General features: G+C 37.9%; 5 protein-coding genes across 5 annotated transcripts in view; 4 read left to right on the top strand and 1 right to left on the bottom strand.

Annotated features, from left to right (window-relative positions):
* Positions 1 to 753: 753 nt before the first annotated feature.
* On the top strand, positions 754 to 50,085 carry LOC306879218 (unconventional myosin-X-like; the record flags this gene model as incomplete). The annotated part of the gene is made up of 40 exons (XM_079432006.1): positions 754 to 827; positions 5,494 to 5,599; positions 25,900 to 26,058; positions 32,747 to 32,934; positions 33,832 to 33,966; positions 34,046 to 34,170; positions 34,874 to 34,887; positions 35,108 to 35,192; positions 35,309 to 35,415; positions 35,528 to 35,657; positions 36,542 to 36,660; positions 36,775 to 36,921; positions 37,016 to 37,116; positions 37,295 to 37,361; positions 37,521 to 37,613; positions 37,719 to 37,787; positions 37,878 to 37,960; positions 38,110 to 38,218; positions 38,412 to 38,492; positions 38,583 to 38,707; positions 38,794 to 38,923; positions 39,085 to 39,191; positions 39,964 to 40,240; positions 41,132 to 41,893; positions 42,473 to 42,596; positions 43,365 to 43,608; positions 43,728 to 43,823; positions 43,924 to 44,017; positions 44,100 to 44,155; positions 44,725 to 44,867; positions 45,010 to 45,204; positions 45,876 to 46,033; positions 46,150 to 46,273; positions 46,386 to 46,683; positions 46,797 to 47,004; positions 47,152 to 47,288; positions 47,426 to 47,549; positions 47,994 to 48,473; positions 49,453 to 49,644; positions 49,981 to 50,085. 40 exons carry the CDS (start codon positions 754 to 756, stop codon positions 50,083 to 50,085), a joined length of 6,171 nt encoding a protein of 2,056 aa, XP_079288132.1.
* Positions 50,086 to 53,512: 3,427 nt separating this feature from the next.
* LOC306879710 (pituitary tumor-transforming gene 1 protein-interacting protein-like) lies at positions 53,513 to 59,531 on the top strand. The gene is made up of 7 exons (XM_079432853.1): positions 53,513 to 53,951; positions 54,449 to 54,501; positions 55,537 to 55,645; positions 57,016 to 57,118; positions 57,363 to 57,428; positions 57,769 to 57,815; positions 59,128 to 59,531. Exons 1-7 carry the CDS (start codon positions 53,849 to 53,851, stop codon positions 59,172 to 59,174), a joined length of 528 nt encoding a protein of 175 aa, XP_079288979.1. The 5' UTR covers positions 53,513 to 53,848; the 3' UTR covers positions 59,175 to 59,531.
* A 1,243-nt stretch (positions 59,532 to 60,774) lies between these two features.
* On the top strand, positions 60,775 to 64,434 carry LOC306879275 (small ubiquitin-related modifier 3-like). The gene is made up of 4 exons (XM_079432086.1): positions 60,775 to 60,921; positions 61,818 to 61,946; positions 62,121 to 62,192; positions 62,897 to 64,434. The coding sequence occupies exons 1-4, from the start codon at positions 60,901 to 60,903 to the stop codon at positions 62,957 to 62,959; spliced, it is 285 nt and encodes a 94-aa protein (XP_079288212.1). The 5' UTR covers positions 60,775 to 60,900; the 3' UTR covers positions 62,960 to 64,434.
* LOC306879274 (multidrug resistance-associated protein 1-like) lies at positions 64,124 to 84,440 on the bottom strand (the record flags this gene model as incomplete). The annotated part of the gene is made up of 31 exons (XM_079432085.1): positions 64,124 to 65,381; positions 65,976 to 66,170; positions 66,334 to 66,500; positions 66,627 to 66,785; positions 67,263 to 67,409; positions 67,554 to 67,655; positions 67,886 to 68,012; positions 68,280 to 68,479; positions 68,636 to 68,946; positions 69,031 to 69,238; positions 69,332 to 69,431; positions 69,695 to 69,776; positions 70,132 to 70,324; positions 70,428 to 70,595; positions 70,768 to 70,944; positions 71,207 to 71,333; positions 71,440 to 71,509; positions 72,385 to 72,472; positions 72,584 to 72,730; positions 72,898 to 73,101; positions 73,979 to 74,071; positions 74,244 to 74,405; positions 74,773 to 74,950; positions 75,821 to 76,027; positions 76,505 to 76,636; positions 76,749 to 76,810; positions 78,054 to 78,173; positions 79,907 to 80,044; positions 82,887 to 83,012; positions 83,457 to 83,633; positions 84,399 to 84,440. 31 exons carry the CDS (start codon positions 84,438 to 84,440, stop codon positions 65,273 to 65,275), a joined length of 4,518 nt encoding a protein of 1,505 aa, XP_079288211.1. The 3' UTR covers positions 64,124 to 65,272.
* A 34,005-nt stretch (positions 84,441 to 118,445) lies between these two features.
* Positions 118,446 to 121,896, top strand: part of LOC306878900 (carboxylesterase notum2-like) — a gene marked incomplete at its 5' end in the record, with an annotated part of 6,146 nt that continues 2,695 nt past the window's right edge. Inside the window, 7 exons of the mRNA XM_079431489.1 lie at positions 118,446 to 118,759; positions 119,025 to 119,077; positions 119,487 to 119,582; positions 119,691 to 119,751; positions 119,837 to 119,913; positions 119,991 to 120,090; positions 120,788 to 120,976. Of these exons, the coding sequence (XP_079287615.1) occupies positions 118,446 to 118,759; positions 119,025 to 119,077; positions 119,487 to 119,582; positions 119,691 to 119,751; positions 119,837 to 119,913; positions 119,991 to 120,090; positions 120,788 to 120,976 (890 nt within the window). The remainder of the gene's footprint in view (positions 118,760 to 119,024; positions 119,078 to 119,486; positions 119,583 to 119,690; positions 119,752 to 119,836; positions 119,914 to 119,990; positions 120,091 to 120,787; positions 120,977 to 121,896) is intronic.

The raw sequence follows: 121,896 nt of genomic DNA, 5'->3' as shown, positions 1-121,896 counted from the left end.
CTGTTAAAAAAGACATGTTGGCATGACAGAGAGGGGGTCTATAGACAGGTGTCTCATTTCTTAGCCTTCCTTATTTCTGCTTTTAAATCACATTGGGCCAGAGGGGTGAGAGACTGAGTGGAAGGACAGAGCAGGAGGGAGGAATGAGAGGATGTAGAGTAAAGAGAGTGGGACTATAAAACAGCTCAGGACTTATGCCAGTCTATCACAACTCATAGCATATAATCCTCCATTGTGTATGTATCACATTTAATATCTGAAATGTATTTACTTATTTGAAAACAATAACATTTTGGCCAACTCTACAGCCAAATGTATATTTTTTTCAAAAATTATATTTATGCTTGGTTCAAACCTTAAGTTTTGTTTTAACATAAATTTTCCCAAAGACAAAAACATTTATGCAAAGTAAAAAGATTATTGTTATTGATCTTGTCCAAGCTGAGAATAAAATGCCCCATAAAACCAGTGTGTGTGTCTTTAGGGAGTGCCAGTACGTATGCCATAAATTAAAGGAGGAGTGGAGAGGCGTAGAAATGTGTAGCAAAGTCTAGCCTCCTCATCGTCTCTATTTTCTTCAATATGGTGGGAATCTCTCAGGCACAGCTTTTAGTCTAACAGCTTCATCTATCATTAATTTCTCTCACTCTTTCTCTCTGTCCTCCCTCTCTCTCTCCTTCTGTCATGTATATTTGATAGCTGCACAGGAAGTGCAATCTAATGGCATTTTCACACTGTTATGTGTGAACATACATGAGGTTAGGAGACAAGAGTGAGATAAAGAAGAGAATAGGGGAGGAAAGAAGAATGGAAAAGGAAGTGGAAAGGTGAGAAAGAAGAAGGTATACTGATGCGTAGCTAACTGTCAGTTTCAAGGAGTAAAAGTAATTTTCTGTGCAGTCAGACATTGAGCGATTGTTTATAAACAACCTTAGAGTTGATTATGTCCTGTCAATCAAAAGTTAGATGTCCCAGATTTGTGGAAGTAGAAAATAGTGGTATTTGTTTGGTTTACAATTTTCTGTCATATATAAATTTGTATCACTTAATTTGTAATATCTCAGCTGGTCCTTTTGAGAAGTTTGTATTATCTAAATAAATGTGAAAACCTTTATTTAGTAATAAATCTAATAATTTAAGGTGGGGTAAGTGATTTCTGGTAGCCAATGTTGATATTTCAAATCACCAAAACAAACATGCCCCTATGATGGGCATGACAAAATACTATACAATACTATAGAACTCATTATAATCAGTGATGCTGTCTACACTGGATGGGACAAGACAAATCCCCGACAGTAAACTGCTGCCGCGTTCTATCTATGATGTATTGACACAAATTTCAATTGATTTTCAAAGTTTGCTTTGTCGCGTCCAGTGTAGACAAGCCTTCTTTTGTTCCGCAGACGTTTTCCTCTTTTGTTTTTTATCCGCCATCTCTATCTTTCTGTCGTCGCTCGGCTCAGCTAATGTCCGTCATGTGCACTGAGCGCTCTCTCCTCTGCATCATGAGTAGACACGCCCCTTACTGCTGATTGGCTACAAGTTTGTTTTGTTACTCGGCCCGACTCAGTTTTCTAAAGCGTTTTTGAAAAAAGCATACCCCACCTTTAAAATGTATTTTGCTGTACAATTAATTATCAGTATTTAAAAAGTGCAGAGCCACCAAACTAAATCATTCTAAATAATTTTTGCCTTTTTTAAATGATTCGCTGTCTGAACTGTAAAAAAAAAAAAAAAAAAAAGAACACTTTGAAAGTGAACCCAAGATTTATTTGATTTTATTTTTGCTTTTGTTTGAAAAAACATTTTAGGCACCAAAATATCCGATTTATATAAAATCCTTAAAAATTAAAAATGGGAATCCAAGGTAGAAGCTTTTTTTTATTATTGCTTTGAATAGTATAGTTTTCAAAACAATTTTATGCACTAAAATTGCCTGACCTGTAAAATTTAACTGAACTGTAAAAATGTGTTTGAAATTAAAAGGGGAGCCCAAGCTTAAACCTAGTAAAAGTTCATAAAGATATTATGCCAGATTTTTCATTATTTTGCTTAAATTTAGTGCAGAGAGCAGTAGAAATGAAACAGAGAAACTCACAGGGGGAATCGCAGTCATTTGTGTCTTCAGGACAGTGCGTCAACAATAAGGACAGAAGCTGCTTTTCAGATCACCTGAGCAGCTAAAATTCTCCCTAGAGGGTAGAAAGATGGGCAGAGTGTTGGCATTATAACTGAGTGTGTCTGAAATGGAGCTGAAATATCTCAGAATGGTTGTGTTGCAGTAACTGAGACTCCAGTGATGAACACTGAAATGTCAGCATGTTTAGGGCCGTAGAAGTGGGTGATGGGATGCAGCATTTTCCCTGGGCCAGTGGGTTTTGTTTTCCATTTACAGTCGATACTCTCCTTCTTTCTTTTGCCATTTCTCTCTCCATGTCTCCTTGTCCAGCTGTATCATGCTTGATTCATAATACCCACACATATGCTTCTATTCTGCTTTTTAAACATATTGCCAAGTTTGCCACTTCCCTAATGCTTTATTAATCCTCAAAGAATCATTCAGGCACTGTTCCACACATCCTCTGCTTCTCATTGTCAATGTTATTGTCTGCTGGAATTAGTAAATCCCTCACTGGTGGGTGATGAGAGGTTGAGAAGCTGTCTGGTGATTAATTACACTGGTCATTAGATGAAGGTTAATAATGGCAAGTATCTGTGCAAGGAAATTTTGAAAGCCAGTGGTTTTCAAGGTTGTGCAGATGTTCCATAACAGTTATTTGATGAGTTCAGTGAGACTATGTGCTGTGGTTTACATAGCGAGACTGCAGTATTTAATGCAACTGAACAAGCCCAGATTTGCTGTACTTGTTTGTAGTGCTAAATAATTTGGGCAAATTTTTGGATCATGTATCGGTATGGCTATAAAATAATAATAATAACAATAATACATGTAAAATAAAAATATAGTGTATTAAAGAAAAATAAAATAAAAATAATATTTTTATGGTCAGGCCATTATTGTTGCTAGCTCCTCAGAGACTGCATCTTTTATATAGACCCTCTTGCAAACCCTCCCCCACTAAGAGCATGCTCTCCTTATTCCCCCACATGAGTGTGGTTGGATGTTTCTTTCATATTTTCCAGTGGATGTAGCGGTTTTCTACTGACAGCTGTGAAAGAGCAACAGCAGAGTTATCTGTTGATGAAGACATTGAATTCTTTCATCTCTGTTGTGTTCATGCATGATTACACACTCCTGCTCTCCATAGGGCTCTCATTAATGATTCGTTCTCTCAGATCGGGGCACAAACCAACAGCCTCTTCATCTGTGCAAATGACTAATTACTGTAGCAGCTCCTGATCCTGTTAGAGATGCTATCTGTGGCTGTGTAAAGCCAGGAGTTCCTGATAAGAACATGAAGAACGGTTGAGAGAAAGACAAGTCAAACATCATTAAGTCATTTTTAATTTCTGAACTTCTTCCCATGCACACAACACAAACAGCGTTTTTCACGGTTTTTCCCAAAATAAAATCTTAGTGGGGTAATTTTTAAAATTTAGGAAAATAAGGCATAATTAATATAATATTTTTCTTAAATACTAATGTTTTAATAATAGTAATAATAATAATAATTATTATTATTATATTTATAGTAATATTGATATATAATCACAATCACAATTTTGTGCAGAAAAATCCAAATGACATTTTCCCCCAAATTGTAAATCGCAGCCCTATATTTGTTTTTACTGCTGTTCTACTTGTCACAGTTCCTTCCACGATTAAGACACAAGACCAATTGCTGTTTTTGATACTGTACATAATATATAAATGATCGTATATTAGCCTCTGTGAATAGGCATTAATATTAGTGCTGGCTGTGATGATTTCATTTCTGAATAACCCATTATTATTTCAATAAAGTCTGGATAGGCTGTGGAGGGAGCTTTGTGTTGTGAATAGTACACTGAATGATTTTGTTTCCCCAAAAGAGCAGGGAAATCTTTTTAATATCTTTTAATGGAAATGAAATGTGTAAGTGTATGTAGCTCAGCTGTCTGTTGTAAGTGTTTTTCTGCCTGGCTTGGTTTCTTTAACCAGGGGCAGAGCAGCATGTCTTTTGTCTTCACCACTGTGGTTCCTCTGACTGGAGGAGGGATGCCTCGTTATAGTCAACCATCTGTTGACAAAGAACCACTTTTATCTGTTTATCAGTCTGTCTCTCGGTCTGCCTGTCCAGAAATGCATGTGTCGAAGAGGAGGTCATCCGCTTAAAAATCAGTATGGCTAATGTCCATGTCTGGGAAATTTACACTCATTGTCTAGTTTGATGTTTGGGGTGGATTCACACATTATTTTCTTTTTGTTTGTGGGCAGGAGTGAGTTTATATATGTCCAGTGAGTCAAAATTTAAATTACATGCTTGTGTTGTCTAGCGGAGATTTTCTATGTTGGTTTCAAATACTCTTTAATTAATATTTGTGAATTCTGTCAGGTTACCATTGGGATAGTTTACCTCATATACTGTGAGTATTAGGGAATTTTGTTGTAAAATAATGCTGGAAATGTAAACGGATGTTTCTTCTGGGCCATTTAATGCTTTGGAAGTAATGAGATTTTTTTTGTTGTTGAAGCTGGTGATTGTGTATTGTATTTCTTCTCTGAAGCTAAGGGCTTATCGATCCGTTTCCCAATTATTAGTAGTTAACTTCATACAGCTGGCCATAATTCAGTCTGGTGCTCACATAGAAACAGCACTTTGCTGTGGAGAAGAGCAGGAGGACACATCATTGCTCACTGTGCTGTGCGTTATATCATTTACATATTATAATGTGGGGAAATTTAGTAACGCACAAACCTCCCATGATAAATTTGCTTAGTCTGAAAACCTTTCATACTTCATTTGAATTTTCTTTGAAAGTGATTATTTAATTTTGTAATATTATATAAGAAATGTTGTTGGGTCATTCTATTAAACATTGTGCCTTTTCCAGTGATGGTGAGATCATCTTTGAATTTTTGTAAGGTTTTAAACATTTCCTTATATGTGTTTTAAGTGTAAATAAATTACCTTGTGTTTAATAATTTGATCTTAATTGAAAATAATGTCAGAATATAATGTACACTTAAAGAAATTGGTGTTGAATTTCTTTTTATACTTTTTTTTTTATACATTCTACTTTATAATGTGCTCTGAGGGTATCAGTTTGGCCTTTACTTCACTGCTTTGGAATAATAAAAGGCCAAAAAAACAACACTTTTTAGGCTTGAATCAGACTTTTGTGCACAAAGACATGTCTAAGCTTTGTGTGTGGGCATCTGTGAGTGTTTAAAATGAAAAGCCACCCACAGGTCTTCCTGAAAGTCATACATTTCAACAGTGAATGACTACATGAAGATTTTGTGTTTTATTGTTCTGTGGCTCTTACAAGCAACTGGGACATATAATCTGGGATTGTGCTGGTTTGTGTCTGACTGCTTTTGTGTTTTTTGCAGGGTTCTCGAGTGTGGGTGAATCATAAAGATCAGCTGGTCCCGTCTACAGTGAGCTCCTGTGTAGATGGAACCCTGGTGCTCACCACCGACTACGGGGAGGTAAGACTCAGCAATCTGTCATAAACACAAACACATGCAAACACACAGATGTTGCCCTTTATGGCTGAATGGGTGTTGTGCGAGTCAGAGATTACGCTGAGTTGGTATTGTGCTCCGAATATCATCATAACAGTGCTGAGGAGCTGTGTGTGTGTGCATATGCATGTTTGTGTGTGTATGTCTGTCATCTGCACGTCCGAGGCTAAATCAATGCATTCACCCTCCATATACGACCATGTGAAAGAGACTATATCATATAACCGACCATAATGCACTCCTCCATTCTACATGAGCGTTTGGCCAATTTTGGTGCAATGTGATAGATGCAGATTAATAATCACAGAGTAATCACATGATCGAAAGAGAGACAGAGTAGAAGAGATAGATCTTATTTTAATGCAGAGATGTCCACTAATATTTGCTGTCATGGTAACAGGGTGTCCTTTGAAAGGTGATGCAGCTGGATAAAATTTTACTAGATCTTTCTGACGAACCCAACGAGTCAGTGCTTATAACCTTCTGGTTCTTTATTTTATATATAATAAAATATAACCCACTAGTTCTTTATTTTATGAACATTTAATTTAGACTTTTACTCACATATAAACATTCATAAACGCATGCATAGAGCACATCAAAGCTCTTTTTGATTTTTAAAATAATTCATACTTTTAAAAGGGGAAAAATCTGATGGTAAAAGAGTAAGTAATTTACTATATTTACTATATAGCATATTTTAACCACTTGTTGCTTGTTTCATCAAAAAGCATAATCTATATTATCGCCCAGCTCTAATCTATTAAATGATACTATGGGGCATAATGACATTAAGATATTATATACATTAAGATTTAATATGAATATGCTTTGAAAAAATGTGTATTGTGAAAAGTGCTAAACAAATTAATTTAACTTGACAATTTGATTTAAATCTACTTACGTCCATGGCCTATACAGCTACCATGTTAAATTTCTGTTATGTTGTCATATCACTTTCACACAGGATTGCATGGTGGTCCAGTTAAAGCTTTAATTTGCACTGAACACTGAAGAAAGGCCTCTTAGTTTCTGTGCATAATTTATAATAGTTTTAATATGTGCCTCATTCTGTCATCTCCACATAGAAATAAAATAAATTCAGCACTTTTAAAAAGTTATCTTTGTTGAATAAACAGGACATGACGGCGCTTCTGGCTTCCTTTTTGCATGATAGAGCTCTTGGCATCTGCAGATGCGCGACACTGTGTTTACCGACAGTGGTTTCTGGAAGTATTCCTGGGCCCAGTTAGTAATGTCAATGACAGAACCATGCCGATGAGTGATGCAGTGTCATCTGAGGGCCCGAAGACTACGGACATCCAATAAAGGTCTTCGGCCTTATCCCTTACGCACAGAGATTTCTCCAGTTTCTCTGAATCTTTTGATCATGGTATGCACTGTAGATGATGGGATTTGCAAAGCTTTTTCAATTTGACGTTGAGGAGCATTGTTTTTAAAGTATTCCACAATCTTTTTACGCACTCTTTCACAGATTGGAGAGCCTCTGCCCATCTTTACTTCTGAGAGACTCTGTTTCTCTAAGACATCCGTTTTATAGCTAATCATGTTACAGACCTGATACCAATTAACTTAATTAATTGCTAGATGTTCTCCCAGCTGAATCTTTTCCAAATTTCTTGCTTTTTCAGCCCTTTGTTGCCCCCGTGCCAACTTTTTTGAGACAGGCATCAAATTTGAAATGAGCTTATTTAGTGGATAAAAGTATACAATTTCTCAGTTTAAACATTTGTTATGTTATCTATGTTCTATTGTGGATAAAATAATGACTCATGTGATTTGAAAGTTTTTGTTTTTTAAAGTTTTTTAAAAAACGTCCCAACATTTCTGGAATTCAAGCTTTTTTCAGGCAAGATCACAATCCACAATTTCCTCACCATTCTTTTTCATGTTGGTTTTTAGACTAATTTGCAATACCAAGCAGTACAGGAAACTAATTTCCATATTTAAAAAAAAAAAACATGGCCATACAAGGAAACAAAACATGAAAGAAAACAGAATGACAGACCACTGGGTTGATATGACCAGTGGTGGACTCTGAAGTCCTACATCTGTCATCTAGAATGACTCTAAAATGTGACTCTGTCATTAAATGTTAAGGTCTTTCTGATGGAGATGCACATGCGAACAGAGATTAAGGAGAGAGTCAGTTGACTAACAGTTATACTTTGAGATCTATGATTATAATTTTTTTATATAATTTCCAGTGTCTTTGTAAATCACTAAAGGGGAATTCGCACTTGATTTTTCAGCGACAAATGTGATTGAATTTTTGTGTTGTTTGAATTGACAAGTCGCTGTTGGCAATGCAACAGATTTGATCAAAGTGCTTGATTAACTTTATTCAAATTGGCAGTTATGTCTACTAATGGAAGATCATGTGATCTGCTACAGAGGATGCTGCATTTGAGATTGCAGTGACTTAATGCTTAATACTTTCTCCAATCCCAGTTTAGTATACAGAGACAATGAAGTTATTTGTTAAGTGATTTCCAAAAAAGTGTGGAACTGTGGCACCATCAACACAAATTTCAACCTGCTTGATATATTAACATAAGGAGCCCTTTAAGGGACACGGTGGTGGGAAAAATTTGGGTTGAATGGAAAAAATTTGGGGTGGGAGGAAAAAATATTTTTCAAATGTTTTGCGTTCTCTCGCAAAACTTTTGCGTTCCCTCGAGAAACTTTGCGTTCCCTCGCAAAACTTTTGCGCTCTCTTGCAAAGATTCTCTCACAAAACCAGTTGAGTTCGGACAAACTCTTCCTGTTTACTTTACAGCTTGCAGTGGTTCATATAGCTCCTTATGTTCACAATGGAGCGGTCGAGTTTTATTTTGAACTTGGACTCAAATAAAGAAATACGTCAGTGCTTAGTTCAAGGCACGGTTTTGGGACAATCTACGCTTAATGTGGCTTAATGTTTTAAAACAGTGACATTGGAGAACCAAATTCGATAATAATAAAAACTGATAAAATTATTAGGCTAATATTAATAACCTTATTAATAATAACTGTGAATATACGAGCTGTATGAACCTTTCAGTAGCCTTCCTTAAGCGTTTTCTATGGGGAAAAAAAGGCTTAACGTGCAGGGCGTTGTGTTCATATTCTGCTTTATTAATAGCAATATTATTAATAAGGTTATTTAATGTTAGTCTACTAATTTTTTATCAGGATTTATTATTATCGAATTTAGTCCTCCAATGTCACTGTTTTAGTCAAGTCAAGTCACCTTTATTTATATAGCGCTTTTAAGAATGTAAATTGTGTCAAAGCAACTGCACAATATCAAAAAAGGAAAATAGTGCGTCAATAATGTAAAATGAAAAGATAAAAAAAAAGATTTTCAGTTAAAGGCATTTCATTATTGAATTCAGTGATGTCATCATCCAGCTCAGTTCAGTTTAAATAGTGTCTTTGCAATCAGGTCGACGATATCGCTGGAAATGAAGTGTCCCCAACTAAGCAAGCCAGAGGCGACAGCGGCAAGGAACCAAAACTCCATCGGTGACAGAATGGAGAAAAAAACCTTGGGAGAAACCAGGCTCAGTCGGGGGGCCAGTTCTCCTCTGGCCAAACAAACCAGCAGTTCAATTCCAACTGCAGCAAAGTCAGATTGTAAGGGCTCAACTGGTTCCAGTGGTCTTTCCCGATGGCTGTCTAAGTGGTGGGGTCCTCACTGGGGATATGTCTCTGGTGCTCATCTCGGTGTCCTGGTCTCCGCTGACGTTCAGGGCTGTAGAGGTCGTCTCTGGGTCGGATCCACCATCTGATCTGGATACGGACTGGATCTGGTGACTGCAGTGACCATCTGGGCTGGATACGGACCGGATCGGGTGGCTACGGTGACTGGGGATATGTCCCTGGGGCTCATCCAGGTGCTCGGCCTCAGCCGACGATCAGGGCCACATACATCATCTCCCGGCGCCGATCCACCATCTGATCCGGACACGGACTGAGAAACAGAATAAAAACAGACAAAAATTAGCGTAGATGCCATTCTTCTTATGATGTAACGAGTACATTATATGTTATGGGGAGTGTTCCCGGTTCCGGTTGATCTAATTAATGCAGCCTAACAATCCTTTAACGGATTTGAATAACAGAAGTGTATTAGTGTGTTATGTGTAAGACAGGTTAAAGAAATGTGTCTTTAATCTAGATTTGAACTGACAGAGTGTGTCTGCCTCCCGAACAGTGTTAGATAGATTGTTCCAGAGTTTGGGTGCTAAATAGGAAAAGGATCTGCTGCCCGCAGTCGATTTTGATATTCTAGGTATTATCAAATGGCCAGAGTTTTGAGAACGCAGCAGACGTGGAGGACTATAATGTGATAAGAGCTCGCTCAGGTACTGAGGAGCTAAGCCATTCAGGGCTTTATAAGTAATTAACAAGATTTTAAAATCTATACGATGTTTGATGGGGAGCCAATGCAGTGTTGACAGAACCGGGCTAATATGGTCATACTTCCTGGTTCTAGTAAGGACTCTAGCTGCTGCATTTTGAACCAACTGTAAAACAACTTTTAAAACATTAAGCCACATTAAGTGTTTTAGAATGTCCCAAAACCGTGCCTTGAACTAAGCACTGACTGTATTACTTTATTGAGTCCAAGTTCAAAATAAAACTCTATGAACCGCTCCATTGTGAACATACGAGGTGTAGCCACTGCAAACTGTAAAGTAAACGGGAAGAGTTTGTCCGAACAGGTTTTGCGAGAGAACGCAAATATCTTTGCGAGAGATCGCAAAACACTTAAAAAAAAAAAAAAAACAATCCTCCCACCCCAAATTTTTTCCACTCACCCTGAATTTTTCTCACCACCATGTCCCTTAAAGGGCTGCATATTAACATTAACTTTACCAAGTTTTGGGGTGGAACTTCTGTTTGACCAACCAATAACAAATGGAGGGAGTGTTGTAGAAACAATATTTTTGCAATTACAGTATATGTTTAGTAATGCTAGTGGTGCAAAAGTTACAAATTTCAGCTTTAAGGAAAACAATGCACCACAATATTTTCTCACATGCTGTTTCAAACATTCATTTAATTTCATTTATTTTATTTATAAAGCACAATAAAACAACAATGGTTGACCATTGTGCTGAACAATATAGTTTAAAAGGATCCAAAATACATAAAATTGTAAAAACGAGACAAACAAATAATAATCTGAAATAATAAACTCCTGTTGGCTCATACACTAAAAGCCCCTTAAAGAGGTAGGCTTTAAGCCTTGTTTTAAAAAGTGATTCTGTAGCAATTGTTCTAATAGAGACTGTGTAAGCTCAAAAGGTCAGAAAGATACGAAGGTGCCAGTCCATTCAAAACCTTAAAAACAAAAAGTAAAATTTTAAACTCTATTTTAAAATGGACTGCATGGCAACCAGTGCAAAGAGAGTAGGACAGGCATAATATGTTCATATTTGCGAGTGCCAGTCAAAAACATGTATGCATTTCTTTATATCATGGAACATTAAAGATATTTTGGGGGAAAAAAATCCCATACAATGAAAGTCAGTAGATGACTTTCATTATATGAGCATAAACAGTTGTAGCATACTTCACAATATCTTCTTTTGTGTTTCACATGAATGAAGCCATTTAAACAGAACTTTCACTTTAAATATAAATTACTCAAAAACATAGTTTTTAGTAGCTGTTACAGCAAACAATAGTACCAATAAACCAAACTAAATATCTAAAACAGCCAGTCTAGGGGGTTTACTTTCTAATCATCTGTTATAACACAAAATAAAAAATGAGTAAAATGCTGTAAAAATATGTAGGAAAATATGTGTAAAATATATAGGAACTCTTTTGAGTGTTCACTCAAATGAATGTGACATTTTTCCCACCAATTATTTGAAATGGGCATCTGAATAAACAGAATCCCTAAAATGATTCAGACTTTCCAGTTCTACAGCTGAAAGGCAGGTTCCAAAAAAACATGAAAAATCTCCTTTAGGTTTTATTTATGTCTGCATTTCCCTAATATTTCCTGTGTGCTGGTAACGTTGAGCTTTCATACCCTGAACACCAGAGAGCTTGAGCTGACATCAGAATATTCAGTTGCATTCTCTGCAGTAGTTCAAACCCTCCTCCATTAATCAATACACCAATCCAGCCTTCTGTTAGGTCTCAGGCAGCCTTTCCAGGAAACTCCAGCAGCCTCCATACTGTCTTACCGGAGGTCTTCCCACTTATCGTTTTGGCCCTAAGGTCTTGGTCCAAAAGGGTAGAAAAATTGTTTTGCATGTGTGGGGGATATGTTTTGAAATGCCAACCCTGTTGGAGAATGCTGAATTTTTTATGTGGGTTTTAAGGCTTAGTATAGTACAGGGCTAGATGCAAACTGACATCTCTCTCTCTTTCCCTCGCTTTATTTCTCTCTCGCTCGCTTTCATTTCTGATTTGGTTAATAATTTAGTTAAGTGTGGGAGTGACCCCATTCCTGCAGTGGTTCTGACCGAGTTACTGGGACAGTATGCATGCATGCTTGTGTGGATTTTACATGTGAATTGAAACATTTTAAATATGTTCAAGTAAACACAACTAACATATGCAAATGTAACCAAGATCAAAAATTTAACCATATGCAACCTGCTATGTTTTTGCAACATTATGAAAACATAAAAATGTTGCATAAAAATGAACATAAAAAAACTTGCATAATGCAAAACATATTAAAGGAATATTTCCCTCCAAAAGTAAAATTTGCTGAAAATGTACTCACCTTCAGGCCATCCAATATGTAGATGAGCATTACATCACTTCCAAACAGCTGTTAAAAACATCACAGTAACCCACAAGTAATTCACACGACTCCAGTCCGTCAGTTAACATTTTGGAAAGTAAAAAGCTGTGTGTTTGTAAGAAACAAATTCAAAATTTGGCCAAAATATTAATCCATAATCCATAATAATGCTTCCTCCAGTGAAAAAAAGTCCATCCCCTGTTGTCCCCTCACATCAAAATACACCAAATATATGTTGGCTGTTTTCGCTTGTAACAGTCCTTGATCTGTGCATATCTCTCTCCTGATTCAGACAAAGTGACTTTCACTGGAGAAATCAATATTATGGTTACAGGACTTGTTTGGATTACTTGTGGATTTTATAATATTTTTAACAGCTGTTTGGACTCTCATTCTGATGGCACCCATTTACTGCAGAGGATCCATTGGTGAGCAAGTCATAAAATGCTAAATTTCTACAAATCTGTTCTGATGAAGAAACCAACCCATCCATATTTTGAATGGCCTGGGGGTGAGTATATTTTCAGCAAACTGACATTTTTGGGTGAACTATTCCTTAAGAGAATAGTGTTATCATAACCTTTTCTTGACTTTAAAATGTTTTTGTAATTTAGTGACGCAGGGTTCTTCTGACTTTGTCACAGGGCTATATTGTGTTGGAAGAGTTTGATTACGTCATAGAAGGTTACATTGTCAGTCTTGTCCTTTTAGGTTGAATATGAGCATGTGAAAAAGGTCATTTATAATGTTGGCCTTGTCCTTTTAGGTTGAATAAGAATTTAAGTGAACGTGTTTGCATATTTAAAAATAAAGGTGCTTAAAAGGTTTTTCACAGCGAAGCAATAGAAGAACCATTTTTGGTTCCACAAAGAACCATTCAGTCAAAGGTTCTTTCAAAAACCATCTCTTATTACCTTTTTATAATCTGAAGAACCTTCTTTCACCACAAAGAAACTTTTGTGAAACAGAAAGGTTCTTCAGATGTTAAAGGTTCTTTATGGAACCATTTAAACAAAAGGGTTCTTCTATGGCATCGGTGAAGCACCTTTATTTTTAAAGGGATAGTTCACCCAAAAATGAAAATTCTGTCATTAATTACTCATGTCGTTTCAAACCCATAAAAAGCTTCGTTCATCTTCGGAACACAAATTAAGATATTTTTGATGCATTCTGAGAGCTCTCTGACCCTCCTTATAGACAGCAAAGATTCTTACATGATCAAGGCTCAGAAACGTAGCAAGGAGATCATTAAAATGGTCCATGCGTAAGGTAATATGTAATGTAAAGGGAAACAGGTCAATTTAGCTGAAAGGGAATCATTTAAGATTTCAAAGGGAATTTGAACAGAATCATTGTTTCACGGCTGATCACCGAGTCGGCCAGCGATTCACTGAACAAGCCGTGTAACATCAACCCTGCACTGGATATTAAAATCCAAATTATAGTGAAAACACTACTAAATAGCACAGCAACAAGATTGTCAGTTTAAGACATTAACTTGTAAGCACAAAACACGAGATACTTCTCTTTTCAATATAAATAAGGCTTTATTTGATAAATCTAAGACATGTAAACTAATCTAACACATGAACACATGCATTCACACATTCACACATTGCAGAAAGAGAGAAAGTGAGGAAAGGATGAGTTTAAGAAAATGAAAATGTGAAATCCCAAGTTTACAGCAATATGTGCTATTGCATAGACCTGAACAGCCATCAATCACTTAATTAACCCTTGCATTGAGTTTCTCAATGAGGCTAAAATTTGTATTAAATGCACCAGCTCAGCAAAAATTTTGAAGTTACTTGCTTGCATTGCCTTTGTGTTAAGGGATTCCCTTTTGTCATTGTCATTGCAGAAAGGGGGTTTCCCAAGGTTGCTGATTGGCTGACAGTTCAGTGGTTGTTTGTAGTGATGTCTTGGGAAGCCAATCTTGGGCGTTGGCTGGAGATGGTTTCAGAGTCAGTTGCTAGTTGAAGTTTGAAGCGGGTGCAGTCAAACTGGAATTTGCAGCAAACTTAACTTTTGAACACGAAACTCAATGGAAAGAAAAGAAACTAAAGTAAAAGAATGAAATGTAACGAGACTAGGTGGTTTTTCTTCTCATCGTGGTAGCAGCTGGCGTGCAGGCCGAAGCACGCTGGAATGGCGCTCAAAGAACACAGAAAGTAATGCCAAAAAGCATGGCTAAAAATGAGAAGAGCAGAGGGGGAAAGAGAAGAAGGTGTCCTGAGTTTTTAAACTCTGCTTTTTGACACCTCTCAATGGTTGTCTTGACCAATTAGATCCTATCCTGGCTCGGGGTGTTGCTTTGTTTCTCCACCCAATCAGAAAATCAACATGTCGTGGTCAGTCACATTGTCCGAATTTTACACGCTCTTGTAGACTATAATTTTGGACATGATTTCTATAACAAGACTATGATACATTTGACAAAGAATTGATTGGAAGAAACGTTTAAAGCATGATTTTTCAAACTCATACATACCAAACACGAATATAAATCCTTAAAGTCGTTCAATAGTTATTAAAAAGACATACATAATATGTGATTAAAACATGATAGTCTAATGTGTGGGTTACATACATAATATGGAGTTATGCATAGAAATGATTAGTTGCTCATAAGTCTTTTAAGATGATTTTAGGTGCATATGGAAAAGTCTCTGTGAAGTTCTGTGTAGGACATAGGGACATGTTCTGTGAACAAAGGAATTTCAGTCTGGTCTGTGTCTTCTATGTGGGGGAAAAGTCCATCTAAGGAAGCTCGTGATTTCTATCGTGGAACACATGTGATGGCCATCTCTTTGACCATCAGTCTTGATTATTTGCCGCTAAATTTGACAGTCTCCTTCCTGAATTGGAATTATCAATAAGTGTTCCTTTTGTTTTAATGTTGCAAGCTGTTCTATGAAAGAGGCTTGCTGGTTAGGCCTTCTTCAGACGGGCTGAAGCTAGGGATCCGATTTATGACTTCCTGTTGGGCCTCTCTGGAATTTCAGCTCCTCATGTTTTGATGTTCTGATCGAATCTTAAATTTGTCCGATTCGGTCTCTGATATCCTACACATGTGACATCACTGGTTCAATCATCATTTTCCGAAGCTCCGAAAATACTTTTTGTGTGCGCTAAGAAAACAAAAATAACGACTTTATTCAACAATTCGTCTCCATTTTGGAGAGTATCACATATGTAAACAATGTATGCAACTTATGTACGTGGATGCGTTGTTTACTTTCAGATCATGTCATAAACAACATAAACAGTGTATCCGCGTATGGTGCTGCTGACACAGAAGAGCATACGTTGTTTACGTATGTGATACTCTCCAAAATGGTGCTATAGTGTGACGTGGAGAAGATGAATTGTTGAATAAAGTTGTTATTTTTGTTTTCTTTGTGCACAAAAAGAATTGTCTTTGCTTCGTGAAATTACGGTTGAACCAATGATGTCACATGGATTATTTTAACGATCTCCTTGCTGTATTTTTGAGCCTTGATCATGTCAGGATCCTTGCTGTCTATGGGAGGGTCAGAGAGCTCTCGGATATCATCAGAAATACCTTAATTTGTGTTACAGGTTTGGAACGACGTCAGGCTGAGTAATTAATGACAGAATTTGTATTTTTTGGTGAACTATGCCTTTAAGAGTGTATCAGCTGGAAATACTGTTTGTGGGTTCTTTTTTTGGTGGGTGTGTATTTGTGTGTGTGTCCTCTGGAGCAATGGTCAGTATCTCCTTCCTACTATTCACGCTGAGGTGAGTCTTCTGCTTCAGTGCGCATGTGTGTGTATGTGTGCAAGCTCACCTAAAGCGTTCACAGGTTTGTTGTAGGATTTAAGAACTCTGAGGCACAAAAATAGACTGTGACCTAAATTTGAGAAGTTAACTATAAGAGTTCACATGCAACTCTGAGCTACAGTGCTCGAAGGTGTCTCACCCACCCCCTCCTGAGATGGCCTTTCTTTGTGTCATGTATGTGAGAGCTAATTCGAATTCATTTTCCATTGAGAAACATCAGCAGATGTAAGCTCAGTGGATGAGATGAAAATGGAAAAAGCCTAATGAAATGAATTGTATTATATTTCAAATATGTTAATATAATTTATTGCATTTAATGACATACATTAAATTTACTTTGTTTTATATTTGTTGTACAGCACTTTGGTTGCAACTCCTGTTGTTTTTAAATGTGCTTTATAAATAAACTAAAATAAACTAAACTACATACTGTCAGAGAACGACCAGGCTTTCCTCTCAACCAATGGCCACGATCCACGTCACCAGAGTTCTAATCACCCGCACCTGCACCTCATCAGCGAACAATCACCACACACTTAAAAGCACTCTCCTCAATCACAACAGTGTCCGATCTTGTTGTAACATACAAGGACCGACGCTCTCAAGACTCATAGCTGAGTATACTACCTGACGATACTTACCTGTTGAAACTTACCTCTTGTTCTGCTCCTCTTCATCTTCCCCATCCGCAGATCCAGACGCTCGACGACGGACACTGTTGTGGTTACCACTCACTGGACACGTATCACGGCACACAGAGCACTCCCCTGCACGCTGGAGGTTCCCGCTGTCATCATCCCTGTCAAAGACACAGTGACTGAGTTTATCCCGGCTCACGGGTCTCCTGTAACTCCATTGACTTCTACTCATCTCAAGAATACCAACCCCTCAGTTCTTCCGATTCCAGATTCACTATTAAACACCTTTGTTCTTTCACTAACCTGCTGTGTCTGACAAGTTCATTACAGAAGATCGGACCAGGACAGCAACATCATGAGTACAGCTGATCCCTTCCAGGAACTTGTCGACACACTCAAGAGGATCCTCACTCATTCCACCTCTCCTCCCGCACCAGCTCCAGTACCTTCTCCAGCCACTTCCGCATTCAGCTCTTCTTCACCGATCATGTTCGCCAGTCCCATGGCCCGACCAGCGCCGTTCTCAGGTGATCCCGAGGAGTGCAATGGCTTTTTGTTACAATGCTCACTAACTATTGATCTGCATCCTCAGATGTTCACCTCCGATCAAGCAAAAATTGCCTTTGTGGTCACCTCGCTCCGGGGACCAGCCCTCAGTTGGGCCGAGTCGATCCTGAGCCAAGCCGGTCCCGCAACACATTCCTATGTCCAATTTCTCGCCCACTTCAAAGAAGTATTTAGCAGCTCACCGGGGGACTCATCGGTAGGCGAACAATTATTTAAGTTACGTCAAGGCTCATCGACTATCCATCAACACGCTCTGAAGTTCCGCACCCTGGCAGCCACGAGCGGTTGGAATGAGCCTGCACTACTTACTGCCTTCCGACAAGGCTTAAACCCCCGGTTGAAGTTACATCTCGCTGCTTATGATGATACTTATGGGCTCGAGAAGTTTATACAGCTCGCCATCCGCTGCTCGAACCGTATGAAGGCATGTCTTTCTGATACTCCCTCACCATCTGCCATTGCTACTCCTCCAACTTCCCAGCCAGAGGCCAGACCCTCACCGGAACCCATGCAGACAGACATGTTTCGCTTGTCCCCCTCAGAACGACAAAGAAGAATCGCTAACAACCTGTGTCTGTACTGTGGTGACCCAACCCACCGAATCTCATCATGCCCACAACGTCCTACTCGACTTGCGGTGAGTGGCATCCAACCTACCTTTCCCAAGATGAACCCTTTAACTTCCAATGCACATCTGATAATAGACTCTACTCCACTCCCAGTTACCATCCTCCTCGACTCCGGCTCGGCCGGGAACTTCATCTCCGGCGATCTCTGTCGAAGGCTCGACCTCCCGATCGCCGCGACAAAGACCACTTACCAGATCCAGTCCATAACCGGTATGCCACTCACTCCCAATCTTGTTGAGAATTGTGTTGGACCGTTGCAGCTTCGCGTAGGGCAACTCCATCAAGAATTCATTCACCTGTTGGTACTGGAAGAGGCAACTGTTGATGTCATCTTGGGTCTGCCCTGGCTGGTGAAACACAATCCAATATTGTCCTGGAAGTCTGGCGAGGTGCTAAAGTGGGGTTCGTCCTGTTTCCCTCAATGTTTCCCGTACTTACCTCGACCTACTCATTGGGCAACCGTTTCACTTCCCCTACATGCCACCACTATCGAGAGTCCTGTGGATCAAAGATCCGTGGATATCCCTTCTGAGTATTCTTCTTACAGTGACGTTTTCTGCCCCCAGCGAGCTGCCAGACTTCCACCGCATCGGCCATGGGACTGTGCAATTGACCTGGTTCCGGGTGAGCCTGTACCACGAGGAAAGATCTATCCCCTCTCACTACCTGAACAGAAGGCCATGGAGGAGTACATCGAGGAAGCCCTCCATCAAGGCTATATTGTACCGTCCACGTCCCCTGCTGCTTCCAGCTTTTTCTTTGTGGCAAAGAAGGATGGAGGTCTACGTCCGTGTATCGATTACCGTAAGCTCAACCAGATAACTGTCAAATTTCGCTATCCCCTTCCTCTTGTCCCAGCAGCCTTGGAACAACTCCGCGGTGCCACCATCTTCACCAAACTGGACCTCCGCAGCGCGTATAACCTCATTCGCATCAGGGAAGGGGATGAATGGAAAACCGCTTTTGTGACCCCTACTGGCCACTACGAATATCGGGTCATGCCCTATGGCCTCGTCAACGCCCCTTCCGTTTTCCAGGGGTTCATGCATGAGGTGCTCCGGGAGTTCCTTCCCCGGTTTGTGTTGGTCTACATTGATGACATCTTAATCTACTCCCGGAGCCTGGCCGAACATCGCCAACACGTTGCGGAGGTCCTCCAGCAATTACGAAAGTTCCAGTTATATCTGAAAGCCGAAAAATGTCAATTCCATCAAACAACCGTTCATTTCCTGGGGTACATCATCAGTCATGGTGGCATTCGCATGGACAAGGGGAAGGTGGAAGCCATCACCTCTTGGCCCCAACCCACTACCATCAAGGAACTACAGAGATTTTTAGGATTTTCTAACTTTTATCGTCGCTTTATTAGTAACTACAGCACCATAACCAGTCCCCTCACTGACCTCCTGAAGGGAGGAAAGAAATCTCTCCATTGGGGCCAAGATGCGACCGACGCCTTCAACCGCCTTAAGGAAGCCTTTACGACCGCACCACTCCTAGTCCATCCCGAACCCAATTTACCCTTCACCGTAGAGGTGGATGCCTCTACTACCGGAGTGGGTGCGGTTCTCTCACAGCAGCAGGGGACCCCTCCGAAACTCCATCCATGTGCCTTCTTTTCTAAAAAACTCAGCCCGGCGGAGAGGAACTACGACATCGGAAACCGTGAGTTGCTAGCTATCAAGCTAGCGTTAGAAGAATGGAGACACTGGTTGGAGGGAGCCAACCACCCCTTCCTAGTCTTAACAGATCACAAAAATCTAGAGTACTTACGAGACGCCAAGAGGCTCAATCCTCGTCAAGCGCGGTGGGCGCTGTTCTTCACTAGATTTGATTTCAAAATTTCATACCGTCCAGGTCCTCGTAACATCAAGGCTGATGCCCTGTCCCGGGTTCACTCTCAAGAAGAGGTCTCCGATGAGCCCGAGGGGATCCTCCCTACCAACATTATTGCCAGCCCCATTGTATGGACCTCTCCTCCAGTTGTCTCCGATCCTCCTCCGGCCAATCCGCCGGGCTGTCCCCCGAATCGCCAGTATGTACCCCGGACTCAACGCACGCCTCTCATCCACTCCTCGCATACATCCATTGGTACAGGCCACCCAGGGGCCAACGCTACTCTCTCGCTGCTAAGCGATCGCTTCTGGTGGCCAAACATGGCAAGGGATGTGAGGAGGTTCGTTCAGGGCTGTCCCGACTGCGCGATATCCAAGAGCTCACGTCATCTCCCTGCTGGCAAACTGGTACCACTACCCATTCCCAATCGTCCATGGTCACACCTAGGAGTAGACTTCATTACTGATTTACCACTCTCAGATAAGAATACCTGCATTTTCGTCATCATTGATCGCTTCTCCAAATTCTGTAGACTCCTTCCTCTCCCTGGACTACCCACCGCTATACAAACTGCCGAGTTACTCTTCAACCACGTCTTCCGCTACTTTGGAATCCCGGAGGACATCGTCTCCGACAGAGGACCACAGTTCATATCACGGGTATGGAAAGCATTCTTCTCTCTCCTAGGTGTGACCGTCAGTTTGACCTCTGGATACCATCCTCAATCCAACGGGCAGACTGAACGCAAAATCCAGGAAATAGGGAGATTCCTGAGAACCTTCTGTCACGGCCGCCAGAACTCCTGGAGCCAGTTCCTAGGCTGGGCCGAGTACGCTCAAAACTCCCTTCGGCAAGGCACCACTGGTCTCACTCCCTTCCAGTGCGTACTCGGTTACCAGCCTCCCCTATTCCCATGGTCAGGAGAACCATCTGACGTACCCTCGGTAGATCACTGGTTCCGGGAGAGCGAGGGAGTCTGGGACTCGGCTCATCACCATCTTCAGCAGGCAGTGCGCAGGCAAAAGATCTCCGCCGATGCTCGTCGCTCGACCCCACCTGATTATCATCCAGGACAAAAGGTTTGGCTCTCCACACGGGACGTCAGGCTGCGCCTGCCTTGCCGCAAGCTTAGTCCCAGATTCGTTGGCCCCTTTACCATTCTGGAACAGGTCAATCCGGTAACCTTCAAACTACAACTACCTGCACACTACAAGATCCACCCCACATTCCACGTCTCACTCCTCAAGCCGTATTTTCCTTCTGTCTCCCCAGAGCCTGGTCCGGTCGAGGAACCCCCTCTCCCTCTCATCATTGACGACGGTGCTATCTATAAAGTCCAGGAGATTTTGGATTCCCGGCGTCGGGGTGGTCAACTCGAATATCTAGTCGACTGGGAGGGGTACGGCCCAGAGGAACGCGCTTGGGTTCCCAGGGATGATATACTTGACCCGGATCTATTAAGTGAATTTCATTCCAACCATCCTGATCGCCCTGCTCCTCGAGGACGAGGTAGACCACCACGACGCCGGGGTCGGCCCTCAGGAGCGGGCCGTGGAGAGGGGGGTACTGTCAGAGAACGACCAGGCTTTCCTCTCAACCAATGGCCACGATCCACGTCACCAGAGTTCTAATCACCCGCACCTGCACCTCATCAGCGAACAATCACCACACACTTAAAAGCACTCTCCTCAATCACAACAGTGTCCGATCTTGTTGTAACATACAAGGACCGACGCTCTCAAGACTCATAGCTGAGTATACTACCTGACGATACTTACCTGTTGAAACTTACCTCTTGTTCTGCTCCTCTTCATCTTCCCCATCCGCAGATCCAGACGCTCGACGACGGACACTGTTGTGGTTACCACTCACTGGACACGTATCACGGCACACAGAGCACTCCCCTGCACGCTGGAGGTTCCCGCTGTCATCATCCCTGTCAAAGACACAGTGACTGAGTTTATCCCGGCTCACGGGTCTCCTGTAACTCCATTGACTTCTACTCATCTCAAGAATACCAACCCCTCAGTTCTTCCGATTCCAGATTCACTATTAAACACCTTTGTTCTTTCACTAACCTGCTGTGTCTGACAAGTTCATTACACATACACAATACCGTTTTTCTTTCAAAAGACGTAATTAATTCTATTCGGCACGGATGCAATAAATTGATCACATATCACAGTAAATATATTTAGTATAATGTTAGAAAGATTGATTTCCAAGAAATAATGTTATTTTAAACTTACTTATCATTGGTTACTTATTCTCACTGTTTCCACAAAAATATTAAGCAGCACAACCAGTTTCAAGGTTGATAACATTAACAATAAGAAATGTTTCTTGAGTCAGCATTTTAGAATGATTTCTGAAGTTCATGTGAAGACTGAAGACTATAATTTATATCTGTCATCACAGATATAAATTATATTTAAAAATAAATTAAAATAGAAACATTTGTTTGTAAATTGTAATAATATTTCTATTACTGTTTTACTGTATTTTGTTCAAATACATGTAATCTTGTTCTACAGTCTCCAGCAATCCAAATGGCCATCAGTCTGTCTGTGGTCAACTTAGGGATCATTCACACAGGGCACTTTTATTATATCATTTTTGGTCTGTGTGCACAGGCACACAGATGTCTTTAACCATTAAGTTACATCTCACTGTTTTTCAGTGTCTCACTCCATGTGGTCCTTGTTTTTAATTCAAATTTAAACATGCATCTCAGGACCCCCGCATTCTGTTGTGCTTCTGTTTCTCTATAGGTGTGAATGTAGGTCACTGGTGCTTATAGTCTCTCTCTCCCATGCTCTTTTTCAGCTTTCGTCTGAATCATGCAAAGCAGCTTCAAACATCAAACAGATTTGCAGGAATATCCATGCGCTGAGGGGAGAGAGATGGAGCGGCTGTGTGCTTATGTGTGCGCGTGTGTGTGTGTGTGTGTGTGTGTGTGTGGAGAAAATGGAGCATGAAGACCTCCTCATCTCCTCTTTTCAGCGTCTAAACTTACAATCATCACAGACTCACAACCAAATACACACACACACTCACACACATTTACATAGCTATCTGGAAGGGGACATTACATATACTTACATTTTTTGTAAAGATAGTTATAAAAACAGTAACCTAACCCTAACTGCAATTTATATATATATATATATAAACTTTTACCTTTTTATACCATTTCTACAAATGAGGATGACTTGAAAAGGAGGTTTTAGGAGATTTTGTCAGGTTTAGTTTGCCAAATAAAGTCAGTCCACACACATACAACAGATCTGAGATATGTCCAATCCACATCAGATACTGCCCAGCTAACAAAAATTATGTTCTAAAAAGGTTTTAACATTATAATTTATAAAATGAGTTATATATAAGTTATAAATATATATAAGTTATATATAAGTTATAAATGTTATTTCTGAATGTTGTCTGAACGTTCAAAATGTTCAGTTTTTCTTGGTTATGCAAACTTGAAACATTTGATCATTTTGCACACATTATATGCAATAAAACAAGTAGTAACATTTATAAAAAGGATAAATGTCCAACTATAACATTTCAGGAGGGGAAAGTTCCATAAACAACATATAATGTTTTGTGTTAAAGTTTTGAGAACATCATTTAAGATCAAATTATCAAAGAGAATAACTAGAACTTTGAACTAGAGGTCTTCTCGGGTCCTAAAATACGTACCCGACCCGAATCACTTCTTACCCAAACCATATGTGCATAAATATATATATATTTTTTTAAAGATAAACCTGACCCAAGACAGACCCAATGAAATTAGACCCGAGTCCGACCCGACCGCATTTATTTTCGAACCCGAACGTAAACTTCATTGATGTGTGCATAGCCTGCAGCCCCACATCAGTCCGGAAAAATGTATTTACCTCATCTCCGGTGAAGGGCTTTTGCACACAAAAAAAGAAAAGCCTTGCATTGACACACAGCGTAATGAACTGAGTGGATTTTCCTGATGGATCTCAGATCTATAAGATGGATTTCTGAGGTTACAAATGTATGTTCCTTTTTTACTTAAAAATTAACTTAACATGAACGCACAAGTAGGCTTCGCATCCAGGAAAGTTTCAAAGAATTCGGGTCTAATCGGGTCCATTTGGGAAAAGCACATTTATTTTAATTACCCGAGACCCGAGGCTGCTAATACCGAACCGACCCGTGTCCGAGGCATTCAAAGAAGTTTTGGACCCGAACACGCTCGGAACAGATCTCGGGTTTTCGGATCCAAGTGGACCCGTGAAGACCTCTACTTTGAACAAACTTTGACATAGCACAACTGTGCTCACGGTGACCGAGTTCGATTCCCGTCTCTAGGTCCTTTGCCGATCCCGCCCCCTCTCTCCACCCAATACTTTCCTGTCTGCATTCCACTGTCCTATCTAATAATAAAAGGCATAAATGCCCTGCAAAAATATATATTTTTTAAATACACTGAAATTCTGTGTTATTCCATTTGAAATCAGGTTTGTTTCTTTATATTTCTAAATAAGGTTTGATTCTGATCAGGATTTTGGAAGGTCAATGTCATTACCATCCGTTGTATTGATTAGCAGCAACTTGTCTCAGCTCATAAACGTTGACCTTTCCTTTTTCTCTTCAGTCTGTCAACCCCAATTTAGCAGCATGTAACTAAGGCAAACATAATTATCTCTCTGTCTTGCTCTCCAGTGCTGGGCTATATGTACATGTGTGTGCACTTAAAAAGATTGTGGCTGATTTAATGGGTTTGAATAGAAACAGCTCATAAATCCATACCTGAAGTAAATGGTGCACACGCACACACATTAGTGGCTGTATTGATTTTTAATCTATCAGGCTCTCAGCTCTCTCTTCATGAACTGGGCTGTGCTCTCTGGTTACCGTGGCAACGGGTGACACGGAGTGAGGTTTCAGCAGAAAAGAAATAGACAGAATGATGAGAAAGAGAGAGAATGTCTCTTCCTTTTGTTCTGTCCAGTCAAATAAAGCAAAGAAGCTTTTCTTGTAATTTACATGGATATTGAAACTGAAGTGTGTAATTTCGGCAGCAATATCATCACCAAATTGCAAAGAAATAATGACTCTTATCAAACAGGTTTTCAGAATGCTTTTCCATGCCTGCAGAGTCAGACCCTCATTTTTGAGGAAATCAACATACAAATGATGTAATTATAGTTCTCTCTTAATACTTAAGTCACAGTGAAAAGGAAGTATCAGCAGATACTTAATAATAATAATCTTTATTTTCTATAGTACCTTTAAATGTTACATCTCAAAGCGTTTTACATAAACAAGTGAAACAACAAAATCCATATGAAGATTATAAAATAAGCAAGAGAAGAGATGCATTCAAAACACAAGTAATATAATATAGAGTTAATACAAAAAAAAATCAAGTAAAAGCTACCCTAAAGAAATGTTTTAAGGTGAGATTTAAACATCTTTTCTTCTACAATCTACTGTAAAAAAAAAAAAAAAAAAATTATAATCTGTCATTTACTCGTCCTCAAGTTGTTCCAAACATGTATGAATTTCTTTCAGCTGTTGAACACAAGAATAGATTTTGAAGAAAGTTGCTAACCAAAAAGTTGACGGTAGCAGTTGACTTCCGTAGTATGGAAAAAAATACTATGGAATTCATACGAAAACATGTTTAATGTTAACTCCTGCATTATTAAAAGTTTCCTTTTTGCTGAGTTTAAATAGGCCAGACTGTACTCTCTGTTTGCCAACACATCTGGCGTTTCTGTCAAGCAGTGCCTGGTGGGTATAAAGGGTAAAGAAAGGCCTCAGCACGCTGAAACTCTACGGAGCAGAAAAGCGGGAACCCTGCTGTCTCTGACTAATGAATTATTCAACTGCAGGCATTCCCTTAAAAGGGTCCTGGAACAATCCTCTCCCCTTTTGTGATCTACTACTCGTGCATCTGTGTATCAGCAGGTTGCGTGGAAGCGGTGTTATTTTGTTAAGGCCACTCTGTCTGTTTCTGTCTTTCAGGCTGTGTACCTGCAGCAGGCGGAAGTGAACAGGGAGAAGGTGTCCCCCATGCACCAGAGCAGCATTGATGGAGTGGAGGACATGTCCACACTGGCAGAGCTCCATGAGGCCGCCATCATGCACAACCTTCATCAGCGATACCAGAGAGACAACATCTACGTAAGAATCTTAGAGACACGTGACTGCACAAAGGTCCTTATCAGGGTTATTATTGTATCCAACTTTGCTACAAATGTCTTCAGGTTTGTTCTGTCCCCTTATAAACAGTTAAAATGCCTTAGATATCTTAATCTAAACCACAGTGAATTTCCCTATAATGTTATTGTTAAGCCATATGATATTTATTCTGCTTTTTTATTCTCATTAAAAGTCTCCTCACTTGTTAGAAGCCAAAAAGTGAATGATCCTTCTGAATTTTAATAGTGTCATACATCAGAGGCCAAGTTTATTAAATCAATTTAAAATTAATTTAAATAAAATAACTAGGGCCGGGACTTTAACGCGTTAATTTAGATTAATTAATTACACAAAAATAACGCGTTAAATTTTTTTAACGCATTTTAATCGCACTTATTTTTGCACCGCGGAACGTTTCTCACTGGATGAGTTTCGGCGGACCGATTATACTGGAGCACCAACTAGCGTTCAAAGAACGGACTTGCGTTCTCGTGGAGACCGGTCTTGCCAAGCTTCCTTGGAAGAACGAACTCGGAAGGACGCGAGAACACAGAACGCACACTTATGAGAACTGAGATGCACTGCGTTCTTGCTTAACTGAAGGTGCCATAGAATGCATTTGATACAGTATTTTAAATTGTTCTCTGATATCTACACAGAAGGTATGTGGCTTAGGTAAGGGCAAAAAATCTCCAGAAACGATTTTACATGTCCATTTACAACCCTAGGATTTCTGCCTAGAATGAAACGGTCTGTTATTGGCTTATTTGGCAGGGTCATGAATAATAATGAGCTCTGCTCTGATTGGCTGTTTCACAGTACGGCTCATCAGCAAGAAGGAAGCACAGGGAGGAAAATATATATTTAAATACTTTCTCTCGCAGTTATATCGTTGGGTAATTATACTGTATGTAAAACGCGGGCATCAGGGAGCCGTTATTAATATGCGAGGCATTGAAACTGCTTTTGAACGATCCATCGATCGCGTTATAGTTCACTTTCAAGAGACGCGATCACACAAACTATGTTTACATTATGGAGCAACAGTACTTACCACACATTTCACAAGATCAGATGCTTGTCAGTGGTGCTCAGGATCTGTAAGTCATTCGCCATCATCCTCATCTCTCCTTACTGAGAGTGAAATCTTATGTACTGTAACAGGCTACCGCTAGCAAGGAGCTAACCATGTCCCTTTAGTGGCTCGCGTTATTTGCTTTCTGTGCCTTTCTGAATACAGACACCAACCCATCCCTGCACTTCACACCCCCTGCACGGCCTGGAACATAACATTTATTGTGTTATTTTCGCTGTTGTCCGCGCTTGTTTATTTACAATACCTGCAGAGCTTCTGATGCTTCGGCCGGCTTAGAACAAGGGCGGGTTTATGCAAATGTTGGGGGCGTAGTGATCCCGACTGTCGGTGTTATGTTCTGATTCGCCTGTTTTTCAGTGGTCTTTTTTAATCACGAGATTTACATATGAAGGAGGAAACTATGGTGTTTGAGGCTCACTGTATGTCATTTCCATGTACAGAACTGTTATTATTTAAATATGCCAGGGTAAAGACAGTTTTTCATTCTATGGCACCTTTAACTGACCGCATAGTCTCAGCATAAGCAGCGACCAATGAACAATAAATATTACAAAATGTCATATTAAAACATTTCATACTATTATAGATATTACTTTCATATAATTGTATTGTTTTATTTTACAGCGTTATATGTTTTACTGTTAAGATTCATTTTAATATGCCAATAAAAATGCAGACTTTCTCCGGGTCTTATAACTTTATTAAAATTAACCAAAACAAAACGATAAATGTTTACTTTCAACTTGAAGAGCCGTTAAGTATTTGTGAGAGCGACTTTAAAGCTTACAGGCTTCTGTACACCGGCCACCCACAGCGTTTTCTGGGATTTCTAACGGCTCGATTCTCTCAAGTCTGCACTCGATGCATCCTCAGTTTCAAGAACATATCCGGGCACTTTCATGCATCCTCTGTACTTGCGTTCTTGAGAATTGGAACTGAACTTCGACGGTTAATGATGACGTAGAACGAGAACACAAGGACGCAAGATCGCTGAAGAAAGCATATTGAGAAACAGCCAAAAACAAACCGCAGTGAACATGGACAAAGAAGCTGATGAGACCGCTTTGGTTGGCCCTGTGGATGGGAAATTTAAAAATCCATATAAAAAAACTTACTTCTCACTGTTCTCAGGTCAAATATTTATATGCGATTAAAATGCGATTAATTTCGATTAATTAATTACAAAGCCTCTAATTAATTAGATTAATTTTTTTAATCGAGTCCCGGCCCTAAAAATAACACATTATCACTTCCAACCGATGAGTTATAGGCCAGCTAAACTTTTGACTTCACCACTTGATTGTTTTTATTTGTTGTTTAAATAATCATATCTAGCCTTGACAAGATTATTTTAGATGGAATTTTTTGATTCCTTAACTGATTCCTTAATTAAAATTACTAAAGCTAAACAAGAAATGTTTGGGATCAGCACGATTTTTGATTCCAAGTACTTTAATACTCAGCAAGGACAAAAAGTCAAACGTGACAAGAGTGTAGAAAGTTATAATGTTACAAAAAATTTCTGTTTCAAATAATTGCTGTTCTTACACAAATATTAAGCAGCACAACTGTTTTCAGTGTTGATGATGATAATAATAAGAAATGTTTCCTAAGCACCAAGCTTATTAGCATATTCAAATTATTTCTGAAGGATCATGGGATACTGGAGAGTGGAGACTAGAGTATAGTGTTAAAAATTCAGCTTTGCCATCACAGGAGTAAATTATGTTTTAAAATATATTAAAAATATATAGAATATATAAATAAAAGTTATTTTGAATTTTAATAATACTTCACAATATTACTGTTATTGCTTTATTTTTGATCAGATAAATGCAGCCTTGGTGAACATTAGAGACATTAAAACAAAATTACAAATTAAATCTTATCAACCCCAAATCTGTTGATCGGTAGTGTATAAAAAGAAATATAAATGTCCATAAAATAAAACCTAAACTGTAAAAATGAAAATCATTTCTAAAATTAACTAAAACAAAACTAAAAGTTAAATCGTTTGAAATTATTAAAATAAAAACAAATTTGAAAATGCAGAATTATTATAACTTTGAACCTTACATTTCCTACATGCATCTCATGTACATTATATGCATATTGTAATTTTTGTAGTAGGATTGTTCTAAAGGCAATGATTAAAAAGATGGATTAGTCAGGGCTGTGGCCTTTTATTTTGCACACATGCTTCAGCACACTGAGCTGTGGTTCTAATATGGGCACTGTTAGTTTGAGTCAAGCTCCTTATCCCCCCCCCCCCCCCCCCCATCTATTGACTGGCTGAGAGAGGAACGGGAGTTTCCTGCCTAAGTTTAGCAGAGTGATATTTACTCAAAACATCTCAGCCTGAGACTGAAAGGAAACCCTGTTTGATTAAGGAATTTTCCTTCTTCAAGAAAAGCATCCGAAACCTAATACATCCCAAACTGGGTTTTCAGACAAAACTGATACTAAAATATGCACTGTAAGTGATAGCCCAAATGTGTAAATATTTCAGCATCTGCTCTTATTTCCATTGTTTAAAGTTAGTTTATCAGCTTAAATACCAACAGAAGATTAAAACTGTTTCATCATTTTAAGACTTTTCATAATTAGGGAGTAGAATTAATAAATAAAAATAGCACTGGGTTTTATCGTATAAGTGAATTACAAAATCCAGAATCTGACTATTAACCATCTGTTCTTAAATTAAACGTGCAATAATGCTCTTATGTTGGTAATTCAACTCACTTTTATCGTTCATACAGTATATACTGTATGTTTCACAAACTGTAACAGCATCCATGTGTGAGAGAGAGACAAAGTGAGAAATCAAAGAATAGGCCCTCTGGACATGTTTAAATAAATGTGTGCCACTATAGGTTCTTACCAATCACACTGACAAAGAGAAGGATCATGTGATCGGGTGGTGAATGCAGGCTGGAACCTCATTGGTCTAAACAGAGCCATACATCCCAGACTGCTGGTTTAGAGTTGTAGCCTGGAGTGAATGATATGACTCTGTCTGCATTATGATCCAAACATTCCAGCTTGATCTTTGCAAAATCCATAGAAAGAGACCTTAAAGCCAGTAAATCATTCTTTGTAAGGATTGACTGGGACAGAGACAAGCATACTGGAAATTTTCAGCATGATTACACAGCTTTTATATGGCAGATTCGTTTTAATCTTCCATCATACTGGTTTTAGCTAACCCAGAGCTAGTGATAAAGTGATAAACTTAACTGAAGACAGAAGTTTAAAAATATATTATTAAAACATATGTATTATGTGGTGTTATATTATATGGTTATATTATTTTAAATTAGATATTGTAATGGGATAGTCCACCCAAAATGAAATTCTGTCATCATTTACTCACCCTCTGTCAGTCCTGTCTTTCTGTGTCTTGTGTTTCCCCTCCTCTCGTGCCCATATTTGGTCTGTTTCATGTTCTCGTTTAGTTTTCCTCATTAGTTTATTAGTCCCCTTGTGTCATTAATTATCTAGTTTTCCCCAGTGTTTATTAGTTCTCTGCTCCCTGCCTCTGTGTCCAGTCTCTATTGTCATTCTGTGATTGTCGTTCCGTGTCTTCAGCGGTACCTAAGTGTTTGTATTAATAAAGTCTGTTATTTGAAGAAGTTCCTCGCCTCCTAGTTCCCTGCTCCTGAGTGTTGTGACACCCTCATGTTGTTCCAAATCTGCATTAAGTGTATTAATTCTGGAACATAAAATAGCATAATTTGAAGATTGCTGATAATCAAACTGTTTTGGTCATTGACTTCGAATATATGGACAAAATCTACAATGGAAGTCAAAGAAAACTGAAACTGTTTGGCTATCAACGTTTAAAAAAAAAAAAAAAAAGAAAAAAAAAATATATATATATATATATATATATACATATACACAACAGTCAGTAAATGATTCCTTTTTGGGTGGAGTATACCTTTAAGAGGCTTTTTTTTTAATGTCTCTTAATGTGTTTTTGATGCCTATATCCTAAAGGTGTTCTAATCTTTCAGAAAAACTTTGGCAATTTCCAGCATTCTGACAAGACCAAATGCAAAAACTATTTGAATCAACTATTGCCTAAAACCCTAATGCCTGTGATTCAGTAGACACTATAACATACAAAATAAAAACACAACCTACCTGTAACCACAACTAACCACACATTGGTTTAAATCTTTACTAATAAAGCTACATTACTTTGCATATTGCCTAGACTACTACAATTTGTCAAATTGTTTGGTATTGTTTTAGTATTTCACCACAAATCAATGCCATTTTTACAGGCACTTGGACTATAAAGTCTCAGTCTCTGTGTCAGAGGTAATTACTAGCAACAGTTGTGAACATGACCTGCCCTGTTTAGTTCACTGCAGAGAGACGAAAACATCCGACAGTCATCTACACCAAAAACACATCATGCAATCTAAACCCATTTCAGTATATAGTCCAATAACCTGCTTGAACAAGTGAGATAATATGGTTGTTTATCTTGGTATATTTGTGCTGGTAATAAAATGGGAGACAGTATGATAAATCAGTCTAGTTCTCATATGCAATACAGGAAATTATGTATGGATGTTTCTACGATTAGCGAAGGTCGGTGTAATGCTTTTTATTAGTAGAGTTGGAATAAAATTTCACTATCAGTGTCTGAAAATTGCCTATATAAATTTCCCTGTCATTTGAATAAAATATAAAACTGCATGCAAGGCTTCATTTGGCTGCTGAATTGTTGATCTTGCCTTAGACTGCAGATTTGTGTCATGTTGTGCTCAGTGGAGTGAATGTGAAGGGTCTCTCTTATCCCATCTTGGTAAATGGATACTGTAATTCACATTGCTAGCATCTGAGGTTGATGACTGATAGCAGTGGTTATCTGATTTATCTGAGACACCAGGACATGGTCGACCTTGAATGAGAATGACCCTTCTCTCTAGTGCCCTCTTGGGGCAGTAGCAACAAAATATTTTTTGCAAGTACAACATTGACACAATTTCAGATCCACAGATAATATACCGTGATTTTATTTTATTTTTTTCTCATTTGTGTAGTGTCCATAATATTGTGTCTAGATTTGTATTTGTATTTTGTTTGGCACCTTTCCAGGAATCCAGTAATGTCTCAATTTAATCTCATCATCACTGCTGTTGCTAAGATCAGTAAATCATATTACTGCCAGTCAGCATGGGTGGTGTTAGCCACAGTATATGAAAATTACAATCACACACCCACACATAAGCACATTTATAAAACCAGCATCTACTAATGCAGTCAATATTAAATGAGATGGATTTATGTTGTCACAGTGCTCATAGATAAGGACAAACATCATGCACAATCCTCTCACGACCCACTGACACAACCAGCTGTGAAATATGACCGGATCACATACTGATTATTAAAGTTCCTTTGAAATTTCCCTTTATCTGTGGGTATAAATTAAAATATACACTGATCACAAATGTGTGTGCATTTGTTTCAATATGCTTGTTTTATTGTTTTACTATTTGCTGGCTTTATTATACTCAATACCCCTTAACTTACTGCCACTTTTTCTCTATCTCTCAGACTAACATAGGTTCTATCCTGGCGGCCGTGAATCCTTATAAGCAGATCAGAGGGCTGTATGATCTCTCTGCAGTGGAGCTGTACAGTCAGCATCATTTGGGCGAGCTGCCACCACACATCTTTGCTATTGTCAATGAGTGTTACCGCTGCTTATGGAAGAGACATGATAGCCAATGTGTGCTGATCAGGTAATATAAGACCTCCAAACACTTTTTTGAGAATACAGTAAATAGATTTTCAGTAAAATGTGCTCATGATTGTATATTATTCATTGGCTGGAATGAGTATGACCATCCAAATAATTAATTTTTTATAACCATAAAAAACACACAAAAACAAACTTCCTATTAGCATGCACTGAACAAATCTTTGCCATTTTGAATGGATTTCTTATGTGCAGTGATTCATGTAAACATGTCTGATTGGTTACTGAGTATAGCACCTTTGGTGCAACAGTGTAAATATAAATAAAATACTTTAATCAACAATTTTCTGTAGCTATAATTGTATTTGTGACTTTTTTCTGACTAATTGTGCTGCCTTAGTCACTAATATGTTTATTATTATCATTATTTTAAATATTATTATCAGACCCCCAAACAGCATGTTTTACTTTAATTTATGTAAAACTTTCAAAACACACAAGACTTCCATACACTTACATTAGAAATGAAAAAAGAAACAAGCTTGTCTGACAATATGGCATCTATTATAAACGAATTGACCCTGAATATATATATATATATATATTATTAATTTGCCCTTGTGTTATCTAAAAATATCTCTATCGCTTCTTACTGGAAAAATACAATGATTTTTTGTATCTTGTTTTAAAGCATGTAAGTAATGTGAGGAAGGTTTGGAATGCTTTTGGTTTTACTCACTGACTGAAGGGGATCCATTATTAGATATTATCTTAGTTTACTAATCTCATTTGTGTTAAACCTAAAGGCTGAGTTTGAGCAGTTGTGGCTTTAGACCTTTGCTACAAACTGCTATCAGATTTCACAGCATTGCAAATTCAATCAGGGTAACACAAATGTCAGTGAAGGTCACAAATGAATGTGTGCATGTGTGTTTACCAGTGGTGAAAGTGGAGCTGGGAAAACAGAGAGCACCAAACTACTACTACAGTTCCTGTCTGTCATGAGCCAAAACTCTGCCGGGACGTCGCCTACAGAGAAGAGCACACGCGTGGAGCAAGCCATCGTACAGAGCAGGTAAAACACATTACTAAACACACACACAGCCTAAGCATTTTCATGTGCACATGCAAATCCACAACCTTTTTTTTTGCAGCCCCATCATGGAAGCATTTGGAAATGCCAAAACCGTCTACAACAACAACTCCAGTCGCTTTGGGAAATTCATTCAGCTTCATTTCTCTCAAAGTGGGAACATCCAGGGAGGATGCATCATCGACTGTATCCTTCTCAGAGCACACATGCTTTCATACATAGTTTTTTATTACTGAGACATCTTGACATTTACAGATGGTGCCATACCCATGTGAAAAAGAAGTGTGATTAACTGTATTCATGTGCACTTGCAGGGTGCTTTTAATCTTAAAAGTATATTTAAAAAAAACTTGCATATAATTTAATATAATTGAAGTAGGCTACTTATGTATACTTTTTTTCTTAACACATTTATGTATACTTTTAAAAAGTGCACTTGGTAAAAATGGCAAATTCAAAGTTTTACCTGTATTTAATATTACATTTAAAGTTAATAATTGAAATGTACTAATTTGTGATTTGATCATTACAAATGTGTAATTAGTCCTACATGGGTAGGTAAAAATCACTCTGAGTTCAACTAATTGCATTAATATAAATTTAAACTATAAGACATTTCCATTTCATTTACAAATAACATGCGTGTCAGAAGTGTCAGAAAATCCCAGTGACCATAATCACATCAACCATTTAAAAATTTTGCCGGAGATTGAGTATTGTCCTCCAATGTCATTTTATTAACATAGGTTTTCTTTTTTTCCCATAGAAATGAATGGGTAACTTGGTAACTGGGATTTGTTTTTCCCCATGCTTAAACACATTCACTGTACAGTGCACTACAAGCTACTGTTTAAAGTGTCTGCATTTCCCTTAATTTTTGACCCATCAGATTTGCTTGAAAAGGTAAACCTTTCCATCTGCTGCTGACTCACGCCTAACTACCAGAAATCAGTCTTCTGTGATCAGCTGTTCACAGTTTAAAACAAGCCATTGTTCTGTTAATACAATTTGGCATTGGATATCTTGTCAAAGGCAGAATCACTCCGCCATTTTGCAGAGAAAGAGTGTCTGCCAAAGTGAGATTCTCGCCCACTCAGCATCTGTGATCTGATCTATGTTCCAGAATCGAGTGGTAAGGCAGAATCCAGGGGAGAGAAACTACCACATCTTTTATGCTTTGCTGGCCGGGGCTAGCAAAAGCCAAAAGGGTGAACAAATACACAATGCACATAAACACACATGCATTTACACACATTCACAAATGCAGATGTGCCATCTTCAACCAAAATACACTGAATGATTAGATATGTCCATCTCTTTTTAGAGACATATTTTCTGGAAGACTCCCCTGAGTTATTTCACTACCTGAGTCAGTCAGGATGTGTGAAGGACCGCAGTCTCGATGACAAGCAGCTTTTTGACGATGTCATGGTACAAAAAATTGGAATAGACTTTTGTTGATCTGATAATTAACATTTTTAAGGTGGACAAAAATCTAAGTGCAGCATGATGATTCATGCTCTTTTTCTCTTTTCATCTGCAGGAGGCTCTGAAGGTCATGGAGTTCACAGAAGAAGAGATCAGAGATATGTTTAAACTGCTATCTGGAGTTCTGCAGCTTGGCAATGTGGAGTTCATGACAGCAGGGGGCGCTCAGATCACCACCCAACAGGGTGAGAGGTGTCATTCTTCACTTAATAATAGAGAGACTGCTGAGTACTTACCGATTACATGTAGTCTGGATTACATGATCAGATTCCAAAATTTAAGTACGTTTTAAAATGCTAATAATCAGAATACAGTTACTTATTTATGGATTACATGAAAACATATTATTCACACAATGACATTAAATTATTCATACTTTATTGATTCACCCCAGTTCTTTTTTCTTCTAAATGTTCATTTCTAAATGACCACTTTTAAACATGAGAATAGTAATTATGCTAGTTATTAAACACTGCCAATGGATAGCTGTGAAATACTATATTTTCATCATATCCATAAGTATTTTATTGGTGTATTATTGGAGGTCTGAACAAAATTATTTAAAACCTGGAAGATTTGGGCTAATTAATGTCATGTTCATAGGTTTATTACAGTTTGTTCATGTAATGTAGGGATTCCCAAGCTTTTTTATGAGCTGAACCCCTTTGATGGAAAATATTTACTTGAATTACCCCTGAGATTTAAATAATTTAGCAGCGTATTTGTATGTTTGTAATTCTCACATTGCACTGATAAATTTTATTTCATTTTAATTTGACATTTTTATGATTTAATTCATTTATTAGCTTTTCTTCAACACCCTCCAGTTTTATCACGAAACCCAGTTTGGGAAATGTAATGTTTAATGCATTTTATGATATTGATCATGTTGGTACATTTTTATCAATATGGTACACAATAATAAGTCTATGTGATGAATGAGTTAGGTCAAAAGTAATCTAAAAGTAGTATGTAATTTATAATCAGTTATGGACTACAGTTCATATGTAATCTACCCGGCACTGCTAATATGTGTTTGTTAGTAAATCTCTTCTCTGTTTTCCTGCAGTTGTCACTAATGTGAGTGAGCTCCTGGGTCTGGACAGTTTTCAGTTGTCTGAGGTCCTGACCCAGCGTTCCATGTTCCTCAGAGGAGAAGAGATCTGCTCTCCACTCACAGTGGAACAGGTACAATCACACATACTTTCTCACATTGATATACTTACATAGTTTGGCAGTTCTTCTCTTCTGTCTCCACTTGATCAAAAATGGAAATTTTTTTTTATCATGCTTGATTGACAGGCAATAGATTCCCGGGAATCGGTTGCTATGGCGCTTTATTCTCAGTGCTTCTCGTGGATCATCATGCGCATTAATCAGAAGATAAAGGGCAAAGATAATTTCAAGTCTATTGGAATCTTGGACATCTTTGGTTTTGAGAATTTTGAGGTGTGAGGCCACATGGATCACATGTTCATGCACAGACATACATTTTTATTGAGATTTAGTGTGTTCTGACGTTTAGTGTTTGTGTGTTCTGAAGGTGAACCGTTTTGAGCAGTTCAGCATTAACTATGCTAATGAGAAACTGCAAGAATATTTCAACAAACACATCTTCTCTTTGGAGCAACTGGAGTACAACAGGTAAAGACTGACAACTGTGAGTGCATGAAAAATTGTTCTTCTATTAAATGTCTATTTTTACATGTGTAATGCATCTCATAAGTGCCCGATCACATGAACAGCTATTACATACTGTACGTAATTTAAGCATCTAAAAATATTTTTGTTAAGTTTCGTGCACCAAAATTGTGTGGTACAGGGAAGGGATTCATTGGGAAGCCATAGACTGGATGGACAATGCAGAATGTCTGGATCTGATTGAGAAGGTAAACCAGTTCAGCTATCAGGAACAGTTTGGGTAATTAGCCTGAATGCCACATATTTATACATTTATTTTATTTTCAAAGTTCAGTTTCATTATTTACAATAGTAGAAGTTTTCAGTTTTGTATAATGTAACATTTATGTATTGTTGTGTTTGTGCAGAAACTGGGCATGTTAGCTCTGATTAATGAGGAGAGCCGATTTCCCAAAGGCACTGACTTCACCCTGTTGGAGAAACTGCACGGCAGACACTCTGTGAGTTAAGTTCTTATCACACAAAGACATAATACTATTCAGCCAAGCATTTACAGTTTAACATGAATGAGCTCGGTAAAGACATGAGGTTGTATTTTTCCACAGACTAATCCCTATTATGTGAAACCCAGACTGGCAGACCATCAGTTTGGGATAAAACACTATGCTGGAGAGGTATATGAAATATCCATGGCTGTATGTCTATCTATCTATTTATCTCTCTGGATGTCTTTTTTTCTTTATATTTTTATCTTCTTTTTATAGGTCTTATATGATGTGAGGGGGATTTTAGAGAAGAACAGAGACACATTTAGAGATGATATACTGAACATGCTGAAGGATAGTAGGTAAGACACAAACACAAATGCACAGGCTCACACAAACACTGAGGCAGTTTTGTTGTGTACAACATATGTCGCACTCTCATTTAACCTGTGAGTTATTCTCTGTGTGTGTGTGTGTGTGTGTGTGTATGTGTGTGTGTGTGTGTGTGTAGATTGGATTTCATCTATGACCTGTTTGAGCAAGTGAGCAGCAGAAATAATGAGGAGACCTTGAAGATGGGCACAGCAAGAAAAAAGCCCACTGTCAGCTCACAGTTCAGAGTGAGATAAAACTCCTATATCAAGACTTTTATATTATAGACTTAAAATTGAAAATGTTAAAGTGCTGCACTATAAAACAATCAGGAACTAAGTCACTAGTCATTCAACCCTGTTTTTTGTTGACATTGCCTGCAGTCCTTTCTGATTGTCAATGATTTAAAACATTTCATTGGTTGTCTCCTCTGTCTCTCAGGACTCTCTTCATTCCCTAATGGCCACTCTCAGTGTATCCAACCCCTTTTTTGTGCGTTGCATCAAACCCAACATGGACAAGGTGAGAGCAGTCACATCAGCCAATGAGAATGCCATTTATATTCCACACATATTATCAAATTTAATTATGCATTTTCTTTTGGTTCTGTAGACCCCAAACAAGTTCGACCCAGATGTGGTTATCAATCAGTTGCGGTACTCTGGCATGTTGGAGACGGTGAAGATTCGCAGAGCTGGATTCCCTGTCCGACGCACCTTTAAAGACTTTTTCAGCAGGTAAATGTTAAAACGCATACAGGTGCATGAATTTCTGTTGGCTCAGGTTTTCTTGGAGACTATGATTTTGTGGTTGTATACATCAGGTATAAAATCATTCTGAAGGAGAAGGAAAAGGCAGCTGTGGCTTCGAATGGAGATGAGAAAAAGAAGAGCACAGATCTGCTGACACTCCACGACAGGTCCAAAAAGGAGTGGCAGTTTGGGAAGACCAAGGTGAGTGACCTTTGACCTCTTGCTTCATCGCTTCTCAATTGATAGTTATTTGTTTCTGTCTGTGAGTTTATAAAGGTAGACTCACACATGAACATTTTCTGTCATGTATGAGCACTTGTTATGTTTGATTGCACTAACCTGATATAATTTTTGACTCGAAGGTGTTTCTGAAGGAACCTCTAGAACAGAAGCTGGAGAAGCAGAGAGATGAAGTGCGAAGCAAAGCTGGACTGATTATACGAGCCTATCTTCTGAGATATATTGCAAGGTGTGTGTGTTTCTTGGTTTTTGCTCTGATTTACTTAGATTATATTAGGTATAGTTTCCAAAACATTTTCAATACACAACATTTCTTTAATGTCATCTGCCCCTTCAAAGCACACATATTACCTATATGGCCTATCTTCCAACCTATCCTGATTCATTTTTATGATCATCTTGTTTTTTTTCAGAGGGTTAATGCCAAAAATATTTAAATATTCACTACCATTCATTTTTTGTGTTTTTGACAGAAGTCTCTTATGCTCACCAAGGCTGCATTTATTTGATCAAAAATATAGTAAAAACAGTAATATTGTAAAATATTGTTACATTTTAAATAACTGTTTTCTGTTTTAATATATTTTAAAAATATATATTTATTCCTGTAAGTTTTCAGTTTTCAGCATTACTTGATCCTTCAGAAATGCCTTTTTTGCCACTTTTTATCAGTTAATTTATTCACAAAAATAGGAAATTTATGTTTTTTCAATGTGCCTGGCCCTTTTCTTATCACATGGTTGGCTTAAATAACCACACAGCCCTGGGCAGTGCTTCAGAGAGTAAACTCTTTTGCTTTGTACTGCAGCCAAATAGCAAGGAAATAATGAAAGCAAAACTTACAAGAGCAATTTTTTCATACTATATATGTGTAAGTGCCTAATCTTTACCTGTTAGTGCTCATCTATACATGACAACAAGTAGTGTCTTAGTGACAGCTTTAAAATACTGATCTCACAGTTACTTATTCTAAGGGAACTTGAACTGTGTTCTCTCTACAGAAAGAACTTTAAGAAGGCTCTGGACAGCATTCTGACCATCCAGAAGAACTACCGTGCACATTTCTATCGACGTCGGTTTCAACTGAAAAGCTCAGCTGCGCTTGTTCTCCAGAAACACAGGCGAGGGCAAGTGGCAAGAGGAGTCTGCCGCAAACTACGAGAAGAGAAGAGGAAGAAAGAGGAGGAGGAAAGGAAAAAGAAAGAAGAGGAGGAGAAGAAAACAGAGGGAGACCATGAAAAGAATAATGAAGAGGAAAAGGAAGGAGAGAAAGCAGAGGTCAGTGACTTTAACATTCATTTTAAAAGCTCATAGACTGTGCATACTAGCTGTGTATATATTTTAGGGCAAAAATCCGTTCATGTTTCTTTTTGTTCAGAGTATATCAAGTAATCAACATTTTTAAGTTCATCTTATTCCAAACTTTGAAACTTTCCACTATGAATATGCAATATTTATGTTTAGCTAAGCTTTTAAATGCAAGTTTGTATGATTATGCTGATTGATTATTGTTGTTGCATAGCTTTGTCTTTATTCTGTATAAGACCATTTCTGTCACATAAGAAAAATGCTTTGGTAAATCATAATTATGACATAAAAAGTCACAATTATGACATAAAAGTTTAATATCATTATAAAATTATGATATAAAAGTAATTGTGACAAAAGTCATAAGTATGTGAAAAAAGTTGAAATAAAAATGTATTATATATTTTTGTCAAAACTATGACTTTTTATCTTATTTTTACTTTTTCAAAATTGTACTTTTAACTCATTATTCTGATTTATGCCACATTTGAGAAATGCATTTGTAAACCAAAAATGTGTCAAAAATGCAAGTTAAAGTCTAAATTATGGCATACAATTTTTTATATCAAAAATGTAAAATTATGATACAAAAAGTCTGAATTATGACACTTTATGAGATAAAAAAAGGCATAATTATGACATAAAAAGTTAAGATTTGATCATAATAAGGATTTTATATCTAATAATTATGAATGTTTATGATTTTTTTTAATGTGTAGTGAATATTTTTTATTTGTAAAAAACATTTTTCAAACCTTCTGGCATCAAGTCTAAAAACATGTCTGAGTTGCAGACAGGTTGTGTCAACATTTTTATAATGCTTTTTTTTCTATATCATTCCTCTCTCCTACTCTCCTTTAGTCTCCACGCTCGTCTAATGAGGAGCACCGTCAGATGGAGGAAATTCTGCATTTGGAGCGAGAGATTGAGCGTCTGCAGAAGAAAAAAGAAGACGGTGTGTCTATGCTTTGTGAGAGCTCAAGACAGGAACTCCGCTTGCGGCGTGATGCAGAGGTCCTGCGCCAGAAAAAAGCAGCTTCTCGTATCGCTACTGAGTTCCTTGAACTGCTTGACACCGGAGGCCCAGAAGTCTTTCCTGGTGAAGCTAAGCAACCTGACCCCAGACCGGCAGCCGCCACTGAGGAAGAGGTAGATGAAGGCTTCCATGCAGAGGAAGAGTGCGTACCACTTTCCGAGTTCCCTCCTCCAGTGGAAGGTCCAGTGGATCAGGAGATCTTAGGCACTCTGCCACCTCCTCCTCCTGCCTTTGCCGAGGGCACAGTGGCCCCGTCTGCACCCAACGTTCCACCTGGGGCTCCTCCACCACCTCCTCCTCCCCCTCTCCCTAGCGAAGCCAAAAAAGAAGTTGGAAAGCCTGAAGAGGCTAAAACAGTTGTGGATGGGAAAAAGGTTGTGGATCGCACCAGCAGGCTAACTGCAGCAGAGTCTCTGCCAGACACAGAGGAACCCATCTACAGTGTACCTGGAGATGGCGAGTCAGACTACGACCAAGACGATCTAGAGGATGGACAGAGCAGCATTGCAGCGACAGACACAGAACACGCTCGCAAGTCCACCTGCACCAACGCTAGCCAGGAGTCTTACAATCGCAGCTCAGATTCAGTGAGTTACACAAAGAATGTGTGTCCAAATGGACATGTACAATGTACTTCCCACAGTGTCAGTTTGGATCTTCATAGTGGTAGCCCCATTGAAGGAACAATTTACAGTACTATTCCTTCAATTTAACTTGTGTTGGGTTAAAATACAAGAAACACATCATGCATAAACTGTAGTAATCATAGAAAGACTATGCTTATTCTTCTTCTAGACCCAAATACCGTCAGATTGAAAAATAATAAGTGCAAAAAAACTAACCCCACCATTCACAAACATACAGATTTACATTGCTATCTACATGGGAACATTCTATAGACTTCTATTGTTTTAATAAACAGCTATTTATAAATACTATAACCTAACCCCAACAAAACACTTTCTGTAGTTTTACAATTTAAAACAAAAACTTTGAATTTATACCATGTTTACAAGTATGGGCATCCCTAGATGTCCCTCAAATGAGTTTTTTTCAGGTGTAGCTCACTACTGAGTACATAACAAATTTGTCACCAATACTGCATATGGTTAAGTAGGTGTGCACACTCACACACAGACCATTCACTCTATCTGTTTCTTTTTCAGTATGCTGACAGCGATGATGAGCATGATGGGTACGTGGACACAGATGAGGAGGTATCCAACGGTAAAGTCAACATCTTGAATGGGAACGGACCTCCGTATTTCCACAGTTACCTTTACATGAAGGGTAAGAAATCAAAGATGAAATCCTTTTATATTAAATGAAGTCCCTAATGCTCTGGTCCTCAACCTTTTTAAATTCAGTGCCCCCATTGTCAAAGATAATATTCAAAGGGCCAAAATGGTACTTCTGCTGTAATGACGAAGCTGCTCATTTTCACACGATACATATTAAATAATAAAATAATTATTAATAATTAAAACAAATGACAATTTTAGAACTTTGAATAAAAATAGAGCATGGCATTAAAAATTCCAAGGTCATGAGTTTGATTTGCAAGGAAAGCATAATTTGATTAAAAACAATATACATCAAATGCAACGTAGCTCGCATTGGATAAACCAAATGTATAAAATTCATATTCATTATTAAAATTTGCATGACTTTTCCTGGAAATCACTCTTTTAAAATTCATTCATACAGTATATCCAAGTTTTCCTAGACTGTGAGAATCATGGTTCTTAAAATACAAATGATATAAAATAGAGATCGATTTAAGATAAAAAAGTAAGATGCAAGTTTACATCTTGATTTTTAGCTTTATTTTAAAGCTTGTTTTGTCATATTTTAAATCATTTAAAGACATCTTGAGGCCCCCTTAGAAGTTTGCTGTGATCCCCTAATGTGTCCCAGTCCCCTGGTGAAGAACCCCTGTCCTAATGTTAATGTAATACCATCTCTTAAAAAATTATCAAACAGCTGGGACAATGTTGTTCTTGACCTGATGATGTATAAAAGTATAAATCTTCTTTGTCTCTTGCGTCTCATCCTCAGCTGGCTTGATGATCCCGTGGCGCAGGCGTTGGTGTGTTCTGAAGGACGACACGTTCATGTGGTTCCGCTCTAAACAGGAGTCGTTAAAGTCAGGCTGGCTGTACAAGAAGGGCGGCGGTCTATCTACTCTCTCTCGCAGGAATTGGAAGATGCGCTGGTTCGTTCTGCGCGACTCCAAGCTCATGTACTTTGAGAATGACAGCGAGGAAAAGCTGAAAGGGACAATTGACATCCACTCAGCCAAGTAAGTATGAGAGAATTAGGAAACAGTATTGTGGTAGTATGATTCATGAGGTGTCTATGTCAGGTAGGGACTTACAGAAACCCTGGATAAGGGTTTATCAAGTTTTTTCCTGTTTTTAGGGAGATTGTAGACAATCATGAGAAAGAGAATGCTCTGAATATTGTGACAGATGAGAGAACATACCAGGTGTTTGCCGAGTCACCAGAGGATGCCAGGTATGTTGACACTTTTATGTCCAGGCCTATGTGTTTTCTGTAATTGGACCAAACTGCTCTCCCTCACTCTGCATGCTTTCTTTTGCTCTCCTTCTCTTAGTGGCTGGTTTACCATGTTGAGTCGGGTCCAAAATGCCACCCCAGAGCAGCTGCTGGAGATGTCTCATGAGCAGGCCAACCCAAAGAACGCTGTGGTCAGTGTCCTTACACTAAGTGCACTTTCACCATTAAACTTCCTTTCAGTTTTGACAACTTCCTTTGCTCTCTTTCTCTCAGGGCACACTGGATGTTGGATTGATTGATTCAGTTTGTGCTTCAGACAATCCTGACAGGTGAGTATCATCTTTGTTACAGAATACTAAGAAGAAAACCAACTGCTGAAATTACTTACAGCAATTGAAGCTGAATTGTCTTCTACAGTTTAAATTTTTCATTTTGCATTCCCATTTGCTTCAATAGCAAAATAAAAAATCTACAACAGCGATTCTATGATCTTCCAAAAGAAGAAAAAAGTACTGATACGTTGATTACAGTGATTAAAAAAAGAAAGTTGTCAAATTTGCTGTCGCTTCCTCAGCTGTATGTAGCAGACAAGGTAATGTAATGCAAAGTACAGTGTCTAAATGTATGTAAAACAAAAAAAGTAAAAAAATAAATAAATGAAAATTAAAAAATACTTTGCTACATTTACATCAATAACTGGGGAAACATATCATCACAGTCTATGAAAAGGGTCCATTATGAGTAAGCCATTTGTTGACTGTATCAAAATATTAATAGTTTAATGCTAATGGCACAGAAGTTACACATTTCACCTTTAACATTTGAACTCGTCTGGCTAAATATATGAAGATACAAAAAATATCTGGTGCTAACACAACTTCTATTTCCTTCCAAACAGGCCCAATTCATTTGTAATTATCACAGCCAATCGTGTGATCCACTGTAACTCAGACCTGCCGGAGGAAATGCATCACTGGATCAGTCTGCTGCAGAAACCCAAAGGAGACTCCAAGAGTGATGGACAGGAGTTCCTAGTCAGAGGTGTGTTTATCATCTTTAACAGAGTTGTAACCTGAATGTAGGTACCAAATTAATTTTATTTATGGTTGATTAGGTATATAACATGTCTATGAGTCACAATTTGCTTAAACCGTGTGTGTCTGTGTGTTCTTTTGTGACACAGGATGGCTGCACAAGGAGATGAAGGCAGGAGCCAAAAGTTCTGCTCTCAAACTGAAAAAGCGCTGGTTTGTCTTGACTAACAACTCTCTGGACTACTACAAGTCTTCTGAGCGCAATGCATCTAAGATGGGCACTCTGGTTCTAAACAGCCTGTGCTCTGTGGTCCAGTCTGAGGAGAAAAAGTTTAAAGAGACAGGTGAGTATAATATGATCATGATATGATGTGACTTGAGTATGATATTATTATTATTAGTATAATATGGAATTACAACTCATGCTGCTTGAGAAAGTAATAGAACAGAATAGGAATGTCCATACCATAGCTATAACGAATCAACACAGAGGAGAAATATATTTGGAATCACTTTTAGAAAAAACATTTTTTACAGCTGATGAATGTTAAAAAACATTGACACTCAATCAGAAATCACCAGACTTGAAGAGCTCAAGCATTTAAAGTGGCAAACAACATATATGTAGTGTATGCTTGTAATAAACAACATTATCTTCTGTTGGTGTGGACGCTACTATAGTTATCATTGTAGTTAAATAGTTATCATTCTTGGTGTAAATGGACCTTTAGAGAAAATTATTTTCACTGATTCAATTCACAATTAAGGAAGCAAAAAATAATTGTTTGGAACTGTTGGGAAGCATTTGCTGTATTGTTTGCAGTCTGCTATTGACAGCAATTACAGAGTGTATTTTTAAAGAAAAAACGATTTATTTATAATACAAGTTTTTAATTTGTTGTTTATATGTCATTAATTTTGCATTTATTTAAAAAAAAATAATTGAAATTATGAAGATGTTTTTCTTTCTATGAACTAAGATACACAGTGATGCTGATGTCTGGTTACACTGCAGGTTACTGGAACATCATAATTCATGGGCGTAAACATTCATACCGTCTGTACACCAAGTTGATGAATGAAGCCATGCGCTGGGTGTCTGCCATTCAGGGCGTCATTGACAACAAGCCACCCATTGAAACGCCCACCCAGCAACTCATTAGGGACATTAAGGTAACCAGTTTTTAAAACATAAGTCTTTTTTTGCACTAAAGGTTAGAATGGATAAAACTGCTGTTTAATAAAAATGGTACATAAATTACCTTTTACCTTTTCTGACATTTGTGTAGGAGAACAGTGTGAACTCTGAGGCTGTGGAACAAATGTATCGAAGAAACCCCATTCTGAGATACACCCAGCATCCCTTGCATTCACCTCTTCTGCCACTGCCATACGGAGAGGTCAGCGACAGCCGTGAGTATCGTCCATCAGCTAAATCACTCGCACATGTAAAACACACAAAAAGTGACATATCATCCATATCCAACAATCTTACTAACAGATCTCGCTCTCTTTCTCTCTGCAGTGCAAAAGGAGAAGGGTTATGGAAGCCTGCAGGATGAGGCTGTGAAGATCTTTAACTCACTTCAGGAAATGGAGATAGTTTCAGACCCTGTCGCCATCATCCAGGGCATCCTGCAGACCTGCCACGATCTCCGGCCACTGAGAGATGAGGTGTACTGTCAGCTGATCAAACAGACTAATCACGTGCCCCAACCCAACAGCCCTGCAAACCGCGCACACTGGCACCTGCTCACCTGCATGAGTTGCACCTTCTTGCCCAGTCGCGCCATTCTGCGCTACCTCCGATTCCACTTGAAGAGGTAACAGAGAGAGATGTTTTTTAAATAGCCTCTTGGAGTTGAATAATGGCTATATTTCCATTTCCATTTGACAAATACTGCGATTTTGGTGTCGTCTGTGAATAATCTCTCAGAGTTAGAGAGCGCTACCCTGGTACTGAGATTGAGAAGTATGCCCACTTCATTGGTGAGTCCCTGAAGAAGACAAAGACCAGGGAGTATGTGCCCTCTCAGGAAGAGATCGCCGCCCTGCTGAACAGACAGGAAATGACAACTACTGTGTACTGCCATGGAGGAGGGTCTTGCAAGATATCCATCAATTCACACACCACAGCTGGAGAGGTGAGAAGAGAAAGAGATGTTATCGAATTAATTAGCATACTCAGACATCATTTTAACATCTCTTCTTTTGAACTGTATAATGAAATGACAACATGTTATGCAAATTAGGATGAAAGTGACATCTTTTTTGTGCTTTTCTTTGTCAAGGTGGTGGAGAAGCTGATTCGTGGTCTGGCAATGGAAAATAGCAGGAATATGTTCTCTTTGTTTGAGCATCATAAGGTGGAGAGTCGGGCCATAGAAAGCCGTGTAATTGTAGCAGATGTGCTCGCAAAGTTTGAGAGGTAATGAAAACTTCATATGGTCTATGGTGATTAGATGATTTTAAATGAATTCTTGCTCTATTTCTGTATTTAAAACTATCTATAGCATCTATAAAACCTTTATTTCTGTACATATTATTTCTGCTTTGCTCTTCCAGGTTGGCAGGTAGTGAAGATGAGGAGGAGGAAGGGCCCTGGAGGCTATATTTCAAGCTCTATTGCTTTCTTGATGTGGAAAGTATGCCCAAAGAGGGAGTGGAATTTGCCTTCATGTTTGAGCAGGTAAATTAATTATTTCTATTTTGCAAATTTTGTAGAACCATTATAGAGAATTCTTACTATTGATTAACCCATTTAAAATGTTACTTTTTGCTACTTTAGTAATTGTTTCTAACCCCTGTAATCAAAGTTTACGGAAGTCATTAAATGGAAATTACCTAGAATACGCAAAACCTTATTTACAATCTTCACATCACTTCGCCTCCAAAAACATACTGTAAATCGCACTAGCTACATGAAACAATTTACAGTATGTTTTATTATATAAAAGCATATTATAGTAAACATAATTTTTTCACTTGTATTTTCTACAATTTAAAACCAATTATAAATAGAACAGAAGTGAAGAGATGCTTCATTGTCATGTTTTTCCCCTATCTTGTGATATAGCATGTTATATTCTTTAACTCCCCCTTATTTCTCTCTTTTTTTCACCATCTCTCTTAGGCTCATGAGAGTCTCATCAGTGGTCATTTCCCAGCCCTTGAGGAAACCCTCCAGCACTTAGCAGCCCTGCGACTGCAGTACATCCACGGTGACGTGGCCCGTACGCCCTGGAGCCTAAGCAGCGTCTACCCTGTTGGACGACTTCGCACCCGCATACTCCAATCCACTAAAGCAGGGGGTGCTGGAGTACCCGGGGCTGGTATAGTAGGGCCGATAGGTCACACTTTAGAACGCCGGAAGACCAACTTCCTTGATGGGACGCTGAGACGCAGCTTCAAGACGGGATCGCTGAAGAAACAGCGTGTGGAGGAGGAACAGATGTTGGAGATGTTTGTAAAGGAGGAGATGTCAGCCACACTAACCAGCGTGCTGGAGAAATGGAGCCATCTACAGGGCATGCCACAACACCAGGCCATGCTCAGCTACATGACCATCATCAAAGAGTGGCCAGGATACGGGTCCACACTGTTTGATGTGGAGGTATAAATCTTTTCTTTTAGGCTGAGACATCCCTATTATTATTTTTTGTTTTAAATCCCACCTCAGGTCCAGAGTATCAAGGCTACTACCTCCTATCATAAATATATGGTTACTGTGACGGAGCCGATGAGACGTGAGGCATACGGATCCATGTGCAAGCTTTATTTAGAAACGTAGTCAAACATAGGCAGGGTCAAACATCAGTAAACAGATAAATTGAGGGCAAGACACAAGAGTATTCCGAGAGCATGCGTGGGACGACGATCGGCGAACAATATCCAAAGGGCTTGACAATAGGGGTAATCCGAGTACACAAGCAATAATCCAAACAGAGTCCAAAAGGCAAGACGAAAGGGCAATCCAAAAACACAAAAGCAATAATCAAAACACGGGTAAACAGGCTCGGCAAGACTAAGACTAAGACTAAGACTAAGACTAAGACTAAGACTAAGACTAAGACAGGCTCCATAAAGTAGCTATCAGCAATGACTGTGATAAACGCTAAACAATACTCGGCAGAGAGGAAGAGGAAGTCCACGGTTTAAGTAAGGCGTGTGATGGGAATCAGCTGTGTAATCAGTGCAATCAGCTGTGTGTGTGTCGTCAGTGCAATGGATGATGGGAACTGTAGTCCGATGGTGAAGTGCAACAGTAGTGTAGTGCAAGATTCCATGCGGTGAGCGGGTGACCTCTGGTGGTGAGTGAACGGAAGTTCATGGACTGGATTTGTGACAGTTACAGCCTTGTAAAATAACCATATTTATCATTACTAACCCTAAGCCAAGCCCCAAATTGCTATGTTATTTCAAACTTGTTACAATACGTTAGAAAAACTGTTATACCTATAATTCGAACAAATAGCTAAATTCTGGCTCAGTTTCAGTTTTCCTTAATGTTACAATAAGTCAGCAAATATTTAGACACTGATGTTGATTGACATTACTAATTATATGTTGGTGTATTATTTCTTTGTCTGCAGTGTAAGGAGGGCGGCTTCCCTCATGATCTGTGGCTGGGGGTAAGTGCTGAAAACGTCTCTGTGTACAAACGGGGTGAACCCAAACCACTTGAAACCTTCCAGTATGAGCACATCGTTTTCTTCGGAGCACCTCAGCCCAGCACATACAAAATCATTGTTGATGAAAGAGAGATGTTCTTTGAAACGTCTCAGGTAATACACTTCTGTGCCTCTGTTATCAGTACTGTGTTGGACAAAATGTTATTTAATTGTTTGTTTAAATGGTTGAGAAGCATTTAAGTCTTTTGAGGATGTACACCACTGTCCACAAATTTGGGGATCAGCAAGATTTTAAAATGTTTTTGAAAGAATATTCTTAGGCTGGATTAATTAAAACAGTAATACTGTGACACATTTTACAATCTTTGTTCTAAATTGAACCTATAAGTCTAGCACTTCTTATTTAGTCACTTTATTCCCTTTTCTGTGATAGGATCAGCATGTGATTTTTAACTTACTGATTAACAAGTTTTTGTTTTGTGCTTCAAGGTGGGTGAAATCACTAAGATCATGAAGGCATACATCAATATGATCGTCAAAAAGCGCTGCAGTATCATGTCCATCACCAGCAACAGCAGCGCCTGGATGAGGTGATCGACACCAAACAGTGCCCAAAGTGTCCAGAAACACAATGTGATGAAAGTGAAGTATACTACTGACCATTATTGATTGGAGAATGAGAGCAGAGAAGAAACAGAGACTTCACCCTTCCAACGATTGAACTTAACCTACTGGAATCCTCTGCATACCTGTCCTAAATACAACAGCACATGTTTATTTAGTATTTATTGGACCAGTTTCACCTTTACGAAGCACAACAAAGCCTGGTAACCTGATCACCGTTCCCTCCCCTCACTGCCAGCACCCTGACTGATGACCAAACTTATTATTTCCTTGTCTCTTCTTCTGCATTTCATTCCCTTCTCTCTACCCTCAGTGATGTTGTACCTAAGCAACAACCACCCGTGACATTTACCGGTAGTTTTACAGAGATGTGTATATTGTGCTTGTGTGTGAGATCAGAGTTTGTGCACACACACATACAGGTGAATGCTTTGTGGAGCAGAGACAGAGCTATTTTGTAAAGCCATGACTGCTGGAGGCCGTTCAGAGAGCTGGAGGAGAAAGCTATGCTTTAACATTCCCATTCATCTCAATGGTAGCTGCTCGGCTGGCGCAGGACACCCGAGAAGTACGCGGTTTGAATTCTGCCATCTTTGCTCGTGGCCGCTCAATTTCACACACAGGTTTTTTTGAGCCAATCACCTGAGCCATAAATGCCATGTGACTTGAGCTGCAGGAAAATGACATCATGGCAGCTCTGATTGGCTGATGGCACAAAAAGCAACATGCAACATGATAACAAATCTGCTATAATATAATGAAATGTGTGCAATTTATATGTTGCTTCCAAAAAATTTGCCTTGTGTCTTCAAAAGTGTAGTTACAAAATCTACCAGCAGAGGCCACCTGGAGTCAGTCAGCCAATCAGATCGCAGTATATCTGAGGCCGGCAGTATGTGGATATTAGCAGCGACTGTCTACTCATTTGTGAGACTGTTCACATGTTATCAATGCAACATTCTATTTTGTATTAAATGCCAGAGTCTATAAATACATATGCTGAAGTGTTACATTTGATACTGTCTAAATTATTTGTATTAATAATTATTACAACATTACAACTACAAGTAATTACAACATTTTCCTTTTTTGTTATTTTTGCCAGTGATACAAAGCTTGTGTAATTTTAACTGTACTAAGGCACAAAAGCATACCCATTTTGACCAGTTTGGTTTCCTACGCACCTCTATTCACTATTACAGAGATCGGATAACGGTTATAAAGTGTTATGCAAGCAGAGCCAGGTCTGCCTGCCCAAAGCGAACTATGAAAACTACTGTATTAAGTAACAGAGGTCAAGATTCAATAAGCATGTATTTGTACTGTTTCAATACGTATACGTAACATTAATTGTGAAACACTTACACTTATTCTATGATTAAAGCATTTAAACTGTTTAGAGCCTGACATTTTATGCAAAATTATGGGCCCACAGTATGTTAGGCTAGAGATCTTATTTGCATAAACTATCATTCAAAAGTTTGGGCTCAGTAAGATTTAAAAAAATAATTTTATTAAGCAATGATGCATTAAATGGATCAAAGGTAACAGCAAAAGCATTTATAATTAAATGCTTCTGTTTAATATAAATGCTGTTCTTCTGAACGTTCCATTCATCAAATAATCCTGATGATAATAATTCCATGAGCACCAAATCAGCATGTTGGAATGATTTCTGACAGATCATGTGACACTGAAGGCCAAAAAAAGAATAAAGAAAACAGTTATTTTAAATTGTAATAATACTAAACAATATTACTGTTTTGCATTTGTATCTGACAGCAGACATTTGGATGGTATATATAGTTAAAATTAAACTGTATAGTGTTATCTTATCTGACTGCACAGAAAAACCAGTACAAGCTAAGACAAATGGGTCTTTGATTTTTTTAAAAATTTTTAAGGCTTTGCTTAAGGAGCATATAAATCTTATGAAGATGTATGTAGTTTACTGGCATGGCCATTATACCCATTTACTTGACTGGAAAAGCCTCAGATTCTTTAAAGTGCATTTTGACCAACTGGTGTCTAATCTTACGTAGCTGCATACCTTTTCCCTCAAACCACAGGTGAAGTGACCATCTTGTCTTTAAAAGAACTGCCTGACAAATTACCATATACATCTTTTATTAAACAGACATTAAGACGCATTCTTAAAGTTACGATTTTGCTCTAATAAGAATTTTTATTTCACTTTCTGGCATTTTATCACGGCCAAAGCAGCCTTTTTGTGTTTCATGTCATGATGGAGCTCTGCTAAGACTGTTACCAGAGTGGCCATGTTGCCAGAGAGATGACAGACAGCAGACATAACACAGATCTAAAATGGACCATAACACCAAAACAAATCATCCACTGACTCTCGATCAACACAGAATGAGTCCAAGTATGCCTGTTGTTTTATTTATGTGAGTATAATCCTGCAACGGTACCTGTGTGTTTTTGCTGTTTGATATGCAACTATATTTGTCAGTGTAATGTTTTTTGTGAATGTGTATGTCTGAATTTAATGATAAATTGAAATAAGGATAATGATGATGGAATATGATGAAGATGTTTAAGGAGCTATGTGTATGGGAATTTCTATTATTATTGTTATGATTATGTTTATGAAAAAGAATGGGAAGGGGTGGGTGTGGGTTTGGTGTATTTATCTGTTATGATAGTGTTATTGTTGATAATTGGAGAAATGAAGGTGTAGGTTTACCCTTTCATGCTGATCTCAGATTTTTTTTAGGCTTAGATTAGCATTAAAGGGCTACCGACGCTGTGAAGAATTGGATAGAGTTGACTTGTCATGAATAAGTGGAGAAGATTTGATGTGACGGTGTGTTTAAGTAACAAGCAGTATGTGTTGATGTTACTGTGTGTGCAAGTGTGTGTGTTAAGAGAAGGTGGTGTCAGAGTAGCCGAGAAGTCTCATATACACATGATCACAGACAAAGATCAACATAAAACATGCAAACAGATATAGCACGGTTGATTCTGTCTCTCTCACACATTCACACTGGGGTCCTTGCTCAGCTGCAGGCAGCCAGTACAAGGCCTGAATGTAATTTATTCATTGCCATTGTTATAATACTATAAATTATAGCTTATTTGAGAAAAAAAAAAAAAGAATAATTGTGCTTGTTAAAATATTGAGAGAGAGAAAAAAAATATTTTGTAACTGGCTTTACAAAATGCTTTAATAAATTATTGTAATTTATCTCAAGCACTGGTTTCGTTTGTATACAGAATATCCTAAATGAAGGTGAGTATCATTTGTTCAGAAACTGTCTGCCAACTTATTGTTTTATTTATTATCCACCAGAGGGTGCCAAAATACATACAAATATACAAACAGTTTATGGGAGATATTGTCCTTTTTATTATTTAAAAGATTAAAACACTGGGTGGGGGCAGGATTGAGCCATTGGAAGATTACAACGTGAAGTCATGAACTACCTAAAACTTAAATTGTAAGCCATCGCTATTGAAATATTACAATGCAACTTTTGTATTGCATAGCTACTACTTAATAATAATAAACCACGCCTTCACCGACGCATGTTTGTAATGAGCTCCTGAAGGATGTTCAGCGCCATGAAAGAGAAACACTTCAAAACCTGTTTCTGGTCGGAGGAAGTATCTGCGCTGAGCTTTCAAAGGGAGATATTTGCTGACAAAATTGATTACAAACTAACAGAGGAGTCAGTTTTATTTAGGTATTCGTTCATTAAAAGAAGAGAACATGGTGTTTATTCCTCTCGTCCTGCTTCTCTTTGGTTTGAGCTCAACGCTGGCACAGAATATAACATCAACAAGTAAAGCGCCGACTACAACACCACATCCAAGTAAGGCAAATAGATACTTTTGCCTGAATACATTCTAGAGGGAAATAAGATTCAATATTGTTTTACTGTTATAAAACCTCTAGTGTCACTGGTGTTGAATTTACATACACACAAATTTAAAACTTGGTCTTTGTTATTTGACAGGAGTTTACTTTACAATAACCAGACTTTTTTTTTTTTTTGAATAGCTATCAGTTTCACTTCTTATTCTAAACGGGCAAAGCCCATTGTAGATACCAAACATAAGACCTGCTGTTTAATGCCATTTAATTCCCCTGGAAAACAAACTGCCTTACTCTGATTTCCCATGCTGCTTTTGTCTGGTTCATAACCAGGATGGCCAAGGCAACCACTGTCTCATAGGGTGTTATTGTTGCCTAATATATAGAGTCAGGCACTAATGATCGTTGCTGTGTTTAACAAAGAATTAGATTCATTAGTTTCAGTTCATTTCTATAACTAACATGTCCTTTCTCACACTTCTCACTTTTTTCTAGGTTGTGAGAGCAAGACTGGTACAAACTGTGAGGAATGCTTGGCATATGTGGATGTGAGTTTGAATAAAACTTTGCCTCTCTCTTTGATGTTATTGAGATATTATTGTCTTTATGTGTTTGCCTGTCAGACTGGCCTGTTTTATTCACACTATTTACTCTGTTTACTTATGGCAAAAACATTGGTGAAAACATTACTGTATGAGAGAGAGAAATGTATAAATGAGATCTGATGAGAACCAAAAACACAAGGAAGCATGAGATGAGGAAGAGAAAAACTATCAGAGTGACAAGGAAATAATGAACTCAACAAGCAGCAAGATTTGCAGGATTTTTGTTACACTTATCAGATCATCACGTACCTCACCTGTGGAACAGGTTTGGGCTGTTCTGAGTGTTTACAGCTTCATACTCTTTCCGAGAGCTCAACGTCATTTGAGACGTCCTGTGAACTTGCCTTAAAAAGTCAGTCTCGTAAATATTCATAAACGGTCGACCTTTTATTTAGTGTTGTTTGCTAAAGCAAGCATCACTGTTACTATAATTCACCAAACATCTGACCAAAAATCCAACCGTGAATATTAAACCTGAGTGACATTTGTGTAATGGACATGAATAATGCGTCATATCATAGCTTACCTTGAAGAGGTGTGCTAATACTTTTCTAAGCAATCACAGTTTTCTAAGCAATCAAGTTACAGTTTTCACCTGTTAATATTTGACATTTTAACTAGTTTTCATGTGCTTTACTCATGGTGCTATCAGGTCCATCAGTGCATTTGAATTGTTTGTGTATATATAGTTTTAGAATTCAGTTTGTTGTTGCTGTATGATGTTGACATTCTGTATTTGTAAGACACTCCCAAACAAACCTTTTATATACCATAGACACGCACACACAGCGTTTCTCAGTTAATGACGTGTGTGTCAGTATCAACCCTGTAATAACTCGTCTCTACTGATGTCATTAACCTCATCATCATTGTTACTGTAACTATCTGCAACCCTAAATTCAGAGAATAAAACATCTTGAGCTTTGAATCTTGGATACAGTGGGTGACTGTATATAACAATCTTTTCTGTCTTTTTAGTGTCTGTGGTGCATTCCAACTAAAAAATGTATAACATACCCTGCCCAAACCATCCTGCCCCCCCATTCCCTCTGCCCACTGACTGATGCTCGATGGGGCCTTTGCACGAGTAAGACATGTTTTTAAATTTGTCTCTCACTTATTTTTCTACATTTGTTTTTTACAATAGTGTTTCCCAGCCTTTATAAACTTCTTTCTTGTCTTCCTTTTTCACCAGACATAGCACAACACTAATTTGAATCACAAAATAACTGCATAAATAACAACAAAATAATAATTATTAGTAGTTATGCAGAATACAGCACCATACCTGTCATCTTGTGGGTACTTAAGGCAGCTTTCTAGTTTAAATGATAATTATAAAAATAAAAAAAAATAGCATAGATTTATAATATTTTTTTATGATTGGCCATAATAGTTTATTTCAATAGAATTCAAATATAGGTGCATCCCTAATAATTAATACTATTAAAATGAAGATATTTTTAAGGCATGTAATGGTTTTGTTGTTGTCTAATAGTAATTTTCTGTCATTATTATGTCCACAAAAAAAAGAAATAAAACAATCATTAAATATATATATTGGCAATCAGACACTTAACCCTCATGCATTCAAAATCTGCATACTATTTGTGCATTCCAGGTCTGTTTTGGACACAAAGACTCAGTTTTATAAAACAGTTTTAACTTAATATGTGAACAGCAACTTCTTGTTAATGAGTGAACGTGAAATCATTTCAAAGTTTTGATTGTTACTATGTTTGATTGTTTTTATTAAGATATTACTGCATGTATCCCTTTTTTAATTGCACATGGACAACATTTAAAAAAAAATCTATTTTATTTTTCAATATTGATTAAAAATTTAATTTGAATATATCATGATATTATATTTATAAGAACATGTGATCTGAAAATTATTAATCCCATTGGAATTAATGGATTTTAATTCAAATCTGAACTCATGATTGCTCAAAAACAGTCCACATTTATGAAAACTATAAGTTTTTTTTAAATCCAGTAAATTCGTGAATATTTTTGACACTTTATAGATAATTTTACAAAAGTATTTTAACACATTATGATACTTCACACATACAAAATGTGCACCATTTTTTGGTTGTATCTAATTGTAAAAAAAAAAAAAACGATAAAAAAGGTTTTAATTTTAAATTTTGCATTCCCTTACTAAAAACGAATTGTTTTTAGAATTGATCATTTATCTCTTGATCAAAAATGCGTTATGAATGTTAAACATAATTCAAATTGGTATCAGTCATAAACAAGGAAAATCAGGATTATCTGTAGTCTTTTCTCTAGTCCAAATTCCATTTAACAACAATTAATAACTAAAAATGAACTACATGCTTCATAAATTTTACCATAATCACATGTGTTTGGCATAAATGTTATATGAGTTGATACGGCATCAACTGAAATAATTGTTTTAACACTTTTTAACATTTTTGTGAAATTCAGTCAACTTCCAGATTTTGATCATTACATTGTCAGTGGCTGGAGGGGTCCTCATCATTGGTGTTTTTCTGTGTATATTCTGCTGCTGCAAATGTGAGAACATTGGGTAAGTCTGAACATACAAGATGTGTTTGACCTATTGTATGTCACATCAACTTTTATCATATGGTTGACAAATAAGTCGCACCATTTAGCGTTCTTAAATACGCTAGTTGGTGGTGTCACTTCCCTCAGGCTGTATTCAAGATTCAAGATTCTGTAATTACTTTCATTACTGTAAAAATGTAACTGTAATTACTTTTACTTGCATAAATGTAGATAAAGTCAATTTAACAAACTTTGTCTTTCAGATCTGCTCGATCTGCAAACAGGATGAACCGGCAATCAGACAAGAGTAAAACAAAACAAGAGGAGAGGTAAAAATGATTGACATTTGAATATTCAAAATGGAGATGACAGGAGATACAAGATAATATGTATAAACCAATTAAAAGGGGAATAATGGACATTTTAATTTGTACTGAACATCTGCTTTTATCCATACATACACACACACACACACATACACATATATATATATACAGTATGTACATGCAGATGCATCATGGGTAGTGTATCAACATTTGAATTTTCAATGCAGACAAAAGATATGCGACAAATGTTCTATAAGAAACCTGTTCTACAGCTGAAATGGGTGCAGATAACTTTAGGGTGTGAGTGTGATTTCTCAAGGAATTTATGTTCTTGTGTTCACAGAAAAGCTGATATGAAGATTAGACATGATGAGATCCGACAAAAATATGGTGAGTCAACAATTCCCTCATCTCAGAAACTGCATAAATAAGTGAATCTGAACTGATTGTTATGCTGGCAGTGCAAGAAAAAAAAACATGCTGTCAATCAATATAAAGGTAAGGAGCATATGACAGTGTTTTAAAAATAGGTCTAGCCTAGTGTTTTGGAATGCTTTCAAAAAATGCTGCATGTTTTTAAAACGCTATGACTAGTAAAATTCTTTATGAAGTTGTGCTCCCTCTAGTGGTAATTATTCAATATGGCCTCTTGTGTTTCTTCAGTAAACACTCCTGGGGCTTGTACCATGATGGTGGCTGAACAAACTCAGGCTTACAGGATTCATTTTGAATTGACAAAACCAAACCAGTCCAATTTGGCTTTGTTGGTACCATGAAGCAGATCATCAGCTTTCTCTATCGACTCAGGCTTGATCCTGAGTTAATGGAGCACGTGCACGTGAAAGTGTGACATCAGTGGCGAACACCCAATCACACGCCTTGAAACTGTAATTCACTTCTAATGAGAGAGGCAGTGCAGTTCACTACCAAATATTAAAAGACTGAACAATATGAAGATTTTAAACAAATTTACTAGATGATACAATCTATCCATGAAAAAGTAAAAGTTGTATAGTTGATAATATTTATAGGTATAAAAACACTTAAAAATCTAAGCTCACATGTAGTCATGTTTAAAGCTATTGATTCTAAAACTTATTTATATTGCATGTTATCTATATATAGCTTATTAATTTAAAATAAAAGCTTAATAATTACTATTGAACTAAGCTAGCTTGTGTAATGAATATAAATCAAATACAATTTTGAAAAATCTTTATCTTTAAAAATGTTTTACTATGTAGCATCCTTTAATTTGGAGTAAGAAAAACTGGGGGAGTGGCCTTATTGCTTCAGAGATGTGTTACTTTGCTTGAAGCTGATTGGTCAAATTTTGGTTTGAGATCTCTAAACCAGAACATAACCTGCCCCGGAGCAGGTTAGCTGTGGAGCATAAGTTACTATGGTGATGAACACCACAAAAAGTCTTTCATTGTACGTAAAACCTAGGATTGGTGCAAACTAAACTGAAACTTACCTGGCTATAACCAGGTAAACCGGCTTCATGGTACAGGCCCCTGGACATGAATCATGATAAACTTGTATGTTATGTACATTCAGATTTGTGTTCATAAAATGAAACATTACTAAGCAAGGTTTTCGAGATTTTGTTCAATGGCCTTTTTGTTTAGAAAAGAAAAAGCTGTTTCTTTTTATTTGATTAATTCATATAATTTTATCTTTTGTGTTTTGTCTCTCTCAGGTCTCAGCAGGGCAAGTCCTTATGCCAGATTTGACAATCCCAGCTAAAATGATGTTTTAAAGATTAATACTTTGACTATCTGCTGCCTATTTGAAAATGATTAAAATCGATGAAATAATAAGATTCCACTCTGCTCAAAATGATGATTTTCTGAAAAAAGTAACTTGTTTTATATTTTTAATCAAAAATAGGTCTCATTGAAACAAAAATAATAAAATATAATAATAATAGATAATAAAGTATCTAATGCTCTCATCTGATGCCAAATAAGCATCTGCTAGGTTTGGAACAGAATGAAGGATTACTTATTAGTCCATGACTGTATTTCATAGCCTAATATACTTTTTTTTAAAGATATTTGAATATTTGATAAATACCTGCTGATGTAATATATTAATTTATTGAATAAAATAATAATGAAAATTAAAAGTTTCTTGTCTGTTTTGAATGAAATGTAATTTTACAGTTTTTTTTTTTTCAACATATTGTCAACGTGGAGGTGTTTAAATGTTAAAATGTTAATTGACCTTGGGATATGAGCTGTTTATTTCATTTTTTTCTAAGGTCTGCTATATATATCTAAATATAGTTATTTTATAATATTACTTAAAAATTTTATATATTTATAGTTATTAATCAACTAACACTTTGAAGTCTATACAATATGACAACATTCATAAAAATGTAAACAAAATAAAATAAAAACTACACCGGAATGGGAAACAGGGCTGTATGTGGGTTACAGAGCTGAAGGTTGATGAATGCAATCACCACCACAATTTGTGTAAAAATTGTTAAAAACAAATCAGATAATTGGGTTGGATACAGCTAAAAATTATGTTTTTGACTTTTCTCTGACTGCATGCAAATAAAACACATACATTAGATACAGAGGCCAAGGGAAACTAGGCCAAAGCAGCATTTGAAAGTGACACATGGCCTGAGCAGTCCTGTGTAACATCAAAAGCATTTTCTCTATTTTTTTTACCATTACTTGCATTAGGACTATGTTTTAACACTAACGGCTGATGTGAACAACCTGACAAATTGCTATTCAACCCATAACAGAACTGGCATGGGTATATTTACAGTATAGCAATAGCCAAATATATTGTATGAGTCAAAATTATTGATTTTTCTTTTATGCCAAAAACCATCAGGATATTAAGTAAAGATCATATTCCATGAAGATATTTTGTAAATTTCCTACTGTAAATATATGAAAATTTAATTTTCCTATCGTAAATATATATTTAAAAAAATTTACTAGTAATATGCATTGCTAAGAACTTGGAATTTGGATAACTTTAAAGGCGATTTTCTGAATATTTAGATTTTTTTGTACCCTCAGATTCCAGATTTTCAAATAGTTGTATCCTAACAAACCACACAGCAATGGAAAGCTTATTTATTCATGTATACATCTCAATTTCAAAACTTTATGGCTGGTTTTGTGGTCCAGAGTCAAGTTGTGTCTTTTGTTAAAGCAATATGTACATTTTATGTAAAAATGAACTAATTCATTAGTTCATATGACGTCAAGACCTAAATGTACATGATGAGCACAGGCCTAATTATTCACAGAAATTCGCGTGGAGCTTTGCTCGCTCCCGCGAACGACAGGAGCATCACGTGACCAGAAACCAACCAATCGTTGATAAAGTAGGTAAAGGAAAGCGCGTTCCCGTCGGCAGCTGTGTTGCTCTACAGTGTGGAGAGCGCATCTTGTGTTCAGTATATTTCCATAATACAGACCAACAGACACCTGCAAAAATGTCCGAGGACAAGCCTAAGGTGAGCATCCGATTTGTAATTTTGCCGTATTTTGAAGCTATGCTCAAAACGAGCCGCGTGAGGCCGAGTTCCAGTTTCATTTTGTGCAACCTCGCTGATAGATTGCGCATTTATGCGGGAGAAAGGCGGTCGGCGCGCAATCTTTGTCTTGTTTTCATACAAACGCCATCCGTTTTTAATTTGCAGGCTTGTGTTTTTATTAAAGTGTGTTTTAAACGGTCCGTTAAGCAGATGATCTTTGAAAGAACGCCATTATTTATTCCGCACCGCGCGTTTGCTCTGGTGTAATTCAGCGTTTGCGGGTTTTTCTTTGTGAGAGCGGAGTGGCGCTCACCGGCCACGTTACGCCACTGGCGTAAGAAAATACCGCGAGAGCAGCGGAACGGAATATAAAAGAGCCTTGCAGCACTCAATTGTCGTCCGCCATTTGGATGATAAATAAATGGATACCGTGTATTTTCCACGCTAGTCAAAAGTATTCAGCCAAGAAGTATGATTTGATTAATTGTCGCTTACGGTATTGAGCTCTGAGTTGCACCTCGCTGCGCCAGATGCTTAAAAATGGCGCACACAGACCTGCAACAACTACTAGACGGCTAACATTTGCATGTCTGTTTTTGTACGTCTCGTTCGCTTCACTGCTGCTGTTACTTTTGACTAGTTGGATGTTCTGAACATTGTTATAAAATGTCTTTTTAACCCCCCACAATTCACTTAGTTCTTAAAAACTTAGCATCCACTGCTAGGCCTTGTTCACTGCTTAAATTATAAGTTAGCTCTCCAAGGGCCTCATATCATATTCTACAGCAGGATTGTGTTTCATGCGTCTCATGTGTACATTTTGCACTATTTGAGCTTCCCTGCCTTCTCATACATGCACTTTATTATTATTTCAGGAGGGAGTTAAAACCGAGAACGACCACATCAACCTGAAGGTGGCGGGACAGGATGGCTCAGTGGTCCAGTTCAAAATTAAAAGGCACACGCCACTCAGCAAATTAATGAAAGCGTACTGTGAGAGACAGGTAAGGCATTTCCACTAGATCAGTAGTCGTGCTCATGGTAAACCCTGGCACTCAGGACTGCAGCGTGGGCATGTGAGGCCCTCTGATTTTGGAACACAACGCATGTAGAACTCCATATTTATTTGAAGTATTATTAAAATTCTATAATGTAAATGATGGTTGCTTTTATTTCAGGGTTTGTCGATAAGACAGATAAGATTTAGATTTGACGGGCAGCCGATTAATGAAACAGACACACCGGCGCAGGTGAGGAAAACTGCCCCTTTTTGTGACGAAATCTCATGTTATTGTAGTGCTATTTGAATACTAATATAGTATTAGTATTTGGTTTTTGCTTTTCAATTTAGTTTCAGTAATTGTGTTTTTGTCAGTTTATAAGGGTTCTTTTTTCTTTTTCTGTTTTAGTAATTTTAGTCCTTTAAACATTTGAGAAATGTTGCCTTTGCAGCTAACTAAAAATTTTGGTTTAGTTTAGGTTGAAAACCAATCTGCTTTTTATTTTATTTCAGGTTTATTTCAATTAAAATAATTTGAAATAGTTGTTTTATTTAACAGTTGTAACACTGTTACAGTAACAGTAGTAATACTTAAAGATTTACCAACCCCCAATTTACTTTTTTTTGTGAGACCAGATGATGATTGAATAATAAATATAATTTTGATAACCTAATTGGGTAACACTTAACAGTAAGGTTCCATTTGCGACATTAGTTATTAACTATATTAGTTAACATTGAAAAAAACATTTATTAATCTTACTTAATGATAATTTCAACATTTACTATTGCATTAAAGATGTAAAGTTGTATCTGTTTATATTAAAGCTTCCCAAGTTAACACACACTATCAGTAAACCGTTATATTTTATTAACTAATGTTAAAAAAGGATTAATAAATACTGTAATTTTTGTTGTTAATGTATTACCTAATGTTAATTTTGCATTTGTTAGTTGGAGATGGAGGACGAGGACACGATTGACGTATTTCAGCAACAAACTGGCGGCTCCTGCTAAAACTCCACACCACCTGGACCCCACGCTTATCTATTTTATTCCTCATGATATTTCATTGATGCTTTCACATCGTTTCCCCTTCTCTTTCTCTCTGTCTCTCTTCTGTCATCTCTAGCTTTCCTAGAGTGGGCATCGCAAATGTGTTTCCAGTAATATTTATATGCGCAATGGTTAGACAGCTACTGTGGTGGGGGAACAAACTCAAGAAGGCTGCCAGAGGGCGTAGTTGTTCAGAATATCCACACCAGCCACCATGCAAGGTTTTGTTGCTCCGAACACCGATTCACTCGACAAGAACCGTTCACCCCCTCCATAGTATATCCACCCAATAAAAAGTGAGGAAGCATAGGTTTTTTTTTTTTCTTCACCTTTCAATTCTTAAGAGCTTTAAGTACGCCTGTTTCAACTCAGATTCTGTTTGCTTGTATGTGTTGTAGAAATATGTTCAACCAGTGTTGTATTCATCTGCCATTTAATGGGGCCGCTTCTCGTATGAGCTCACTGTAGGGACGGGATGTGTGAACCATCTCGGTGGAGGTTGATTAAAAATGAAGAGACTGAATACATGATACAATTTACAGTGACCCTTTCTGGACCAAACCCCAAAGATGGTACTCGATTAGCAAAAGGGGCAGGATTACACCAACTAGTTCTGTGTTTATACTTTTAAATGTCTGTAGAAATATATCCATTTACCATTCCTATTTTCTCTTGAGTGTTGGTTGAGGAAACAGGAATTACCTAAAAAGACCAATATATCTTTTTTCCTGCTCATTACTTTTCCCCCTTTTTTTAAATCCCAAACTATGACCAGGTCTTGAAACAAAACAAAAGGCAATCCTTTCAGGCTTTGTTGAGGCAATGTATCTGTCTTCACTCACAAGGACTGGTCTAATTTCTTTTAACATCTCTTGCCCTCCCACTGTAATTCATGCGAGTTTGACTCAAAGATTTCCAGATGTTGGCATCCTTCTGTACGGTTATGTACATTTCTTTGTTGTCCTTTACTACTGTAAACAATAAATATAGTTTGGTACTTTTTTTTTTTTTGTTCCGTCATGTCCAAAGTTTTTTTTGTTTAATTGTTTAACAGCATGTTTTTCAGTTTGTCATCCAATATGGAGCCTGTAGAAAAGCTTATAGAAGCACAATGACGCATCCTTTAACATGTCAAAAGTTTCTTTATACACAGTTATTACATGTATAAACATACAAAACATGAGATGAAGTGTCAATAAAGATTAAATATAAAATATAAATAAAATCTGGAGTGTCACAAAGGCACTTGAATGTACATGTCACACATGTAGCTTTTTGCATTGTCTTACAAGACGAGATGCAGTGTCTTTTCATGTCCACTTTTAAGATTAAAATATATTTCTAAAAAACTACAGTAACAGAACAAAATGCTTGTAAAACCCTTTTCTTACACTGAAGTGCGAAACTGCTAAATAAAAAATCTTGCCTTCAGAGTGGTGGTGAACAATATTTTGACATCTTAAAACTATTTGATCAGTCAGCAGTAATGAAGTCGTGTAATATTTTTTTTTGCGTACAGGTTGCATGTTCTTTCATCCAGACATTATTTCCCTTTAATTTGTTTACTTTGGCTGAAAGGAACAAACACCACAACGTACTTGAGCAACTGTACTGTTTTTCTCCCTAAACCCTCTCGTAAAAGCTTTAATGGTTGTCTGGAATTTTTCCGGGAACTTTAGGTCAAGTATGTGGCAATATGTTTGTAAACATATTTGTCCTCTTATGTGATTCTTCACATAACTGCCGGTCTATGAAGAGAACTAAGAATCCACTGGAGCTTATAGAATTTTCTTCATTGATTTGTTAGTTACTGTGCAACAACATTAACACGTTAGCTGTTCACATTCATGTTCTTTCAGCATGGATGCTATGGCACAGGCAGAACAGACTCTTTCCTTCCTAATTGTTTTGTGTATTTAATTAGGTGCCATGTTTACAGGTTTCCATCAACTACACCGTTATGTAACCCTACAAATAGCTTTGGAGGCGGCACAGATCTTTATCTTCTGGCAGGAAAGTCTTTTTCCTCATTCTTCATAAGAGCTGCATAGTGTTATTATGCCCATGGAGATGGCGAGTAAACACTTACATCTTCAAATTTAACAGGCAAACCATTTTCATTAGTGGGGAAGTGTGTGATTCAAGTGTCTGGTCTTTTTCCCTCGTGAAGCACCAGCTGTATTATTGGGATGTCTCTCTGAACTGAGAAATGGAGAGTCTGCAGATTTGCTTTCGCCTCAAGGAGGCGCAAGATGACAGTCGATGTTTAAAGTCTTACAAAAGCCCAGCTTCCCGGCACATGTAGTAAAACGGGCCTCTTTTTGCAATAAGGTTACTGGGCGAATCCATCTCGACGATATGTCCTTTATCCATAACAATCACCCTGAGAAAACAAAAATAAGGTAAAGTTTAAAAAAAATTACAAATTAATGTGTAATAGGCAAATAAAGTAACGAGGTTCCCAAACTGTAGCGACAAATATGTATAATAGTGCTGAATTTACCTGTTTGGTCACGTTAGTATTGATAAAATATTACATTATAGATAATTTGGGCAATTATAATAAACATGGGCTAGAACAGATAAGAGTTTAATTTCATAAATTACGCAAGCTGACTGTAGAGTTCATCAGAATTGAGTCACACAATTGATTGAAACACTACATAGCTAAATCACTTTCCAAAACTCGTCTCCTAATAATTTAATGAAAGTTCAGCCAATTTTGTCAATAGTGTAGCAACCTATGGTAGCAACGTATGAAGCACTGTTCAGAGATAATTGCGTGACCAATTTAAGACGCTGCCCTCATCTGAAATTCCCAATTGCATGAATTCCTATTGAAATGACTGGATTTTACACAATGCTACAACGGCAAATGTGGTTGTTTTGGACCCCTCAAACAAACAGAACAATGTTTGTGAATGCCACAAAGAAAAATTTGGGAACCACTGTTCAGTGGCTTTGTATCATGACATACTTTGTGTAATCCATAATGGTATTGAGGCGGTGAGCGATGGTAAGAACAGCACAGTCCTCAAACTGGCTGCGGATGGTAGACTGGATCAGGGTGTCTGTCTCCAGGTCCAGTGCAGCTGTGGCCTCATCCAGCACCAAAATTTTTGTCTTTCGGAGAAGAGCTCTTGCAAGACAAACCAGCTGCCTCTGACCAAGACTGCAGGAAGAGAACCATTCACCATTGTTAATCCAAAGTCTCTACTGATTAAATTGTCTTGGCTGCAACTTGCAGGCCACTGGTGAACATGAATTAAAAAGACTTTAAACCACTTTTTAGTTAGTTAAAATTGTGAAAGAATAGCACTCTTGGATGCACTTACCTGAGATTTTCTCCTCCTTCTGAGCACTCATGACTGAGTTTATCTGGAAGTTCAGACACAAAATTTTTAAGGTGAGCCAGTTCCAAGGCATTCCACACTTCCTCATCAGTATAGGCATCGAAAGGGTCAAGGTTCATACGGAGAGATCCTGAAAATAGCACTGGGTCCTGGAAAGACATTAAAATAGCAAAACAGATTTGTGAGGAGTTCATAATAATTTGAAAAAGCCATGACGTGAAGAAGAAATTATAGAGTAATTTTGGTTCCAAGTGGAGCATCTCAGTTGTACACACTTGTGGAATGATGGTGATGCGGGATCTTAGATCGTGAAGCCCAATCTCTGCAATATTGATTCCATCTATGTAGATCCGTCCTTTTGCTGCTTCCAAGATCCGGAAAATTCCAAGAGCCAAAGATGATTTTCCTGCACCAGTTCTTCCCACAATACCAATCTAAAAGGATAAGGAACAAGAGAGTAAATGTCATTGCACACTGAGTCCGAACTTTTCGTACAAAAGTTTTGCACGTTAAAAAATAAATACGACCTCATGTTGTGTCAATCACGTTTACACACTGCCTCTGATACTTTCGTCCGTCATAAAAAAATTCGGATCAGGTTTGATTTTCTGCATTTTCGCATCCGTAGCATGCATTTTTATAGGAAAGGATGAGGAATACAGAAAAACGCACGCGGAAATTTCTGACTCAGAGTGCAATGACCTTAAGCCTGCGGGAATGTTTTCAACATAGCTTGACTTCCAGACAAAGACATTAAGACAATTGATGACATTTTTGGGTGAGCTACTCCCTCAAGGTCTATAAGAATCTAACCTTGTTCAAGGCGAGGTATATATCATCCATAAAAATAGACAGCAATAATATTTTAGAGTAAATGCTGAAGTAGAATACTTCAAAGTCTTCACTAGTACCTTCTCCCGCTCCTTGATATGAACAGAGATGCCCTTCAGGGCCAACTCCAGGCCTTTACGGTACTGAAGGCCATAATCTTGAAATTCTATGGTCCCTTTTTGAGGCCAAGATGGTGGTAAAGAACTTCCCTCTATGCTCCAAGCTGCCTGTAAATAATGATAAAGACAGGAAAAATGCTTGCTATTACTGACCAACAAAGAAAAAAATTATTTACAACTGGAAATAAAGGTTGATAAAATTAACTATTAAAAAAATTAATAGATTGAATTATGCTATACAGCCACACTCACTTCTTTTGGAGTGTCTGCATACTCTTTCACTCTCTCAACTGATACAATGTTGTTCTCTACATCCGTCCATGACCTTACAATCCAGCTCAGGAAACCTGTCACCTAAAAAAAAGCAAACAAAAATGTAAACTAAAAAAAAAACAATTGTCTTATCTAACACAGACGAATAAATAACACACCACAGAATATCTTGTGTAAGAGTTAAAAGCTTTTTTAATTTGAGGGTGAACATGCAAGAACGAGACTTCCACATGAAATATATCTGGTAGCTCTTGGAATATTTATATTAGTAATGTCGGATTCTGCATAGAGACATTTGAAATGATTCACACCTGAAGTGAATGAGACACGGCCAGACCGACCATCCCAGGGCTCAGGGTTCCTTTTGCCATCACAGAGAGAACAGAAGCAGCAAGGACAATGCCATTACCCAGAAACTCCAAATTCACACCCAGCCACCTGCACAAGAAGACATCCCAGAACTAAGTTAATATCGATATCTATGTTACAGGATGCCCAGAACAGTAGTATAGTAAGGTGCCATAAAAAGTGGCATTGGCACAGAATGCGGTCTTGAATTGCATCAGCAGTGTTTTTAAATGGCTGTTCCAGTCATAGCACCCATCTAGTTATTTTTGAATACAAGAACGCTTCTAGTTTGTGATATGTTTTTCTGAATGTAGATGTTATTGCAATTGTAAAACTGAATTTTGAGCAGTGCCTCACCTTGTGGCTACAAAACGCGGAAAGTAAGCCGTTTGGTTTTGATCCACCTTGTGATTGGCACCCATGATGAAGCGTGACTGCTCATTGAACGCCCGGATGACACTGGCACCCTGCACTGTCTCGTTTAAATGCGTGTAGATGGGAGAACGACTCACTGACTCCAACCGCCGTAGCTGACAGGATGTGGCCACGTAGAAACTCTTCAAGGTTGAAAAGAGTGAGAGAGCGATTATAGTCAAAACCTTAATGATTTCAATCATTGCTTCTGAATTCGGGTATTGTTGGTTCAGCAGGTAGAACAGTTCTAGCAAATTAGCCTTCTTTCCTTAACCCCATAAATGCAGATTCAGGCATACCTGTATGAAACCATAGAGGAACACCATAGGAAGGATGATAACGGCTGCAAAAGGAGTGGCCATCAACACGATGATACAGACTTCCATCAGTTTGAAGAAGTAACCTAGCATCATTTTCAGCCCATCAGGGATCATATTGTCTATGGCATCTATCTCTTTAGCAAAACGATTGAGGAGGTTGCCACTGGGAGTGGACTCGAAGAACGACATAGGGGAGTGAAGCACGTTGTTCAGAAGTTCCAAGTGAAGATGGCGGGAGGCAATGATGCACCCTAATGAGATGGCCACCGTGGTACCAAATATGGCAATTCCTAAAACACAAGAAAATCAAATTAGTTTAGTTCACTTGAATCATAACTTGAACTGTTGAGGTAAAACACCAAGACTCTGCTGACCTTGAGCGAAGCCGAGAGCTCCATAGACTCCCAGTTTCAGATCCGTGTTTAATTGAGTGCCGTTGATGATAGGCTGATCAGCCCACAAGCTTAACCAGTAATTATAAGACAGAGATGCTGCTTGTTGGAAGGCGTACAGGAATACAATGGAAACTATTAAAGGCAAACCAATAGTGCGGAAGTATTCAATGTACATCTCAAGTTTGACCTATTGGGACAGAGGGAAAATTGAGATCATAAGCCAAACGTATGTGGTTAATAGAAAGAAAATGTCATCAAGTTTTAGGATAAATGTTCTTACTCTGCCAATCCGTGCTTTATCAACCTTAGTCAGTTTGCCCAGGTCTTCTTGGATGTGGTCCTCATCAGTATCGGGCATCATAATACTGTTGGTGTCACCACTAAAATACAGTTTCAATCAATCTTTATGCTCCTCATATTTAGTGAATAACTTAACAAGTGCTAAGTGCTGCAGAGTCTAAATAGCATTAGCTAGCATTTCTGCACTTTTGGTTCAATCATCCATAAGTCAATATTTTTTTGTTAGATGCCTGAAATAAGGTGGTTAAAATTCTGTACCACAATATCAGTGTCATTTCTTGTTTTCTGCATCATTTAAAGTCATATTCAGTAGCACTGAATAAGCAAATTTAAAATCTCATACCTGATAAGCTGCTCTTGGGACAGATCCCTGGAAAATGGCATGTATTCAGTAAAACTCAATCTTACGGACAGTCTTCTGGAGCCTGCAAATATATGGATTCAACATAAAATGATCAATAATACTGAATCCATAATAAGTTTTTTTTCACATTAAAACAACACTTGGATCCGACATATCCCTTCTGAGAAGATCCGCTTAAACCACTATGAGGTTTCATACCAGTGTTCATTTATGCTGAATGGAGACTGGTGTAGCTTATAGTGTAACACTCGTTTAAGCAGGGCAACAAAAGAAAAACATGCTGTGCACCAGACAACATTGTTAGTGACACTTGACTCCCTGGTGTAAAAGCCTGGTGGGGACACCAGCATCCATAAGAATTGCATATATATTTTCCGCTAGTATAAATACCTGAACACACACCACAGTAATATTACCTCTCTGGGAGGCCTCCGAAAAGCACTCTTTCCTTTCAGAGCTTGCAAAGGTGTGGATGAAATCAGCAAAAGCACCATTCCGGTTCAGAAGTTCTTGATAGGAGCCTCTCTCACTGATCTCCCCGTTCACCAGAACCAGAATCAAATCCGCCTGAGGCAGGAAGCTCATTCCATGGGTCACCAACACCCGTGTCTTTGAAAAATTTTGAATGTTAGCTGTTGGAAATGCTGAGTAGATAGAAAATCACCCCCCCCCCCCCTTCCATCTGTAGGGTAAACACTACAGTGACAGTCACCTTGTCTCTCAGTATGCCTCTGGGTCCAATGACTTTGCTGAAGATGTGCTGACCAACATGTGCATCCACCGCAGACAGGGGGTCATCAAGCAGGTACACGTCAGCTTTCCTGTAAACAGCACGTGCCAGGCTCACCCTCTGTTTCTGTCCTCCAGACAAATTTAAACCCTGGCAAAAGACAATGTAGAAGCTATTTTTTATCTCGATGCATTTCAAGATTTATGCTCATTCATGATTGATCTCGTGGATGCTTATTAATCCTATTGAATCAATCTGAATCATGGACGTTTAGCTCATATAAGCTCAGTCCCCTACTTTGGGTGAAGTATGATGGTCTCACCTTCTCTCCGATCTCAGTAGCGTCTCCTGCAGGCAGATTGTCCAGATCTGGCAGCAGGGCACAGGCTTCCAGCACCCGCTGATACCAGCTTTCCTTTTTTTCCCGTCCAAACAGAATGTTGTCCTGCAGACTGGCATTTTGGATCCAAGCTTGCTGGGGAACGTAGGCAATTGAGCCCTGTATTGACAGGAGCAAATAAATGCTAAGAAGACAATCAACTCTAAGGATGAACTATTTTGCACTTTTAAATTTGATTAGTGGCCTTGACATAGTGCAGAATATGAAATAATCTTGACTTTTTCGAATTGCTAAAACTTTGTTTATTTCCACATTTAAATCTGATTTTCAATGTGGTTTCAGACTTCAGTATAATCATAACATGCCATTCAAAATCATATTTAATAAAATATATACAGTTATGGTTGATTAATGTAAGTACCTTGACTGAGACTGCCCCACTTCTTTTTTCAGTCTCCCCAAGCATGGCAGAAAGCAGCGAGGATTTCCCACATCCAACATGGCCGACAACAGCAACCAGTGAACCACAGGGAACTCTAACGCTGATCCTGCTCCAACACACAGAGTAAGTGAGGGGGGTGTTGCTTAAACTTGGACACTTATTGCCTGATTGTGTATTCAGGAGTCTTGTGGAAACTTTCTGGATAATGATACCTTTTTAGACATGGGGGGCCATCCTTAGACCAGCTGAAGGTTCCATTCTCAAACACTACACCATCCACATCTGACAAGAAAAGAGGAACAATCAAAGAGCAAAAGTAAATCATGTAATATCATGCCTTAATCACTTACCATAACATGCAATTTATGAAGGCAGACCATCTACACAAACACAAATTGTTCTGGAGAAAAGTGCAGTTGAAATGACAGAGATCGCTTCTGGGAAACTAGATTTCTTCTGCAGCTTGTGAAATTATAGACTCACTTTAATTGCACATTCTAATTAGCTTTATCGTCACAACAACATTTTTCACAAGCTATCTTGAACAGCTTTGATGAATGCTGCCCACCACTGTCCCCCAATCAAGTTTCTTTGTATAATAACTGCTAATCTGTATGCTTGAATGAAACATGATGAAAAAATGATACAAAATATTTAAAAGTTATATAAAAGTTATATGTTGTATATATATTTAAATAATATGTTGACTAACAAGTCCATATAAATGTAACTTTGATTTCAGAGTAAATAAAAATATATAAATTAATACTGTAATATTGTAGCAGTGTTTATCTTGTCACAAGGCTAATAATGTTTTAATGAACCGTTGTTTTTATGCAAGGTCTACACATTGATAAAATAAAGTAATATTTTATGTAGTAGGCTACACTGCATTCACGTGCAGGCGATCAAGTAAGTTTTCAGAGATCTCTAATTGTTTTTGCCAGTGAGAGGAAGTGAGACATCACTGCCATCTAACTGTGAAATTTAGAGTCTATTATCAAACTGTTGTTAATCTTTCTCTCACTTATATTTTTTACTGACAGATGGAAGTGAAGGGCAGAGGGAAAGTCTCACAGGGTACAGACAACATTCAGTCTGTTTTTAGCATTACTCATCTATTGCACAATAATGCTTGTCAACAAGAGATCTCTCACCAGATTTAAAGGATTCCCTTGTCACATTGTCTGGTTTAAGTTCATCTTGACATAGAAATTTCCCTAGACGCTTTAAAGAGACAAGAGCCTGCAACACAAGAATAATTAGAATAATTTATATTGTATTTAATTCCAGGTCAGTAAAAAAATAACTAAATACAGACTCCATCATTAAATAATCAGGGCAGAATATTCTCACCTGCATGGTTGTGCTCATGGCGAAAGGAAGTTGGCTTAGGGGAGTTTTCAGTATGTTGATAAGAGCCATTGATACAAAGATTTTCTGAGCATCCAGAACATTCTTATCATCGATGAGCACATAGACACCAAACATGGCAAAAGCAATCTGGCAAAGAATGGAAATTGCAGTAAAAAAACAACAACAAAACAATATCACTGACCTAGAGGTAATATATGTTTACAATCATTACTTCTATCATGTAAATGTAGGTTTAGTTCTTTCCCAAAAGTGTGCCCTGAAGCATTACTTAAGAATCTGTTATTTTTTCTCACCAGGAAGGATGAGGAGTTGAAGGAAGCAATAGAAACAGAGTATAAGATCTGTGATTTCTTCAGAGTTTTAAGCTCCTTCTCTCTGTATCCCAGGACCTGCTCCAGAAAAGCCTTTTCCCAGGCGTAGAACTTCAAAATCTTGATACCATTCAGAATCTCATTCATTAAATTGACCCGTCCATCCATGTACTTCATTTGTATCTCCTGTGGAATGAGCAGAAAACAGGAAAACAGGAATCTGTCATTAAACACGAGATATATATATAACAGAAATCTGCATAGCATGGTTATCAGCATATGTTTTGTTTTCATTTTCTGATGTTCCTACAAGGCTTCTTGACTAACTGAACCAGAACAACTTTTTTGGTCAACCACCATTACCATTAACCGTCTTTTGCTGATGAACAGGATGGTAATGCTGGTCCACCAATTAGACCAGCATCACACCAATTTGGGCTGGTCTTTAATGATAATGAAGAAATAAAATTCCTAACTGCATGTTAAAATATTATAGAACATAATAGCTATGAGCTGAGAGATTGACTCAATCAGTGGGATGCCAAATGTCTGTTGTTTTCTGAAAATAAAATTTAAGTTGCCATTTAAATGGCCATTTGCAAGCATTGTGGTTACTTCACTTCGGAGGACGCATGGGGAACTTCAAAGGAACAAGAGAAGCTTGAATCCAACCCGCACACCCACGCTCTGTTCACTTCACTATCAAAACCAGCTGTGGACCCTTCAAGCTGACTTTCTTTAACACTCATTCACAGCGCTCCTCTACGGTCTCATGGCTCAGAAAGAATTTTAGTGGGTGAGATAAACAAGGAACATTCATTTTCATCTCCTTTAATGAGAATCTCATTCAGATATTAAACAGATATTAAAAATAAATGTACTCGCCTGCAAGGACTAAAATACTTGGCACTGCTGTAGCTTGCAATACAACATATTTAGAAAAAATCTTTGAGGTATGGAACTTGCAATATGTTTTTTTGGAGAGTAACCTCTTATATCAGGACCTCAAAAAGCAGATGAGTGACAACACATGAATCATGGATGAGTTACAACATTACAGTACCTGGAGTTTGCTTCTCTTCCTTGCAATGAATCCATTCAGAGGGAAAATGAAGATCACAGTGGCAATGCCTGCTAGAGCAGATGGTCCTAAATGCTGAAATAATTCAAACAAGACATGTCTCATTTATTTCTCTTGGAAAGCTAAAACTGCTATTAAGCTAGTATCCCCAAATGCTTAGAATGAAATTCAGATTTTACTCATATTACTAGAATGGAGACAGTTTACTGGAGTGGAATAAAAAATTTGCAAATATACGTGCCCTCACCTGCCAAAGAAAGAAGAAACAGAGTGTGACCTCAATGGGTGCTAACCACACTGCATTGAAATACACCACAAAATCCATCAGCTTCTGGGTATCGGCAGAGACCAGATTGACAATCTCCCCCACCGTGCATGTTCTGCGTGCTGCGCTGTTCATGACAAGAGACTGAGGAAAAACAAGATGGAGACACAAATGAAGAGAAAAGGATTGATTAAAAAATTGAACTGACTCCCTTTCATAAGCTGAATTGTAATGATAAGAATGTATTTGAATGAACAAATTCATCAAACGTATTACCAGAACTTGCACTAGTTCATAACATGGGCAAAAACTTGTTAAACTTTACTTTCAGCCTATTTTGAAGAAAATTTGAGATTTCTAGGAAATTACATGGTCCATAAATTGTTGTTTATTTTATGCCATGCCATGCCCCTGAAACCATTTCTGTACATACTTCCCTCCCTCAAAAATCACAGACTGATCACAGAATCATATGTTCTAAGAAGGTTTTTGTACATGTGAGATGGCCCACCTTTCTGTAGACCAGACCCATGACAGCTGTTTTAACCCTCATGCCCACAGTAAAGCAGGTGTATGTATACTGATGGTTGAAGATGGACTGCAGGCAGGACAGGAGGAACATAAGAGAGGCATAGAAATAGCCCTTCCACAGAGGAGCGTCCTCATCCTTCATAAAACCTAACAACAGACTTAAAAAAGAGAGAGAAAAGGGTTTAAACAAAGGCACTATATAGTACGAAGAAATTTGCTGATTTCTGATGTAACTAAGCATGTGGCTAGATTCCTCTGTAACAGACCACATCCAACCATTGTGGTTAGGTTCAAGGTTTACAGTAGAGCTTAAACCCACAGCTTTCTTTGAAAATGTTTTGAAAATGAAGAATGGTGAATTTGTTGAGCCTAACAAGAGGTAGCATGTTCAACTGGAAAAATGTTTTTCTGAATGCTAACCAAATGTTACAAAATCCACGTTGGTTACTCTGAGGGCAGAAGACCTTGAATGTTTCCACAGTTCCCACCAAAGTCCACCTTTTTTGACAGTGGATCCCAGTACAATGCATGTACTTGCTACAGTTTGGATCTCCCTGCTCGCTGGGAGCTGACTGAACCTCCCATTTAGCTGGCTGCTTGCCTATAGTAACCACAACCCCGACAGTGTTCCTCTACCCTCCCCGAAGCTAACACGTCTACTGCGGACAGAATGCTGTGGTCATCTCTTGCTCTCTCAAGCTTTCAGACTTGAAACCATAATTGCTTCTCTGTGGGCATAAACAGCATGATCTCTGTCTGGCTGGTATGGCGTCTCTGACTAAAGCACCTGCCGCACACTGCCACTTCCTGTTTTCATCCCAAGATATTGTGAACCATAAGATGTCTCTTCTAAAAATATTTTGATAACCTAGCAAGCTGTCTTTAAAAGCACAGAGGGGCCATCTGTGTTTATTTGAAGGCAGAACTTCTCATAAACACAGCCCAAAGCCTAACTTATCCTAGATATAACAAACTTAAACTAAGGACTGGGCCAAGATGACTCATTAAATCTGCTTTGACTTTCTCACCTTAGAACCTGTGGAATTGAAAACATGAAGGCGTCGTGGACCATGAGGCACAGCATCCCGGTTAGGATGTAGGGTCCGAAGCTACGTGCGAGTGTCCGTAAGAGACAGAATCCCGAACTCTGCTCCTTCTGAATCTTCCGGATAAACTGGGCCTGCTCTGGTAGTCGAGATCCCAAGGCAATACTGGTGCTTAGGTGGTTCTCCTGCCTGTAGATGAGAAGAGGCAAACGGACACATGCATAAGGAATTGGTGCTAAAGCCTAAATGCAGTTGTTAAGCTTTTTAATACCTCTTTGTAAGTTGTAATTGAAAACAGAATGACATTAAAACATCCTGTGCTGCAACGCAAGTTTCCACAAATTGTAAAATGCATGGGACCTCTGACATGTGAGGCCTTAAAAGAGGATTTCAGAGGACTTGAAAACACTGTATGTTTAAAACAGAAAAGTGTTAACAAGCCAACCAATTGTCACAATCCTCCTGTCTCGACTGTGTACACAGCAGGGCTCCTTTTGACTTATTTTAGGTCTGGCTCTTTTGTGGGCATCTTTCAGATGGGAATGGGATTGCATTGATCAAAGCAGCATGAGGATCCACAGCAACATCGACAAACAATATAAATGTACATGTGCTTCAAAATGTCACATGTGGGAAAAACTTGTCTGTTATTTCAATGGAACTTACTGCTGTAACTTGGTGCGCTCAGCTGTCCATTCTTCTTCAAGGTCAGATATTATCTTCTCAGATGTATCCTCTTCCCTCAGACTCCACAGATCTTCTGCTTGCAAAGGAGAACGGTATCCCTTATAAACCAACCTGGAAGCACACACAACATTAACTAAATGCATTGCTTTTACTGGACCAACAGGTATTTAAAAGAGCACTTTCACAAATTATAAATGGTATTCAAAATCATTTAATTCCCTACCCGCTGAACCACCAGAAGAGGATCTTGGACAAGAATGATGCATCTTGCACAGGACATGCATTCTGAGAAAAGAACAAGAACAAGTTGACTACAAATACACTATATGGCTAAAAAGTACAGAATGTGGATATGTTTTTAAATAAATATGAAATAAATTGCCTATGTGCTTACAAATTCTGAAGAAAAAAAATGGTTGAACATTAGGCCAACAAGAAATACCATTGGGTGCCATCATCTCATAGTCATTTGGCTATAATTTATTGACTTTGCCCACTATACTTATTGCCATGGTACCATTAACATTAAAATGTATTGTCCGATACTGGTGCCTAGCAGTGTCTTCATTGGAATAACCAAACCAAACATGTTCATTAAAATGATAGAGGTACAATAATATCATCAACTATAACAAGGATTGTTGAAAACAGTTCTAACATTATACCCATAAATAACCAGGTGTGTAACTGTCAACAGTCAGTTTTTAGAAAGAAGAGTTTCACAGTTTTGCTTTCTTGGATGGCGAAAGCAGTGGTTAGAAATCATATTTGGCAACAGTGAACTCAAGAGTCAACAGAGAAACAGTGTGAAAGTGTCTGTGAGTAAGAGTGGTAGACCTCTATTTGTGTGTGTGTGTGCCTTATGTGCCACAGTAACACACTTCCACCCACTGCTGACATCAGTGCTGCCCTCTTGTCCGTACAGTCAGCCACCCAAACACTCACTCTCTCTCGCGCCTCCTCACCAGAGGTCTCACTCTTCAGGATGCTGTGAATAACCCTACACAGTAAGTGAGGCCAGGAGGGGATCGAGGGGTGTGGCACCAACGTCTGTGGCTACAACCTCATCACAAACACACTAATTCCTCTCTGAGCTAGTTTCCTTGTTTTTCTCTGGAGGACAACAGTCAGATGGACCACTATCTCACGAGATGTCTGGAGATTACGTTCTTTTCTGTGTTGCTCTGCTCTGTGTGTAATTTGCATACATAACAGTGGGCAGAATGAGTCAAGAATTTAGTTTAAAAAAGGATATATCATTATCCGGGAAGGAGGACCACAGAGTGTCCATGTTGATGAGTCGAGCTGACTGCCGAAAAACATCTTTTTTATCCAATAGCTAATATCTAAGTGCTGCATACTTGTGGGAGACAGTAGTTGAGTATCCTACCACCATTACCATAATTCACTTCAAAATGGTGGGGTTGGGTTCTATATTACATAAGGACACTAGTAAACAACATAAATTGACCACAGGATTGTTTGTGATGGATTATTTTAGCTGAGGAAGAGTTTGCTCCATTCGTACCTTGAGGACGGCTTTGCCTGAGGGTGTCCGGTCTGCAAAACAGCTGAGGAAGAGTTGTGCCAACTGCAGGGCAAAGTATGAGAAAAAGGCCAAATACCGCACAATATCCGGAGAGAGACCCTGGAAAGCCGAGACACCAAAATCAGCATATCACATAGAGATTACAGAAAAAGAGAGCGCAGGCAGACTTTCCATTTTAAATGAGTACCACAACCAGGGATTTCCCATAATGTACTGTGATGTTATTCCAGTTCCGATCCGCAGACTTCCCAACATGCTGTTTACATGCTGAACATTCTGTTCTTATGGAACTCTCTGGAACACACCTTGTTGATGAATATCCGAACCAAGACTACATCTCCTAATGAACCTTGAAGGGCTTGTTTACTGAAGACATTTCAAAACGTCACTCAGACTGGCATGTGAGAACCCCCTGACTACATAAAAGAGCTAATTGGTGGAGAAAGCAGAAGACATGTTGTTTACGTGTCAGTGATGTCATGTCCAAAACTGATTAATGTAAAAAATATGATCTGTTGTTTATTCTGTAAGAAATCATGCAGTGCTACAGTGCAGAGTCCCTTCTTACTTCGCCTAATGTCAGAAGACATGGGTGTGCACGAGCATTAACAACATAGTAAAGCTTATTTTGAACAGTTAAGGCAAATCATGGTGAAAACCAAACTGTTTAATGGCCTGCTTTATATAAATGAATTACGTATGAAAAGAGCCATAAAAGGCCTCAAGTCACGCAACAATCTGGAAAGTCATAGATTGCTGCTGTTCAAGCCTCCGGCCTCTATTTGCTAATGAGGAGCCAAACGTAGCTATATTTACAAAAGCTTCACATGTGCTGTTCATACACTGCTCATGCATTTCTACACATATAGTATATGCTAAGTTTGTCTTTCTGGTGTCCTGGATATAGCGTCCTGGCTTCACTATTGGAGCGCAAGCCATGTTGAGACAAATCTGTAACAAACATCCGTTTGGCCGTGGAGACCCTTGCTACGATAGAGGCTTTATTCTTAACCACACCACAAAATAAAAAACAAGGCCAGAGTGGTTTCGGTGGTCACAATGTAGGTCAGTCAAAATGTCTTCCCAATCTTATTCAAGCATAAAGTCAGCATGCCAGTGAGAAATATGCTTATCTGTCTTTATGTTTGACCCAGTTTTGCATGATATGGGTCAAAAATGCCTAGTCTCATTTCTAAAACTAGTAAACCTGTTTTCTTGCAAGAGGTGTTATTGTCCTTGGGCTGAAAAGGTGTGTGTGGCATATAAAATCACCTAGAAACATGTACTTTGGCCTGGTTATTGACATGGCATATATGTTTTGAACTTTGAAATATTTCATGCATTTGATTTGAATTATTTAGTTAAATAAAATAATTAGCTTAACCCAAGTGAGTTGTTTACCTAATTTACATCAAAAATATTCATACTATACTTCCACATACTGTAAGATTCAGTAGGGGTAAAAGGACACTTGCTGACATATGTTTCAAACTAACACCTGCTTGGACTTCACCTGAACTCATAATATGAATGTGACAAACCAAGTCCAAACCTGGGGAAAATCAACAGTGCTAAAAGTAGAAACTGCTGGAATGCTGAGCTTCTGTGTGTTTGTGAAAGTGTGCTGCGATGCATTTTCGTGTGCATGTGTGGATATGTATCTATGACTATGTATGCATCTGTGTTTGTCTGTATGTTTTCATGTGTGCACCTGTGTTTCGTCAATATGTTAGTACACCCATATGTGCAGGGTTAGTCCAGGGTTTTGTGAATGTACCGTGAAACTGAAAATCCCCAGATTTGGGGTCTGTGTCAGTTGTCATTTTTCTCACCTGATCCACAGCCAGCTGGACCTTTGCATGAAGTGGAATAAGGGAACAGACCACGCCCAACAACCAGAAGAAGAACAGGAAAACAGAAGAACGGCATCCTCGCACTCTTTCCCAATGAATCACACACACGGCTAACACCTGTCAAACACACAGCTGTTAATAACATTGTTCTCATCTGCTAAAATTACAGCCTGTACAAAACAAGTGATAAATAACTTCAAAAAGGAGCCTAATTACAGAATGCCCTCTTCCTGATGAGTATCTACTGAATGATGCAAGTTTACTTTAAAGGTGAAGCATGTAATTTTTTCAATGCCAAAATACTTTCTCTTTTTCCCAGCTTAATTCATTTGTAGGCTCTGCCCCAAAAAGTGTAAACACTGTGGTTCTGTTTCAGTGACCACTGGTGTGAGTTGGGGGTGGGATTGTCTGTTTGGCCGACCAATGGAAAACTGGGAAAGTGTTCTGGGAAACTTCATTACTTCATCCTTTTTGAAATTACACATTTCAGCTTTCACTCTAACTCATTGTGAAAGTCTTTAAATAGATTTAATTACATTTAATAGATTTAAATTACAACTATTGAGGCCACGACCTTTAGAGAGAAGAAAGAGCAGCAAGCTCAATTTCATCCTATCAAACGAATACCCAACCAAGAAAAAAGTTATGAAAAAAACATGCAGGTTGCATACAGGTTAATTCAGTCAGTTAAAACATGGAGCATCTGAGAACTGAATTTAAGTGCATATGGACTTTACTTTTAAAACTGTACTATGTGTTTGTATTATCCATCATTAAATTTGTTTTGTTTTTGCTTCAGCAGTTTTGTCGAGGTTATATTGGGATTTCCCTGTCTACCACCACAGCTGTCTCCTCAAATAAAACAACACATGTAAAGCGTGGCCTGTGTTGATCCCACATTTCTCTTAATTACTGCGACTTTTCTTCATCCAAAAACAATTTGACATTCTCCATTTCTCAAAACCAGACTGTCAACCAGTGGCTCTTGCCGATCCCAAGCTTGATGTGATTTTCAGTTGTTGCTCTATCTCCTAGGTAGCGCGAAACATCATTTGATTACATAAAAAGCAGCCTCCTGGTGCGGTACAGATGAAGGATCAGGACTGGGCCCAAAGACGCCTCCTCAAAACCAAACCAAAGCCATATAACCTCAGCTAAATGAGGTGAAACCTTTAAAAGGAACTCTTAATCACGTCCTAACGAAACACGCCTGCGGACGTTTTTGCTCTACCTGGAAACAGAACATGTAAACCACATGTAACATCTGCATTGTTGATGTTGTGTTTAGACCTTACGTCTTATGAGAATAAGCCATGACTTCTCCTCTGGACAGTGGGAGGAAGCCAAAACTTGTAATTATACTGGAGAGTTAAGAGCGATAGAAGACAGAGACAGATCTGCTTCCTGCAGCTTTAATGACAGCACGCAATGAAACCGGCAGCTTATGGTGGGTTAAAAAAAAAAAAAAGAGTAGCCAAGCATTACAGCAGACTTCAGCTCAAATTCTCCCTCTAGGTTCAGTAGAGTTGTGGCTGTTGCTTTCTAAACTGTTCATTACATAAGCCCAAATATTACACAAGAAAACCCATATGTGGTAAAGGAGGTTGGGCAAGGCAAGCTATATTTTTTATAATTTAAAAGCAATATTTATGCACCTACTTAATAAAATCTCCAAAATAGTAATTGAGATTTGATACCTACATTCCAGCACTTCACAAAGCTATGACAATGCATTATTTCACTCGGTGACCAATTAAGATCACAATCTGTTGTGAAGAAAGAGGGCTTTTAAGGACAACATCGCACTGTTTAACTCTTTGAGTGTTTTTTTTCTTTGGCATTAGCCAGTGTTGACTTAGGTGTCTGAGGAGACCACAGATGGGTCATGAGTCTGGTCTGGAGCCCGTCTCTGCAGGATGCAAATGGAACATGCGGACAGAAAGCGATGATGAGATTGTGTTCATTAGGCAGTGTGTAGGTGTGCCCCTAACCTAGTTCACCTCAGAGTGTCACACTCTATTAGATGAAAACAGCTCCTGCTGTGTAAGCGTTTAGGAGCCATTTTGCAGACATAAGCAGGTGTGTTGAGAAATGAATTATGGGAAGGAAGGCTTGTAGGAGGGGAATGAATGAAGCTTAAATCTCTAATGTACACTCATGTATGTGGCCCCATGCATACATCTTTAAGGCTTTATATGGGATGCTGGTGTTCCCACTAGGCTTCATAACTATCACAAAGTAAAGATCCACACACTGCTGCAGAATTCCCACAATTCTACTTGATGTAGATCCTCTGGATCTTGACAAGGTTCTGCCTCATTAATTTGCTGAAATGTCTGACATTTTGTCTAAAGTCGGATGTATGTACATTCTCTCCCTTTTTAACTAGCTTCACAAGCAAGACTTCCTTGGTCAACCAGCTTCCTTGGTCAACCAGCTTCAAAAACCAGCTTCAAACTCTAATCAACCGACTTCCCTGGCTAAGATTTATATGACTGTTCTTGTCAACCCGCTATACTAAAACGCTGCTAACAAGTGTAAATCAGTCTAGATTAGAATGGAAATTCATTTGGGTCTAAACTTGTCTTTTCAGCAAATGAAATTTTGCTGAAAAGTATAAAGAATCGAAAATGATGAAGTCACTTTCAAACCAAGTAGGTGACCAACTGTAACTCACTGCAAAATCTGCATGGGGTAATCTTTCAAACTCATGCGAAATTCTTGATTGTGTGGATTCTTATTCATATTTAAATGAATGGATTTTGCTGGCAACAGTTTGCTGAACAGTTGTAAATGTAACCACACCTTAAGCCTGGGCAGCAATCTTTACCATGCTAAGATAAAAATCTGGCTCATTTTTTCATTAATAAACAGTTCTACACAACTTTTTACCCTGGCTTCTGCTTGCACTGCTAAATATTTCGTATACAGTAAGTATAGAAGCTAGGTGTTGAATTACCACGGTGAGACTGCGTATGATGGGACTGAGCAAGAAGACAAGGTGTTGCTGGATTTCCTGTCTTCGTTCCAACAGGATGTAGAAGAATTCCACAAAACCAAAGGATGCCAAGAAGAACCCCAGCAACTGTAAAAGATCAAAGAGGAAAACAATTCATATCAGGGTGAGAACTGAGTCACTCTCCCGGAAGCTCCGGTGGTGAATGACTGTAGAGAAGAGGTGCGATTTACATTATGATAAGACTGGATAGGAATCTGTGAGACACTGAACAAATGAAGAAACAACTGTATTTCAAACAAAAGATTTTTAGAGCGGAAGGGTGAAAAGTGACATCACAGCTCACCAAAGTGCCAACCGCACTCACATTGCAAACTGTGGTTACACACATCACTCTCTCTTTTACTGTCTTCCTTGGATACTAAAGCATGAACTCGACCCCTCAGTCTACCCAGACCACCACATTCACTTTGTTTTAACACTCTGGTTTGAGTTTTATAGCCCACAAAGCTGGTACGTTTGAGACCCGGACAGGCTTGTATAACATTAACGGGTCTTAGCGGTCTGTCTCACCAGCTTGGCACTGCAGAGTGAAGAGAGGGGCAGCAGACCTCGGCCATGGCAGTACAGATGAAGGCAGTAGAACGGAGAGAGGATCCACAGGTAGATGCACGGAGCCCACACCAGGACTGTGTTCTGGAAGCAGTTGCTCAGTTCAGGTTTATGCGTGTACCATGTCTGGTTCCAGTCCTAGAGATGAAGGAGAGGGTGTGCTTAACTTTTCAACCAGTTATATTATAATTGACAGTCTTCATTCTTTCATTGGATCAACATTTTCTTGATCCAAACCCAGTCCACACAGAAACCAGATATTTCCTGAATGTTCCAGAACATCTCAAACAAGGTTATAATTTTGAACATTTTGAGCTTTGTTTACCATATTGGTCAATTTTTGCTTCTTATTGTTTATCTTGGACAAGCTCATCACTGACTTTCTCTTATCTCTTTCTGTTACTGGGTGAGAAACAATTGAGTTTCAGTTAAGTCTTGAGATTGGACTAAATCGGTGTAATTGAAGGAACAGATCTTTCAGAAATTCTGACAACTAAAGAAGCTTGTACAATCAGTGTATTAAATTGCCATCTGCTAGCTTGTTTAAAATATTAAATGTTATGTAAAATAAAACTTTGACCACAGTGCATCATCTTAACTTAATGTGACACATTTATTAAATATTCCAACTTTAACAAGATAAATCATAAAGTGATTACAGCAAAAACACATATATTCTGGTTCTCAGATTCTTGAAATCAAATAATGTTTCCAAATTACTTTCAATATAATTTTTATTATTGTATTATTGTATTTTAGGTACAAATGCAACATATACAATATAAATGAACTATATTGACATATTAAGTATATATATATATATATATATATATATATATATATATATATGAAAAAATCTTGAATAATATTCAAGATTTAAAGCCACATAAGACATTTGCTCACCCATAGAGGGTCAAGTCCACTTAGACTGCATAAGGTATCCATTCACTCGTCTGGTCCTGAAGCTGTACCTATCCCTGCTGTGTATCCTGGTGTTTTAGACTGTTCTGTCACTCTGTCTGAGTCAAACTCTCCCTTCGTCCTGGGATCTCCTACACACTCTCTTTCACTTTTGTCACTGCTTGTTTCTGAGAGTGTCTGCTTTTTGACCACCAGTCTGACAGCTGCTTAGGTGGGTGGTTATATTCACTCTCTCCTCCCAGCAGTCTTCCTTAAGCTCTCTGTCGCTCCCTCCTTCTCTATTTATCTTCCTCTTTCCCCGACTCCCACGTACTTTAGGTTCTTTATCAAAACAGTACTGTGGTTTTTGCAAAGTTCTCTGACACCACCCCCCCAAAAAAATCCCCACCCTTAACACAGTCCTCTCCTCTCCCCTTCCTATAAAACATGATCACTCTCATTTTCCCCCAAGTAGTCACCTCCGTCTCTCTGTCCAAATGCAAAAAGTGCTGCTAGTAGCACTCCAGTGCTATTTGTTTGTCTTTATAGAAGTGCTATATTTCAATTTTCCTGCATGTACCTGAGAAACATTTAGTAAGATCACACACAACCAAGCACCACACTCTGCACTTTGTGTTGTGCATTTCATGTCCAGAGGGACTTACGGTACACTTACTGCCCACACTCAGTCCAGCCTGGAATTCAGTACCTTGCCTAATGGCAACATTTATTATCAATAGTGGGACTTGACTCGACAATCTTTCAGTTAGCATTTCATATCATAGACTAATGTTTCTCAACTAGTGAAGCCAAAATTGAGTTAAAAGGGGGGTGGATGGATTAAATAAACGGAAATAATTAAGGTCAAATAACTAGGCTATATTTACCGTAAAATTTCACTTCCAGAAGCTAGACAACTTGACTAGTTGAATGCCCTCATCTAAACTAAACTAGATATTTTAAAAATATTTCTGTTCACTATTGTATTTTGAAAGCTTTATTGGGTCACCACTCATTGCCCAATGCAAAAACTGGGTCCTGACGCAAAACCAGGGGCACGTTCAGGCTCACACCGGTGCACAACGCTTTGCTATGGTTTCTGGGTTGAACGACTGTTTCCTGGAAACGGTGTGCAACGGGGTTTGAGATACGTTTTCTCTTGTTTGGTGGGTGTGTCAAAAATGTCAGCCCAATCAGCAGCAACGTATATAGAAACCACGCGGTATTAAAGAGACAGCTGGCACAATGGGTCCAAGTGAAGTCGTTAACAGATGTGTCTGCTGTAGCTCAGTATACGCAACAATTGAAGATATTTGAAGACATGTTTGTCGTAAGAGTTTTATAGTAACATAGCATATTCAACATGATGATGATGAATTTGGAAGTAAATAACATCAATATAAATTCACAAGAGCAAGTATATTGTTTGCACGTTTATTTAAATTAAAGGCAAAATAACTGAAATAATAAGAGCACAAGTATAGACCTGGAAGCTCTTTAAGTCTGTCTAAATATGTAGTAATTGCAATGTATTCTGGTCCATATCCTTTCCTTAGGAAGGTGTGCTAGACACTGATTAATGCAACATAAAAAATACTATACATATTTTGCTATTGTATTGTGGAGTGACACTTTCATAAACCTTTCTATGCTCCTCTGATTATATAATGGTAAATATTACAATATCACAGCACAACAACAGTGATCAGCAATAATGATAAGCCTAATACTCACAATAAAAATAATTATGTCAAATAGATCATAACACAGTCTCGGAGGTAAGAAGTGGATCATCCTTCACCTGAAATGTTTGTCTTTTCATCCTGAAATGCGAGGCAAATGTTGGATCACAATAGGAACCACAGTTTCCACAAATCCTTTCACTCGATTGGGATGTTTTTATTCTGGACGGCAAGGGCACTGACTGTAACATTGAACGTATTTTGTAGTAATAAACACATATTTATACCGATTTCATCAGGCTCTGAAAATTCTTCAAAAAGAAAACAAAAAAATGGCCTTCTCGACTTAAAGCGGCGCTGTGCAGAATGATGTGTGAATGATCCATCTGCTCTCTTATCGCTCTCACGGTACTTTGATGTCATACACTGATCATTCTGCGCAGCGCCGCTAATGATACTCACTGTTTTGAACCATCCTAATCAATCAGCCTTATAGGCTACAAACGTGTCATGGGTGTAGGTTTGCTTTCGACATTGGTGGGGACACAAATGACGTGCATCTGAAATGACAAAAACATATATATAATTGTTTGATCAAACTTATTGCTAGGGACAGTTTGGTAGTGGATGGGTATTGGTAGGGACACGTCCCTAGCGTCCCCCCCCCTAATTCTACGCCCCTGTGTTATAAAAGGTCTTGCTAAATTTGGTCTCAAGCTGAATTTGCCGAACTGCAGGCCTGCACCCGTTTGGCATGTCAAATGGGTCAAGTGTTTTTAAAAGAGAAGCGCTCAAGCATTCTGTTGTAAATAGATCAAAAACGATGCACTGAGACTATAGGTTTAACACAGACATACTCACATAATGCAATACATACACATTTTCACACACAAAAACTCGTTCACATAGGCACATTCTCACACACAAGTTTGTGTTACTAGGCTGGCACAAGTTAAACAGACAGTTAGATTGATATAATGTCTGTCTCTTTTGAAGCTCTCAGTAGTCTGTTATGAAGTAACATCAGTCCAACAGAAATCCTGGAAAAGGCCTGTACACTGATGGAAAGTTTTAGGTCGACCTCAGTCAAGAAGCTTCTTCAGAGACATGGAAAAAAACGATGGCTGGACAAGCCTTCCCACAAGTGCTCCCTGCGGCCAGTCATGTGTGTGAATAAAACTGTATTGTACTATTCCTCAAGGTGAGAGAATATACATTCAGACTTTTCTTTAAAGATGATTCTTTTGCAGCACCATATAAGATCAAAAAACGTTAAAATAACAGGTCTCATTTCTATTCTACTCACATACACTGTTAGGATCATCAAGTATAATTTCTAATGAACAGAAATCCCAGTAAATCATTCAGAGTACCCAATAACAATGAAGCCTCTAAAGGGAGCTTGAAAGAAAGTGATACAATAGCAGCAAGACGCCTGACTGCTCATGGCGATAATGACTTGGAAAGGAGGTACAAAGGAGACAGATATAATCAGTCCTGGTTTGCTAGTTGCCAATTTTGCCTCTTAGTTTTCATTGCTTTTAGAAAAGCTCTCAAATCAAGCAAGAACTGGTGCAAAATGACAAAACTCTAGACTGATTTTCCAATTATTGCGAAGGAATGAAATGTGATCAGAAATGAAAACAGGAAGACACCTAGTAGTGATTCTTATGAATGTCAAACACAAAAAGTATTCTTTTAACTAAGGTGGCAAAACAACAGTAAATAATTTTAAACAGTCTGAGAGCTGCTCTCATGTATAAATGTTTAGAAAATGTACACACTTTTCAGTTGCATCGACTCTCACTTGGGCTTTCAGTGGCCAGACCACCTATAGAAAAGCCAACATTGCAAAAACATAGCATTATACTGTCAGAATAACTAAACAGAGAGATGAATTGATGCATTCTTCCTGGTCAACCATGAATCCACCACGGGTTTGGCAAACGGACTCCAAACAATAATGACCATCTCATTCTGTCTGTAGTTTTGGGGACTGCACTTATGGCAGTAAATGAGCCGAAAACTTCATGAAATGAGAAAATGCCACATTAGTGCACGATAAAGCTGTTGCTGAAGAGATTATTTACATGTGACGGTAGCTCTGAGAGAACAAACAATGTTGGCGTTTCCCATTTAAAATACTCAAATCAGCATGGCTGCCCACTTTTGTTTTTGTTAATCAAGACTAGACAGCTAAATAACAGTCTTACAACCAAACAAGTCAAAGTGCCATTATCTTTTTATGTTGTGGGGTAGGGCAAAACTGTTTCCCACAGCTGAATTATGTGTATCAAAGGTCCACTACATATAGTGTTGTGCATCATGTCCTGTGCTCACCACCAGGACATACACTTCATTATGACTGTATGTTGGGTAACCAGTCTGTGGTGTTGAGTGGGAAACTAAAAATAGGCAGGATACCAAAATTAAACACAGACGTCACTTAACCAAAGAATTTTGCAGTCCTAAATTTATACTTATCAATACAGCAATGTTGTTTGTTTGTATATATTATATATATTATAAATAGCACAGCTTAAAGAAATAACTTTTCAATTTGAAAAATCTTTTGTTTAAATCCTGAAATGACAAAATATACAAAGTGTATTTCAAGAGGAAAACAAATGCTAAATGTATTTTTAAATATATATTTTGGATAATATAATTACATTTGATAGAAAATATGAACAATATGAAGAATGGTCAAACATTATATGAAGGAAAATAAATAAATAAAATAACAATACTTTAAAAAATAATTAAATATATATATTTTTTTCTGCATGGGAAGATGTTTTCAAAAATCAAGTTATTTTTTTATATTATAGAAATTATGTATATATAAATATATTATATAACTTATAAATATTATACAAAAATGTTTTTAAACATATATTTTTCTGTATAGATGTGATTTTTTTTTTAAATGTTTCATCTTTCAAATTGAAAATTGTCAGCGCATTCATTTAGTAATAATATTTGTGTTGAATAAATTAAACCACTAAAAAGGGTAATATTTTTGCAAATCCAATGGTTAAGACTTCTTACTGGCATTTTTATGTCGGATGTGCTCTGCATATGCTTCACTAATTAGTGTAGAGCCGTATGGACTAGATTTAACATTAGTGGAACAAGAAACTGAACTCAAAGCTGTCCAAAGAAGCTTGGATTGTTGCCAATTTCAGCTAAGTGTTTGTTATATTGGCATACAGGAGAGACCAGAGTGTCTGGCAGAAATAGTGCCAGAGCATTGGTACACCAGTCAAACTCCACTCTATTTCCTCTAGCCCCTCTCTTTCTCTATCTGTGTGTCTCTCTCTCTTTCATTTACTCTGGAGCGAAAACAGTCTAGAGAAAATAATGGTGTCATTTTCAACCTACTCTCTCCAGTGCAGATAAATATAGCTCTGGCCGCAGAGGTGCCAAACCCATTAAGACACAGCTTTTGGTAGGAAGTAAGAAAATATCTTCTTTTTTTTCAAAGAACCATCATAAAGTCTGTGGCAAAGGGCCAAGGAGTGGTAAATCCAGATGTGTCAGCCTACGCATGCAATTATGACTCGTGTTGTTTTCTGCCACGCTCTCCCCTCCCTCCTTCCACCCTGCTACGACGTCTGCCCCTGCTCATGATTCAGGAAAGATCAAATGTCTGGATATGTGCTGTCAAGGTCGTCTCGAGTTGATGAAGATTTTGACGGGTCTGTCATCTACAGACATGTCTCACAGGTTTCTGCTAGCCTTTCTGTGGGATATTTGCCACCAGGTTCTTCCGAAAACTGAATTGTTAGTTTAAACATGCACACACACACACATATATTGCATGTTTTTTTACTAATTTAAATATTTCATATAGTTGCATGTATTAAATATTTTATATTTAATTTTGCTACATTAAACATATACACCTCACACATCTTACAAATAATCTGTTACCGTAAATTCTGAAAAAAAAAAAAAAAAAGATTATTGGGAGTGTGTTTTAAAAGAATTTTTTTTCATTTCATCTACTTCAAACCTTTACATGTAATTCAATGTTATTTGATATTTCTTTGTAATTGTGAAATTTATTAGCAATTTCTGAGTGCAGATTGTTTCTACAGTCATTATATGGTGTTTTTCTTCTTTGGTCATGTCTTGTCTTATCTTGTCAGAGCATGGCACCTCTGCAGAAAATTATTTGTATTGCATTTTTTGTGTCACAATATGGGAAGAAAATTTCATCTTATCACATATACTCCACTAATGTGTCAGAGATCATTATATAACATTTTTTGCTGAGATTTTTGCTGATGAAATGGATGGAATTCCACAGTAAACACAAAAGGAAAACCACAAAAGGAAGAGTAATCGCCTGCTAAATTGCAGACACTATAAATGGAGGGTACCTCTGTCTGGATTCCTTTGGATGAGATGATGGTTTACTCTAACCGGAAGTGGATGCGTCAAGATTTTCATCACTCCAATCAGTCTGCTAATTACAGGCTGGTTAAACGAAAATGTATCTTAATTTTATGCGTCTATAAACTCGCCATATAATCATATCTACATGGCAGGCCTGTCAACAAATGTAACACCTTTATATCAGAGCCGGAGTTGTTAATCTTTTTGACACTGCCGCCATATATATCTGTAGGCCTATACTGTAGCAACTGAAGAGAGATGATATAAGAGGCTATTTCTTTTTATTTAAAAAAAATAAAACAAATTAGCCACATTTAGAATTATAATCTTAATATTTAGGAAACTACTATATGTCTTACCTGTCATTGTGAAGACCGCCGACAATATTTTTTTGACCTTTTGGCGGCCTGTGAATCCTGTGCATGAATACCTTGGTGTTAAGAGTCCAAAACATTGGTAGCCCTCCCTCACAGCACTAAAAAACCACTTATCATTTCCTCAAAGATTATTACCTATTATATTGTCATTCTGCCCATTAAAAAATCAGATTTTTAAGGGAGCATTGCAATTTTAAAGGGGCACGGAGGAAGGCAGCATGTGTGGGCCACATCAGGATGATGCATCACTGTGTCATTAAGGCTATTGCCTCTTATTATTCCCAAACTGCAGATCAAAGACCAGGCACATGTTCAAGAGTACTTGATTGAAGACTCCAAAAGCTGCTGTCTGCTCACAAAGACCTATACGTGCATCCATATGGAAACCTGCTCACTAATGCTTGCTAACTAATAGAAGGACAATGCTGTGGCAAGACTTCGAGTACACATCGTCCAATTACTTTTAACCATCTTTAATAGGATGCTGTGGCTTTTTACAAACTATAAAAAGGCCGTCTTGCTCCAAAATAGAAGCTTGTGGAAATCCGTGGGATTGGCCCGCAGACAGCTCCCTGGAGCCTGTCCTGTAATCTAATGGAGAATACCACCTACTCACCCCTGCTCAGTGACGTACATCCATTCATTTATGACATAATTCGTGGTACGGACTCATGCTGCACAAACACGACTTAATGTTTATTGGCGTACTTTGGCTAAAAATATTTTTGCAGGACCGAGGAATAAGCAGGAGCTATGAGTCCTTTATGAGTGCTTCTCCACAAAGAGCGAGAGAGTTTAACGAAAATCAAAAAATTTTTGAACTGTCATCTGAAGATTTTATTTTCTTATTTTCCACAGCTAATTGGAATCAGATGGAGCTCTAAAAATATTTCAAATTATAAAACCATTTTGGGTTTGGTTTTATACTTCATACTGTCAACAGTACTGAGACTTTGTACACGGGCTCTGATAATTACAGTACCGTACATATATGTCTCCATATACATACAAAGCTGTCCTGGTATGACTATATCAAAAAGGCAGTTTTAAAACAATTGTATTTGTTTAATTAAATATAAAAGGACTCAACTTGTATTTTCCAAAATGATACTTTTTTTACTGTCTTTTTTTTTTTTTTTACTGTTCATGGTTCTGTTTATGACAAATGGCACAGCTGTCATCCAGATGGACCGTGCTACAGTCTGTATCGAAGAGAAGAGACAGCACTGTAACAGAGAAAAACCTTTGGCGAGTATACAGTACTTCACAAATCAGAATATTTTTCCTCCTGTATGAATTTTTGAACACATTAAAACAGGAGTCAAGTCAAAGTTGATTTATATAGCACGTTTAAAAGCAACAGAGTTGCACCAAAGTGCTGTACAACAAATACAAATACAATACAGCAAAAAAAAAAAAAAAAAGCCTTAAGCAGGCATTATTCAAAAGCCAGGGAGAACAAATAAGATTTAAGAGCAGACTAAAAACTAGCTAGTGAAGGAGCGAGTCTCACATTTACAGGCAGACTATTCCAAAGTTTCGGGGCTGCAGCTGAAAAAGCCCGGCCACCATTGGTTTTACAGCGACAACGTGGGACCATTAAAAGAAACTGATTACTGGACCTAAGAGCTCTTTGAGGAGAATAAGCAATCCGAAGGTCACTGATATATTTTGGTGCAAGGCCAGCTAGCGCCTTGTACACATAAACAGCTATTTTAAAATCTATTCTGAACTTTACAGGAAGCCAATGTAAAGATGCTAGGATAGGAGAAATGTGATCCTTCTTTCTTGTTCCTGTAGGCATTCTGGACAGTTTGTAAGCGAGAAATCGCCGATTGAGGCAGTCCCCAATAAAGGGAATTACAGTAGTCCAAGCGAGATGTTATGAAAGCATGTATTACAGTCTCCAAGTCTTTTAAGAGTTGTTTTTAGATGAGTTTGTTTCTTCATTGGAACAGATTTGGAGAAATTTACAGTAGTATTACATTACTCGCTCACCAATATATCCTCTTTCGTGAATGGGTGCCGTCAGAATGAGAGTTCAAACAACTGATAAAAACATCACAATAATCCACAAGTAATCCACATAGCTCCAGCCCATCAATTGCCGTCTTGTGAAGCAAAAAGCTGGGTGTTTGGGGAAAAAAAATACATCATTGGGACGTTTTTAGCTTTAAACTTTTAAGTCTATCCTCTGTTGTCCTCTTACTGTATATCAAAATCAAACAACATATTTGCTTAGAAATGTTGCTTGTAAATGGTGCATGATCGGTGCATTTTTCTCTCCTTTTTCAGACTATATGACTTTTTCACTGGAGAAAGCAGTGTTATGGCATTTTAGCCAGAAGCAATGATTTGAAGTAAAAAAAGAAATTCTCAATGTTGAAGCTTCTTACTTAAAAAAAGACATATTGACTGGAGTTGTGTGGATTACTTGGATTATTGTGATGTTTTTATCAGTTTTTTGAACTCTCATTCTGACGGCAGCCATTCACTGCAGAGGATCCATTGGTGAGCAAGTGATGTAATGCTAAATATCTTCAAATCTGTTCTGATGAATAAACAAACTCATCTACTTCTCGAGTAAATTATCAGCAGAGTTTCATTGTTGGGTGAACTATTCCTTTTATAACAATCAATTAATCAATAAATGTTTGTCAACTGACATTTTCTCACTTATTAACTGCAAAGGGAACAAGTTTCAAATCAGACCCAATCAGAATACTGTGCCCTGCTCAAATCCATACAAAATTTGTGTATAAGCAAAATATAGGGCAACTATACAAGATCTCTAAAAGTCAAACATTGTTTCTGTCTTTTGTGTCAATCATAATATTAGTAGACATCTTTCCCAGCATCTGCTGGTGCAGAGAGAATGGTAGTAATAAGCATTTGTATATTATTTTGTCAGTGATATGCAGACTATTGCTGTTTTCCAGCTCATTGTGAAATCTGATTCATCCCAGCCAGCCACAGAGAGGTTTGTCTGGACATGAAAGCATGCACCCCACAGCCAGGTGCAGATGCAAAACATGTTGGACAAGCCTCTGACACCTTCTCCTTCAGTAGTCGACTTGCTACGAGTGCACAGACAGACGCAGTGGCATTTATTAACTTACATTAGCCTGCTGAATTCCCAAAGTCTACAAGAGCAGCCTGTTTTTAAGCGGTTTAACAAGGTCTGCAAATGAGAAGAAACATTTCTGAGGGCAAACTCTTCAATACTGGCGGTAAAGCGTCTCCTCTCACTGCTTAAATAGTGGACTATAAAAAGAGGTGTGCGTCTATTGGGAGACAATGCAAATTTAAATCTGAATTTGATTCTTGCGCTGTTGTCGTGACTTTTATGAGTTGGTTTGTCTTTTCCAGGGGGATACCACTGAGCAACAATAAAATAAAAAGTGTTGAGCCAATTTTTAAACTTGCACCAGGGTTACATAACAGGCACAAGCCAGTAAGCCAGTTCCTGACCACAGACTATTATACACACTAGATTTTCCTCTGAGTCTGCTGGGCTATGCAGGTGATTTTAAATCCTTCAGACCCATTTTATTTTAAGTGTCTTTAATGTAATAACATTCAAATTAATCATGAGATGCAGCGCACTTATTGTGTGCATGCTTTTAAATTGTACTTATATTTTTAAAAATGCTGAAAAAATTGTTGAATATTTACTCACCCTCAGGCCACCCAACATTTACTTCAACTTGCTCACCAGTAGATCCACTGCAGTAAATGGGTGCCGTGAGAATAATACTCCATACAGCTGGTAAAAGCATCACAATAATCCACAAGTAATCAACATGACTCCAGTTCATCAAATTAGAGTCGTGTGAAGGGAAAAGATGCATGTTTGTAAGAAACAACTTCATCATCAAGGCATTTTAATTCAAACCATGACTTCTGGCCAAAATATTAGTCCGTAATCCATAACACTTCCTCCAGTAAAAAAGTCCATCCCCTGGTGTCCTCTCATCAAAATCCACTGACATACTTGTTTCGAACGTTTTTTGCATATCTGCTGATTCAGACAAAATGTTTGTTTGTTTTTCTCCACTGGAGAAAGCATATTATGAATAGAGGACTCATAATTTAGCTGGAAGCAATGGTTTAAAAACATCTTTATGATGTTGTTTCTTATAAGCACACAGCATTTCACTTCAAAAGAATTATATGGTGGACTGGAGTCGTGTGAATTACTAGTGGATTATTGTTATGTTTTTATCAGCTGTTTGGATTCTCATTCTGACGGCACCCATTCACTGCAGAGGATCCATTGGTAACTGATGTAATGTTAATTTCTTGAAATCTGTTCTGATGAAGAAACAATATAATCAGAATAGTGTTCAATCAATAATACAAACAAGTGCTGTGACAAAGTGATACAACACTGGGTGATGTTGAAATGGTATCTGTCAAAACAGTTTTTCGTCTAAATATCTGGTAAGACAATTGCACATAATTGCTCCCTCAAAAACAATCAAGGAGATTCCAGAAGTTATACCTCAATGTATTGAGCAATGGAAACTGTCCATCATCTAGAAGCATTCAAACAAATAACATTTATTTATACCCTTTGTGAATTTTGCATTAATTAGCTACAACACATTGACTTAAAAATAAAATTACATTGTATTGTATTAGAAAAACTTAAAATTACAGTAATCACAATTATTTGTCACCAGTGATTTAACTGTGGCAGCATAATATGTGATATGCAAAATGTGGACATATTCAATCACTAAATGCATTATAAGCTACTAATAAAATTACTTAATATACTCTTGATGTGCTACTATGTCCAACATTTTAAAAATTAATATATCACATGGCCCTTGACATACATTAAAGCAAGAGTTGTCATGTCTCCCACATCAGTGCAAACAAATAAACTAAATTTTGCATGGAGCTCTTAGACATTACTCCACCACAGCTATGTCTAAGGCTGTCTGACCAAAGGCTTGGAACAGACATGAACACATTACTTCTTTCCACACTTGTGGACATTGCATGCCTACAGAACTCACTTAAAGCTTTTAAAGGTGCTTTTCAATAAATTAAAATGTCGTGAAAAAGTAAATTTTTTCTTGTAAGTTGTTTTAAAAAGTGAAATTTTCATATATTTTAGATTCATTGCATGTAAAATAAAACATTTCAAAAGTTTTTTTGTTTTAATTTTGATGATTAGAGCTTACAGCTGATGAAAGTCAAAAATCAGTATCTCAAAATATTAGAATATTTACATTTGAGTTTCAATTAATGATCCTACAGTATAAATTCTGGGTATCTTTTGTTCGTTGAAACCACAATAATGGAGAAGGCAGCTGACTTGGCAATGATCCAGAAGACGAACATTGACACCCTCCACAAAGAGGGGAAGTCACAGAGGGTCATTACTGAAAGGGGTGGCTGTTTACAGAGTGCTGTATCAAAGCATTTTAAATGCAAAGTTGACTGGAAGGAAGAATTTGGGTAGGAAAAGGTGCACAAGCAACAGGGATGACCGCAAGCTTGAGAATACTGTCAAGCAAAGCTGATTCAAACACTTCTGAGAGCTTCACAAGGAGTGGACTGAAGCTGGAGTCAGTGCATCAAGAGTCACCACGCTCAGACGTCTTCAGGAAAAGGGCTACCGAGACACTTCTGAACCAGAGACAACGTCAGAAGCGTCTTGTCTGGGCTGTGGAGAAAAAGAACTGGACTGTTGCTCAGTGGTCCAAAGTCCTGTTTTCAGATGAAAGTAAATTTTGTATTTCATTTGGAAATCAAGGTCCCAGAGTCTGGAGGAAGAGTGGAGAGGCACAGAATCCATGTTCCTTGAAGTCCAGTGTGAAGTTTCCACAGTCAGTGATGATTTGGGCTGCTATGTCATCTGCTGGTGTTGGACCACTGTGTTTTCTGAAGTCCACAGTCAACGCAGCCGTCTACCAGGAAATTTTAGAGCACTCCATGCTTCCTTCTGCTGACAAGCTTTATGGAGATGCTGATTTCATTTTCCAGCAGGACTTAAAAGGTACCAAAAGCTGGTTCAGTGACCATGGTGTTACTGTGCTTGATTGGCCAGCAAACTCGCCTGACCTGGTATTGTCAAGAGGAAGATGAGAGACACCAGACCCAACAATACAGATGACCCGAAGGCCGCTATCAAAGCAACCTGGGCTTCCATACCACCTCAGCAGTGTCACAAACTGATCAACTCCATGTCACGCCGAATTGAGGCAGTAATTAAAGCAAAACGAGCCCCTACCAAGTATTGAGTACATATACAGTAAATTAACATACTTCCCAGAAGGCCAACAATTCACTAAAAATGTTTTTTTTATTGGTCTTATGAAGTATTCTAATTTGTTGAGATGGTGAATTGGTGGGTTTTTGTTAAATGTGAGCCTAAATCATCACAATTAAAAGAACCAAAGACTTAAACTACTTCAGTCTGTGTGCATTGGATTTACTTAATACACGAGTTTCACAATTTGAGTTGAATTACTGAAATAAATGAACTTTTCCACGACATTCTAATTCATTGAGATGCACCTGTATATACTATTTATCTGAGTAATAACATAAGCTGGTCCTCTTTATATCATTAGCTAAAGATGTCAAATACCAGTAACGTGAAATATATAGTTGTGGTGCTTAAATTACATGTTAGCTTCAACCACAAACATCTGCTAGTGCATTATTTTAATATACTACACCGTGGAATGATGGATATCTCATTTTACATATCTTGATTAAATAAAGATTAATTTGAAATATAGCAAATGTTAACACTGTGCTACTTTTTTTTTGTTTCCCGAGGCAAACGCACTATTCCCTTTTAATGTTCAGTTTCTCAGTTGTTTGACCTCAAAGTTTTTTACTTAACATAATACCCCATAGGCTGTTTAAAGCTGAAATTGTCTTGTCATGTTGACCTAGCATCAGATTCCCATAACTGTACAGGGCGACTTCTACCTACAGTTCAATGTTTACCTAATGCCAGTCGCAGTTCCATAGCAGTCAGCACCTTCTTTCTTCAGATGGCCAGGCTCCATTTTTATCACTACAGTGAAATATATGCAGTATGTCTTAATCTAAGACATAGCTACAGAAGCCATGGAATTTACCGGCCAACTTGGAAGAAAAATCACATTCTACACTTTACCAAAGGCATGTAAACTGAACGCCTACAGTTTACACACCATGAAAATGACTTTGAAAATTAATTTACTGGTTTACTAGACTGTTCCACTAATTAGAAAGGGTGAAATAAAGCCTACCAGAAGGGCCAGAAGTTTAACCTGAATGCAAAGGGCAATGGTTTATATCTACGCCACAGAATTGCATCATTGAGAACAACTGTGGAAGTATTTAACATTTAGCTATGAGAAACTTTTACACTGACTATACCCAATCAGGTGGAATAATGTCTGGTGCTGGAAGTTCATGATGCAAATCATTGATACTTTAGCTGTCCTGGCTTGTAGAGATGGCCTTAACATAGGAATAATAACAGTAAAAATAATCAAAACTTTTTCAAAAATATTTTTTTTCTATTTTGTAAAATTTGAAGCTTCTCTCAATATTTCAGATACTTGCAGATGAGGGCTAAAATTAAAGGTAAAATGTTTGTTTTCAGATATGTGATATGTGAATCACGATATTTTTAGGCACATTATTTGATATCCTAATGTACTGAATAGTATCATACTTTGCTAACTGGGTACAAAAATAATGTCTTTTTTCCCCTTTCAACAAATGGTTAATGTGGAATTGCTTACATAACATTCAGAAAATTTTGACTTATTTTGAAAATTAATAAAAATTTCTGTTAATTTTCGATTTATTTATCTAGGTTTCTATTTATTTTCTATGTTTGCTGTTTTAAAACCATGTTAAAATTGTGTGCATATCTAGTTTAAAACCAGTAGAAAACCCTGTTACTCTTTTTAAACTGAATAATGCAGTAAACATTAAATTTAATATGTAATCGTTTTACCTTCATAATTTAGATTAAGTCCAAATTATGTTGTTTTTTGAGTTTGTAATATCAAAAAATTGTGCTGTTTCATAGTAAAGTGATTGCTATTATTTTAAGATGTGGAAATAGTAATAATAATCAATGACAAGGTGTGTTCAATCTTTTGTGTATTTAAAGGCAAAGTGAATGTGTTCTTTTTCTTACCGAGTTATTTTGTTTGTATGTGTGCAGTTAATGGCTCAGTGTCATGCAGAAGATACGGTGTCCTTCCTCCACCACGTGATGAAGAGGAGAAAGCCATGCTGGACAGTATGTTGAGGGTTGATCATGCAGGAGAGTAGGGAGCCAATCGCATCTATGCTGGGCAGATGGCAGTTCTTGGAAGAACTCAGACAGGGCCTCTAATCCAGGTACTGAACATCAGTCTCTAAATGCCCATATGCAGTTTAATGCAGAAATTTATTGAAATGCACTTTTCACATCTGCAGTATATGTGGGACCAAGAGAAAATGCATTTGGAAAGGTTTAATGAGATCCTTGGTGAGCATCGGGTTCGACCAACATTGTTGTTGCCATTATGGAATATTGCTGGGTTTGCATTAGGTATGTTTATAACAATGCACGCTTATTGACTTGCTTTTGCAACATACTTTGTGATAATTTGCTTCTACCTTCAGGGGCCTGTACTGCTCTTCTGGGTAAGGAAGGGTCTATGGCCTGCACTGTTGCAGTGGAGGAGAGCATCTCCGAGCACTACAACAGCCAAATCCGAACACTAATGGAGGCTGACCCAGAGAGATACACAGAATTACTACAGGTAATATGTGTATTTATACCAGTACTGTGTGAAACCCTGTACCCTGTGTGAAAAAGTGTTTCAATTCAGGAACAAATGAGAAAGATACTAATTGAGATCTATCAGTCTGGAAAAGGTTATAATAGTGATGGTGAAATGAAGCTTTTCAAAGCACCAAGGCTTTCCCCTCAAGTGTATCTTAAAAAGGTTCATTACTCGAAGCTTTCCAACACTGCGCACACTAATGACATCTTGTGGTCAAAAGGTGAAGGTGATGCATGTCCCAGATGGCCCATTATTATAATAATAATCATTATTTTATGTATATTGTTGATTGTTTCATGTAATAAATCACTTTCTTCTCTGAAAACCCCAAAAGCAGTACAATAAAATTCTTCTGAAATAAAGTTTTTCTGCGTGGATGCAGTACACAATAGCTTATTAATGAATTCATGAAAAAATTTATAAATGGGATAAATTAACTTGTACAGAAACTATTTTTTTATGAATGTGCTTTGATCAACACTTGCAGCCTTATTCACATAAGCTTTATCCTTATTCCTAAACCTATGGATTCATAGGCAAGGCATAGGCAAGGCTCATGTTGGCATATCGAATCAAAGGAAAAGGACATTATTGTGGAATTGGGAAATGCTTGTGAACTGGTTAGTGAAAGTGCATGTTTAGCTCTAAAATATCTCAACATGGAGGATGTGTTGTTATTATAAGGACGCTGTTGAGAACAAATTAGGCACTCAACCTACAGAAGGAGGTCACATGTATTAATATATTGAAATTATTTTCCTACATTATGTAGGCCTATTATTTAACATATTTTATTATACACTGAATAAGCATAAAATACAAATATAAATATTTATTCAAATTATAGTTCATTATTATAATTTATTATTTTAAAATACCAATCTTACTAATAATAATAAAAATAATAATAATAATAATTATTATTATTATTAGCTTATTTTATTTGTTGATACAAGTTGAAAATGCTGCCAGACATCCGAACGGCCTTTTTTCTTGGCTGGTTCCATGCTGACAATTCAAAAGAGCTCAGTCTCTGTTCCGAGGTGCTTGGCACGCGAAACCTGCGCAAGGGGTTCGAGCTATTTTTGAATCAGATTACGAAGCGGTCACGTGGTTGTACACGAAAGTGAAGCTTCGGACGTCACTGATCACGTGATTATGGCAAAACGAATCAAGCTCCGGTACACTGCTTCACTGCCAGATGTTTTGTATTTTTGATACAAGCTTCGGCGCCTCGGCGCAGAACGTCACATCACTAGGTTATAAAGCCATTTCTAAAGGTTTGGGACTCCAGCGAACCACAGTGAGAGCCATTATCCACAAATGGCGAAAATATGGAAAAGTGGTGAACCTTCTCAGGAGTGGCCGGCCTACCAAAATTACCCCAAGAACGCAGCGACGACTCATCCAAGAGGTCACAAAAGACCCCACAACAACATCTAAAGAACTGCAGGCCTCACTTGCCTCAGTTAAGGTCAGTGTTCATGACTCCACCATAAGAAAGAGACTGGGCAAATATGGCCTGCATGGCAGAGTTCCAAGACGAAAACCGCTGCTGAGCAAAAAGAACATAAAGGCTCGTCTCAGTTTAGCCAGAAAACATCTTGATGATCTCCAAGACTTTTGTGAAAATATTCTATGGACTGAGGAGACAAAAGTTGAACTTTTTGGAAGGTGCGTGTCCCATTAAATCTGATGTAAAAGTAACACAGCATTTCAGAAAAAGAACATCATACCAACAGTAAAATATGGTGGTGGTAGTGTGATGGTCTGGGGCTGTTTTGCTGCTTCAGGACCTGGAAGACTTGCTGTGATGAATGGAACCATGAATTCAGCTGTCTACCAAAAATTCCTGAAGGACAATGTCCGGCCATCTGTTCATGACCTCAAGCTGAAGCGAACTTGGGTTCTGCAGCAGGACAATGATCCAAAACACACCAGCAAATCCACCTCTGAATGGCTGAAGAAAAACAAAATGAAGACTTTGGAGTGGCCTAGTCAATGTCCTGACCTGAATCCTATTGAGATGCTGTGGCATGACCTTAAAAAGGCAGTTCATGCTCGAAAATCCTCCAATGTGGCTGAATTACAACAATTCTGCCAAGATGAGTGGGCCAAGATTCCTCCACAGCGCTGTAACAGACTCATTGCAAGTTATCGCAAACGCTTGATTGCAGTTGTTGCTGCTAAGGGTGGCCCAACCAGTTATTAGGTTTAGGGGGCAAGTACTTTTTCACACAGGGCCATGTGGGTTTGGATTTTGTTTTCCCTTCATAATAAAAAACTTCATTCAAAAACTACATGTTGTGTTTACTTCTGTTATCTTTGATTAATATTTAAATTTGTTTGATGATCTGAAACATTAAAGTGTGACAAACATGCAAAAAAATAAAATCAGGAAGGGGGCCAACACTTTTTCACACCACTGTATGTTTTAGTTTTTTGTTGTTGTGTTTGAAGTATTTTTTTACTTTGTTTTTCCACTATAGGTACCAGGATATTTGCTTTTGAAAACAGCAATACAGGCTGGATGTAAAGCTGCTATCTATATTTCTCAGCGTATTTAAAGTCATTTTAACAATGCATGATGTGTAAATATTGTATTGTTTATGTCAATTAAATGAGCACATTTTGAAAGAGGTTATGGTCAGTTTATGTGATTCTAAAAGTAAACTTCTGACATCTTTAACATTTGAAACAATTTTGTAATTAAAAAACAAAAAAAGTCTCACAAAACTGTTTATTTGCTCCAAATAAATGTTCACAAAATAGTTTTGTTTTATTTTGAGCTGAACGGACAGCCTTAACAGGCAGGCTATGAAAGAAACCATAGTGACTTAATATAAACCATGACATCATTATCAGAGACAAAAGTGTATATTGATAATAAATTACAAGTAAAATGACTCAAAGATTGAAAAGATTGCACGTAATGAAATATGAAAGGCATACTATCATGCATGTTGTCTGTATGACGCCACTTGGTGGACATAATGTGCAATATGACTTAAAGTGATACTCTGCCCAACAAATATGATAATTCTGCCCTCATATCATTCTATACGCATTTCTTTATTCTGTGAAACATATACGAAGATATTTTGAAAAATGTTGGTAACTAAACTGTTTTGGTTTCCATTAACTTTCATTGTATGGACAAAAACACAATGGAAGCCAATGGGAACCAAAACTGCTTATCAACATTCTTCAAAAATATCATCTTCTGGGTGTCCTGCACCAAAAATCGCTTTAATGCAAGAGGCGCAATGGATAGCTCTATGAAAATCTATGAAGGCCAGACCACCAGAGAACATTTATCAGAATTGATAAGAAATAGGATTAGAAGAATAGTGGATGACAATAGAAAAAGTTTGCATTTGTTTGTGCAACAAGTACTTAATTTTGCAGTTAATATAATTCTTAAAAATAACATCCATGACCTTGTCATTGCTACTACTAAGTTCCACCACTTGATGTATAGAGATATGAAGACAGGCATGAATGTAAGATCTGACACTTATAAGCAGAGATTCAGTGAACCTCACAATGGATCAGATGCTTCAGTGTTCGGATCACATCACCTTCCATCCATACAGCACCTGATCCTTTAGATCCTGTTGCAAAACACTCATACATTTCAAAAGGTTTGAGAAGAGGTTAAACAACAGTGCTTTGATTTTGTTTAGAATATGCATTGTGTAAATGACAGCTGTCAAACCTTTCTGAGATGCTGCATTAGATGTGTTCATTTCTCCAAAGCACACAACTATAGGTCAGATTTCAGTGTGTGATTATTTAAACAAATCTCTTGGCTTATGCCTGGCTCACACTACAGGATTTTTAGCCTGATTTAGCCCCGATTTTCCTCTCGTAATGTGAGGCGTTCACAGATCGAATTTTGCACCTCCCGATCTGCTGGCACAAAATCGGGGCCGCCCCGATTAATATCAAACATGTTTGATAATAAGGATTTTAAATCACACACATTGAACTCTTTTGAATGGAAGTTTCCCAAACCTGACGTGCAACCCATAATTTAAAATGCAATATGCACGTATGGAAAAAGGTGGATAATTACTGGGGGAATACAGTGAAATTATTATACAATTGTTTTGGTAGTACTTTGCTGATAGATGGATGGATAAATATTTGTAAACCCCACTGACATAAAATTATTATTTTTTAGCTTGATCAATTTGTGAAAGACTTATTGAGTGAAGGACAGGACATTGATGACCCCACCAGTGATGAAGACATTGCAGACACATCTGAGGCACTAGGTAGAATTATAAATGTAGATGTACAAGACTCATTCAGGGTGTAAAGTTGCACAAATCTAGTGACAATGACTTTTCGTGCATTTTAAATAGTCTAGTTATTCTATCATTAATTATTAGCATTAGTGTTTATGCATGTCACTCATACGTCACCCATTGGGGTTTTGGCAACATGCTTCTGTTTGTACTGCACAGGATGGGTTTAGAGTTTTCAAGCACAATGGAAAAAAATATATAATTAAAAGTATATATAATGCAATGAATTATAATGCAAGTACTTTGGCTGTATGCAAAAACATACTTTGATTGAAGTTCTTCTAATGTTATTATAATTTAATATTTTAACTCAACCATAGGACCACATCCCTCTACCCAGCAAGAGGATGAAGACCACAACTCCCTTTTTCCCACTCCCAGGCCTGCACTTAAATGCCGAAAAGTTGACACAGACACTGTTGTGCAACAAAAACTGAAGCTGTTACAGCAGATGTCTGCTTCAGTTCTGTCCCCCCCAGATGCATGCAGCTCCTTTGGAAACCAGGTTGCTGTGGAGCTCAGGTTGTAAAAAATACAAGCATACAGACTGGGGTAAAAAGAAAAATAATGAATGCTTTGTTTGAGGCCCAGGAGGCTGACCAGTCTAGTTCCTCATCATCCTCACACATGCCATCGCCCATATATTCACCTCCCACACCTATGCCCACCTCAACCCCTCTATACACACAGACACCTCAACACTACCATCAGCACATGCCCCCTCAGGGCCCTGTTCAGCCTCAGAATGTTTTGAGGATGCTAGAAGAATAGGAAGAGTAGTTGCATATTTTAAAAAAATGCTGTACGTTATACACATGCACACATTTTCAAATACACATTTCTAATTTGTTGATTGGTTACTTTGCCATATGTATACATTACAAGAGTAATGTAATTTTAAGTTGCTGTTAAAACGGTTGTATGTGTTGTTCAAAAAGTTTTGTATAAATGAATGTTTTAAAATATTAAGTTGGCACTTTAATCCTTTATTTTGGAAATATTTGAATAAACAACTGAAATGTGATCATGAATGCTGTCTTTATTTTTTTTATTTAAAACTTGTAAACATGAAAAATCGAATCAAAATACAGTACAGCAGAATCAAATAGTAAAGTATTTTAAATCACAACAAATCAACAAGGGAAAATGAATATAAATTATGTAATATGATAACTCTGTACATTACATACATCACTAAACTACAACTAGCAAACACTTCTTTTTGTCAATTTTCTAAATGTACTTTTCTTGCCATGGCACCTGGCCAACAGGTGACAAAGTAATCTTTCAGAAAGTCACGTTGCTGCTTAGCAGCAAGAGTAGGGTTCCGTGACCTTTCAGCTGGCACACATTGCATGGCCCTCAGACCATCTCTCCTCCATGCTCCCTCGTTGACACTGTGGTCTACATCCTCCCAGTCTGCCAGTGCTGGTGTCATGTAGGCCTCTGAACGGCGATCACAGAGGAAGTTGTGGAGGCATGCTGACGCTAGGGTGATCTTGGTGACACTCTCTGGGTGAAGCAGGATTGTGGAACGGAACACTCTAGACCTATTGGCGAGAATGCCAAATGCATTTTCTACAACTCTGCGCGCCCGTGAGTTGTAGACCCTCTGGTTGTGGACCAGCTGCCTGAAGGGGTAAGGTTTCATAAGGTCCGTTCTCAGAGGATATGCCTCATCTTCCACAAACATATAGGGTAGCACAATTTCAGAACCGGGAAGCTTTTCTGGAGGAGGAGCATTCAGGAGACCCTGGTCCAGTGCTTTCTTCAGATCAGAATGGGCAAAAAGGCCAGCATCCGAGACCCTGCCCTGAGTGCCAACACTAATTGGTATCTACAGCTGCCATCATGAGGACTGAAAATCTGCCTTTATAATTGTGCCACATACTCCCACTGTGGGCTGGGGGCTGGATATAGATGTGTTTGCCATCAAGGACACCCAGACAATGTGGAAACTGCCATTTTCTTCACAAAGATCCCCACAAAGTTCAAAAATTCTCTGTATGTGTGTGCTGCAACCAGATTTCATAATCGGTTAGGATTTTAAAAATCCTGTAGTGTGAGCCAGGCATTAGACTGTTAGACTATTAATATTTAACAGTTTTACAGTATAAGCCAAGAGATTAATTAATATATTTAATTTAAGGAACATTAATGGCATAAATACATACCATATATTCATAATGCCTGAAATAAATAATTTATTATTAAATATTATTTATATGTTGTTGTTGTTGTTGTTTTACTTGGCAGTTTTTAATGGTTTTATATTTACCTTTCGTCTCATTATGGATAATAAAATATATATATTTTTAAAATTCTCATTACTGCTGTTTTTTTCCCTCTTTTTTGACGTGTCGTTAAGACATAAATGAATATTATTTATTTATGCCCACCTATTCTCTGAACGACAGCAAAATTTGCACATCTTAAAGCCCACCTGAGTCAGGGGTTTATTTCTGTTTTAGATTAATAGTGCTGACAGCTTCATTGCATGATGTAAGATGTTTTAAAAAAGCAACAAGTATTGAACTGCATATTTGGCATCCAGCTTGTGTGACAAAATTACCATAACATAAAAGCATGAGTGATGAGTCCAGTCAAGCTGCAGGTGTTAATACCAGTAAACCATAAAACCGACAACTATATTATCTCACTGTTTAAGAGAACAGAAAGAAAATTCCAAAACTTTGAGTCAATGCACAGATGTTCACAAAAAAAAAAAAAAACACCATAAAATAGGAAGAATGAGAAACAAATATTCCACCGTATACTTTTCTCCAGAAGGAAGTTTTTTTGTTTTGTTTTTTTTATTCCCAACGCCTGTCTTCCAGGTTGACCCATTTGTCATAGACCATAAATGTATTTTTATGTGCCTGAACTCAACTTTTTGAGCAGATCTTTTTTGAAGCACAGGATATTTAGCATACAAAGCAGCTAATTTGCAGTAATTAACTTTTCAGTGGCCATGGTTCAAACCTACTTGGGAACTATATCAACCTTTATTTCAGTACCCCAAATACTTAACCATAAAGCTTCCTACAATTATGTCCCACAGTGCCAGAGCCAGCAGTATCCACAGAAACAGATTCTGTCTTTACCCTTTCATTCTGCCATCATAAATATAACATCACTCATAATTTATGTTTGTCTCTATTAATCTCACTCACTTTACAGGCTGTCAGATGCATGATCACTTCATCCAACATGGCAGATGGCTACATAATAGTAACTTTGTGTTTGTTCAGATCTTCTTCTTCTCTGCCCTAAAAGTGCATGCGAGTCAGAGACTGTAAATCACATAGACCCCAAACTTGACAGGATCTGTTTGACACTAAGTGGTGGCGCTATAATAAGGGCATTTATGTTTTATATCATACTTTAGAACCGTCATTTCATGTACACATTTTTATCTGACATTTTGCATTTTCAGAAAAATCTACTCCTGGGCTGATTTGCATGACATTTGTAATACACATTCTCTAGATCTTAATGAAAAAAAGTTATCAAAAGAATGTAAATGTCTAAGCATCGCAAAGCTATAAGCCAATGAAAACTTGGGGGGGTTGCCTATTTTAATTGATGGACTTATATATAATCCAAATTTAAGCAACCTTAATACAACTAGATAAGAGGACATTCTGAAGACGCATGACAAGCCATGTCAAATTCTACCCATATAGGGTGTGCTACAACTGAAAAACCCTCAGAACGCTGCAACCATTTTGTTCCATAAAGTTGAAAACTGGTATACTTTGGAGCAAATGCTGACATGTTCTTTAAATATCACTCGGATCAACCAAAAAGCATGTCTGCAAATAGTCAATATTATTTGTATAGCGCTTTTAACAATGCAAATTGTGTCAAAGCAGCTTTAAATCGGCTTGATATAATGCTGGGTGGCTTTATATCAGCTGTACAGTATTTAGACGGGGAAATAGTTTGTCGAAATAGTGTCATTCTCCTCTGGCCAGACAAAATCAGTAGTTTAAATCTAGGCTAAAGCAGATTGTGCAAAGGACTCATCTGGTTCCTGTGGTCTTGTCCCGATGGCCGTCTTGGAGACAGGGCCTTCACTGGGAATCAGTCTCTGGGGCTCATCTAGGTGTCCTGGCTGTAGAGATCATCTCTAGGTGCTGATCCACTATCTGATCTGGATACGGACTGGATCCGGGTGGCTGCAGTGACCATCTGATCTGGATACACTCTGGATCTGGGTGGCTACGGTGACCTCAGAATAAGAAAGAAACAGACTAATATTAGCGTAGATGGCATTCTTCTAACGATGTAACAAGTCCATCAGGTGTTTTGGGAAGTGTCTCCGGTTCCGGTTGACCTAATTAATGCAGCCTAACAATCCTTTAACGGATTTGAATTACAGAAATGCGATAGTGTATTATGTGTAAGCCAGGTTAAAGAGATTTTTCCAGAGTTTGGACGCTAAATAGGAAAACGATCTCCCGACCGCAATTGATTTTGATATCCTAGGTATTATCAAATGGACAGAGTTTTGAGATCACAGCGGACGTGAAGGACTATAATGCGATAAGAGCTCACTCAAATACTGAGGTGCCAAACCATTCAGGGCCTTGTAAGTAATTAGCAAGATCTTAAAATGTATACGATGTTTAAAAGGGAGCCAGTGCAGTGTTGATAGAACTGGGCTAATGTGGTCATACTTCCTGGTTCTAGTAAGAACTCTAGCTGCTGCATTTTGAACCAGTTGGAGTTTGTTTATTAAACATGCAGAGCAACCACCCAATAAAGCATTACAATAATCTAGCCTCGAGGTCATGAATGAATGCATGAATTAATGTTTCTGCATTTGACATTGAGAGCATAGGTTGTAATTTAGATATATTTTAAGATGGAAAAATGCAGTTTTACAAATGCTAGAAACATGTTTTTCGAAGGAAAGATTGCTATTAAAAAGTACGCCTAGGTTCCTAACTGATGACGAAGAATTTACAGAGCAGCCGTCAAGTATTAGACAGTAATCTAGGTTATTACATGCAAAAGTTTTTGGTCCAATAATTAACACCTCTGTTTTTTCAGAATTTAACAGTAAGAAATTGCTAGCCATCCAGTTTTTGATATCAACTCCGTTAGTTTTGCAAATTGGTAAGTTTCATCAGGTCGCGAAGAAATATAGAGCTGGGTATCATCAGCATAACAGTGAAAGCTAACACCATGTTTCCTAATCAGGGATTGAAATGAACTTTTTCACTCACCATCCAATTTGGCTACAAAGTTTTTAAGTTATTGGCCATTCATAAATTCTACTAGCCAAAAAAAACAAAAACAAAAAAACAACAGAAATAAACCAACAGCCCGAGGCTGTCTACACTGGAAGTGACAAAGCGACCATTGCAAATCATTTTGTGTCAGTACTAGGGGTGTGCAATACTAACAAAAAAATAATCTCAACATTTTCTGGGATTTTATCGATAAAGATAATTAGACAATATTTTGCTGAGTGTGTTATTGTGCTGGTATAAGGACTGCCGTGGACAGCTGGCTCCTAAAGTTTTTGATATTCTTCATATTCTGTGTGGTCAGTTCACAGCAGTGATAGAAATTAATCTTTTCCAATAAATTTAAATAGTTTTTACCATTTATTGGCATTTTACCTTAATAAAACCTTTTTTTTAATGACTTTATGAACTACTTCATAAAAACTTTACTTCCAAGATCGATTCTATCAGAGATAAAATTGTAACCATGCAGCCGTCAGCTACAATATCGCATCAGATTGAAAAAACAGAGGTGTGTTAATTATCAGACCTAAAAAAAACCACATGTAATAACCTAGAACACTATCTAACACTTGACGGCTGTCTCTGTCAATTCTTCTTCATCAGTTAGGAACCTAGGTGTGCTGTATGATAGCAATCTTTCATTTGAAAGCCATGTTTCCAGCATCTGTAAAACTGTTTTTCCATCTCAAAAACATATCTAAATTGCGACCTATGCTCTCAACGTCAAATGCAGAAATACTAATTCATGCGTTTATGACCTCAAGGTTAGACTATTGTAATGCTTTATTGGGTGGTTGTTCTGCACGCTTGATCAACAAATTACAGTTGGTCCGAAATGCAGCAGCTAGAGTCCTTACTAGAACCAGGAAGTAAGACCATATTAGCCCGGTTCTGTCAACACTGCATTGGCTCCCCATCAAACATTGTATAGATTTTAAAATCTTGTTAATTACTTATAAAGCCCTGAATGGCTTAGCTCCTCAGTACTCGAGCGAGCTCTTATCACATTATAGTCCTCCACGTCTGCTGCGTTCTCAAAACTCTGGCCATTTGATAATACCTTGAATATCAAAATCGACTGCGGGCAGCAGAGCCTTTTCCTATTTAGCACCCAAACTCTGGAACAATCTACCTAATACTGTTCGGGAGGCAGACACACTCTGTCAGTTCAAATCTAGATTAAAGACACACTTCTTTAACCTGGCTCACACATAACACACTAATACACTTCTGTTATTCAAATCCGTTAAAGGATTGTTAGGCTGCATTAATTAGATCAACCGGAACCGGGAACACTCCCCATAACACATAATGTACTTGTTACATCATAAGAAGAATGGCATCTACGCTAATATTTGTCTGTTTCTATTCTGTTTCTCAGTCTGTGTCCGGATCAGATGGTGGATCGGCGCCGGGAGATGATGTATGTGGCCCTGATCATCGGCGGAGACCAGGACACCGAGATGAGCACCAGAGACATATCCCCAGTGCCCACCACTTAGACTAGACAGCCATCGGGAAAGACCACTGGAACCAGTTGAGCCCTTAAAATCTGACATTGCTGCAGTTGAAATTGAACTGCTGGTTTGTTTGGCCAGAGGAGAACTGGCCCACTGACTGAGCCTGGTTTCTCTCAAGGATTTTTTTCTCCATTCTGTCACCGATGGAGTTTTGGTTCCTTGCCGCTGTCGCCTCTGGCTTGCTTAGTTGGGGACACTTAATTTCCAGCGATATCGTCGACCTGATTGCAAAGACACTATTTAAACTGAACTGAGCTGGATGATGACATCACTGAATTCAATAATGAAATGCCTTTAACTGAAAATCTTTTTTTTTATCTTTTCATTTTACATTGACACTCTATTTTCCTTTTTTGATATTGTGCAGTTGCTTTGACACAATTTACATTCTTAAAAGCACTATATAAATAAAGGTGACTTGACTTGACTTGACTAATGATATCTCCCAAGGGTAACATGTAAAGCGTGAAAAGTAAGGGGCCAAGTACTGAGCCTTGAGGTACTCCATACTGCACTTGTGATTGGTATGATACCTCTTCATTTACTGCCACGAATTGATGGTGGTCAGATAAGTACGATTTGAACCATGCCAGTGCACTTCCTCTAATGCCAACATCATTTTCTAGTCTATTTAAAAGAATGTTGTGGTCGATAGTGTCAAACGCGGCGCCAAGATCCAGTAGCACTAATAGAGAGATAGAACCACGATCGGATGATAAAAGCAGGTTGTTTGTAACTCTAATGATAGCAGTCTCAGTACTATGATATGGTCTAAAACCCGACTGGAAATCCTCACATATATAATTTTCTCTAAGAAGGAACATAGTTGTGATGATACTACCTTTTCTAATATCTTTGACAGAAAAGGGAGATTCGAGATCGGTCTGTAATTAATTAATCAAATTTCAGCAGCTAACAGTGTGAAATAAGGGCCAGCCTTTTGTGGGTATTTAAAATTTCAAGACTAGCTTTTGTGCAAACATGAGATCACTGGCTGTCATTCATAAAGTCAAACTGATATTTATGCATAAGTAATGTGTGTGTGTTTTGGATCCTGTCTATAACTGTATGTGTCTGGAAAAGAACTTTGCCTAAAATCACCTCTCAGAGGAATCCACTTTGACATTGAGGAAATCAACATCAAGAACAGACTTAAAAAATTCAAACCATTATGGCTTCTGTATCTGTGAAAAATTGTTGCTGTAAATTTTGAGCACAATGGTAATATAAATCCACACAAATCATAAAAACTTTCGGATGCAGTTCATTTAGTTTCTTGGCAACACCAGAGGCATCCAGTGAATCGCTGACTATAATGTTAAACACCATCTCTAGCTCACATCTCTCTCTCAGTTTTTTTGTTTAAATATGAAAGCTTGTCTGCTCATTTTTGTTCAGTAAACCATAGTCATCTGTCATGTGGTACATTTGAACTAAAATCTCTACCACCTTAAACTGTTTCTGGTTCATCACATTAACTAAATTCACAAATTCTGCCATTATTTACTCACTTAAACATTCCAGACCTGTACGATTTTCTTTCTTTTGCAGAACACAAAAGCAGATATTTTGAAGAATGTTTTGCCCATATGATGAATGTTTCAAAACGGTTCCATTCTTTATATATGGAATGCTCAAACATTCTGTTTTTTATTCCATTCTTATCATTCTTAGTGGTTTTTCTTAGATTTTACTAGTGAAAAATAGTAAATACTGATTTTTATAGGCCAAAATTAATAAAAAAAACAAAATAAAAAAAAAAAACATGAACTTAACCTCTATGTTAAGACTATATATTATTTTTCAGATTCAAATTAGACCAATCTATGATTTTATGAAACCATCTTTAATAAAATAAAAAAAAGTTATGACCTGGCTTAAAGAAAAAAATGAGATGACTAACTTGTAAAACTAGTCTTAGCATTTTATGCAGCTGGCCAAAGTATAAGATCACTTACTGATGTAATCACAAATATTATAATTTTCTGTAGATTTGTAGTTTTAGTATATAGAAATCTCCATGTCTAAACTGATAACCAAGCTGTGACATATAGCTTGGCCAGCAACCATTAGTATGAGTGCATAATTAGAGGTGTAACATTGGCGTGAGCATATGCACGAATATATAGTTGTTTGTCTCTGTAAGTCATGACATTGTTTGGGGAGCCTACAGTTGTGTTGGCACCTCCAACGGCTGTATTTCTGATCAGATGGGGCAGCTTATGTGAGGTCCCAGAGGGTGGCGTGACCCCATGGAACATTAATCAATGGCTTTGACAGGAGTGTGGCTTCACCAGCATGACTTCAAGGCCATGCTGCTGCTCAGACTGTCATGGGTTTGCGCCGGCTCTTCAAGCTATTTGCCCAAGCATTTGATGAGGCCCCACACGACCCAACTAGTTGTCACTAACAAACTCTTACAGATGGATCCCAATAGTGCTCAGAATACGTTTAGTTATGAAAATGTACAATCTGGGCCGGTAATCCCACAGTGGGCAATTTATGATGACCACTGTGCATTTGAACAATACAGTTCAACCTAGGATACCTGTAAATGTGTTTGGATAAGAGCTTTTTTCTTTCATTCCAAACCCGTAAAACCTTCGTTCATCTTCTGATAAAATCTGAGAGCTCTCTGACCCTCCATAGACAGCAATGCAACTGCAATGTTCCCAGGTCCAGAAAGATAGCAAGTACATCGGTAGAATAATCAGTGGTTCAACCGTAATTTTACGAAGCTACGAGAATACTTTTTGTGTGCAAAGAAAACAATAATATCATAATTATTCAGTAATTCTTCTCCCCGAGTCACTGTCTTCCACCATTTTGTAGAGTACCCCAGAAAGTAATCAACATAATCAGTATTGAAATATGCGGAAGACGGTGTTGTGTTCCGAAGATGAACGAAGATCTTACGGGTTTGGAGCGACATGAGGGTGAGTAATTAGTGACAAAATGTTCATTTTTGGGTGAACTAACCTTTCCACTGTTTGGACTTTATCTTTGTTTGCACATTTCAGACATTGAGTGTGTAGGATAAGACGGGAATATGTGCCTCGTAAGAACAATGTGCATTTACTTTTAAATTGTAACATATTTAGATCAACTTTAATGAGTAAACAAACGACTTTGGAGATCATTCTTATTAAATTATAAAATACTCAATACTCATTTTATTTGACAATTTAGTTAGGTAATTGGATAAAAGATGACAGGAAAGGCAGAATCACAGTAATAGATTGATCAGAAATCAATATGTATATTTATTTAATTGCACATATTAATAGTTAATTAATAATTCATTCTTAATTGAAGATATGTCATAATAACAACACTATGAATTCAAAAGGATTGTTTTCACTCAGTTAGCTCAAAATAGATCGCTATTTTTCAGAGACACAAAATTAGATAGATTAACCTAAACAAATTGTAATGCTGTGGTACACAGGAAAGGAGTTTATATGGTATTTGCAAACAGTGATTTTATTAACATTTCTTAACCTAACTACCTTACTTAATGCTGTCCTCATTGCTTAACTCGCCAGCAACACAAGAAAATTGGGTAACACTTCATTTTAATGTGTCCTTGTTGCACGTTACATGCGCTTAAATTATGCATAATTACATGCAAGTAACCTTAAGCCAAACACTAATCCTAACCCTAACCATATAGGAAGTACTTGAAGTTAATTAATATTACTCAGTACTTAAATGTATAATTACACTGTAACAAGGACTCCTTAAAGTGTAACCAAAAATTGTTGTCACGGTTGTTAGTACATCATAGGTCAAAGAACAATACAACATGGCAGGAATGTATTACTACACACCTGCAATGTTCTTCAGCAGTCAAGAATTCATTTTTTCATCATATTCAGTACATACCATAAAGGTACAGGAATTCGTACACAGCCATTGACTGTAATACAACTCATTTAGGTGTGAAGTCATGAGTTAAAGCTTGTGCATGATGAAAGTGACACGCTTGCCTTGGCACCTCAAAATTCAAATCGTGCCACTTGTTTTCTATGGCTATTACATCATGGAGGGTGCCAAGACCATCAATCCCCTTGACGGCTTATAAGGTTAACATGTCATCTAGCATTATGCTTGCTTCAGCACTCGTCCCTTTAGTGGGCGTATCACACTTTGCACCAATCCAGCAAAGCCTGAGATGCCAGTGCTGATAACAAACAGCCGTAACCGCACAACCGTTCTCAGCAAAAATCGTCACTCGTTTTAGGGCTTACACTGTGAGCGTGCAAGTCACCTGCACCTTTGCATATATATTTCTCTCTCATAAAGTGCGCTTGAGCACTGCTGACAGTCAAAACAATCTAAGCTTTTCTAATGATCTCATTCCTCCCATGGTTCAATTCAAGCTCCAGCTCCAGATGAACTTGGATCTACATGCATTGAACAACTGCCTGGTGTGTAAATTGTGGACGTTTAAGTCGCTAGCATTCAGCTTCGATGTTTAGATGATATGATCCCTTAAGATCACGACCTTTACACATTACTGTGCTCTGAAAATCACATCTATACAGTTCTCGGAGGAGTGGCATGCTTTGATGCCTGTCAGCTGAGAAATGCACTCGCCTGCCTTCAAATGCAGTGATGACATACACAGACACAAGTGCTCGGACCACTTGAGCGCTCAATGTCAGGAACTGACCTTGGCTGCACATTTGAAAAACACATTCCAAACAAAACCGAGTCCTAGTTCTCCGCCGGCCACCCGATTATCCAATGATGTGGGATTGGTTTCCTTTTTAACAAAAAGGAAACATTATACGGGCATCTGCTCTTCTTCGTATCACTTCTGGTCAGAGCAGTGGAGTTGCTTCAGGTTCAGACCCACAGACAAAGTCTGAATATCTGCAGCATCTTGCCAGCTTCTATTGAAAGAATCTATTGAAGCAGATATCAAAGACAAAAAAGACAAGCAATGCCATCTAAAAGCTTTTTTCAAAACATTCTGGCTTGTATTGGAAAATAAGCTGAAGGATTTACACCTTTTTTTCTCTGTTTTTCTGCATTTTGAGGTCTGCTTCGCAGATTGTTGCAATGAATTCTGGGAAGACGGGCAGCATGCGTGCTTCTAAATACAGAAAGAATGAAGAATGTTTTAAGCTCAGTAGATCAAATTCAGAAATGTCATTTGATTAGCTGTTTAGACATTTTTTGTCTAAATATTTTCACTCATCTGGCAACACTTTAAAGACTTCGGCTCTTACAACACAATGAACAGTAAAAACATCTTGAGTCTGAAACTTGTGCCTACGAGAAGTCAAGGTTAAGCAAGCGTTATATTATATTAGATTAGATTAGATTAGATATTAAGCAGTCCAAATGTAGAGAAGAAAGTAGGATAATTATGTTGATGCTGAATCTGATTCACCCTTCTGAAAGATTACCAAAAACCTACCAGATATAAGATTATAAAATAACACACCAATAATATAATTGTGAAAAAAACTGTCCTTGTCCTGTAAGAAATTCTTATGAAGAAACAGGTAACGTGTTTGGTAATAAACTGATTGGTCAATATTCTGAGTTTGTCTGAGCTCAGCATGTAAGGCTTTTTATTATAGTTTTATGGAATTTTTGGGAGAATCGTGCACGATAAGTGGAGTATCTCAGTGCGTCTCACCACTAACCTTTTACTTGAGGCTCATTAATGCCTGATTGACATGGAAGGATGTTACATTTCAGTGGTGAGACTTAAAGAGGGTCAGACTTGTGATCTCTTGTTCTTTATATGAATTTGCTATTTGTAAATTATTTCTGAATTAATAGGCCTAATTATTGTCAGACCTGTGTCTTGTCTCGTGTTGTGGTTTTCTGTCTCGTGTTTCCCTTGACCTTTTACCAAAGTCTCTTTAAGACAAGTCATGTCACTCGGCGGCCATCTTTGAAACGCCTCTCGTGCACCTGCTCGGGTATGGAAGTGCAGCCAGATCTTTTTGAATGGGGAAACATCAAATTCTCCCAAACAGTTCACTAAGTTTACGATTAAATTTCATATTTGAAATCACCAAAGAAATCTGACAACAACTGTATCATAAATGTTGTTTCTTTTGCTCAAATAGCGTTATAAAAAGCTTATTTTTCAGGCTAGATCAGGCAGTGTACGTCTCAGAACGCTGACTGTTAGTCTATGCTTTTATCTACTGTATGCCCATATCTGGTTACTTTCCTGTTCCTGTTCCATATACATTCTGTTCCAGCTGTGTTTGTTTAATTATCTTGTTTATGTTTATTACTTAAGCCTTGTGTTATCCCTTGTCTAGTGTCCGTTATTAACGTCGATGTGTCTCTGCCCTACCTTGTATACCCCGTTTTGGATTTTTTGATTAAAGACTGTTGTTTTGAAGTTTACCTATGGTCTCCACGCTTCCCTTGTGTTTGCTCGTGACAATTATTTTGTAGCAATATTCTAGTTGCAAAATGTTGGCATTTGGTTCCTTACTGGTTTTGAAAATAGTAGCATTTTTCTGCAGTTGTAGCGTGCTTATTGTAATTTTACTGAATTCATATATTTTTAATCTTTATTCTTGAGTACTGTTATGTGCAGGAATTTCTGGATAAATTTCTCTCATATTACCATTTGATTACAACAATATTTGTAGAAAATTCTCGTGTTTAAAAAAGAGGCAGTGCTTGTACTTTGAAGCATAACGCTTTAGTTGGTCAGACTCAAAGACAGGTCTCCTATACCAAAGGTTAGATGCAAAGGCATGCCTCTTATGCCAAAGATGTAGCAAACTTTCCATAACATCATTCATTTACATATACATCTCACCATGATTGATAAGCAGAATGGATAATGACAGCATCAGTCTATAAGCTGTTGCTTTATGTAAGGCAACCCTGTGAGATCAATCAGCAGATACTTCATAAATCTGTGCACAATTCACTCGCTTCCATTTCTTTAATTTGAGACGATTTTAAATTTTCAGAAGGATTATGTTCATAGGATTATCTCAGAGTTTTCATAGGATTATTATTCAAGTGAGTGAAGAGTTTCTCCCTATTAGAGTAAACAGAGGTCTGCTCCAATGACCTAGAGCCACATGCCATGTAGCTGCAGGGTTATGCAGGTATTTCAACCATGTAGGTGTTTAAATCAAAGTCAAGCCTGGTCTAGGCGAGGAAGGGAGGGCTTGTTGTGAGACTAAGTTAGGTGGGGAGGGGATGTCTTTGAAATATGGTTGGTAGAGCGCATGTTATCTTTTCTCCTCGCCATTAGACGTCCAGGTTTGGTGTGTCATTGGTTGCAGCCCAGAGCTGGCACCAGCTCAAAGGGGATGTTGAGAAATGCAATCCATATGGTGGCACTATAAAATCTAGCACGGACCACAACCAAAGACCAAGATCTGCTCAGGACGCCGACACAGCATCAATTCGAAAACCACCTTTCCTGCAGCGCCTGAGGATTTTTGCTCTCCAAGACGCCCAGGGGACCAGGACCAGTTGCTCTAAGGGGTGAGTGTTGATCACTTAAAGTTGATCACTTCTAATTTCATTGGCATGACAGATTAAGTCATTAAATGAATTCAAAGCAGTGTCTTTTCACAACATGGGCCTTTCATGATAAAAATAAAGGTGTTGCTTTAAATTGTTTTTGGATTTTCATTGCAGACTGTTCCATTTGGCCTTTTTTAGGGAGGTCCTGTCGGATTTGATATGAATATTCTGTGTCATGTTATGTTCCTGCTTCTGCTGGGAGTCATTTCTTGTCAGAACAACAATCGCAATGCCAAGTCGGGTGGAAAATCTGCAAAGAAGCCTAACAGCCAGGCTAAAGAGACAACACAGCTTGGCCCTGAAGATGACCCAAACCCTGCACTAGCAGGTGCTGGCGATTCCAGTAAAGAAACTTACCCTGGAGGTCGTGGCACCGCCCAACAAAGCGCATCTGTCAACAAGCCTGTTGATGAAATGAAGCTGCACCTTCTTAAGAACACATTAGTGACATGCAATGATGGTACTGCCGCTGGGTAAGACACTGCACTGACATCCTCACTGCTGGCCAGAGGTGCATAAACTTAGCAATTTTGGCAACACTTGGCAATTTGTAGTGGAACAAGGTCATGGGTTTGATTCCCAGAAGATACATTAGCTGGTAAAATTTTACTTTGGATAATAGCATTTGCCAAATGCATAAATGTACAAAACTGTAGCAGTGTGGTGTCCTTTGACAGATTTGTAAATGTCCTCATATGGCTGTTCCCTAGACCATCTATATTTATTTGTGGCCCCCAGGTTTTACCTAAAGGAGTTCAAAGGAAGTAAGAGATGGCTGATATTTTTGGAAGGTGAGAATTTAAGTTAATTTTGTCGAGAGAGGTCAGCAGGCTTAAATGTAGTGCTCAGCGTTATTTTGACGGCTGGTCATCTTCTTAGACGTAATTTTTCTTGCTTTTTGGAGCATGTCACATCACGTTTGTTCAACAGTATGTTGATATATACTGTCACTGGTCAGGAAAATTAACATGCAATGTTGAATTAGACATGGCAAAATTAAACAATGCAAGAGGGAAAACAAGGTGTAAACACATCATGCAATGTCTCTCTCTTTATGGAAAGTCTTGCCAAGAGGAAGCAACTTTAAATGGAGGTGGAAAGGCTAGCAAATGTGTGCCAATACAGTCCAAGCTGTGTAGGCTTTTGAAATCTGCTCAAAAGAAGGATAATGTGAGATTAATTCCAATTATTTTCTTTTAGGTGGCTGGTGCTGCTACAACAAAGAGACCTGCGATTCCAGATACAAATCTATCCCCCGCCTTATGAGCTCAGCTGACTGGCCACAGACACGCAAAGGTAGGCTGATATTAACCAGACTCACAGCAACACATCTTGCTTTCTTCTAGCTGTTCTTGCAAGCCATACTTCTGTGAATCTTACTGAAAACACCCTGATTATTCGCAGGAAGTGGTTTACTGTCAACACAAGTTGGTGAAAATCCTCACTGGAATAATGCCAATATTGTGTAAGTATCTGAAAAAATCAAGAGTGATATTTATCTAAGCTTTAGAAATAACATCTGACTTATGTATCTTATCTGATGTGAATAGGTTTGTTCCCTATTGTTCAAGTGATGTGTGGAGTGGTAACAAAGCAGCATCAAAGTCCAAACAGGCAAAAGAAACAGGTACATTTTTCAGAGATAATTATTGTCAGACTATTAACACTTTTTGTTTCCAAAACAAATGATTTATTCCACCACAGAATATGCTTTCATGGGATCTCAGATCATTCGGGAAGTGATCAAAGATCTTGCCCCAAAAGGACTGAAACAAGCCAAAGTTGTGATGTTGGCAGGAACCAGGTGAGATCTCTGGCTATGTTACCAATTTTTTTTAGTTTGGACAAAAATACTTATGATGTTGGTTTGTATCTATTTTTGACATGTTTCTCAAATGATGGGATGCATTTATCATAAAAGAGAGATTACTTAATTAGGTATAATGAGTTTTCCTCAATGACTGGCCTGAAAGAAATGTTCAGATATTTTTTCTGCTATTTGTTTCCACAATCCAAGAGCTATAGCTATTATAAATCCCATAATTAGATTTGAATTCACTCATAAACAAAGACAACATTAGACACTCGTTACACGTGTTGCTGCATATTAAGATAACAATAACAAGACTTATATGAACAATTGAAACAGAGCCATCTGGAGTACCATGAAATCCTATTCCCGTCCATGGACCACCCCTTGAGTTTTACCACAAAACTGACCGAAGCACTATTTCCAGCACATCCTGTTGTCTACCATAAAAATGTTTACTGCAGACTGTAATGCTATAGACAATGACATAATATCTATATATGGCCTGACAAGGAGGCAAAACAAGTTCTGAGGATTCCTCTAAGTTAGCAACATGTTTTGTTGGTTATTCCAAAGCATTTGCTGGAGCCATTTGATATTCAGAACAATATTTGTTGTTCACTGGTTTGACAAACTAGATTTTGGGGGTTGAGGTTATATTTTGGGTAATATTATTTATTCTTTCCTGCAGTGCCGGGGGAACAGGTGTGCTACTGAACATTGATAAGGTGTCCAGTCTTCTGGAGCAGTTGGGGGCTGATGCTCAGGTTCGTGGCCTTGTCGACTCAGGCTGGTTCCTGGAGAGTAAACAGCAAAAAGCTCCTGATTGTCCAGACAGTGCCTCCTGCACCCCTGAGGATGCCATCAAAAAAGGACTTCGGTAAAGTGTACATGCTAATCTCAGTTTACCAGAATGATGAATATGTAGTTTTGGTAAAATTTTATATGTTTCAATATTACACAAATCCATTTTAAATTGATTAATTACATAACAATAACCATAATATCCCTTGTGAAAAATATATATATTTCAGCATACTTTTAAAAGTACAGAAGTAGTACACTTTAAAAGCATGTACTTAAGAGTAAAATTACTTGTTACTAAAATATATTATAGTTTCGATTTATATTAAATGCAATAAGTTGCACTTTTTGACCCACTTAAATAGGATTTCAGTACATATTTATATGTAATTTCATAATTATGTCCACTGTAGTTGAAATATTGTTAAAGTGTACTATACTGACAAGCATTTATGAAATTTCTTTTAATGTCATTTCTATGAAACTTGAATTTAAATATAGCATTTTTGTAATTACACATTTGAAATTATAACATTTATTACATTTAAATGAATTACGCATTTGAAATCCTAATCAAGTACCTTATCTTTGCTTTAATATGGTTAGAGTATCAAAATAAGTACTTTTTATTTTTCTAAAAATAAATATACTTTTTTAAAACATGACAAACGTAAAATGTACTTTAAAGTAACCATTTTAATTTGACATTATTATAAAGTGCACTTTTTTAGAAGTGTACTTAAGTCTGTAAACTAACAAAGTTGCGAACGTCTAGTATTGGCCCTATATTTCATTAATAATATTTCATCTGCAAGTACAGATTTTTAAAAATGTACTTTTTAGATTTGATCTTCACTACAAGTGCACATTCAATACAATAAAGATCACAAGGGATACAAAAAAAAGTTTCAAAACATTGTTTGTGTTTTGTTTCTAAAGCCAGCTTCAATGTTACTATTTCTTATAGGATTTGGTATTTGATTTCATCTTCAGTGT

Source organism: Barbus barbus, assembly GCF_936440315.1.
Source record: "Barbus barbus genome assembly, chromosome: 13".
Taxonomy (NCBI): Eukaryota; Metazoa; Chordata; class Actinopteri; order Cypriniformes; family Cyprinidae; genus Barbus; species Barbus barbus.
This window is presented reverse-complemented; position numbering and strand designations above follow the sequence as displayed.

Coding starts and splice junctions, on each gene's coding strand:
- LOC306879710 (XM_079432853.1), top strand. CDS start 53,849: ATGGTGTTTATTCCTCTCGTCCTGCTTCTCTTTGGTTTGAGCTCAACG. Junction 53,952..54,448: donor GACTACAACACCACATCCAA/GTAAGGCAAATA, acceptor ACTTTTTTCTAG/GTTGTGAGAGCAAGACTGGT. Junction 57,119..57,362: donor TGCAAATGTGAGAACATTGG/GTAAGTCTGAAC, acceptor TTTGTCTTTCAG/ATCTGCTCGATCTGCAAACA.
- LOC306879275 (XM_079432086.1), top strand. CDS start 60,901: ATGTCCGAGGACAAGCCTAAG. Junction 60,922..61,817: donor TGTCCGAGGACAAGCCTAAG/GTGAGCATCCGA, acceptor TTATTATTTCAG/GAGGGAGTTAAAACCGAGAA. Junction 62,193..62,896: donor AAACAGACACACCGGCGCAG/GTGAGGAAAACT, acceptor TGCATTTGTTAG/TTGGAGATGGAGGACGAGGA.